This window comes from Dermacentor variabilis, chromosome 6 (genome assembly GCF_050947875.1).
Source record: "Dermacentor variabilis isolate Ectoservices chromosome 6, ASM5094787v1, whole genome shotgun sequence".
Lineage (NCBI taxonomy): Eukaryota > Metazoa > Arthropoda > Arachnida > Ixodida > Ixodidae > Dermacentor > Dermacentor variabilis.
In genome coordinates, this window is record NC_134573.1 from 26,923,888 (window position 1) to 27,068,066 (window position 144,179).

At 46.5% G+C, this 144,179-nt stretch overlaps 1 protein-coding gene and 1 pseudogene across 1 annotated transcript; both read left to right on the forward strand.

Annotated features, from left to right (window-relative positions):
- The first annotated feature begins 19,126 nt into the window (after positions 1–19,126).
- On the forward strand, positions 19,127–105,049 carry AGO1 (protein argonaute-1). The gene is made up of 12 exons (XM_075694897.1): positions 19,127–19,242; positions 29,355–29,727; positions 31,293–31,592; positions 36,567–36,926; positions 44,561–44,644; positions 60,945–61,080; positions 78,745–79,234; positions 86,074–86,324; positions 87,054–87,485; positions 91,395–91,594; positions 92,007–92,433; positions 103,321–105,049. The coding sequence occupies exons 1-11, from the start codon at positions 19,224–19,226 to the stop codon at positions 92,113–92,115; spliced, it is 2,754 nt and encodes a 917-aa protein (XP_075551012.1). The 5' UTR covers positions 19,127–19,223; the 3' UTR covers positions 92,116–92,433; positions 103,321–105,049.
- Positions 41,406–42,351, forward strand: LOC142584700 (uncharacterized; annotated as a pseudogene).
- Positions 105,050–144,179: the final 39,130 nt, after the last annotated feature.

Here is a 144,179-nt window from a genome sequence, read left to right on the forward strand (position 1 = left end):
GGCCACTTGGCGACGCAGGCCTGCTCGCGTAGACAGCGCTAACTTGCGACCGCAGTTATGGCCAACGTTACTAGACTAGGTTCAGTTGTCAAACTCTCCGTAGGGGCTACTAACTCTATATATATGGTAGGCGCCGTACATCGCGTGTGCCCCCTTGTCTTGGTTTGCTGCCAGATGCCGGGAGCACCGCAGGTAGCTCTACGCGGGCGCAGCTCTGCGTTGGTGAAGGCATACTTTCCTACAAAAATTTTTGTAGAAAACTCTATGGGCGAAGGGGCTTGAGTCCTCAGACTTCGCAACTTACGTACTCAGCAAAGGTCTATTCGATTCAGCCAAGTTTCTCTACACCTTCTGCACCTAGACCCTCGATTCCCCGAGGTGCAGCAGTGCACCCTGCACCCCCGTGCTCGATTGAACGGGGTGCAAGGCAAGGTGCCGCCGTGGTGCACTGCACCCTTGAACCTTGCAGCGAGTGGGTGCAGCCCGGCACCCCCTGCACTTTTTCGTTTGAGGTGCCGTGCACCTTTTTCTGAATCGAACAAACCTCAAGTGTTTTCACCGATGCGTCTTTAAATGTTTGTATAGTCTCGCGTTTAGGAGATTGATTAAAAAACTTTACGTAGCTGTGAGAATGCTGCTGCGCTGCCCCAGAGTGCGCTGTGGAGTCCTTAGTCCAGGGCCGCAGCAGCCCCGGCCGTCCACTGTGCTCTATATTAATCAGCTGTTGCTGATGAGTAGCTGTAAGTAGCTGATTAATAGTTGTAATCAGCTGTTGCTGCTTAGTACGAATTAATTATTAATGCGAACGCATGAGGCGATGTTAGCGCGACCACACGATGGTCCAAAAAAGTCACGGGAGCCCAAGCGAACCAATCGAGGCAGTTCAAGTCGCCAGTCAAGGCAGAGTGAATTAGACGAAGTTAATTAAGGCACAGTTAATTAAAGTAGAGTTAAGGTACTCGAACCCATGGTCGTTGGTGAGAGTTGAAGCCTCGACCTTTGGTGGTGGCAACGAATTACATAACTAGATGAACTAATTTATTAAAGAGTGAATTAAGAAGTACACTAACAATTATTGGATAATTATTAAATAATAATGAATTAACTACGCATCACCTAACTAGGCGGATTTATAATTATTTGAATATCTCAAAGCTACGGCAAACATTGCCTTGGTTGTGCCCAGCTACGCGGCATTCGCATATTTTAAAACTCTGGCTGAAGTTAGCTGGGACGTACGGTATATACACACTCTCAGCACTTCATTTCGGGGTAAAAAAATGAAGCTAGCACTATTTGTTTCATCAGAGCACCGCATTCACAAGTGCAATGTTGAAACCTACGTGAGCTTTGCTCCCTTGCGAGCAGACTTGCACATTCTAAGTAAGTTATCGCTGCAGGAACGGAGCATAAATATGCATTCGCGTCACCAAATAAAATTGGATGATACGGCCCGTAAACTCTTCAAAACGCGCACAGCATTTAAAACGCATAAGAGTGTCGCAAAAATGCACCGAGACTGCAGCAAAACACGTATGTATACAACGCGCCAAAACACATAAACAACGGACAGTGCTTCGTCGCCCTGTCCGCGCCGTGCTGACCGAGCAAAGCGCGACAGCAGCGCCACGAGATGCGAGGCTCGGTGGTTGGTCCACGCAGTCACGGAAATTTGAAAACTGAACTATAGACTGAACCTAGTCAAGCGCGTAACATTCCCATAAGGCCAATGGGGCCGATTTTCGCAGGCGACGCTAGCGCCGCCTGGATTCTAACGGTAGTTGCACTGATACCAGAAAAATGTTTACTTACTAATAATAGATAATATTTTGAATATTATTGGCGCTTATTAAAATTAAAATTTGGTAAAATTTGGCGCTTCCGTCGGGGGCGCGGGTAGGGTGGCTAGCGCGGAGGCGCCGTGAGCTTGTAAGTCTCGTAGGCCACGGTGCAGTGCAAAGTAACTCTCGTGGTCGGTATAGTGCAGCTGTATTTTTCTCGCGTTTCCTAAATTTCGATCGCTTCACAACACAGCGAATCTAAGTGGCACAGAATGGGATGACGTGAAGGTCAGAGTGCGTGAGTGTTTCAGGTCTTGGGGCAAGCTTCGAGCGCACGAGGAGCGTGGGGAGATTAAAATCGTCTCCGACGCGATCCTCCTGCTCTCGATGCCACTGTCCGGCGGGCCTGGTGTTGCTTCGGCTCTGGCCTCACTCCGAAAGAAACTTCGGATTCTCCTGCAGCGACGCTGGGACGGCTTGAGGGCCACAGCCTGAGCAGAGCTGTGGGAAATGGAAGCGTGGTGCAGCAGAAACGTCCTACGTAAGCATCTTTCAAGGAAGAACACAACTCTCTTTTCCCTAATAGATCCAAGTGATGGTAGCATAGTCGACTCACCAGATGGAGTTCTTGCACTGGCGAGGCAGTTTTACATGACCTTGTGTGCCTCTCCAGTTGCCTCTCCAGCTGTCTTTCCGTTTGCTTCACCAGCTGAGCCGCCACAAGCGTCACAAACAAGCTCACAAAGGTGCATGTCCAGTGGGAAAAGCAAAAAATGAAAGTACGATATGCAGTACACGCGTTGAGTGCTTCAGTTGCTGACGCCTTGGACTTCTGCGAACAAGTGCTCAAGCTGCCACAGTTCAAGGGTGCCACTGCAACAGCTAAGTTGATTAGGCTTTTTGATCGCTTGTTCGACATCATGAACTCTCGAAACCCACTTGCAAGGTCCTATAAGGCACCTCTTCGCAAGCAGAATGAAGCCCACTGGAAGCTATTCTTTTCCGAGGCCCGTGCCTACATACAAGGGCTAAGAGACCCTGCAGGGCGTCCAGTAATAGAAGGGCTGAAGAAAACTGGGTTCGTTGGATTTTTGGTGTGCATGACCAGCACAGAAAAATTGTTCGATGAGCTTGTTCGCAAGGATAAGCTGAAATACTTGCTGACGCACAAGCTTAGCCAAGATCACGCCGAAAACTTCTTCGGGTCCATTCGTGCACGAGGTGGTCATAACAACAACCCAACCGCTGCGCAGTTCATGGCTGCATACAAGCGTCTGTTGGTTCAGACAGAAGTGACTTCATCAAGCTCTGGAAACTGCTCCCAAGACATAGTCTCAATTCTAAATCCAACAACTACAGGAGCTTTGGTAGGTGGAAGCAGCATGCTTACTGATATGCGCAGGTCATCAATCCTGCAGGCCGACGACCACGATACCCATCGCATTGACTGCCCAGAAAGCCTGTCAGCTTTTGTTGGTGCTGTAGTGCCGTACATTGCAGGTTTCGTCGTTCGGAAAGTTCGTTCAACGGTAACATGTGAACTGTGCATCGCAGCCCTGCACTCGGATGAACTGGCACCTTTAATTAGGCAAAAGAGCCGAGGTGGACTCATTTCACCGTCACAAGACGTCGTTGGCCTGTGTGAAGCAGTTGAAAAGGGGCTGCGACGGCTACAGGCAGAATATGATACTATTAAAATGGTGACGGTAAGATCAAAACACCTCATCCTTGAAGTCCTGGGCACCTGCACAGAGAAAAACTGGTTCCAGAAACTGGAGGACCACATCCTTGATCTTGATCCACTTGATAACCATATTTATATTTTGTGCAAAAAAATCGCTGAAGAATATATAAAAGTGAGAATACACCACATGACGAAAGAACGAAACCGTGAACTGATCAAAAACAAAGTGAGACCACTTTTGTCGAGGGTGATTATTTTCAATCACCAGTAGGGTGTTTGTCATGGTGTTCTTGACTGTATGTGAGATTTTCTCCTTAATATCTGCTCATTTGAACTGCCTTCTGCATATCAGTTGGCTGTTGGTTGATGGTAAATAAACGACTACAACTAGAACCGCACATTTGCATTCCTTTCTAAATGGGAGCAGCTGCATCAGCAAAGCGAAAAAGCGCGAGCGCAGCTGCATTACGCTTTTATCCTTAATATTTGTACAGTTATACTGCCTTTTACATGCCAGTTTTCTGCTAGCTGATGGAAAATAAATGTATATAACTATAGAACCACTTGTTTTTGTTGCTCTGTAAATGCGAGCAACGTCATCCGCAGCGCGGAAAAGCACGAGCGCGGCAGTGCTAAGCTTTTCTGCTTAATATTTGAGCTGGCAAACTGCCTTGTACATGCCAGTTTCCCTCTGGTTGCCGAAAAATAGACGTTTAATACTAGAACCGCTCGTTAGCGTTGCTTTGCAAACGCGAAAAAGTGCGGCTGCGCTATGCTTTTCTCCTTAATATTTCCGCAGTTAAATAGCCTTCTTCACGCCAGTTGGCTGCTACAGTTGATGGGAGATAACCGTTCACAACCAGAAGCACTTGTTTTCATTGGTTTCTGAATGCGAGCGCCTTCATGAGCAGCGCGAAAAAGTAGAAGCGCGGACAGGCGCGGCTGCGCCGCTGCTTTTTGCCTCTGGTAAGATGGCCGCCGGCCGTTCGGCGCGGCTTCACCCTTGCCCATAGGCGCGTATAGGCGGCTTCCACTCCAGCAAGTTTTATATATCCTCCTTGGCCCCAACTCGCGCGGCCGCAGCCACCCATAGAGTTTCTCACTATAACACCTAGAGGGTAATCTGGCGCCACCGTCTATGGGAGTTTCTTAAGGGGGCACCGTGCCGTCATGGGAATGACGGTATATGTGTCTGCGAGGCTCGCGTTGGCTGGTGTTGTAAGAGGCTTTGTCTAAAACGTGGATATGGCTACGCAAATAACGCGTTCTCAAAGTAAAATCTTCATAAAATGTTTCCATTCACGCATATTACATCTTTACTCACCCACGATGCATGACCAAGAGAAGAAAAGCAAGAACAGACGACCAACTGTTTCAAAGCGAGCGCGAACCTTGTCGTCTGTCCTCCAACTTTAGCGGCCCGCTGATACTTTTTACGTAACATGTAGTCGTACACGCATGAACAAGTTCCCATAGTTAAACAAAACATGTTATCGCGTAATAATAAAGTTAAAAACAGCTTTTCACGTGCTGTTCTAGTAGAAAATGAATCATTATGACAGACGGAACGGTATTTGCCAAGCGAGTCTTCTAGGTGTCCTGTCTCTACGAGAACGATGCCAATCCGAATCCACAATATACCTGCATTCCCATGCATACCACAGCGCAGCAGCGCCAGATTTCCCTCTAGGTAATGTAGTGAGAAACTCTATGCAGCCACCACCTGACTCCCGCTCCTCCCGCTAGGGGCGCTGCGCCGGCGCGTGACGTCACGGAGGAAAACGGGGCCCCAACTGGCGCGGTCGCGCGCGGCCGCAGCCAGCACCTGACCGCGCAATATGCAACGCATTCTTGGCTTAACCAAGCTAAGCATGGCCATTTCTTCAGTGGTGGAGCTCGAGGCCAATACCCCCTCCGCGAGCTAGGAGAAAAGTGTGGAAGAAAGTGGGAAGAAATGACGTAGTAGGTTCTCCTCTTTTTTGCTGTTTTTTATTTCTTTGTTGTAGCGGCCACGCCTTTCGGGCCACAATGGCGGCTTTGTTATGGTTCTGTGCGCTCACACGTGTCGCTCCGTAGGTTTCGTACCGTGGAAAAGGTGCGGGCAGGTTTGCGCTGGTCTCCGTGTTTTGTTGCGCTGCATTATCTGGACCGTGCTCTACCGCATGTTGCTGTGGCCAGGTGGGACAGGAGGAACTAAAGTTCGTGAAATTAACGCGCATGCAACGCTGTACGCAATGTACCGCGCCATGGCAATGGCTACGGACGAAGGAATATCCGTGGGAAATGTTGCCCTCTTTCGCGGAATCATGCTAACGTGCTTACGATTGTTTAGTATTGCTGCGGAGCGCGCGGGTCCGAGCAGCACGGTTGCGCGTAGCGCGGTGTGGTTTCGCGAGAAATGTAAACAGCCGAGGAGAGCTGGCCCGATGGGCGGAGCAATGCCATGAGCAACGCCAACTTCCGGCTTCACTTTAGCTTCACAAAGAGTGACGTCAGGGCCTCTCCTTATAGCGTCCTCGATCACCCGCACCGGTGTGCACCGGGGAGCCTTGGTGCGCACTTTCATCCTCGAACAACCGCACCGGTGCGCACCGACCATCCTCGATCACCGGAAGCGCACCCTGTTGGAGCGGTTTTCCATTGCCCCGTCTCGCACCGAGAAAATCGGCGGTGCGCTGGGGTGCAATCCCAGCAAGCACTGCGGGACGCGCGCGCGCACTGCCGACTGCAGAACCGCGGATGCTCTGGCCCGATGTACAGCCCCTCCATACACGTTTCCGCTGACCAGAAAGCGGCGGTGGCGCGTAGATGCAGGGTTAGCCCGATGGAAACTCTATGCGAAGGACGTCAGACTCTGGAGTTTTGCAAGACACGTAGCGCCACCTGCCGTTGCGAAGGGGCAGTAATTGTATAGAGGCTAGAAGGTTATCCTAGTGTCATGAAGGCGCGTACCGACGTGAAATACTTTGCTATGCTCCGGCAGATGGCGCCAGCGCTCGCTGGCGGGTTGCTCTTGCGGGCTCCGGCGCGCTTTGCAGCGTGCGCTCGCAAGTGACCGGCGCTTTCCGCCGATTTGCAAGTTCAGAAAACAGGCACGCAATAATCTATGAGGGCTAGTCAACCTTACAATATTGGCCAGTACGCTTATCGTGACGAGCGGTGAAATAAAACTTCGTTTTGGGCTAGTTCGCCCATAGCTGGTTATGATGGCAGCGTAAGAGATGAAGACACACAGAAACTAGACGGTGCACTTGTCATGTGTTTCTATGTGCCTTGTCTTCGTCCCTGTTGTGCTGCCATTTTAACCAGAGTGACGGAAGCTACGCAAGCGGCCGTAATAAAATGGGGTTGGTATTTTTTTTTTTCTACGGGATAAGCGACACTAATCAGCCCACAAGCGTGGAGAGAAAATGGAATGCATTCCGTTTTTCTTGTGCATATAGTTTACTGCAGCATTACAAAATTGCACACTATGGTCCGCAAAAACGCTGTATGGGGAGCGCTTTCAAAACCTATGTTACAAGTTTTTTTTTTTTTTTATTGCACAACGAAGGTAGGTATGTACAAAAGCAGGGAGCATTTTCGCGACTGTCATTCTACTGGCATCGCCTCATTTTCAGGAGCTTCTGTTTTTCTCTTTGAGTGCTCCGTTCCATGTTCTTTGTTTTTGCAAAGAAGTGCAGCCTCGTCAGTGCATAGAACTTTATTATGTTTGTTGTCAAACACCGCCCATGCTCACTGCAACCCACTTCTTTAAGCTTCGCTCCCTGAAGGAAATGCAAAAAGCAGACCATGCTTTCAGCATGAAGCTGATTCCTGCTGAAATGCACAGTAAATGTGTCCTCAACTTTACAAACAAGCTCCTCAACAGCTTTGGAAGGGTAGATCAAGCCCCCTTATCAAACTGCCTGGTTAGTATAGAATTTACATCAGAATCTGCTTGTAGGGGCAAAATACAAATAATAATAATAATATTTGGGGTTTTACGTGCCAAAACCGCTTTCTGATTATGAGGCACGCCGTAGTGGAGGACTCCGGAAATTTTGACCACCTGGGGTTCTTTAACGTGCACCTAAATCTAAGCACACGGGTGTTTTCGCATTTCGCCCCCATCGAAATGCGGCCGCCGTGGCCGGGATTTGATGCAAAATACAAAGGCAAGAGGCACACTCTGGGCATGGAAATTTTTTTAAAGACTTTCTGACAACATAGCCGGCTATATAATATACTAATCTACTGTCACTGTGCTTTTCGACACAGTTGTCATGATCAAACTGCTTGCCTTGTGTTTTCAACACAGATTCTGCACACTCCAAATTGCCATCATCCAATAGCTCATCAATAATTTCTGTTAGGTGGTCAGCCTTTCGTTTTCCAACGTCTCTCTTGATGTTCCTTGCCCAGGCCTTCAAGCGAACAGGGTCGGATGGAGCGCGGAACAACGACACCTTTTCTATAGACTACTTGTAACCGCCCTTACAAAGGGGAACAAAACATGTCCTCTCTTTTTTTGAAGGCATTATCACAGAAGTTCAACGTCGCATCGCACCAAGCCGCGGCACTACGGTCTCAACGAAAATAAAGGCTGCAACAAAGTGAACTACGTCGTTACACGTGCTACCAAAAACTGACGACGACTTATGTCTGCATTCCTTCGGCTGGCGTCGGTAACCCGCCACTAAAACCCCTTGATAATCTGAAAGTAGCGACACTCTCCTCCTCACGGCGCTTTCCTCCTCGATTCTCCTCACGCGCCGGCTGCGCACGGCACGCTATTCCTCCTTGGCTCCCGCGGACGGGCCGCAGGATTCTATGGAGGCGTGTTCTTTTGGGCCAGTTGCGCGCCCCACTGGGGTTCAAAATTTTGAGAAATGCTAATAACAGCATCGATAATGCTGAAGGCAACGTTTATGAGGAGGTTGGTTTTTTTCTTAAAGCCGTATGAACGGGGTATACCGATGTAAAGGGAGCTTTGGGGCGAGTTCTATGCTCCAGACAATTTTTTCTGCCACATGATCAGATGCTTTACTTCATGCGTCTGATCTAGTATTGCTTGTGACACATCCCTTTGTACGTGGTTTATTAAGCGAAAGCCTTAGACCTCTGTTTCATGGTCCCGTTGTGACTACAGAGAATATCACGTGACCGAAGAAAGGCAGGAAGCGAACCAAAGCATGTGCAGCCGCGCATAGGAGATGATTAACGATTAGCAAAGTAATGATGATTAGTGATTGGATTAAGATGAATTCGGGTGTATTAAGGAGCGTTAAGGTGGATTAAAGTTGATGAAAGTGGATTAAGGTGCATAAAGGAGGACAAGGTTGGATTGAGGTCGATGAAGGTGGATTAGGGTGGATGAAGGTGCATTAAGGACCATTATAGTGGATTAGGGTGGATTAAAGTGCATGAAGGAGGATGAGGGTGAATAAGAAGGATTAAGGTGCATTAAGGATTAGGTGGGCTAAAGTGAATTAAAGTGAATGAAGGAGGTTAAGGGTGGATTAAGGGGGATTAGGGTGGACTAAGGTAAATGAATGTGGATTAAGGTGCATTAGGGACGATTATAGTAGATTAGGGTGGATTAAAGTGAATTAGGAAGCAGCAGGGTTGATTAAGGAGGATTAAAGTGCATTAAAGAGGGTTAGAGTAGATTAAGGTCGATGAAAGTGGATTAGGGTGCATTAAGGAGGACTCTCGTGGATTATGGTGGATTAAAGTGAATGAAGGCGGATTTAGGTCGATGAATGTGGATTCAGTGGATTAATGTGCATTAGGAGGATTGTGGTAGTCTAATCGGTCTTAATACTCAATGAACCCTATTTCACCTTAGTCCACCCTAATCCACCTTAATGCTCCTTCATCCACCTTAATCCAGCTTAGTACTCCCAATCCACCTTAATACAACCTAATCAACTTACATCGCCCCTAATGCACCTTAGCCTACCATATACAGTCTTAATTCTCTTTATCAATCCGCATCCATCATAACCCGCCTTAATCCTCCATCCACCTTAATCCTTATTTATGCACCTTAATCCAACGTTATCCTGCCTAATAGTCCCATTCTACCTTAATACACCCTAATCCACCTCTATCAAGCCTAATCCAGCTCCATGGTCCCTAATCCACCATAATCTACACTAATCCTACCTAATCGGTCTTAATCCCCCTTTATCAACCATATTCACCTTAATCCACATTAATGGACCTTAATCTTACTTTATCCACCTTAATCCTCCCTAATCCTAGTTCATGCACCCTATTCCACCCTAATCGGTCCTAATACCCTTTCATCAACCCTTCACCATAATCCGCCTTAATCCCCCTCCAACCACCTTAATCTTTATTCATGCATCTTAATCCTTCTTAACGCACTATAATCCACCTTAATCTTCTTTAATACACTCTAATCACATTATTCCTCCCTAATCTACCTTATGTCAATCACTAATGATTCATTATTTGGGTCATCATTCTCTTCTACAGGGGTGGACATGATTTGGGTCACCTCTGGCCTTCCTTGGGTCACGTGATACTTCCAGTTTACAACGCGACCTTGAAATATAGAGATCTAAAAGCTTTCGGCTTAAAACTAAAAAAAAACAACTCAACGTTGACTAGCTAACGCTTATCACCTGCAATATACGGGTATATTTGCCACTAATTCTTTCAGGGCGCAAAGCAGAATCTATAATGCTGCACTTCCGACTGAATAACAACAGTTAGCGACGTGCGAGGGGAATATTAAGCATACTGAGGACGACCGCAACAAAAGCGCTGGTGAGCAGGTAGGAAGAACGAAAAAAAAATGCAGCATTACGGGATGCTGTGCTACGAGGTCTAAGAAAGACGCCTCAGCTCGCAAACAACGCTGTTCTTTGTCGGAATAAAGTTCTTTCGGCCAATGTCACGCAGCCACTGCTTCCTGCGCAAGCGGTCACGCTTTCCTTGTGGTATCATACAAAGCGCATAGCCATCTTGAGGCTTCTTGCTGCAGTTATATGCGCAGCAGCCCGGCATAGCGCCAGCACAGAGAGCAGGAAACATGGCGTAGAACGTTCGCTACGCCGAGCTAAAGCGCCGAGCCAGCCGTGCTCAGGAGGAAAATGGCGCGAACGAAAAAGAAAAACACAAGCAAAACTTAAGATACGCGCGTTTCCAAGGGCAACGGCAGGGAGACCAATCGGCGTGCAGAAAAAACGGGGGCACAACTGGTTACCGCGGGGGGAACGCACTAGGGGCGAGGAGGAGGCGAGGAGGTCGCGCGGCGGCGGCAGAGTTCAAAGAGTGTCGTTACTTTCAAATTATCAAGGGATTTTACCCGCCACTAGTGTTCCTGTATATGCTCCCGCAGGGAGCAGAGTTGCGCATAGGTCCGCCGTCGTGATCCAGCTCTGCAGCGAAGCCACTCCTCGTGCGCGCAGGAGCCAAATGCCGCGCGGTGTTCCGCCTTTTTCTCTAGTGGTCGCGAGCTACAAGCGCCAATTGTTCGCAGGCGCTTAGCAAAGGGCACTTCTTAATACAGGCTACGCTCGAACGAGTCATTCGTGCAGTCGTAGGGGGTGGGCTTCCAACCAACCGAAACTTTATATGTACCTATGTAAACACGCATATACAAACACACACATGAACGTACAAATAGGGGGTAGGACCGCCTTCCATTCCCCAAAATAATATACTCCCGTGGCTCGAACAGCTCCAAAGTTCGCTCGCAAACGCGCAGTACGTTGCCACAAAACGCGGTGCAATGATTTTCAGCATGCATATGAAGTTGTCTTATCACTGTCAGAAAGCAAGAAATGTTTTAAAGAGTGTTTAAAATTTCACACACGTAAGGTGGACACTTAGCGCATTTTGGCTGCCGAAACCAGCCGATTAATGACCGTCGCCAAGAGAGCTATCGTGCCTGCAGTTATGTCAGTGACCGTTAACAGAGCGTCATTTATCACTAACCATCGTTCACAACAGCTGCACGTTTTCGATACATGCGGTGCAGACACAGGTTTAAGCGCATTTCAAATGTTCACATGCGCACATTTTAAGCAAAGCTTGCTTTTACGATTCATTCATACCGCAGACTAATCAGCTACATAGTAGCAGCAAATCTGCAAGTAGAAAAAGATTCAAGATGCAAGAGCTTCTAGATCAAATTTATTTCATACAAGGGAATGCATGAACGGCTGCTGGCAGCAGGCCAAGTGTGCTGGTTCTTAGAACCTTGGGGGCGGAATTCAAAGAAACTGGAAAGGCAACAAGCTATTAAGAGTAGGTTATTTTTATTGCACTAATCACATCAAGATGGCAAACTTGCAGAGTAATTATTCACACAGTGCAGACTGTAATCTGACAACACATTTTTCTTGATCTCTTACCACTCGGAAAAAAGCCAGTAGTTCAAGACACCGTATCAAATCAATGAAATCACTGAAGCAGCTTTTGGCCAAAAAGCCAGGTTGCAAAGCTTTGTGACCTATCGCATCAGAGGCAAGGAAATTTTACGTCATTGAACAGTGCATTCACTCCACTCCCGCCCACAGGAAACAGCATTCACCAAAGCACAACGTAGATTTCTAGCGTGTTTAAATGAACGACAAGTTTTTGTTCCACTGGCCGATACATGATGCTCACAAGCTAGCACACATACAGTTGCGGCTTAGCTTCTATGGCAGCAATCAGTTAACAAAATAAATAAGCCTGTGCACTTCAAGACAATAAATTGACTAGAATCAATTTTACTGTTCTCAAAACTTCACACGGAGAAGGAATATATTACAATTATCACAGCTCGAGAGCTAAATATGCATATGCCAACTTAGCACCCGTTTTATCCTTGTTCCCTTGTGTGCTTTCTGCAACGATGTCCTAGCTCTTCAGAAATTGCGGTTGACGAGAGAGGTACATATTATTCATTTCAATTTTAAACTCTGAAGGGTGCATTCAAACTCAAGAAGCCCAGACTTGTTAGCAACAACACTCTCACTATAGTATCAGTGTGTCTCCAGCTAGTTTGCTTGGCTGAAGCATTTACTCCTATGGCTGACTTCCGTGCGGTTTGTGCAGTGTGGTGCGCCGCACCCCGACATACTGGAATACAAGTGCCAGTACGATGTGTTTCGTATCACTTCACCAAGGTCCTTGACTTCACATCGTCGAATACCGTACCTGAAACCCGCAGCTGCTCCTCTCAACGCACGATCGACGGTCCGCTGATTGCAATGGCGATGGCACTGACGGAAACGACAAATTCGCATGAGTTGGCGATGCGCCCGTAAAGTTGGCTTCGCAGCGGCGCGGATCATTTGACGTCATTTTTCGCGCTCGGCCAATAGCGGTGCGAGCGGCGCCGGAAAAGGTATGCGCAACTCTGCTCCCTGCGGGAGCATATACAGGAACACTACCCGCCACTAGAGTTACTGTATGTGCTACCGCAGGTAGCAGAGTTGCGCGTCTGTTTTATCACGCCGCTACCGCCTCTATTGGCAGAACGTCATCACGTGGTAGCCAAGCAACCGTGCATTGCGGAGAAGCAGATGTTCGGGCCAATTTTTTGTATTTCCCGACGCCGCCGCTGCAGCGAACTGGATTGACGCAAGTTATCGCCAGTCAAATTCAAATCCAATCCGGCCGATCTTGCCGTTCGCTGTCCACGTGCGTGCTAGCTGCGTAGCAACAACGCAACGTGCGCAGCGCATCTCACGTTTGTTTCGTCGGCCTGCCTCGTGAAACCTTACTGCAGTAATTGTTTTTCTTCCTTTGTAAAACTAGTGAAGGGTGTTCAGGTAAAGACACCTGAACAAACAAATTTTCAGCCAACTGCCTATTGCGCCAAGTGTGTATGAGATGAAATTGCTTGACTAATAGCTACGTGCTTTTTGGGCTGCGCTAAAAAATTCACAGCTGGAATATTCTGCAAGTCTGGATTTCTTTAAAAATAATGGAAGCACGTAGAGCTATACAGGAGATTTAGCTGGAATTACCAGTTTTCTGCATGTGATGCACCACACTGCTTTCACAGAAGTGTCGTAAAAAATGCCAGCTCACATTTTCATGATTATGCACTGCTTGCATGGGTTGTTTCTGAATATGAAAGAGGTTACTACTAAGTAAATATATTGACACGTGTACTTATCTTTATCGGGCGACCACGTTTCGCCGCTTAACAAATGTAATCGCACAGCGAGGGACGCGCCTGCATGTATCCGACGTTTCTGGAAAGTTATCGATGCTTCTACCCGGCTGTCTGTTGTCGCCGAACCTTGTGTTATCTGATTTCATCGCTTGACGCGAATGGTGTAGAACTTTGTAGAAGGCATGCGGGTCCCAACGATTAGTCTGGAACATTCGATGACTGCTGCATAAAAGCCGACGCGCTTGACCCACTGATCAGATTTTCGACGATCGCCGAGCGTGTTCGCCGCTATCGTTGCGCTATAAGTGTAGCCTGTTTTGTGGGCACAGGTTCGCCCAATAAAAGTTAGTTTTCTTGTTCACAGTATTGCTACTGTGTTATTCAACGTCACCACCACGTGGCAATATTTAATCTGCTACAGCTTATGTGAAGCAGGATGCAAGAGGAATGAATGTCGTCAATTAACATACGGTAAGGGCCTAACTGTGTTTTGAATTATTCCCTATAATGTAGCTATGTCAATCCTGCGAGAAAAACTTTCGCTACACTCCCACAGAAGGCTACTTTTGGAATCCCTGCAGTGAAAAGGCACATAATGAAGTCACACTTCCCGGTGTAGCTGATATCCATTGCTTGCTGGTAGATGGATATGTTCCTACACAATATCTAATGGGGTACCAGAGTCGAAATATGAATGGTTGGTCACTGATTGACCAGTAATATTTTAGACTGGCTACATGTCGAGAGCTATGGCACATAAGCAAGTATGGGCCTCATTATATTTAGTACAGTTCCCTTTGTAAAAGAGCACCAATTGATAAAGGTCACTACATCAAAATATTTGCACGCACATACACTAGTGTTCTTGTTTTTTTCTCTGAAATTCGCGTTGTGATTTTATTGCCAAAAAAAGGGGCAGTTGCGGCTCGGTGCTTTTTGTTACTGTTTACATGCTAAAAGAGCACTGCACTGCTCTTAGTAGCGTATTTATCTCTGTTGAAACAAAACCTGAGTGCCAAGCAGTATTCAAGCGAATGAAAGTTATTAATGTATCTGATTGTTCACCTTAATTACTAACGTTTGTCCAGTTTTTAATACGCTGTTATTTCGAACCTTATACTACCTTCTGAAGTGGCTTTTTCGCACAAAACTTTTTGTAGGATTTCCGGCATCTATAAAATAACATCATCATATTCCCTAAGTTTATTCGGTGCGATCTAATCGTTACCGTCGCGGTTCACGAATGCTGCATCTGATCGGCGTATATAGAATACACAATCTATTCTAGATACGCGAGTGCCCATGCGTTATTAGGGCGGAGAAAGTGCACAGGTGAATGCAAGTCCAAAAAACAACTAATATACGCGCTGCATCTTACGCCGCGCGCTAAAAAAGGGCAGCGCCTTTTTCTTCACAATCTAATCCAGTCAGCTGTTTCGATGCGCTTTGTTTGCGATTAGGCGGAAAAGCGGTGCACAGCGATGCAAAAGCGCCCACGGTCGATCGTCAATACGCTAGGCATGTCGCCTGCAAAAACGGAGTGCGGCTTCGCCGCATAGACTTGGTTGCTTCTCAGGCAAGATGGCGGACCTACGCGCAACTCTGCTACCTACGGTAGCATATACAGTAACTCTACCCGCCACAGGAGCGCAGCGCCCTCTTCGAACTACCCCGCCAAGCATCCAAACTGGTTTCTCCGGCGCTTCGGGAAAGGGCGCCCGCTCCCGACACTAGGATAACCTTCTAGAATTGAGTAGCGCGAAGCCCGACTCCCTTGCTAAGTTGCCTATGCAGCTAGCGGCTGCGAAACAACGATTTAACTAGATTTTGATACATATTGCGAGTGTTTTGCGCATTTAACAACCAGACAGAGAGCTATGAATTTCAACGCTAGTCGGCTGCGCCGTTGAACTGCCATCAAGCGCTTGCTGGCTCACTCTTAAGACTGATGGCGGAAACGACGGCAACCGCGATAGCTCCGCGCGCTACAAAGAAACGCAGAATCGACGCTACTGTTGTGTTGTAAATTGCCATGAACGTGAAGGATGGAACAACAACGTTCATTTTAGCGATTTCCATCACGATCGTATGAAGGGAAAATGAGAGAGCGCTGGATACGGGCTGTTCAACCTGTTGGATAATCGGATTACTTGCATCCAGAACACAGGGGCTCGCATGAGAAAGTGCGACAATTTTGTTCTTCTGTAATTATGTTGCGTAGCCCTGACGGAGGACCGTGGTAACCAAGCGAAAACTCAGAATCTGCAGCCGCCACTTCGTTGTCAACAGAAAAAACAACGTTGCGAACCATCCTGCTTATGTGCCATCGAAATCTCCATCATTTAACAGACGTCCGCCTCCGCTTGACTCAACAAGTGAAACGGAGAGATTTGGCAGGTCAGCTTAACCAAACATTTTGGTTCGTTTATGAATTCAAAATCCTGTTCTAGAGCATCGTTGTATCGCGAGCTCATTTTTACTTTAGCTATATTGTATGTCCTGCGCCGATACAACAAGCACGCTTCGCGATGTGCTGAGCCTGCTCGACTGCGTTTTGTTGCTGTAGGAGCACTGGATGAGTGATTGCGAAGTAACGCACGTGTGGAAAGAAAAAAATGTCGCGTTTATTTACATTTATTTGTGCGCGCTTGTTGCTCAAAGCGTCTGCGAAAAGTTCAAATTAAGGTACTGAGCGATGCTGTAGCTTCTGCGAGAAAGAAAGATGCAGCGCGTAGGCACTGTAGGAAGCTTACTTTTGTTATGATCGCACGCTGTTGCTGCCTTGGAAAACGTTTTCTCTTTGCTGCCCTGGAAAAGGCTATGAAAGGATTTACTCTCTGTAAATAATTGCGAGATAAAACATTACAATAAAATACATAAAAATATAGGAGATATTTTAGTCTTCTGTTCAGGACATATTCAATATGAACCAATTCGAAATGCTTAGATTTTTATGCTGATATGCCTATAGACAAACCTGATGCTCTCTGTACTTGCGAGTTGCAGCACGCCAAAATAACACTTGAGACTTTATTTTATATTGTACACGTACTTCGTCCCGCTGAGCTTTCTTTCCGAAGCGTGGATGCGCGGAAGAAGCTTTCCAGGTCCTTGATATTTAGGAAACCGTACGTCAACACAAACGAAAGAGAAGGGTCGATTGTGGCCCATGCACCTTGGCTTGCGGACAGCTCTCCTTGCACTACTCAGTTAGCGCAAGGCTGCGATGGGGGCGCTGGTGACGGGTTTTTCCCCTGCGCCGCCTGGGCAGAGTCTGAGGCAGGGGTCTGAGGTCTATAGCTGCGGTTGCAACGGAGTTAGCAAGTGGAGATGTCGGCAATGAGAAAGGAAGCGCTGCTAATTGCCGCAATCGATGAGCTTTTTTCAAGTTCGTCTGACAGCGAAGACGGCATGCTGATCGACCTCGTCCAAAAACAATGTGGTGAAGAGCGGCCGAAAGTGGACAGCTTCCTTGAACGGGTTGTCAGGATTATTTATAATATCCATTGGTGTTTGCTTGCAACCAGGTATGTCGGCCGGAGCACGCAGTTTGACAAGGTTCGAGCGCTTGCCGCAGATGCTCAGCACCTGCAAACAATAAAATGAGCGCGCGCCTGTTCGCGCACGCCTTGCGCGCCAGGGGCAAAGTAGGGCTGCATGCAAGCACCCTGCACGGGGTGCAGTTTTGTCCTCGATGTTGACCCTCCGCAGTGCGCCACCACGGCGGTGCAAAGCGCACCATTCTGGTTTCGGGGCAACCCCGGGGCAAAGTGCTCGAGGACGCTACATCCTCCGTGTAGTCTCATAGAGTTTCTCACTATAACACCTAGAGGGTAATCTGGCGCCACCGTCTATGGGAGTTTCTTAAGGGGGCACCGTGCCGTCATGGGAATGACGGTATATGTGTTTGCGAGGCTCGTGTTGGCTGGTGTTGTAAGAGGCTTCGTCTAAAACGCAAATAACGCGTTCTCAAAGTAAAATCTTCATAAAATGCTTCCATTCATGCATATTACATCTTTACTCACCCACGATGCATGACCAAGCGAAGAAAAGCAAGAACAGACGACCAACTGTTTCAAAGCGAGCGCGAACCTTGTCATCTGTCCTCCAACTTTAGCGGCCCGCTGATACTTTTTACACTCTTAGGCAAAGTTGCACCCTTTCGCTTGCCCCTGCTGCCACACAACAATAATCGTCATCTGCCTTGATGCGTTTCCTTTCTTTAACGCTGCGAGCCCGGAACTTTCCAGTGACGAACGGCGCGCGCGTTATCAGAAGGGGCACTCCAAAGGGTGTAAACTGTTTTACGCTGATAACGCGCGTGCCGTTCGTTACTGGAAAGTACTGGGCTCGCAGCGTTAAAGAAAGGAAACGCATCAAGGCAGATAATGATTATCGTTGTGTGGGAGAAGGGGCAAGCCAAAGGGTGTAACTTTGCCTAAGAGTGTACGTAACATGTAGTCGCACACACAATAACAAGTTCTCATAGTTAAACAAAACATGTTTTCGCGTAATAATAAAGCTAAAACAGCTTTTCACGTGCTGTTATAGTAGAAAATGAATCATTGTGACAGACGGAACGGTACTTGCCAAGCGCGTCTTCAAGGTGTCCTGTCTCTACGAGAACGATGCCAATCCGAATCCACAATATACCGGCATTCCCATGCATACCACAGCGCAGCAGCGCCAGATTTCCCTCTAGGTAATGTAGTGAGAAACTCTATGTGTAGTCTAGTAACGTTGGTCATGGCGGCTTCCGCGGATGCCGCTAGCGCTCCTAGCGGATGACGTCATGTGCATAAAGGACGGATTTTTGAGTTGGCCTATCTCCGTCTATGTCTAAATTCAGTAAAGTAGAACGAAGCAGACTTTTTCCGCACATTTCATCTTAGCGGTACCTTTGCGGGAGGTATAAGAACAGAAAGAAACAAAGCACAGCCTTCGAGATCACGACGCGCAGTGACAGCAGAACCCTGAAATCTTGGGAGGCCATTTAAATTTATTTTACACGCCGAATTATCGCCCTCGCGATGTCGCGGACGTCATATAACGTATTTTTGAAACTTCATTGTGAAATAGCGTCGTCCGGTTAATGCAACTGCCACTTCTGCATCTATGTTCGCGTTGTCGCGAGCTTGGTTTGCGATTTCGTACTTCACGTAGGACAAAAGCATCGATACTTTGAATATTTAGAAAAACAAGTCCCATGAGGCCTTCTGTAACTAGGTGATTAGACTGGTGCAAGTCACTGGAATTCGTGACTTGAGTCACCGGTAAAGACCTACAATGACGCAGTTCTGACGTATGGACGTGCAAACGTGAACGGTTTTGTCCGTGCGCACGGAAAGCTTCGCAACTCGGCCAAACATTAGCTTCGCACTTGTGCGGGCTACGTTTGCATATTTGCAAAATGAGAAAAGGATGAGGGTACGGAGGTGACGGCGACTTAACGGCTTCAAAAAATGACGTCGCGGTTTTGCATCACGGCGGTGGCCGATGGAGGCGATGGCGCTTCAAGCAGAGTATCCGTGACGTCGTGCGAATGGATTGGCGTTTGCTTTTTCCTCCTCCCCCGATCCAGCCCGCGGTTTGAAACAGACAGCTTCGTGCAGACAGCACAGAAGCAAGGATGTACCCTGTTGGCCAGCGTAAGTACACCTTGTTCTTCCTAGCATGCTTTGACACCCGTTGTCACGTCATTGCGGCTAATGCGGACCGCCTAGAGGAGTACGGAGACCCGTGACGGCCACTCGAACGACGTTAGGCTTACGCACGGGACGACTCCGCGTAGGGAGATCAGGCCAAGGCTTACGTTCCCATCGGAAAGCCCCGTTCATCCTTACGCGGACGTAGCTTTAGCTAACTCTTGCTCCAAACACGAGGCCCTGCTGCATTGTCGATGCCCCAAATGCGTTCCCATTTGGGCGGACGGGCGGGCGAGGTTTGCGTACCGCTGAGATCGCGACGACTTGGGCAACCTCAACTGTGGGAGGTCTTGGCAGTCTCGTGGTGGAATGGAATGAAAACAAGGATGGAAGCCAACGCGTGTCCGCAGGAGTGTGCCATTCATTCGCGGTCGTGGAGGTAGGTGTTTTGCTCTGACGGTCGGCGCATCCTCTGTTCGTGGCGCTGAGCACTGGTCGTACTACAGGCAAATGGTTGGCTTGCGTGCGCGGCATTCCCTAGGCCGCACACGAATGCCCTCGCGCGCAGCTGGCTGTTGCGCGAACCCACGCTTATCTTACTATTGCTTTATTTGCCTTGCCACGTGCGAGTGCCGTGCGGCCGATCGCGCGGGCGGATGACGGTGCGATGAAGACGAGAACACGCTTGCCCCGTCAGTTGCCGCGATTTTGTAGGCGTTGTGCCGCTCACTACCACGCCGTGTTGTACGCGTCGTGGAATCTTTTTCTAGCAGTTCTGAAAAGCAGCTAGAGACCTGGAGACCTCGTGTAGCACTATAACGTGATTGTCGAACTCTGCCCTGACCGAACCCAGTGGCCTGCCTGCGCCCGATTTGCGGCTTCTTGCGTTGTTGCACTCGAATCGTGCATCGACGCCTTTTCACCAGCATCCTTTTGCTTGATCCCCAATTTGCAACTCGTTAGTTCATTCTCAATTAGGTGTAAGCCGCACTTGAGTACCGTAGAGCGCGCGAAGGAAGTCGCAATAACTAGCGTGACGATGTTGTGTTGAACTTGCTTCTGTGCACATTGCATCAAATAGAACACCTCGTTTTTGTATGGTCTAATTGTTTTTTTTTTTGTTCACACAAACGTTCACATTACGTTGGCACTGCATGCTGTAGTCTCAAAATCCTTTAGGGCATGTTGGGTCATTTGCTTGTGTGGCAAGCCATCTTCCACAATCTGCATAAATACAGCATGAGTGCAATATGGATTGTGCGGGTAGCACGTGAGAATGTCTTAATGTGATTAATGACCATAGGCAGGATTTGCAGGCACTACAAATGAGTATTTGGCATGAACAGGCACTTACAGCCTTATAATAGCATGATAGGGGCCAAAATAGACCTGTGAATTGATTGCAAATCGTGATATGCTTTGTGTATAGCCCATTTCCATGATAAGATGTGGCCAACACGTTTTATGTATTTGCTCTGACACAATGAGCAGGCAGTGTATATTTAATAGCCAAATGTCCTCGCTTACAATAGTTCGTCAAGTGGAACTCGCTGCTGATATTATTGGGGTCTGGGTCCTCTATGAGGAAGGAATTCCCAAAAGGGCAAGTGAAAAGCTGAAAAATTGTCTGTACTGGATTCCCTGACATCAGCGTTCAAAGGGGCTGTCACTATCGAGCCAAAGGAGGGGTTTTAATTTTTTGGCTAACATCTGGTGGACCTCCTAACGGCAGCCTCGAATTGTTTGCCATTTAGACTTAAATGACTAATTGTAATGTGCGCTAGCAAATGTTCACATTCCTTGAACAGCTGGCCCAGTCTGTAAGGTAAGTAACTTAATATAATGCTGCACATTATTCGGCCTTAAGAATACTGTTCTACAATCACAAAAATATGTGTATATGAGTCGCCTGTATATCAAACAGATAGAAACCTAAGCGTTCAGTGGCCAAAAACTTGTCTATATCAAAAAAGTCCTAGATTGCATTAAGTGACGACTTGAGCAGTAGCTCTAGCTGCTCATAAGGTGGCTTAAAGTGCTTCCAGGAGAGAGAGCCCCTCTCTCTCCTGGAAATGCTTTCTTTTTTGAGAGAGAGAAAGTTACTATAAGAGAAAAAGTTCATGGTCGGAGTTCCTAAAAAGGTGTGCAAATATGAGAGCCTGCCACGTTCAGTTGACAGAGGCTGAACTGCAGGATGCCAATTGTGGGAGGGAGCTTAACCCATGTGCATGTCTTCATCCCTTTGAACACTACAGTTGCTGCCAAGTTTAGGTGCTCAAAGCTGAATAATATAACTGGTTACATGTAATTGATTACTGAAAAAAGTAATTGTATTACAATGAGTGTTACCGAGTTATCAAAGTAATCGTTAAGTTAAAGAAATAAAAAATGAAACTGATCGCAAGTAATTGAGTACATGTAATCCATTACGTACAAGTCTGGTAACAATTTGTTCCATTAAACAAAGCGGTCTGACCTGAGGTCTTAGAATACAGCTTCTTCTGTCCACCAGTCTGCGACTGGACCATGAACCTGCCTAGACATCTTTTGCCACCTGGTGCTCAAGTTCTGATGCAAAGCGAAATTGTGCAGTTAATGTCAGTGATTTTCTTCGGGGAACGCAATGAAACTGAAAAAATCAGTCGTTTTACATGCAATTTTCGACAACAATGAAAAATACCTTGGATTGCTCGTATATATTCATTTATTCCTAAAACTACCAATGAATGGAATCATCTTCCGGCTTCAATTGTTAAAGGGCCCCTGAAACGGTTCGGAAAAATTTTGTAGACGCGTAGGGTACAGCTTAAGTAGGACATTCGCACCAGAATTTAAGTGAAGCGTTACGTATTAATGGAGCTACAAGCGATTAGAAGTTACCCTCCTCCCTAGCCATGCTTTTCCTCCTCAACTCGTTCGCCGAGCGAGCGGGACTAAGCTCCGCCTTCACTGGTTCGGCGTCACGACGCGACGTCACATCGTCCACTTCCGGTTGTTTTGGAGCCCGCCCCCGCCCGCGCGAGACCTCTCCGCTAGCCGCTTGGCCGTCGACCCCAAGCGGAGCTATCGAAGCAGCATGCGTTGCGAGCAATCTGTCGTAGCGCCGAACGTATCTGGTATTCCGGTAACCACAGGCAAGCTGATAATTTCGGCAAATGACTGGAGGCATAAACTCAAGCTCATGAAGGAACTTTAGCGTAGGCGTACGTGAGCGGCCTGATCGGTCTGCACGGTCCAGACACTTGTTGGCGCAGCGCCTAACCAGCCAAACAAAGCGCTAATATTGCTCTAACCAAGTGTAAAACATTTTAAACATTTATAAAAACAATGTGTTGATGATTACACTCCTGCAAAAAATACACACCAGCAGCAAAGAAGAATACACTTTGTTGCTGCTACTGTGTATGGTTGAGCTCTGTGCCACCAGGTGGCTGCACCATGCAGACCATTCACATTTGCCCCTCTGCTCATCTCATGGCTCATCCCTTTACGGCACAGTCAAGCGACCAGACCCTGTCCTCTTGCGCTTGCGTTTGCCCTAATATCGGACTCGCGAAATGCTATTGCGTTAGTAATCTTCCGGTGTAAAGTGACGGCCACAAACGCGCAAATCCTGGCGCCGATTGGATAGCGGCAGTCCGATGTGCAGCAGCCAGTTCGCTCGTACGCTGCCTTGCAGAGGGACACGATGTCACAGCTTGACATGTTGCCAGTCGCTACTTTTGCAGTCACAAGGCAACAAAGTCGAATAATAGTGCTCGCGAAAAGACTGAGACCGACTCTGACCGCGGAGCTCTCGTCAAAATGGGGTACGTTGTATACAAGCAGACGACCATTGCTGTTTGCCGGAAGTGCTTGGGTGTACTGAAAAATTGTTCTTCTGCATTCTCTTTATGTTACTTTCTTTTTATAAAACAAATTAACTAACATTCCAACTATTACGAAGATCATTTGTTTACCATAAAGTTGGAAAATTATCGATCACACGCCCTGATCAGCCAATCGGATAGCTCGCCCCGCTGACGTCATATGGGTGATTTCGGTCATATGGGTAGGGGCGGCTTAAAATTCCACCGAGCAGTGCGCTGCGATCGGCAGCGATGTGCATTTTTAAAACCTTATAATAAATTACACGCTTTACGCGGAGCACTTAGATGTGTCAATTAATGATCAGAAGGGACTACTCTAACGACTCAATACGTTTGTAGAAAATCGTCAAAAGCGTTTCAGGGTCCCTTTAACATAACCAATACATCTGCTTTTAGAACTACTATTGAAGAATACATTTGTTAATGCGCGCTTTTTAATTTTTCTTGTTATTATACCGTCATCTGTACATGCTCTGTATTTTGTTCCACTCCCTTCTGTAACGCCTTTGGGCCTTGAAGGTACAATCAATAAATAGATAAATAAATAAATGATATTGCAATAAAACGTGCCTAGTGTCTGAATGCATTGGCTTGCACGTGGGAAATTCCTAAAGGTGTTCTATTCTGCCTACTGAGGCACATACTCACGGCCTAGTGGTTAGAGCAATGAGCTGCTATGCTAGGAGGCCTCTGTTCGAATCCTGCCATTGGGCAATTTTATATGAGGTGCGCGTGCGCACACGCACACACACACACACACACGCTTAATATCAGGGTGTCTGCCAACCGGGAATTCTCAGGGATTTTGAGTAGTCTGGAAAAATCAGGGAAAACTCTGGGAATTTGGGCCTCTATCAGGGAAAATTAGTGCCAATTTTATTGAAAGGGTCGAAAGTCGAGGTAATGCTGGCTCGAGCAACAAACAGGAATCGTAATGAATCGTCTTTGACGCGCTGTCGTCAGCTGGAGGATTTGCCAGTGTGTAGTCAATGACCGACTTTCCGGATTCCCGATAATTCGGACGGCTTTGCGGCACCGCCATGAACCTATAGAGTCAACGTATCAGAACGTGTGAAATTTCGGACGCAAGAACTCTTCGCTGTCAGATTTTCCGGACGTTTTGCTGTGACCGCGCGTCCGAAACGGCAATAACCAAAGGTACCACTGCTGCCGTTTTGATTACTTTGCCACCTCGAACCGGCACTCTCGCACGTAGATCCGCTGGCAGCCGTTGCCACCACTGTGGCAACGCTAGGCCTAGCTGCTTGGACGCTCGCTATGAAGCTTCTTGCTGTTGGATGCCGAGTTTTTTATTGAAAAAATTAGCTGCTGTCAGCAATGGCACGGACTCCGAATTTGTGGTCCTCGTGATTGGCTTAGGAACTTGGAAAACACGGTGCGTTGCATAATGGCGGTACCCGAAAGTCAGCTTCGCCTCTGTACAGAAATGTTACATGGTGAAGCATACGCAGAAGTATTGCAGTGAAGCATAACAAGCGTGGGAAGGGGCTATTGGCATGGAACACAGTATGCATTCCTTAATTATACACGCGTGCACCCTGTATTTCCTGTCACAGTACAAGCGCCGATATGCCTAATATGTGCACCGACAGGCCTTCAGAGTGTTTTCGAACGTGCCTGTCGCGGTTGGAGCGCCTAAGGGCAGTAAATGACACGCATTTATTTTTTTCCAACTGGCCGATTTTTCAAACGTTGTCCCGACCCCTAGGGAGTTCTAAAAATCGGCCGTGAACTGTGCAACTGGCCAAGATGCTTCAAATGGTCCTTGGGGTGAACGAGTGGCAGAAGGAGGACAAGAACAGAAATGATGTATGCATTGAGGAATAAATGGGAAAGGAAGCTTGCTGCCGCCGTTTTGAAGAAGATTGAGCTCAAAAAACAAAATTTTGGCTGATGCCGAGATGCAGGTGTCCCTCATCCAAACCAAAATAAACTCTTTAAAGCAGTGAAACACAACACTCAGGCGTCGTGCGCAGGCTGAGAGTATGTCAGGACGGTTGAGGTTGACTTACGAGCGGTTGAGAGAGAATCTCAATTGTGACAGAGTTCGGGCCTCATACCACATGAGCTTGCTATCAGTTGATAGAAATAGCTCATATTGGAATATGTTTGCTTCTATGTGCATCTCCTTTTTATTCGTATTTGTGAATGTCAGACTTCATTTGCAATTTTTTCAGACACTTTATTTGCTGTTCATTTTACTAACCCCTGCCTTCTATTCTCTTTTTGAATAACATAAACACTACTCCTTAGTATTCAGATTGGATTAAGTCGCTTTTTTATTTTTTTCATGCGCTTACTAGAGTGAAATCATCAGGCGATATAGCCCGTCTTGACATAAAACATAGTTCTGCATCACTCAGGGAAGTGTGCAACGGCACTCAGGGAAAACCTGGAAAAATCGGGGAATTTGGAAATGTCAACTTGATAGATACCCTGAATATACTCGAAGCATTATATATATATATATATATCCTAAACTAGGCTTTTTACATGTTCCAAAATTTTGTTGCGGCCTTTTAATGTTTTGTTTGGACCGTGTGGCTTTTCTTTCCTATAGCCTCCATTATGCAAGAGACACTTTGCACATTAGAAGTAAAGAAACCTCTCGACCCCTTCACTGCAGTTTCGGTTTAGTCGTGCATATCCTCTAGGGCGTCGTTTCCCTTACCTGTCCTTGTTCTGCAATCTTTTTGCTCGACTTAAACGTGATGGTCGTGCAAATGTCTGTTGTACGTTTAAAGGGTAGAAGTGGCTTTATATTTCAATGTGTGCTCAGGGAAGGGCATTATATTAAAAATCAACAAAGCTAGCCTGGTAATTTTTATCCTGAATGCTGAATTCAAGATCCTTCAGTCAGATGATTTCTACATCTAGCACTAAAGTACAATGCTGAGGGGTGTAGGTGAAAAAGGCACAGAAGGCTTGACAGAGGCTACACCCTGTTAAAAACATAAGCAGCAGGATGCAGAAAGTGACACCATCCAGTTAGTCTACTTGTAGATGGAGTTTCTGTATAAAATACTTTGAGCACATATCTATAGTACGAGAACTAAGGGGGAGAAGGTTACTCAAAAAGATGAAAAGAAGAAAGCGCTGATAAAAAAAATGTTGAAACTAAACAACCACGTGGTGAAATTTTCTTCTCACAAATTACAAATTTTCTAGTGCCCCTGGTAACATGTTTTATCATTTGCTGACTGTAGGTGGATCATGAGGGAATTTTTCAGTTTGCTTTGGTGCATATAATATGTGTATTTGTTTGCGTAGTTAAAATTTTGCAAGCTGTGCGATAAACGGGTCATTATGTTGGGTCATTATGAATTGATACCCATAAAGTCAGCTCTTCGATATTTATTGACATACTTCAGCTAATACCAAGACCATATGGTGCATAGATGTACACCCTCTTAGGGAACACTGAATTTGTGTTCAAAGCCAGTAATTTTCCTTGTGTGTGCTTGCAATGAGGGAAAGTTCTGTGAGGTGGATTCTTCAACAGGATAACAACATAATAGCAGTGAGTGACATTATGACTTGCACATTTGCAGGCATTCTCATTCAAACCTGTACAGATGAGGTGTTCAGTTTCTTATTGGACGAGGGTGCACATTCTATGCTACACCAGAATGCCTTTCTGCTGTGGCGAGTCGCCTCTTGCCTGTGCTAAGAGCTCTGTCGTAGAGCTAAAGGACTGTTCCACCACTGATACAGTAATTGGCATTGCTTTTGCGCCGTAACTGTGTGTAAATAGTTGTCCATAATAATGAGCCCACTGAAAAATAATATGGAGCTTTGTAATCGGTGTTTCTGCTGCACATAACTTGCTAAAACCTCCGCAACTTGGACAGTGTTTGTCACTCATGAAAACTCTCAGATCTCATTTCACATGCACGGGTTGTGTCTAGTGCAACTTTTGGACTTGACTGTTGGGGGACTCGGAAGGCACTTTCTTTTTGTATGTGAGCTGCCCCAAGGAGTAATGTTTAGTACAGTGAAGCTGTATATAGCTACCCTGTGGCAGTGGTTGATATCCATCCGTCTACGCGTCGCATCGACACGACAAATTTTTGTCTCCAGTTTCTCGTGAAGGCTCTGTAACTCTGCATCTAATGTAGGTATCTTGAAAAAAAATCATACCGAAATTGGTCACTAAGACGACTCTATTTTTACGCCGAGTTTCATTTACTTGTAATAATTAGTTAGGTCATAGTGGAATTGTAAATGTTACAGAATTCCCATCTGCTGTCAATACATGGCTGTCTATGAAGGGAGTATGGTTACAGAAAATGGGCGTAACTATTGTTTTATCGAAACTATCTGGAAACAAATTATATGACAATTAGCTGCTAAGATGACTCCTACATTATTGCAAGTTTCATCTACTTTTCATAATTACGTAGTGCACAGTGAAGTTTTAAATATTGCAGAATTACGGTCTGGCGTCAATACATGGGCTTCTACAGGAGGGAAACCCTATGATAGGACAAGGATAGCCCTATGCTTGTCCGCTAGAACAAAACTATATTTCTTCCAAGTTTCATTCAGCTAATTAACTATGAAGTGTGCTCAATTGCAAATTACAAACATGCTTTGTTTTGTGCACTCCTCTGACTGCGTTGAACACATATTGTCGCTCGCGTCGAGGCTCATTTTAATGGCCACCTGCGTCCTCTACACACTATTACCACCAGTAGGCGGCGTGTGTGATGGTTACATCATAGTCACCTAGGCGAAGTAATAATAATAATAATAATAATAATAATAATAATAATACCTATATATACATATGTGTCTATTGAGGTAAAACACACCACAGCTTCGTTGCTCGTCCTCTATAGTGCAAGTGCTGATTGTTTCTTTTTTCTTTATTTATTGAATTCATTGCATACACACAATACACAATACTGTTTGGACCCATAGTCTTGGTGTCTAGTTTGGGGTCCAATACCAAAATAGACATAAGAAGAACAGCATACTTATTGTAAGATACAACTTAAATGCACGTTATTAAAGAATTTTTACAGGGAAAATATAGGATAAACAAAAGGCAATGTTATGACATCAGGGGATACAAATAGAAAGACCCTGTCAGCATTCATGAGAGAAGTTCTTTAAGCATTGTACAAAGTTCTGGCTAGTCTTTACACTGAGTCGGAGAGCGTTCCATATTATAGCACCGTCGAACTCCACGAGTCTCTGTCCATATACATTGTGACATGGTGGTAAGTTAATACAGTTGTTAGTAGCTGCCCTCATGTTTCATGCCGGAAAATTAAATATTGTGATGGGTAGTGGATTATTGAAACATATCGCACTAACTGCCTGAGCAACTTTTACTTTATACGCCTCAGTGAACGGCAGAACACGAAGCACTTGAAACATGTTTTCCCGACCTTTATGCCGTCTTTCAGTGGACTTCACTGCAGATTTACTCACTCAAGGCCAGGGTAACTGAGTCTTCATTTACCCCTAGGTGGATCCACCAGCTCACTGACAAAACATCTTCAGTTACTTCTGTGCTGTGCGCATGAATAGTCATTGTCTGTAAATTTTTAGGGTTCAAACAGTCTTCAAGGTATAACGGGTTTTCAAGGTGCCACTTCTTGAGTGAGGGCAAAAAAACAGAGCACAGACAAGGACAAGCGCTGACTTTTGACTGGAAATGTTTATTGCACACTAAACATACATATATGTTGTGGAGTGTAAACAAAGGAATAGGCAAGCAGAGCTGCACATGTTAAAATAACATTGCAAAATATGACTTGTGATTGCCTATGCTGTGTGCACCTGCACCTCTAAAAATGAATTGCAACAATGACAGTTTTACACATGGTGTGCCTTAATGCATGACCTGAGCCACTTCATTGATTCCGTGTGTGTGCTGGCCATGACATTTGTTGATGATATTGTTCATTTGTCCAAATAAGGGGGTGCAACCATAGGTTTGACACCAAGTGCCTAAAGATTAGTCTTTACCGTTTCACTAATTTTATTGTTCTTGCGCAGCCTGTTGTTTTAGCACCCATCTGTGGCAGCTGCCGCTGGTTTTTCGTCCTCGGTCAAGAAGTCTCACAGTTTTACTTTGAGCCTTGCATAACCAAGTAGTCCAATCTTGGCATTGGTAGTGAGTTACATTTGTTTTAACCCTTGTCTGACCTGTGAACAGTAGCGTGCTGCCCGATGAGTTGTCACAGCATGTTTGCCTCTTGTGTATATGTGCAGCCCCTGGGCCCCCTGGCGGTGGTGGCGGCGGAGGAGGAGGTGGTGGCCCGGGAGGGGCGCCGCGCGCCCCACCCCCCGTGACTCCCGTGGGCACGGTGACCCCCCTAGGGGGCGGCCCCGTCCCTCTGGGTCCCGCACCTCCAGCCACGACACCCGTGGCTGCTGTCACGGCGGGTGCCCTGGGTCCCACCGAGATGGCGGTTGCAGCGGCGGCACTGCCCCAATTCTCGTGTCCACGGCGACCCAACGTGGGCACCGAGGGGCGGCCGATCCTGCTGCGGGCCAACCACTTCCAGATATCCATGCCGCGTGGGTTCCTGCACCACTACGATGTCACCATCACGCCCGACAAGTGCCCGCGCAAAGTCAATCGGTGGGTGGCTCCTTTCTTCGAGTTGAGGAAAAATGGCTGTGGCCACGTTGCTGCCAGAATCAAAACTGCAGGATTGACAGGCATTTTGAATTGCTTTGTTGGCAGATGATGCTTGCATCTTGTTTTGCATGATGCAAGTGCAGTTGACTCCCATTAATTAAACTCTTGTGGGACCGTAGTGCTTGGTCGAATTATCCAAATGGTTGAATTTACAAGTAGCGGTAAAATGAGCTTTTCAGTAAAAAAAAAAAAAATTTCTAAAACAAATCTTTTTGTCTACCATCCCATATTTCCGCCTGGTCGATGGATCGGTCGGTTCCCAATTGGGTTTTCGTCGAGCGAATTTGCCGTGACTTTCTGGATTTGGGACCACATCCTTTAACAGGTGGCAAATCAGGCTGCATTTGACAGTGAACGCCTCCTCTTTGCTGTCGGCGCTCGCCACACGCGGAGTGATGATCGAGTCACGTGAGGCGTGGTCCTCTTGTCTGTCGTGCAGATTGGCTTTACGAAAACCAACAGCCACGAAGTTGGATTTTGTAAAAAAATGAAGAATAAGAACTGTTTATACAATAAAGAAAAGAAATGCTACAAAACACAGGTCCACTGTTATGAGAACCTCATTGGTATTAAATGTAACAGAATGCCACTAATCCATTAGTTACGGAAAAAAAGGAAAGCACTTGATTCTATTCAAGAAAAATTCTATTGATAAACAAAATAGTTTGCAAGCCTTCATATTCTAGAACTGAGCTGTAAGCAGTACTTTCATAATCATTTTGTGTTCCCTTTAATGAGGGTAGACTGTGCTGTCTTAATTCCGTACCTAAGTTACGATAGCTTGCTGCATTGTTTTTATGCAATGCCAGAAGGCTCCCGAGCATTTGTAGCACTGTATTTTCTCGCCCAAAATTTGTAAGCATTACATTTTGTGAAAAATTTTCCGGTGCTCAATTTGGTATTGGGCTTTTTTTTTTCTCTCAATTTGATATTATATTCAATTCAAAATCTACAATTCTATATTTGTACATCCTTAGTTTTCCAGCTTGTAGTAACCGCCACACGCCTGAGCGTGGAGCAGTGTGGGTCAGTGGGGATCGTACTAACGGAAGTGGCATGCTTTCAAGTTTGAACTAAAGGAGTTTTTCTTCCGTAGCAGTCTGTGATTTCTTGAGACCTCTTAGCGTAGTTGATTGAAGCAAAAAGTCTATTTAACCCCAGTCAAATTAACGGGGGTAGGGGGGGGGGGAGTTGTCTGTAACATTGCTAGATTAGCTAGCTGCCTGCGGGATTTGCGATGCGTGCTATCAGTAATACGGGATACAAAGCAGACAGACACCAGCGCTTGTGGTGCCTTTGTGTCCCGTCACCATTTTGTGCTCCGTACACAAATGGAGAATCCATTCGCAGGTTGTCTGCGGGGACCCTCTCGAAGTGCTGCAGGCTGCTGCAGCTTCATTTCATTTATCCGGTTCATTGTAGCGAGCGGTACCTTGAGAAAAATAGTTGCTCACCGCAAGGTGGAGTTTTGCTCCTGTTCACTAACAATTGTTTTCTTCCTGCAGGGAAATAATCGAGACGATGGTGCAGTCCTACTCGAAGATATTTGGCAGCCAGAAGCCTGTGTTTGACGGTCGCAAGAACATGTACACCCGGGACGACCTGCCCTTGGGCAAGGAGAAAGCTGAGCTGGAGGTGACCCTTCCCGGCGAGGGCAAGGACCGTGTGTTCCGGGTGGCCATCAAGTGGGTCGCCCAGGTCAGCCTGTATGCACTCGAGGAAGTGCTCGAGGGACGCTCCCGCCACATCCCCATGGACGCCGTCCAGGCACTCGACGTGGTCATGAGGCACCTGCCCTCCATGACGTGAGCCTTACGTGCATTTGGTCTGTGCTGGTGCTAGTGCGCCCGACTAACGTACTGGCACGTGCTAGGGTGACAAAAGTGCTTCGGGGAACGCATCTCTTAAAGCACGGCTTCATGTTGCCAAGGTTTGCAGTTAATATATATTAAGTGGAGGCAATACTGCAGGCACATTGCTATATTAAGGAAATGCAAGGTCTGCACTCGTTATGTGCTGGTTTTGATAGCACATGTCTCTTCATTGACTTTAAAGGGAACAGGCAGAAGTAAGAACCAAGAAGACTTGTTATCAAGTTCCATTAAATTCACGAGTGTCCACACAGCATAAATACAGTAAAACCTCGCTAATTGAACCTGTTTATGTGAAAATTTAGTTAGACTAGAATTTCTGCATTCCCGTAATTTGCAATTGGAATTGCACCAGATAATTTGAAAGCCAGCACGCATACATCTGGATAATTCGTAATTTCTGGTTGTCCCGTCGGAGAAAGGCATTGTTGGGACACTCTTCCAGATTCACATATCTTGGAGCCGGTGCTAGAAAATGTGCCCTGGTGTTAAGAGCACAAAACGTAGACTGGACACGAAGGCGATGCCACACGCGCTTCTCGTCTCGTGTCCCGTCTACATTTTGAGCCCAAGCTGCTATTCTAAAAAAATGTGGCAGCCACGATGTGTTTCCCGCTCTTGCAATTGCTTCTGACTAGTAACATTCCCTGCTCCTGGCGCTTGTAGTAAACGAATTCATGGCCTTTGAGACAAAACTCCGAGAGCTGTCTCTTGAGCTGCGATTCTGACCCCACAGATGGTGCCAGCGCTGTATTCAGTAACATGGGCACTAGTAATGTGGAGCGCTGATTATGTGTCAAGTGCCTACGTTTTGTTGCAGTGCACATAATTTTGTTTCTGCCTTTTGCAAAAAATACACAGCATACCAGAGCATCGTCCTTAGTGATGAGAGACGCTTGCTGATCAGTTGTAGGGTCCCGCAATGTCATGCCCTTAGCAAGTTTCTTATTCTTCGCTCGCTTTCGGCCGAACTGATTGACAGTGTGGAACTTCTCCACTCCTCCAGGCATGTTTGTCGTCGCACAGTCGCAACTAAAGACAAAATGGTGCCACAACCGGCCAGATTTTCAGATCGGGTGTTTGTCGCCTGCAATGTGCTGATCCAACAGCTTCGAGAGACAATGACCAAATGATGTGCAATTGTTCATTGTCAAGCATGCAACCTCGCAACAGCTAGTTCGTATAGTACAGTAGAACCCCGCTGTTACGTTCCTTACTGCTGCGTTTTCCCGGCTGCTACGTCGTTTTCATCCGGTCCCGGCATAGCTTCCATAGGATCCAATGTATAAGGAACCCCGCTGTTACGTAGTAGCTGTGAAAACGTTCCCGCATGATGCATCGTAACCCGAACCTGCCTGGGCTAAAGTAGGCAACGCGCTCCAACCGCCATTTTGTTTTTTGACGAGTTTTGACCGGGCTTGGCAGGGCTTGGCTATGGAAATGGCTGCAAGAAGCCGCATGCCAGTTCGAGAGGCCGCCAATAGATGGCCATACGTGAAAAATGCTCTCACTATCACTGTGATTACTGGTGATTACGGTCGCCGCATGGTTTGTTGGACGGGTCGACTCACGGAGGAAGGAAACTCGGGAGAGGTCCTGACGTCACTCTTTGTGAAGCGAAAGTGAAGCCGGAAGTTGGCGTTGCTCATGGCACTGCTCCGCCTATCGGGCCAGCTCTCCTCTCTTGTTTACATTTCTCGCGAAACCACGCCGCGCTGCGCGCAACCGGGCTGCTCGGGCGCGTGCGCTCCGCAGCAATACTAAACAATCGTTAGCACGTTAGCATGATTACGCCAAAGAGGGCAAAATTTCCCGCGGATATTCCTTCGTCCGTTGCCATTGCCGTGGCGCGGTGACGACGAGGAGCACGAGCCGCATGATGCCGGGGAGTTGCCAAATCTTAGCTTTGGAGAAGCCGTCGCGGCTCTGGACCTCCTCCGCTGGTACGTCGCACCTCATAGCGATGCTGACAGCAATGCGGCCTTCCAGGCTATTGAGAAACGTGTGGTGATTTCTAGCGAGCGAAAGAAACGGCAAGTAACCATTCTAGACTTTTTTAAGTTCTAAACGCACTCTGTGGAAATAAATTGTCTATAGTTGAAGCTGCACTTTTTTCATTCATTTTTGGAGCTTTCCTCACTGTTGCGTTTTCCCGGCTGTTACAATTTTTTTTCCTCGGTCCGGTGAAAAAAGAAAAAATTACCGACGATTACGTTACTTCCTAATGCGAAATTTGAACGCAGCAAATAAGCTGTTTCACCTTTTGGATAGATTGAGGCAAAGAAATCGAGCAACACATGTATGCGCTATCACAGAATTTTTTTTTTATTTTTCACACGTATTCCTTTAACAAAGACTCCACTAACAGTTCTTGACAGTCATGAAGGAAGCTTTGTGGTCGGAGAAATAGACTGATATATGTTCGACTTGGTACACCAATGCTTGATTCTCAAAGACGAGATCTATACAAGTGCCTCGCGAGGTTGTCACAGCCGTGGGGGAAGCAGAGGCTAAGCGCCGCCGCCGAGAAGACCCTGCCGTTCGCGCCGCCGAAGCGGAGGCTCATTGCCGCCGTCGAGAGCAACCAGCAGTAAGCGAGGCTGAAGCAGAAGCTCATCGCCGCCGCCGAGAAGACCCTGCAGTTCGCGCCGCCGAAGCGGAGGCTCATCGCCGCCGTCGAGAGCAACCAGCAGTAAGCGGAAGCGGAGGGGGGCGGCGTGTACACCCAGCGGCAAGCGATGGGGGCAGAAGCGCGCGCAGCAAGCGGACAACACGATAAAGGGAGGAGGGAAGAGATAGCAGCGACTGACTGATGCCTTTGACTGATACTCTTTCTGCATGGCGGCGACGGTGTTCTATGCAGTCACGTTATCTTGACTCTCTAGCGGCGTCAGCGGCATCCAGCGGTATCAGTCGGTCGCTGCTAGCGCTGGGGGGATGAAAGGGGGGCGGAGCTGGTTACGAGGCCGACGCCGACGACAACGCCGACGACGACGCGAAACCCAGGAACGGACGCCAAAGAGCTGCGCTCTAAAACGTATGAACGGGGTTCCACTGTAATTGGGGTTGTACACCGGAGCCATTTTCACGAAACTTTGTAGAAAATGAATAATTAGAGATGCCATAAAAATAAAATTATTGTGTGTATTTTATTTGTACGCGCACCATTTTCCTAAGCAATATGACCTAAAATGTTTCCTCAGAGCTCGGATGGTCCTCCATAGGAGCGCGTTGCATCGCCATCACCAATGTTTCCTGGCAGCTTTGTTTTGCTTACATTGTGTCATGGCCCTAGCAGCTCCAGTTTCTGTTTTCTTTTTATGCTACCAAGGTCGGCGGTTTGTCAAGGCATGAAAAACAGTTTTAGGGGTTTTGATCAGCTACAGTTTAAATAATTTTGCTCACGTCTGCTCCGTAAAAACTTTGTTGAAGTGAAAATGTGTCCGTGAAGTAGTTCGTTTTGGAGGGAATTTCGATGCATTATGTTCTATGGAACATTGATGGGGAATGAAAAATCTTTGTTGTGGCTAAAAATTTTGTCGAAGTGGACTTTGTTGTGCCGGGATTCTACTGTAATAGGCAGGAATACAGTTTTATTGGTATTAACAATCATCCCGCATTCTTTGTACACCAGGACAGAAAATTTCTTTGTACAAAATGCAGTCATCTGCAACTAGTCAAATTTGCACTCCAGGAGTTATTACATTTACAGTATCATTAATGTAAGCCAAGAAGAGCTGGGGACCCAGGACACTACCCTGTGGCACCCCCGGTGTGACTGGCAGACTGCCAGGAAGTCGTCCTCCAATGTCAGTGTGTTGCTTGCTGTTAGTCAGGTATGCAGGATTTCAGGAATGCCAAAGATTCTAGGCTTCAAAATTCTAATGATGCGGGACCTTGTCAAAGAGCTTTACTTAAAGCAAGAAATGTTACGTCTATTTGGCCGTTATAATAAAGTAATTTTCAAGTAATTAGAGAAAATTTCGTTTTGCTTTCTTGCCTGTAACGTGCATTGTCACATTTTTATCCACTGATAGTGTGCTGTGTGCGTACGGCATGCACACGAAGCTTTGCTACTTTTATATAGTGATTGTACAGGCAGCTTCCATGCTGGGGCTGAAACATCACTTGTGTTTTCTTTTAGCGTTCTAGCTTTCTTTCTCTTAGCATAATTATCACCTCTTAGCTTGATCTTAAAATTTAGGCTGAGCCACATTGAAGAGAAGCATTTGATATTGCTTAGTGGTGTGCGAACATGAAATTTTTCAAATATTTAGCCTGGAATACCAGACCGAATAATGTGCACATGCATTTATTAGCAAGCTTGCATATTTTAATGTATTGGAGCATCCCATTGCATTGTCAACAATAAGATAGACTAGTAAGCCGTTCTGCTAAAAGGTTGTGTATTTGACTCGTGTTCACTCAAGTATTTCCCCCTAGCTGTCTGTTCTCACCAGCCTGTGCCTAATTATATAGCATCGGGTGCCCATAAACTCGGAGATACGTGACCCTGTGTTAGTCGTCGCTCCTTGCGTTTGCTGTCGAGCAATAAGCTTAGGATGGGGGCCTCACTGCTCACGATCGGCCCATTAGAGCTGCGCTCTCAAAAAGGGCATCCTCAGTGCAGCTGGATCCGTTTTTGCAGGCGCCCGCCACATTGCTCGCTTGGTGGGAGATGGGTTCATATCTGGCATACAAGTATTACATTCCGTGTAATGTCATATTTTTGACATAAAAGTAATTCTTAGAGCTGATTACACAGCACGTCTTTTGTATATTATGCAGTGATCTTTAGTCGTGAATGTGAGAGAAGTCTCTAGCCTTTGAAGCATTGCTGTGGTTTATATCAAATGGTTCTTCTGTGGGGCCCAGTGATGCAGTGTTGCGAACCCATGGCATTTCCAGGTACACCCCCGTTGGCCGGTCGTTCTTCTCGTCGCCGGACGGCTACTTCCACCCGCTGGGTGGTGGCCGCGAGGTGTGGTTCGGCTTCCACCAGAGCGTGCGGCCGAGCCAGTGGAAGATGATGCTCAACATCGACGTGTCGGCGACGGCCTTCTATAAGGCGCAGCCTGTCATCGAGTTCATGTGCGAGGTGCTGGAGCTGCGTGACGTCAACGAGCAGCGCAAGCCTCTCACGGACTCCCAGCGCGTCAAGTTCACCAAGGAGATCAAGGGCCTCAAGATTGAGATCACCCATTGCGGCAGCATGCGCCGCAAGTACCGCGTCTGCAATGTCACCCGCAGGCCTGCCCAGCTCCAGTCGTGAGTGCACTTGGTGGGCGTTTCTTTTAGGCCGGCTCCATATTCTTTCTAGAGGTTGGTTTGGTTTTAGGCAAGGTTACTAAACCAAAGTAGCTCTGATATCAATAATAGAAACAATTAAAACTGCCATTGACACCGGTAATGTCGTCGGTGGCTTGCCATATTTTTGCACGTATAATCTGCGCCAAAAATTGGCTGAGGTTTAACTCTTGTAAACCTAGTTATCACGAGCGAAAAGTTTGTTTGACTTGGTTTTGCAAAGACTATGCACCCAGTGTTTGATTAAAGGTAGGCTGCCGTTTTTCATATACGTTACACACGCTGCCAAACAAGTCCGTGAAGTCGCTGGGAAACCTGGCCGTCGCAGTTGCGCTTGCCGCCAGCCGAAGGGTGTGGTTCATCAAACAATGGTTGTGGGTGCCGTTGCTTGTATCCGTGGCTTCGTCTCCTTCTCCCTGTTGTGCATGTTGCTGAACGACGGCGGCAGTTGCAATAGCTTCGATCCTGATACGCTACCGCGCTTGGTAAGCTTCTCTGTAGCATGCTCATCGTGCCTCCCTTTGCTCCGGTGTTTCGGCAGGCAACGTTGCCTTTGCTTGAGATATCGCAGCCTGCCGTCTAAGCTGTGTCTACTGGATGACTGACTCCTGCTTGCGCTAAAGCGCATTCACACACGGCCCAGCCGGCATACCCTCCATGGTGAGACTGAGCGACTAAGTGCCAGCAAAGCAGCCGTTAAACCCTTGCCTAGTCACGTGGTACAGTGCAGTCCACTTATAGCGTTAGCACATATAACAATATATCGGTTTTATAACTGATATAACCGATAAGCAGGCTTAACTGTGTACAGGGTTTTGTTACATGCAGTTTCACATGAGAACCGGGAAGTATCATGCAAAAACAATACCAAAATGAGACAGATTTCACTTCAGGTGAGCTGACCTGTCACATTTATTTAGGAAGAAAAAACTGCATGATTTTAGCTTGTTTCTTCTGCATGACTGATGACGTCAAGTGGTGCTCCAAAGAAGCTAAATCATGCAATGTGGCTTCTTCATCCTGCATGCCGACAGAATGTTGCAAGACGTCCAACGCATCCATCACCTCTCGCGGCAGACTTGGCAAACAGCGGAACTGCCTCTGATTCATCTTTCTCATCACCATGATCTTGCATGATTTGAACAAGTGCCGCATCTGACATTTATTCAGTATGTACAGCACAATTGTCAGCATACAAAAATCCCAGCGTACAAAAACCGACGTGTGGCACTGAGGAGATCAATAATTGTGCAATGCCAAGGTCCACTCTTGGCCGCCTTCTTGTGCAAAACTACCGTATTTACACGATTGTAAGTCGACTCGAATGTAAGTCGACCCCCCCATATCGCTTGACCGGAAAAAAAAAAAAAAAATCCCGAGGGCGCATTCAATAACGAAAATTTATTAGTAGCCGACATGGTCACTGGACTACTCGTCTTCACTAGTGCTGCCATCGTCATCGTTGCTGCGGTCCCACAGCGCGTCGTGGTCCAGTGAAATTTCAAATTTGGCAAACGACCGCACCAGGACATCTTGCAGAACAGCAGCCCACGCCAAATGCACCCAACCACACGCAGCCGTCAGGGAGGCTCTTTTGACAGGTCCGGTTGGCGTAATTTCGCAGTCTTCTGCCGCCAGCCACTCTTTGTACTCACGGCGGAGCAGAACCATAAAATTAAGGCGAAGGTCCGGGCTTGTTTCATGACCACGTCGCACTTCAATGGCAGGGACCGATCACGCATTTCAGCGACGTACGCCGCAAGCTTAGCCTACAGCTCCGGAAAGCGTCCAGATTTCGGCACGTGGGAAATTTCTCACTTGCCGCCACAGGGTGAAAATTTCGCTTCGCTGCAGTCGCCACTCTCGCACCACCCGTTTAGAAACATCGAAATTGCGGCTCCGCTGCGCAGTGATTTGTTTCTTCGGCGTAAAGGATGGCAGCTCTCTTGAACGCTGCTGTGAACGAGTGCCGAAAGATTAGTGGGCCTGCAGCACTCATGACGACTGGGGAAGCATAGAAGTAGCACGTAGCCGGCAGTCAAGTGGAGCGCGTCAAGAAGTTGGTCAAACCAATACCAATGCCAATGCCTTTAAACAGAGAAAGAGAAACCCGCGAGCGGTGTCTGCTCTTCCATGAACTACCGATACTCCCCGCAAGCGCCGCCGTTCTGAGGGTGCCGCCGCAAATGGGAACAGCGGCGCTTCATCAACTATCGACACCCCCCCATGAGTGTTGCATGCACTGTAAGACTTTCAAAAATGTCGAAAAACCCTTCCGAAAAGCGAACAAACACGCGGGATAGCGAAAAGATACGGGTAGGGCCATAGAGCAAACATAAAATTGTAACTACGTTGTAGCTTTCGTTGGTATCGCTTTTTTTTTGGCGGGCCATGTTTTGGTTTCGATTGTAAGTCGACCCCCCAACTTCAGACTTTCAAATTTTAAAAAAGGGGTCGACTTACAATCGTGTAAATACGGTACACTCTTTGCGCCGCCACCGTCAAGGGGTCCTGCTCAAAATGTGTTGACACGCTGCAGGTGAGAACTGCGACCTTGAGAATACACCGGATATCTTCAGATCTGAGCGCGGCAGTGACGAAACGGTTCGGAGTAGAAAATGAAACCTGCTGGCAGACACCTGTTAACACTCTGGGGCTATTTGATGCACTTTTGTAGTCCGTGCTGAAGTCCGATGAATAATCTTCCGAGTCTGTGCTGCTACCATCATTGAAAAACTCTGATGCAGACTCGCCGAATTCCTTCGAAATTTGCCGTTTCTGAAAGGCATCTGCGCGTGACATTGACGTCGTGTCGGAAGCTATGAGCGCTCGTCATGCCCAACTAAAAGGTGCTTTAAAGTACCCCCGCGGTGAAACGAAAGAAACTTGAAAGTGAAACTAGAAAATAGAAAAGGATGACGCTAGCTGTCTGAAAGCTAGCGTCCAAAAGTGTAGCAAAATTTGAAGTTGAAATCATCGGTGACAGGCTGGGTGTAGGCATTGACAGGAAAGTGTTAAGGGGAGACGCGGGTTGAAAATAGTGATTTTCATCAAAAAAGTCAGTTTTATGTTTTTGACTGTTTCAGCAAGATTGATCCCTCCTCATTCACATATAAAGAAATCAGAGCCGTAAGTGATTGGGAAATTATAAATAAATTTGGTGAAAGCACCCGAGGTGTGGCGGGAAAGGTGCAAATCTGGCCCATTTTCCAGCGCGTGATGCGTCAAATCGTGGTGTCTCAAGCTATTGAGCTTGTGCAGGCCTACGCTTGTTCTCTCCGAGGTCGCCTTTGCCGCGTCACAATCTCCCCGGGAAGTAATAATAAAAACATTTCACCGCCAAAACCGAGCGCTTTTGCTGGATTTCTAAATCACGTGGTGCGATTCCGGCCACGCTATTGGCTGCTAGTGCGCGCCGCGGCCACAGCTTGTCTGCTCTTCCTGCGACGCGCAGCTGTCTCGATGTGTTCCCAGGCTTTCAAGCATTTTTCTGCTCCTTGTTTCAATGGATCTCGTGAAGAAACGCGATTTTCGAGCTCGGAAGTGTCGTTCGAGGCACAAGTTCAAGGGAACTCGCCGCAAAGTCAAGCGGCATGCAGCGGAGACGTCCGTGGCAACTAAGCCTAACCTTGGTGACGGCGACGCTTTCGACGGTTCACAGCTGGCCGGCTGCTCAAGATTCGTAGACAGCGTAGACGAATTCGTCAGCGCATCAGAGAAAAAGTTGAGGATCTTCGAGAATCAAGGTGGGAGCGGCGAGGAGACGGCAAGCACCTTTATCTGCGAGATCGGCGTCGTGAACACATTGGTGAGCGCCGCGGCATGTCCGGCGTGCGGACGGCGCAACCTTTTTATCCGTGAGTCGGCCAAAAAAATGGAAAGGACTCGTGTCGTTTTTGGAGTTGTGTTGTAACAATGCAGCGTGTAGCACGTCCGTTATCTTGTCAACACATTCGTCGCGGCGTGCATCTCCGGCAGACGACGCTAACGTTGGAGCACGCCCTTCGGCCAGCCCAAGAGAGAGTTTCGCTGTGAATATCAAGGCAGTGGTTGCGGCGCGCGCAATTGGAGTTGGACGCAATCAACTCGTCCGTTTTTGCGCAATTCTTGGTTTGCCAAGACCGATGCACCATAAATCGTTCACCGCCATAACGAAGAAAGTGCACCTCGCTGCTACAAGAGCAGCGGCTGATCACTTGGAGTTGGCTCGGAATGCAACAGCACAGGAAGTGGGATCTGCCAAGCTAGCTGTTATGTTTGATGGTACTTGGCAGAAAAGAGGCCACAAGAGCCATAATGGTATAGGCATAGCCATTTCTGTGGAAACGGGACTTTGCCTAGACTTTGAAGTTCTTTCCAACTATTTCCAGAGTGGCAGTACACTCAAGCCATTTGAAAGCGAAGAGGAGGAAGAAATATGGCAAGCTTTTCATATGCCAGTGTGCGAAAAAAAGTGTAGATTGCTCAGCACATGCCATGGAGACTGATGCTGCTTTGAGGATATGGAAGAGGACTGAGTCCTACAGTACTCCACTGAGGTTTACAGCCTTCCTCAGCGATGGCGACAGCAAGGCTTATACAGCTGTGTCAGTGGCAAAAGTGTGTGGAAGTGTGCCCATCACAAAAGAAGACTGCACAAACCACGTGGCCAAGTGGCTTGGGACTGCCCTGCGAAAACTGAAAATGCCACGAGGGCAGAAGCTTACAGATGCAGTCATTCAAAAGCTACAGAGCTACTTCCAAGTAGCCATCACTGCCAACAGAGGAAGTGTGCGTGGAATGTATTGTGCAATCTGGGCACCATTCTTCCATTCGTGCTCAACGGATACCGCCAAGAGCCACAAGTTTTGTCCAGAAGGAGAAGACTCCTGGTGCAAATTCAAGCGGGCAGAAGCGTTGGGTCAGGCAGCCCCAGCGCACACCCCTATTCTCACGAAGAGCCAAGGTGAGACAATGCTGCCCGTATACAAAAAGCTGACAGAAGAACAGCTACTCACTCGCTGTGTCAAGGGAAAAACTCAGAATTGAGCCGAATCATTGAACAGCAAAATTTGGCTGTTGTGCCCCAAGACAAGGTTTGCCTCGCGCACAGTCGTGGAGATAGCAACAGCACTCGCTGTCTTGTGGTATAACCAAGGGCACAAAAGCTATGAACAAGTTCTGCAGGAACTACGAGTGCTTCCTTCCAGGGAACTAGTTGCACTGAGCAAAGATTGTGACAGAAGAAGGATCTCCAGAATGTCAATGAAGCTGACAGCATAGGCAAGGTCTCACCGTCGCCATCTGGCCAAAAAGGCTAGTCTTGAGCATGGTGCTTACAAGGACTCTGAGGGGACAACTTATGGCGCAGGTGAATTTTGAAGTTATGCACTGGATCGAGATACCCTGGCCTGCATTTTGTGCAATTTTTATATAGATTTAGTGCTACAACACAAATCAAGAACTTTTGTAACTTTCAATTGCGTTTTTCTCAGCTTCATATTTTTGGCCAAACATGGCTTTTGTGCATGACATTTGATGTACTTATTGTGGTCCAATCAAGACCAAATTTGGTGTGCATAATTTTAAGATGTGTAGAATGCACCTGTATAGGGTTTAATGCAATCAGTTTATTTTTAAGAATGGGAATGTTCAATACACTTGGGTACCAGCCATTGAAAATGAAGCACCAGATATGAAATTTTCTCAAAATGTTGCCTGTAAAGGAAATTGTTATCATGGTTACTACCGTATTTACACGATTGTAAGTCGACCCCCCCATATCGCATGACCGAAAAAAAAAAAAAACCGAGGGCGCATTGGATAACGAAAATTTACTAGTAGCTGACATGGTCACTGGACTCGTCTTCATTAGTGCTGCCATCGTCATCGTTGCTGCGGTCCCACAGCGCGTCGTGGTCCAGCGAAATTTCAAATTTGGCAAACGACCGCACCAGGACATCTTGCAGAACAGCAGCCCACGCCACATGCACCCAACCACACGCAGCCGTCAGGGAGGCTCTGTTGACAGGTCCGGTTGGCGTAATTTCGCAGTCTTCTGCCGCCAGCCACTCGTTGTACTCACGGCGGAGCAGAACCTTAAAATTAAGGCGAAGGTCCGGGCTTGTTTCATGACCACGTCGCACTTCAATGGCAGGGACCGATCACGCATTTCAGCGACGTACGCCGCAAGCTTAGCCTACAGCTCCGGAAAGCGTCCAGACTTCGGCACGTGGGAAATTTCTCACTTGCCGCCATAGGGTGAAAATTTCGCTTCGCTGCAGTCGCCACTCTCGCACCATCGCAGTGATTTGTTTCTTTGGCGTAAAGGATGGCAGCCCTCTTGAACGCTGCTGTGAACAAGTGCCGAAAGATTAGTGGGCCTGCAGCACTCAAGCACTCATGACGACTGGAGAAGCATAAAAGTAGCACGTAGCCGGCAGTCAAGTGGAGCACGTGAAAAAGTTGGTCAAACCAATACCAATGCACCCGCAAGCGGTGTCTGCTCTTCCATGAACTACCGATACTCCCCGCAAGCGCCGCTGTTCTGAGGGTGCTGCCTCAAATGGGAACAGCGGCGCTTCCATCAACTATCGACACCCCCCCATGAGTGTTGCATGCACTGTAAGACTCCAAAATGTCGAAATACCCTTCCAAAAAGCGAACAAACAGGCGGGATAGCGAAAAGATACGGGTAGGGCCATAGAGCAAACATAAAATCGTAACTACGTTGTAGCTCTCGTTGGTATCTCTTTTTTTTGGCGGGGCCATGTTTTGGTTTCGATTGTAAGTCGACCCCCCAACTTCAGACTTTCAAATTTTAAGAAAGGGGTGGACTTACAATCGTGTAAATACGGTAGCACTCGCTGGAGTGTTAGGGACAAGAAAAGCCATTTTGTACTGCTATATCATGCCAACTGTGAGGTCCAGTAGCTGCACAAACATGCACTGTTTTTCACTTATGCATGGCACTTAGGACATGAAAGCATCAAGCTATCTTAAAACTAAAAACAGACTTGGAATGAGGATATCAAGCTATATAAGTGGTACAATTTTTATTTCTCTAGCATTAATACTTAAAAAAGAAAAGTTTCTGAGGAGCGTCTCCCCTTAAGAAAGGACCCATCGTAATATTAAAAAGAATGTGTTCGTACTTGGTACACTCGTTATTACTTCCCATTATTCATGTTAACTGCTTTTCCATGTTTTATATTGTCATGTATGTTTATTTCCAACTTGCATCAACATTTTGCGTAATTTATTTTCTTGCATTTACCACTGTTCACCACATTATTACTCACCTATGTATGGTCTAACAGGAGATCTCTTTCCCAGTGTCGCAGCTTTGGGACTTCCTTTAGCATTTGCGTACTTTTATGCCATCTATCACATGTGTTCAGATGATAAATCTCTTTAAAAAAAAAATCTAAGAGTTGCGTTGAGTAGTCGTGCGCAGTCAATGAAAATGTGATGGTGTTGAACCAGCCACATGCATGTTTTCACTTTTGGCTTGCAGCTACTCGCACCAGCTAGAACTGCACATAAACTAGAGATCCCTTTAAATCCGGGCTATGCAGTACACTGTGAAGTTAAGCAAGCATTTCGTTTTGTTTCAGGTTTCCGTTGCAGTTGGAGAATGGCCAGACAGTCGAGTGTACAGTGGCCAAGTATTTCCTGGACAAGTACAAAATGAAACTCAGGCAAGCATGATGCTCATTGTTGCGCGTTGGAAGTCTGGCTGGTTGAAAAGTTGCATCATGGCTATGGCATTCGGTTGTTGCGGGGTCATTCCGAGAAATGCTGAATATTGGATCCAGTGAATAGTATCAAGGATGGCTTAGTGGGGTCCACAGGTGGCAATACAGAGCTGTCTGAGGGTGACAATGATGGGCCCTGATAATTTTCCCTTCTCTGATGGTCAGTACTGCAGGTGTCATCTTCTTCTGTTGTGAGAACTGATGTCTACTTGTTATAAAATTGGAGGCGATTTAAGGGGGGATGAGGGTCTTGAAAACTTTTTTTTTATTTCTTAACATATCTTTCTGAAAATCGGCATGCAGATATACCTTTGAATGCTGATCCCAAATATATATTCAGATTTCATATATCTCATCTAGAAATGAAGATATTGCAAAATAATTTATCCCACATAGGTCTTTTCTTACGGGCCATTATGATAATTTCTTAATTAAAAAAACTAGTTTTAAAGAATAGCTGTCATTTTCAAGGGCCCACTGCACATCCTAAAGCTAAAGAAATTTTTAAAAAGTCGTCATATAGGTCATGAATGAATAACAAAGTAGGAAGAAAAAAACAATGTGGGAGTAATTAGCTTACATCTGACTTAATTGCTAGTCTATTGGGTTTAATGAAAAATGGAAAGCTTTAGCATGTAGCTGAGGTCTTACTGAAAAAAATGATACCTAATTCAATAAAATCAGTTGATGCAAACATTATGAAAAGTTCTGTAAGGCAAAGGCATTTGATCGAAAAAGCAAAGCTGAGAAAATTGCATTCAAAGTTTTGCTTACTCTACCACTTTTGTTTACCTATCACATGGAAAATTTTAACGCTTTAGCATGCAGCCCAGTCATTACTGAACACAATAACACCAAACTCACAGAAATCTGTTCATGTAAAGATTGTGAAAACTTCTGTATTGCATTGGCACTTGACAAAAAAAAAAGCTCAGAAAGTCACTTGCTATTTTCTTTGAATCTGCCACACATTCACAAAAGTCCTGGGCAGTAGTGCTGGGTTCTGTCAGGCTTGTGCTTCTTGGCCATCCTCTTCTTCATCTTTTCAGCAGTGGTGTGACTTTTATCAGACCTGCAGAGCCTCTGTTTATCTTTTTCAAGGCTCCTACGAATGAGGTAGCTCCCAGGACTGTAACCAAGCTGTGCTGCAACAGCTCTGCTGGTTCTCTCACTGCTCTCTCTCACTGCACTTTGCGAGTTGGAGAGTGGCCATCCCACACTTGCTGCAGCTTGAGGACGCAAACAGCTTCTTTAGCACAGAGAGATCAACGATGATGTACTCTGTGCCGCGATCGTCGTCTTCACTTCCTGTGCCGACGTTCATTAGCTCGAACTTGCGGAAAGTCGCGGAATTCTTTGCCAATGAAGTTTTAATGTTGTCTGCGTATTTTTTCGCGCCCCGCGCACTCCGCCTCCGTGAAAAACACCATGTCGAAGCGTTGAGCACGCGAGCTCGGTTCAGCCGCGTCCGTCGGCACCGAAGCGGCGTGCGGAAACGCCGAAGTCGACGTTAGGCTTCGGTCAGCCGGCTCGGCCGCTTCTGACGACACGGAATCCGAAGCGACTTGCAGCGTCTCAAAAGTTGGTATTTTCGACGGGCTTAGTCCAGGCGCATCCACCGGCACTGCAGAGACTTGTGGTAACACCGAAGTTGACACCGATCGGCACTGTCCAGCCGCGTCCACCGGCGAAGCTAGCGTCGATGGGGTTTGTTCAGCCGCGTCCTCCGGCGAAGCTGTTGTTGGCGAGCTCAGTCCGGCCGCATCCACCAAGGGCACAGCAGCTTGCGGCATCACCGAAGCTGTAGTTGTCGACAATGTAGCGCTCATCTTATTGCATGCGCGTGTCTTTTTGTTGACTGCTTTTCGCGTGCTTGCTTTCAAGCGCGCGTCTCGCGCCATCATGACACGCGGAACAAAGACACCAGGCACGCAAAAGCAAGAAATTTGTGGTTAAAAGAAGCGACTCAATAGCCAAAATATCTACAAGAACGATAAAGAGAAAGGCAGAACGAAAAATACTAGGAAAGAAAGAGGAGCGCGAAAAATGACGTGCGTGCAGGCAAAAGCAGACGACGCGAAGGAGTCGAACAACGCGGCCGCGGGGCCGCGGCAGGCGAAGCATGCGTCACGGCCAATCAGAGGGCTGCCCTCGAGGAGGCGCCCATCTCACCCAATCAGCGGCTGTCTCGCGACAATTTCCCGCTTGAGAACGGGTGCCGATCGCTCCGCTGCACGAGAGTCTACAGCGTGCCGAGGGGCGCCGGAATGGAGAGCGGGAAACCAGCTTTCAAACGAGACCAAGATGGCGCCGATCGGTTCGCGTCGCGCGGAGCTAGGGTGGCTAGAAGGGGAGGTGTGAATACCGGCGGCGCAAACGTGACCCCACAGCGCACCGATGCCGCGGGGCGGCGCTGTTGACCAAGGCGGGGTAAGCACGCAGCCGAAATGAGCGCCTCGCCAGCCTCGCGTCGGCTGCATCTCTACCACCGAAGGGAAAGTGAGCCCGTTTCGGGTATCGCGCGCTTTCTGTGAGCGTCAAAGAATTAATCTTTATCATGACAACAATGTTATGTCAGCCCACATCGTTACACCTGCGAAATTTTACGGGCCCAGTTCGCACTGTATCGAGATTCAAACGCGTTTCGTCTGTGCGCAGTTCGTGAGCTGGCTTTGGGTGTTAGGGGCTAGTGGGGGCTTCGAAATAATTTCGACATCATACGGGCCACGGCGGCCGCATTTCGATGGGGGCGAAATGCGAAAACACCCGTGTACTTAGATTTAGGTGCACGTTAAAGAACCCCAGGTGGTCCAAATTTCCGGAGTCCCCCACTACGGCGTGCCTCTCATAATCAGAAATTTAAGTGGTTTTGGCACGTAAAACCCCATAATTTTTTTTTGACATCATACGGCGCACAGGCGCCTTGCTTATCGCCTCCCTGAAAATGCGACCGTCGTCCTCGAGATTAGCAGTCAATCACCCTATGCGTGCCGTAAGACCTGTAAACTGCAGACATTACCTGATAACGTCTGGACGTGTTTACAAACCACTTTTTGTCTGCGCTTGCAGACCTGTAGCATGTCATTTTGACGCTCATATAAGCAATTTACTATGATTGCAGACGGTGAAGCAACAGATCTGGTCATGAAATCGTTTATTTACAAGTGAGGAAAAAAATTTACAACACACAAGGTTTCAGTGTTTTCCGTTTCTTCTCACGGCTCTGCTGATTGACACCTTTAAGCAAAAAGTGAATCTCTGTGAGGCAATAGAAACGTATAACTGAGGCTGTCAGGGTAGCAGAATGGTCTAGGCAACCAATCTTTGATGTTTAACCAATTGACTGCAAAATCTCGGCCACAGCTTTGGCATGCCAGCGTGTTACACTGAATTAAAAATTATGGGGTTCTACGTGCCAAAACCATTTTCTGATTATGAGGCACGCCGTAGTGGAGGGCTCCGGAAATTTTGACCACCTGGAATTCTTTAACGTGCACCTAGATCTAAGGACACGGGTGTTTTCGCATTTCGCCCCCATCAAAATGCGGCCGCCGTGGCCGGGATGCGATCCCATGACCTCGTGCTCAGCAGCCCAACACCATAGCCACTGAGCAACCACGGCGGGTGTTATACTGAATAAACGAGTGAGTTTGTTTTCAAGGGCATTGTCCAGCTTATAGAACGATTCTGAGGGATATAAAAGGCCCTCAAGGTGCCACTCTTTGGGTGCCTCTGATGGAAGTTCTCTGGGGATATTGCCTTTATCACTAAGACATGCTGCTTTGCAGTCTTCACAATGTGTGGGCAAAACACGCCTTCTCGCCCCATAACCTGCAATGTAATGAACTTTAAGCCGCTTTTCGCTGCGGTGCTCTACATAACTTTGGTGGTCCACAGCCACTTGCACGGCATCTGTTGGCACAGCCTTCACGCTGTCTTCACTGTGGCTTTCTTGTTCAGCCAGCACCTCTCCAACAGATAACAACTCCAGGACATCCGAAGACACATTGCCGTCCTTGGGGCTCCTTGTGAGGTTCTAGAAACTAAGACACCTGGATGTGCGCAAGCAACATTTGTTACTTAAGCATGCTGAACTTCGGTACTATTTACCAACTTGCACGTATACACACCTTATGACTAGAATGAATTGAGGTGGGGTAGGATGATTGTTTGCCCCACTCGCTTGTCTCACAACGCCAAAACATTGCTCTAGGCGGTCTTGGCTCAGTTTCGAAGTCATCATGTACATGATGTCAGCATTGTCGGTAAGGTACTTTAGAAGGTGTTTTGTTGAATGGATGGTCATCGTCAGCCCCTCAGAAGTACTGTTACTAAGAAAGCAGAGCCCATTGGAATGAGCCTCCCATTCATCAAGAAACGGAAGAGTTTCATCAAGGGTGGCCTCTTTCTTGCTGCCCCATCTGAAATACCAAAGAGAACAATCATGCACCATTTTGAGAGAAAAACTATGTTAAAATAACCTCATGACATCTGCAGGGAACCTCGACGTCATAGCTTCAATGGTCCCAATGGTCAGGCCAGGCTCATTAATGAGCCTGGCCTGACCATTGGGACCACTCGATCCCGTTTGGCAAATGCTTGTTTGCAGGCAGGGGCACGGAAGAGATACCTTTTCTGAGGTTTTCTTGCACCCAGTATCACAACCGGGCACAAAGCTCCGTCTTCTTTTTCGCTGCCGACTGCATCTCGCCCTCGAATTACGGATTGTCGCGAGGAACACTCCAAAAGGGGCGCCGAGACCAACTGACAGCGGAGGCGCAGGCCAGCACGGCTACGAGTCCCCCGCCGCGAGCGGCAGCGCCACATTCCCCCTGGTGGCATCGGTGCGCAAGGGGGTCACGCGCGCCCGAAGGAGAGCGCCACCGGTATTCACACCTCCCCTTCTAGCCACCCTAGCGGAGCTACGGCAGCTTGAAAATGAGGCAAACATTCGCGCTTGGCGTTCAATTTCGGCTCACCGACGTTTCTAAATTGCCGTTTTTTTTATACTTCGAGTAGGAATTGAGCCATAATATTTTGTAGAGACATAGTTGAGACATTAAAGACTTCAAAAACGCAATTTTTGAAAATTGCCATTTTTGACCATTTTTCGAGATTTCAAGACCCGCGTCCCCCCTTAAAATTGGCAAGTATGGTAATTGCAAAGGCCCAGTGTTCCAATTTATCGAGTGCTGAACACCAAATGGTCTAAACCAGACATGTGGCATCCGACTAGCAAAGGTCCTGAAATGTTTGTTGTGGTTCTCAAAAAGATTTTGAAATCAAAATGGGAATTTTTGGGACTTTAAGGGGGGACGTGGCAATGAAAAATTTTTATTTATGGGAATAAATTGACGAAACTTGGCATGCAGGTGCTCTTTGTTATGCTGACATCATAACTGAAATCAGTTTTCGGCTATCGATTATAGTTCTTGAGTTAGAACACTTGACATTCTCTAATGGTCATCCCCAAAATTAATAATTACACATAAGTTCGCCAAGATTTTTCACATCTGCATGTTCACAAGGCTCAGTCTGTGCAATAAAGCTATTGGTTTATTTATTAAATGCCAAAATGAGCATAAAAATATTTTTTCAGCTTTCCTATGCATATTGCTTACTAAAAACTTTTGCAAAAAATCCATTATAAATTTTTTTATGAGACAGTTACAGATGGACAGCTTTATTGCACTTATCAATGTTTTAAGATCTAAGTGCAAAAGACAATGATATTGTCTTCATTCGTTCTAAAATGGCACTGGGATGAGTGAAAGCAACTGCCAGAAAAATGAAAGCTGAGAAAACAGAGCTCCAAGTTTCATTTGTCGTAAACACTTAAATCTTTACTTTGAGCACCTAAAACCCACCGGGGACGTAGTCCTTTGCCTGTGGGGACACATTTGCTTCACATTTTGTAGTTTTTTGCATTCTTGCAGCAGTTTCGTGCACCTTAGTTGCCTTTTTGGTCATCGTGCATCCATCCGTCGTGCAGAGGCAGGTGACAGCGCACTCAAAATGTCCGCTCATGTCTCGTTGCGCAACCTCTTTATTAGAGTTGGAGCTGAAATACGGAGTTTTGACGCGAAAACTTCTGCTCCGCCGATGTCGCGTTGCTGTCACAACCACATGCGGCGTCGCGGTCGCTCCTTCATCGTCGCTCGCCGTCGCGTAGATGTTCTATAGTCGCATCATCAGCAGCATGCGCTGCTGTGCTTTCCCAATCACCGACGTGCGCCGGTCGTGTCTCGTCAACAAGCTCGGCAGCATCCGCTTCTGCGAGTGGTTTTCTCCCTCGTTTCTACGCCTTTCGTGGTCTTCCGTACACGTGGGCCGTTTGGAACTTCGCTCCTTTGGGGCTCATCGCAGAAAATGTGCTTAAGCTGCCACGATCGTCAATCACATTGATAGGAACGCACAGCTCGCCACTGCGCAGATGCGCACGACAGAGGTTTGTCAGCAATTCAAACCTACAACAGCCAATAGGAGCTCGCCATGTGCCTCATGTGACTGCTACACCCAGTCGCACTGCCACATTTGCCTTTTTTTCGCTTGCGTTTGCTGGTTTATTTTTCGGTGGAGAAATGTGTCGCTACGGCTATGTTTAGCTTCGATCTCCTCTTTATGATGATACCAAGATGGCAGTGCTGTGGCAATGGATAGCCGGGCGATCCATGGTACGATGGGCCTTCTGAAGCCAGATTTTTTCTAAATTTTTTATGACAGCACTCTAGGAAAGTGCTGCTTTCTCAATATCTACTGCATATTTCGTTATATGTCACCACAAGGTAAATAAAGGTCCGTGAATTGAGAAAAATAAATAAATTGGAAAATAGAAAATTTTGAGAATTTGACTACTTGAATTGGTCGTGTCCGCCTGAAGGGGGTACACAACTTTCGCATCGAAAAAAATTGCCAAGGTATCGATTTTTTGAAAATCGCATTTTCAGTTTCTATAACCCTTTTTCTATCTGATACCCAAATATCTTCACTGTAAACCACATAGAAGTGCTCTAAAAAATTAGTTTTATCAGCCAAGGTGGCGAAAAATCTTGCGGAAATCAAGAAAAAACAGTGTTTTTCAAGCCACAATATCGGGAACGGCGCGACCGAGCGCCGCCATCTTGGTCTCGTTGGAAAGCGAATTTCTCAGTCTTCAAATTTGCCGCTTCAGCTATCTCGTCTACCCCGAAAGTGTGCTTGATGCGAAGGTAACATAAAATATGGCACTCCAAAAAATTTGTGTTGCTAAAAAAAAAAAAAGAAAATTCAAGAATGTCGCTACCTTCAGCACGCATTTAGCTATGCAGTCAATACTTAACAAGCCTTCTATCACGTTTGTTAAGTTCCCCAGGCTCTCCAGAAAGTTAAGAGGGAGAAAAATTCTGCTCAATAAAACTGATTAAAATGGTCTCAAGATATCAGTCTTAAACTTTTATGGAAACATCAGGGAGACATTCTAAACATTTGTACCAATTCTCATCAAAATCCATGAAGAAATAAGGAAGTTGATTTTCAAAGCCACATCCCCTCTTAGGGGGGACATGGGTTGTGGAGATTATTTCCTGCACCTTATGGCCAAATCTGATGAAAATAAACAAGTATACTTAGTTTTTTGTGCTGATTTCAAATATGCAATAATTTTTCTTGTAGGTCCATTAGTTCAGGAGATTGACAGTGCTGCCACTCTATTGTTTTCGCAGACAATGGGGAAAAAAAAAAACTGCTCAGCAGAAAGTTAATATTATTGCATAGCTAGATACTATAATGTGCAATAACTGCAATGCTGCAAAAAGTTTTCAAATGAGATTCTAATTAGCCATACTGCAGGTGATCAAAATTCTTTCCTTGACCTAAGGCTACCACACCAAAAGAAAATTAATAAAATGGAAATATACATGTGCACAAATTTGAAATTCTGCTCTCAGCACTTTGTAATATGCAGATTGGGCTTTCTGCTAAAGAAAGAATTAGTGCTCTAGCTGTTCTAGATCATGAGATATCGCTCCGACAGTTGTGGGGTCTCTCACACCCGTGCTCTTGGGACAAAGGAACGACAACACAGTAGTGTAAACAATCACAAGGGCATTTATTGCACCTTTCATAGATCAGTGCCTGCTAGCCGAGTTGCTATCCACAAAACATGCCGATGGGCGCGCGACAAATCTAGAAGTCCGACTCACCGCGACCGCATAGCGAGCGAATATGTTCGCCCCATGCTGGATCCCAACGCCTGGTCGTTCGCGCGTCCTGTCACGCGAACGGCGGCGCATTCCAAGGCGGCCACGCGAGACTGTCTCGCAGAAGCATGGGTCGGCGCACGCGCGGCAAGGCACGTCCGTCCCGCTTGCTGTCCCGTCCCAAAGAGCAAGCGCCTTGACCCTCGGCGCCCGAGTAACCCCGCCTGTCGGCGGCGTTAGTAGCGCAACACTCGCGCCATTTCTCGCGCTGCGCTTCAACCACATCGACCGCCGCGGGCGTCACGCAGGCCACGCGGCGAAGCGGGATTGCAGGAGATGGGGGAAAACAAGATATCTGGGGACGCGTGAGAGTCGCGCATCACCACACAGTCTAGTGAAGTGACCCAAAAACATGTTTTGAGAAAAGTGAGACAACGTGCAAAACCCTATTTTATTTACAAATTTACAGCTGGAACAGCTCAGTAGGCACCAGGCATGTAGTCCTGCTGACTCCCAGCCCCTGTGTGCCGCTTTTTGAGGGACTGGCGCAAATCTTCTGATGCCTTGCGCTTCTTGGCTGATGCTGCCATTCAACGCCTATCTTTCTCGGCCATGTGGGTGCGACTTTGCTCGCTTGGATTTAGACATAGTTCTTTCATTATGTCCTTTGAGGCCCTTGCGTTGCCTGCATTGAACTTTAATACTGCCTCTGCCACAGCAGCCTCCACTATGAATAAAGAAGCGTGCCTGTCTTTTGGCGCCAGTGCCCAGATCATCAAATGCAGGCTTTCATTGTTATTTTGCGTTTTACCACGCTGGCAATGTTGCAGCAGTTTCTTGTCTGAAAGACGTTCATATATGGGACGTAAAGCCTGACAAACATGAGAAAGCTTTCGAGGATGTTTTGTAACTGGCTCACCCTTGGCTGCTGCAGCATTTTGCTTGCACCAGGAGTTTGGGCCTGATGGACAAAGAGTGTGATTAGCCACATCATCGTTTGATGTGATGTGATATGTGGCCATCACTGCATTTTGAGTGGCATCTAAGTCTTCTTTGTGGGTCTTCAAAGCCCATCCATAGTATGAGGTTAACTTGGAGATCAAGTCTGCTGTCAAGTGGCCCTTTCCACCAAGACTCTCATGTCCAGGGCCTCTGTGTTTTTCCATCAAGTTGCGCAAAGCCGTCCCCATGTGATTTTTGCACATGGTTCATGCAGTCGTCTTTTTCAGTTGGGATATACCCATACACTTCATCATCTTGTAAAGCGAGATAACTGCGGCTGTCCCCGTCACAAAGCACCGTTGTATACCGCAGATTGTGCCGCTCCAGTGATCGCCTGAAAAGGATGAGGGCAGCTTCCACCTCCATCTCCCCAGCTTTCTTATTAGTTTTCTTCTGACACTTGTGGCCATTCTTCCAGGCTCCATAGGAAGGGTCACTCTCCTTAGGCCCCGACTCGCACCCAGCACAGAAATTGCTGAATACCACAAAGTCGAGCACAAGTCCGCTGAACAACTCGATCACAGTGCCGATGGCGATATGGGACATATGACCGCGGGTCATCCATGACCCATCGTACGACACCGCGATGTTCCCAGTATGACCTACGTTCAGTTCGGCGTAAAGTTCGCGAACCGACCGCGCGCAGTTGCTCGTCAGATTATGCGCCGTGCGATCGGCTGCTGGCGTCAACTTCGTCTTCACATAGCTCTGCCACGTTTTCGTGTGAAGCGCCGGACGGCTGATGCCTATCAACGAGAAAATGTCATTGAACGTAGTCTGTCAGTTCCCCGTTGCCTGCATGGCACGCGTAGCCAAAACGTTCACAGCAAAGGGTTTCATTCGTTCAGCACTGTGAACGCGCGGCGAGCTCCACACCGACGCAATCTCTCCAGTTCGCGCACATAAAACGCAGCTTCACAGCGCGTTCGTATTCCTGCTCGTCTCGGGCGATTTCTAAAGCATCATTGCAGATGTTGCAGTTTGCAAACGTTAAGTGTTCACGGCACTCAAATCCACAATTGTAAACGTAGTCCCACCAGGCAAGCGAAGTGCATCGTCGGTACTGTCACCTACGAACTCGCATTTCCTCCCCTTCGCTGGAGCGGAAGACAATTCCGATAGCTTTGACTTTCGCTTCCTCCCTCCAGCTCGGAGGGTTGCCGGTAGATCGTATCTTGCTGTTCGCGAGCGCTGGTCGAAGGGTCCACGGCAGATGGACTTGTCACAGTATCCGCAGCAGCAGATGCGGTCGTTAGGCCTGTCATTGCTGCATCGGACGGTTTTGGCATCGGACGTTGAGGTTGTGGCGTCCTGGGCGTTTTGCAGTGTTGAGCAGCGTTTTTTGAAGTTTTTGATGAGTGTCCGTCGCACTTTTTTCGCACCAAACTTGTGCCGCATTCGAAATTTGCGCTCAGTTTCAGACATCGCGTTGACAATGGGGCAAGATGGCGCCCCTCAATGCGCGGCTCCAAGCGCGGAGCAGACGATGGCCATGCAGTTCCGCCAATCGGGAGGCAAGCTCAAGTCACGTGCACCGAGTGACGAATAGGAGGCCGTTCGAGTACCTTTCTTTGCCGCGCATTTTCCGAGTGGCCAATGGCCGAATGGGGCCCGTTCTGGCGGGAATTTGAAGGGAAAAGCCGCCTCTTTCAGATGAGACCAAGATGTCCGCGCTAGCACACATGGAAGAGCAAGCGCGTGTTTTGGAAAATGTGCTGTTTCAGCGCAAGTCCCACCTGAAATTCAGCTAGTACATGTCGTATAAGGCGTCACTGTGGCTAAAATACTGATGTTATCAGTATGAAATTAACAATGTAGATGCAATAATAGCTGTACACTCCAAAAATGCGATAAAAATATCGAGTTTTTTCGCAATTTTTGGTCGCCACAACCAGTGTCCCCCCTTAACCCTGAGACGGTTCGGTCGAATTTTGTAGATGCGTAGGGCACAGCTAAAGTTAATCATTCGCACCATAATTTGTGTAAAGTGTCTCATATTAAGAGTTACGGACGATTACAAGTGACCCTCCTCCATAGCCATGCATTTTCTCCTCAACTCGTGCGCCGAGTGATTGGGGCTAAGCTCAGACTTCACTGGCTCTGCATCATGATGGCACGTCGTGTCGTCTGCTTCCAGGGGTGCTATTCTCGACATGCATGGCGGCTGCACGGCCGCCATTATCCGCCATGTTTACACTCTGATTGGCTGTGGAGAGCTCATGTGCCTTGAAATTTGTGCCGGGAAACGGAAGTTTTGCAAAATCTCATTTTGCGTTTTCATCAAGATGACGAAACCTGACGTGGAGCTGCAAATTTTATGGAGTAATACATTTTTTTGGTCCTTGGCAGATATATTGTGATGTTAGCGCTTCAAAAAGAATGTGAGCGGTAGCGTGCAGAAGCCAGTGCAATGCATCTGCAATTGTGCGAATATGTAGTGGTGATCCAAGATATGTGCAATTGCCAGCTTGCTGATTGGCTGAAGGAATTTCTCATGAGGAGCGTCACAGGAAGGGCTGTTTCGTAAACGTCATTTTGACGATGCGCGACGTTGCGCTGGGCCGCCATTGCTGAGATTTTCCGCCATAATTTTTGCTGCAACGAGCCGCGCGAATTATGCTAATCAGCAGCCATATGCAATGGCAGCCGAGAGGAATGCGTGTCGCCACATTTTCCCCGTCGTTTGGCGCCACAAAAATCTTTTTTCATAACGCGTGCTCATAGTATTTGCATCGCTATCGGGTGGTGTTGGCATTTGTATTTGGGGCCATCATTTTTTAAAAGAATGCGTTTATACGAAATAATATTGGTTGAACATAGCAAACTTTCGGCAATGTTGTCCACTTTTCACTGCTGCATTTGTATTGTTATCAAGATTAATGCCTTTTCGCACAGCTAAAACTTATGACAACGGCCCCTTTCTAATCTATAAAAAGAAATGTACGCAAGGCTTCCTTAAGGTTTCCTCCTGTGGTGCAAGAACCAGCGAAATGAACAAGAGATGGCAGCGCCGGCGCTTGCGTCGCGCTAGTGGATATCTCTGGCGCGCGCAACGCTATCTGTGATATTCGGCCGTTTCTCAGCTAGCCAAGTCGGGCTGAGTAACTTGCGTTTCACAAGATAGCATTAACGTGGCCAAGAATGTGCGCGCATCACCACTGGTAGGTCGCGTATGTTGTCTCAAGCAAGAAAACAAGTGCTTTGGCGCCAACCTGCGATGACTCATTCCATTTTCCGCGGACACGCATCCTAGCTATTGAAGCAGACGACGGCTTGTACGCAGCAGACGACAGAAGCGGGAAGCGTTTTCGACGCTATAATCATATGCTTTGAGATAGCTGCTTTATTTTTACTGCGGAAGAAAACTGTTTTGCTTTACCGATAATGCTACATTCAGTGCCTTCATTTCACTTTCTTAGGCGAAACGTCAAGTTGGTGTCACGTTACGTAAGCAAAACGGGGCCACCAGTGCCATTTTGTTTGCGTCACGCCTATGTCACGCATTGAGGAAAATGGCGGAATGTCCAGAATAGTGCCCCAGTTCTCTAGGAGCGAGCGCACAAAGCCTCTCCAACCTCTGCCTGCTGCTTGGCAGTCGACACCAAGCGAGATCTATCAAAGCTGCGTGTGTTGCGAACATTCTGTTCGCAATACCAAACATGTCTGGTATTCTGGTAACTACAAGTGAGCTGGGCATTTGGACGGAACGGTGGAGGTTCCGGGTCCCTTTCAGGGTCCCTTTAAGGGAGGACGAGACTCTTGAAAACCGAAAATTGCGAAAGAAAATGGATTTTTCGGAACTACTTGTTTCGGCATCTGTAATGCCTAATCTACACCTTTTCAAAGCGATTTGCCTCAAAATGCATATTATGTGTCGCCCCCCCCCCCCCCCCAAAATAAAAACATTTTGTCAGCATGGACGGCGAGAAACGACCCCAAAATCATGCAGAAACACCGGAGTTCAGGGAGCTATTTCTTGTTTTTTCTGCCACTGAGCGCTGCCATCTCGGTATCGTTTGAAAGCTCAAAGTTCCGCCTTTCAGTTCCCCGCATCCTCGCCGACGATGGCCGCATAGAAAAAAGCACCAACTTAAACTAATCAGGGTCGGTCTGTCGAAGTTCGCGATGAACGCGGCCCTCCTTGTGGCTCAGCGCGACAGTGCGCTGAGAGCGACTTTTGATTGGGTGGTGCTATGGCAACTAGGCCTAGCAGACGAGCTCGTCTGCTAGGCCTGGCAGTGGGTTGCTTCGGCTGCCGCTTATACACCGTTTCTTTGTTCATTGTATTGCAAACGTAAGCGGCAAATCGACCCTCTTGAAAAAAAAAAACAAAGTTTGAAACCGAACACGCATTCATGAAAGCTGTCTCTACTTCCTACGGGTATTCCCTACGGCTGCGGTTATTGCAAGGCGCAGACGAGCCGACAAGATTGCGCCGGAGATAAGTCACTGTCGTGCAATCTCATTCCTCATCGGTAATAACGCAGCAGTGAAGCTAGCCCTTCCTTGTATCCCCGTGTTTAGGTTTACTTTGGAGACCGCAGACTATGTGCCAGTGCAGATTCCTGGGCCTCTCACTCGTACGCGGGTTCCGGTTGGCACAGTCTAGATTCTGTTATGAGCCTATACGTGTGCCTAATGTCTACATCAGCAGAAGAATTTTGCATTTGTAATTATATTTTAATTATTTCCCAGTTTTGAAGCTTGAAAATTATATTTTCCCAGTTTTCTCTAGTTTTTTTTTTTCTTGTGTGGCTTTTTTAAAGTCTCAAATTTTGGGATCAGCACTGTGTTCCTTCTACTCATTAAATTCTCGTCATTCTTTTTTTCCCTGAATGCAGGCGAGTCAGAGATTGCATAAAAACTGTGGCATAGTGCCTTAGGACACTTACATGTTTTGAAATCCTGTAGTCACCTACAAGAATTCACATTCTTTAAGCTACAACTTTAAAATTCCATAGCTTTAACTAAAGTACAGATACAAACATCCAAGTGCTAACTCACAGTATTTGAACATCCAGGAACATACCTGCTTCATTTTAGCTATGTTGTTGCAGTACTTTTTTGCAAATCGCACCCCATATATTTAACACAAGGATTGTAGCAACATTTTTTTTCATTGACCTCCAGAAGAAGTCTTAGTTGCATATTTATGAGCAGCACACAAGATTGGATGTGTCCTAAAAGTTTCAAGTGTCTAGAGCGAGTATCAAAAATGGCTGTTGGTTAAAAGGTAAACAAAAACCCGGGGCACTTCGCCGACCAAATGAAGATTTAAAAGAAAAGAAGACTTTTCGGCACCCACACGAGAGCTTTGTTCACAGGTAAATTTCTGTGAACAAGGCTCCTGTGTGGGCGCCGAAATGTCTTTTTTTCTTTTAAATCTTCATTTGGTCGGCGAAGTGCCCCGAGTTTTATTTTACCTTTTAACCATGTTTCATCCCGACCAGACGGGCTTCCGTCAAACACTGAACTTCAAAAATGGTTGTTCTGGATGCCATGTCCCCTCAAGTTAATGGTGTTTTTTTTTTTTGTACTTTTCTCAAAACACAAATTTTGGGCTGCATGTAATATTCAGGCCTCGATACCTCAACACCAAGAACAGATAAATCTAATTTTTTTTTGCAAAATGCAGCCTAATGTATTATAGCAAGCAAAATTTTTTTTAACTTTGGAAATTATTTTGCAAGAATTTCTGCCACATGGTTGCCATATTTTGTCGGCTTGTATTCACTGGGCTGTAAAATATCTATTAAGGGCCAAATAAAAAGTGTGTTCTCTATCTTTCATTCCTTAGCCTTTATGCTATCTAGACATGCCTTACAAATAATGTTTTATTGTGCCATTTATTTTCCATTGTGGCCTTAAACAATGGAAGGGAAATGTTAATTATCATAGGAACTAATTGACGTACAACAATAATTACATATTTGAAATAAGCACAAATCTTAAGACTGATAAGTTTCATTAATATTGTGAGAAAGAGGATGAACATCAAAATCTTAAGACTGATAAGTTTCATTAATATTGATGAAAAAGAGGATGAACATCATTCGAATAGCAGTGTCCCCCCTTAAGAAAAAAGAAAGCAAATTTATTGGACAGCATATACCATGCAGGACAGTTATGCATTGTGGGCAACAAAATTCTCTAGTACTGTAATTCTTTTGCTTGGCAGTGTCATAACTGCAGTTACTTGATGCGACCATGAAAAAAAAAAAAAGGATAGCTGGTCTACACGTCTGCTGCGACACCCCTCTGCATGGCACAATTCCTCCGGCCATCGAAAAGAGCCGCTCGCTGGATGCGCCAGTGTCTCGTGGCAGCGGGAACCTCTTTGCCAGCCCAAGCCAGCAGCGGGCGCCATGCTTACGGCACCACTCGCACGGATCGTCTTTATGGGCCAAAATTTTATAATGCACATACCTTTCAGCTGGTGCTTGTGGCAGTGGGAATTGCTGCTGGTTCATGAGCTTATCGAAGCCTTGCCGCAGTGCTGACGTGGAAGTAGCCTTTTCAGAAGCTTTCATTGTTGAGGGCATGTCTCGGTCCCTCGGTGATGCCTGCCTCCTCTAAAGCCAGATTTTTAATCCAATTTGCCATTGAAGCATCCCGGTGGTACTCAACTACGCTAGAAGGAGTGTCTAAAAACATTGCCAAGCTTGCTACCAGATCGGATTTGTTGTTTGGAAGCGATACTTTTAGGCTATTGGGCGCTGCATAACGCGGTAATATCGCGGCAAAGCTGGCCTAAAGAAATGACTGCCGCAAATTATGGGGGCTTGAATATTTCTAATAGTACAAGTGTCTCTCGAGTTGAGTCGCGATACCAACATATTCAAATCGAAGTTTCAAATATTTACACACCACTGGGAAAACGCACCCTCAGTGTGTTCTCAGCTAGGCTACCCCTTGCACAAGGAGGTCACTGTGGCCAAGTGTCAAGACTGCCAGTGGATATTCGTAGCTTGAGATTGTGTCTGTGTATGGGCTCTTCAGCATGTTGGTTCATAGTCGGGCCTGTGCTTTGCCTAGGGTGACGGTGCGCGTGCGTGCGTGTGCAGGTACCCACACCTTCCCTGCCTCCAGGTGGGCCAGGAGCACAAGCACACCTACCTCCCCCTCGAGGTCTGCAACATAGTGGCTGGCCAGAGGTGCATCAAGAAGCTCACCGACATGCAGACATCCACCATGATCAAGGTTAGTGTAAGCGTACCGCATTGTAACCATTGTGCCAGATTGGGAATTCTCAGGGGTGTGTGGGTAGCGACTTTTGAGGCAGTATGCAATATCGAATACTTTACAAATAGTTTCCAAATAATGCATAGCTGTTTCACAATTAATATGACACGATTTTTTATGTAACCCGACTATAACAAATCATTACAGTGTTGTTATAAACGGGCTGCATTAATAAAAATCGTAATAGGGGCATGGTGGAGCTGTTGCGAGAAAAGTAATACAGTCGAACCCGACTATATCGAACCCGTTTACATCGAATTATTCTATATATCGAACAATTTCTGGACACGATATAGTTACAATGAGTATATATCGCAAAAATTACGTTTACATCGAACAAAAATAGCAGCGACACCCGATATATCGAACGTCAAGCGGCGGAAAGTGCCCCCGGAAGTTGGCTTTTCCTCGCGGTGGCGGAGAAAGCCCGGCTGCGCGGCTCCATCCAACCGCTCTCCCTACCGTGATCGCGCCCGACCGCGCTGCCTCGGACGAGCCGTCGGCACCCCCCTTGCAAAAAATGATCCTGGCCCGCCCACAGCGCTTGCTCAGACAGCCAATCAGATGCTCTTGTGCCCTCGTCATGCAAGATGGCGAAAGTGCGACTTGTCTCGCTGTTTCTGTGTGCGCCTTGTAGGCCTTCTCCCGCAGTGTTGCCATGATGAAGCGGAAGAATTTGCCTTTCATCGTGAAGCTCGTAATCATAAATCGTGTCGAACGCGGTGAGAAGTCGGATGTCCCCGCAGAGCACAAGATTCCGAGGAGCACTCTCGGCACGATCTTAAAGAATAAGGGGGAGATTAGGGCTAAAGCGTCCAAACTCTCGACCCGGTGCCCGTGGCGCCCGACTCGTACGCAGGGCCGTGTACGAGTGGTTAATCTGAAATTGCTTCAGCCGTGCCGACTTTCACGTGCTCGGTGATGACTAAATCCTGATGAATGCGAAGAAGCCGTTGCTGATGTTTCCGAAGTTCGGAGCGAGCTCTCAGAATTTCAGGAAGCTGTTGACGAATCAACGGTGGACGAGTTTGTGAGCGCAAATGATGGTGTCGCGACTACGGGAGAGCCCGAAAACGAAGACTACATTGCCAACATCGTACCGAGCACAAGTGAAAGTGGGCACAATGAGGAAAGCAAAGACGGTCCTTGGCCCACATCCTCCGAAGTGACTGGTGCGCTCGCACTAGTCCGGTGCTTCTGCGCGAATGCGGGAAGTTGCGGCCTCAGCTGCTCCGACTCCTTAATGTGGAAAAGTGCGTGCATCGCAGGCAGCGAAATTGCCTAAGCAGAAGAAAATGCAGGACTATTTCGTGCGAAACTAAGCTAGTTTAATCAATAAAATGATTTTATAAATTGTATGTGCTTTTATGACATCCAATTATTTAGCAGGCTTATATCGAATTATGCTCTATATCGAACTGATAGGCGTTTTTTTGCGAGTTCGATATAGCCGGGTTCGACTGTATTGCAGGGAGGCCAGTGCCCCTCCCCGCTGCTTTCCTCCACCTCGCTGCTGATTGTGTTGACTCTTTTAAAGCGAGCAAAGAGGAGCATGTTCGTGCGACGGAGTGGACTGTTTGAGAAGATGCACCGATGCAGAAGATCTTGTTGCCAATGACTGCCTCGTTGCTACGGTCACTTTTCACAGCTTTGCGATGATGTGCCTGCAGCGGGGGAGGGAGTGCCTGCCCACTGCATACCTGCCAGCTCTCCTGATTTGCCCGAGAGACTCCTGCACGGCTCTAAGTCTCCCGATAAAATGCCCCAACCCCCATCTTTGAAAGAGAAAGTTATCACAGTTACATTGTGATTGCCATCATGAGCTAGGTAGCTAGCCGAAGTCGGATTGGAATCCGAGAGTGCAAGGAGTGTACAAGTGCAACTAGGCATAAATCAGTTCACCTGTTATTGGAACAATGCGTTGAGGAGTGCGTGTGAAAACGTCTTGCTTTTCACAGCCCTCTTGACATCATGGTGTCGTTGAAGCGTAAGAAAAATTATTCACAGTGTTTCTTGAAGTCTTATACTTCAGAATTCCAGTGCTTCGTGCCTTCCAGGAAAGGCGACCAGTTCGCATTTTGCACGACTTGCGCATGCGACGTGAGCGTGGCCCGCGGCACTAAAGGAGGCATAAAGCTGCATTTGGCGACTTCTGAACACCACAGCTTCCCTTGTGCTGCTGAGAAGCAGAGGGCCGTGAGCAACTTGTTTGGCAACAACAATGAAGACAGTGTTGTGTGTGCGCGGGGAGTGCCTTTTCACTGGATTTCTCATTAAGCACAACTTGCCTCCGAGCGTGAATGATCACGTTGGGCCGCTTCTGCACAAGATGTTCCCGAAGTGTGAAGATGCAAAGCACTACGGATGCAACAGAACGAAGACAACTGCCATCATCGATGGAATGGCTGCGGAGGCGCAAGGTGCAATGGGGGAAAGCCTGAAGCACTGTATTTTCTCTCTTGCAGTTGACGGCAGCAACAACGCCTCGTCGCACCTTTACCTGTCGGGGCAACCTACTACATAGAGAAATGCGGGCGGTTTGAAAGAAAACCCATGCAAGCACTTCAAGGAGAGGTTACTGCCGACAAAATTGGCAGCCTCGTGCACCACGCATTTCGTTCACTTGATATACCTGCGTCGAATTGCATTGCATTTGGCGCTGGTAATTCAAAGTAATTCTAGGAAAGAAAAATGGCGTAGCTGCTGTTTTAAAGGAAGCGCAAGAAAATTTCATTGTAGTTGGCTGCCCGTGCCACCTGATCAATCTCGCAGCTGAAAAAGCAGCTGCCTGCCTACCTGTCAAGTTTGATGAACTCCTCGTGGACATTTTTATCTTGAGAAAAGTGCTAAGCGTAAGGACGGACTGGGCAAATTTCAAGAAATTCAGTGTTGAGACATGCAAAATTTTGAAACATGCCCCAACACGGTGGTTATTGCTAGGCAAGTGCCTGAACAGGATGCTGGAGCAGTGGCAGCCACTGGTTAGCTTCTTCTTAACTGACACTAAAAACAATAACAAGTGGGGGCCAACTTTCCTCGAACTGTATCTGCTCCCCCGGATGCTTGCAGCTTCGGTAGATGAGGTTAGGGAGTCCAGTGAAAATTGCACCAAGCGAGGAATGCGAAGGTTCAGCCTGAAAGCACTTGGCACGCTGACCCAACTCACTAGGAAATATTGTTTTCTTCTTCACGTCTGATATCAATTTAGCATATGGTTTATTTTTGAAAACTTCGATCCCTATTTTTGAAAAAGCACATTGTATGCTTCAGTCACAAGTGTCTCAGGTTCATCTCCTGAACTCTATTTTGTTGCAGCTGCTCAAAGAGCTTTTAACTAGATTTGTTCGGCCTAATGTCATAGCCTGCTGCTTCACCACTGGAAGTTCTTTATCAGGATATCAAGAGCCAGAAGTGTGACAGTGACCTCATATTTGGGAGCCAAACGTGATTTGTGGTAGAGAAACTGAGTATGCCTGAGAAACAAGTTATTTTTTTTCCAGTCCACGATTGCTTTTGTGCAGCCTACAACTGCATTAGGCACAAATTTCCACTTGAACATGCAACTTACACAAATGCAGCAGTAGTCAGGCAGGACTCTATCCATTGCATCCTTTCCAAGTCTCGGTTTCTTTGTTGAGAAGTTTCCGCATCTGCTGCCCCAAGATGCAGATGAAACGAGGGAGCACGCTACAGGTGCACTGGAAGTTCAGTTTGCTGAAGTACAAGCGGACAGTTTTCCAAAGGGCAATTTAAAGAAAGAAAGGTGCAATGCACAGTGGTGCTCAGCAGCTGGAGAAGTGAACGCAGATGGAAAGCTCGCATTTGGCCAACTGGCAAAGCTGATGCTTGATTTGCTGGTTGTACCGCATAGCAACACACAATGTGAGAGCATTTTCAGCTCGGTAAAGGCTCGGACTGAGTTCAGGACTTCAGTGTGCAATACAGTCAACGACTGAATTTTCGGACGCCCAAATTTTCGGACATGCGTGATATTTCGGACGTCTTCGCGGCACCGCCACGAGCCCCATAGAATGAATGTATAAGAACATCTGAAGTTTCGGACGCTCGAACCCCCCCGCTGTCCCATTTTCCGGACTTTTTGACGCGACGGAAGGTCCTTTGGCTCCTTGCGCAGTGCCCTTGCGAGGGAAGTCGACTTGCAGCCGAAGCATATCACCGCTTTGAACCACAACTAGCTGAATCTAGCCGTCACACACCGATTTGGTCTGGCCACGCTGGCTATGTTCGTCACCGCAAATGGCCGCACTTCCGCCTCCGGCGGAGTTTCCGGAGCGGCGCTATTTCGTTTGTTTGCGCAGGCCACGTTTTGGCTAGCGTGGTGTGTGGTTTTGCTGTTGTGTATGCTTGTGCGTTGGCTTGTGTCATGTGTGCTCTGCGACGCTAGGCCTAGGTGCTTCTACGCTCGTCAGCGAACTCCACTGTTCGCAACTTAGAGGATTTCACTTGCCTTCGATGGCCCCCACTCTGTCTTCGTCGTCTGCGCTGATGGCATCGAAGCGCGGAAAGCAGTACCGTACCCACGGAAATAACTTTTGAACAGTTTTTTGACGTTGACAACGAGCTCAACTTCTGCACAGAACTGACTGACGAGGGAATAGTCCGTCAGGTTGTGGGGGATTCAGAAGACTCCGATGTTGAAAATGAGGAGCCAATGCCTGCGCCGCCTACAAGCGCCGAGTTGACGCGAGCACTGTTGACTCTTTCATCGGTGTACAGTGCTGACATGACCCTTGCTCAGGTCGAGGCGAATATGATCGCATGCAACCGGAACGCCGTCCAAACAACAATGAACAAGTTCTTCAAGCCACTGCAGCAATAACACTGCCTGCCCGACGATGCACATGTACATAATAAACCGGCAGTCAGCTGCATACAGAGTTTTTGAACGCCCCTTTTTATAGCACCTTCATTGATGCTTTGGAAGGGTTTCGGAAGCCTGGTACTTAGCCCTTTACCTCTAGCTCCGAGAAAAAAAAAGAAAAAAAAAGGTGCGTTTTTTTTTGCGTGCATTCATTTTTTCGGACTGCCTGAATTTTCATACGTTTTTACGTTCCCTCCGAAATCGTCCGAAAAATCGGTCGTTGACTGTACAGCTCTGCTGAACGTGCAGCTGGTGAAGGACGATCAGTCCGGGCCTTGCTACGAGAAAATGTGCTCAGCTACGTCGTTGGAAGAAATCGAAGTCTGCCACCGTCAAGTCACTGCAATATCATCATCATCATCGGTCTGCTTTATGTCCACTGCAGGACAAAGGCCTCTCCCTGCTATCTCCAATTACCCGTGTCCTGCGCCAACCGATTCCAACTAGCGCCCGTGAATTTCCTCATTTCATCGCTCCACCTAGTCTTTTGTTGTCCTCGATTGTGTTTTCTTTCTCTTGGTACCCATTCTGTAACCCTAATGGTCCAACGGTTACCTAACCGGCACATTACATGAGCTGCCCAGCTCCATTTTTTTCTCTTGATGTCAATTAGAATATCGTTTATACCCTTTGCTCTCTGATCCAGACCACTCTCTTTCTGTCTCTTAACGTTATGCCTAACAATCTTCGTTCCATCGCTCTTTGCGCAGTCCTTTACTTGTTCTCAAGCTTCTTTGTCACTCTCCAAGTCTCCAAAATGCACTGATAGTACACCTTCTTTTTCAATGATAATGGTAAGCTTCCAGTCAGGAGATGACAATGTCTGCCGTATGCAATCCAACCCATTTTTATTCTTCTATGAATTTCCTTTTTATGATCAGGCTTCCCTGTGATTCACCTAGGTGAACATACTCCTTCACAAACTCTAGAGGCTGACTGGCGATCTTGAACTCTTGTTCCCTTGCCCAGCTATTCATCATTATCTTTGTCTTCTGCATATTAATCTGCAATCCCACTCTTACACTCTTTCTGTTGAAGGGGCCCTGAACCACTTTTTATCGAAGTGGAGAAAGACATTTGAAGTGAAGATAGGGTATTTCAGAACCACTTTGCTGCAAAAAGTACTTCAGTGCGTTCAGCAGAAGCATAGTTATCGGCAATCAAACACGGCCTCAGCTGTGCTCCCCTTCCTCCTCCAATGCCCTGCACTGCGAAGGCTACAGCAGAGACGTCACCGTGGCACGCAGTTCAAATTTCCGATTTGGTGCCTATGCCGCTCGAAACGTAAGCCAAATGCAGCTGTCCTCAGGGAGCTGCAGTGCGCTTAGCCACTGGACTTGTGGTGGCACCTCGTGGCAGCCACGGTGTAGCCGAGCGCAGCGACTGATAGCAGCTGCGTATTGGAGTGGGCTTTATGACAAAATAAAGCACACAGAAAAGAGCGAGGATTATGGGGCTTTTGAAACGAGAGTGTTCGAGAAAAACGTGATTTCGCGCTCCGCTTGTGAGCTCCACGGACTGCGTGCGACAGCAGAACTTGGCTGAGATGTTCACAACAGCGCATGCTACCTGCGGACGATGTTATTTCACCAAGCCCGAAGGGTGACTCAGGGCCCCTTTAAAGTCCTCGATCATTTGTTGTAACTCGTCTGCATTGTTGCTGAAATGTCATCAGCAAACTGAAGGTCGCTGAAATATTTGCTGTCGATCCTTACTCCTAAGCCTTCCCAGTTTAATAGCTTCAATGCTTCTTCCAAGCACGCAGTGAATAGTATTGGAGTGATTGTGTCTCCCTGTCTGACCCCTTTCTTTATGACCTTCCTGCTTTTCTTATGCAGAAGTAAGGTAGCTGTAGAACTGTTGAAGCTCGCAATAACGAAGTCAGCGGGGAACGCAAAAAAATTTGCTTTCGCGAGAATTTTGTTGTTGCGAAAAGTGGCAGTACAGGTAGGTAATGCATCGCAGAACAAAACTTTACTGTCGAAGTTCCGTTAGCCTACTTTGGCAAGCTTTGCTCGAGGATATAGAACCGTATTACCGACAGTACAAAGTGCACCGCGTGTGTCGACCAGCAGTGGCAGTACTGCCGTATCGCAGTATTCTCGGTCAATTGCTTTCAGAAATGCGATCACTTTTGCGAGATATTGTGTGACTCGGCACCGGACGCAGAGCAACAGTGCATGCAGCAGCATTTCTCCAGCGCACGCTGTTGCCTGTAGGGGCCGACGCGTCCGGTGCCGATCGCAAAAGTGATTGTATGTCGTGTACCTGAAGCCAAACTATAGAGATGACGGCCCTTTCGCGCAAATCTACGTCCAGCGTCGAATCCGCACGCGATGCCTGCCGTGTGTGGCACCAAAGCTTGCATTCTTGAAGCAAGGGATGCATACTCCCGAACGATCACTCAATCATGGCCCTATGTATGACACTCCACATGCTGCGACCGCCATCTCAACCGCCACAAACAATTCCATGTCGGTGGGATGTGGATTTCCTTGTTTTTGCTGCATTTTTCTCAAAGAGGCGCACATTACGCAGTGCACTGCTGCAATCGGCAATTGTTCAAAACGCGCGTCCAGTTTCGCCTCACGCGCTTGGCCTAGGCCTCGCTGAGTCGTCACCCGCGGAGAAGCCAAACTGAATGCGCGTTTCAAACAACGATCTACGACCTCACCTAGTAGGCATGCAAAAACCGTCCTCACATGTCGGTAGAAACATGTGTGCCGCTTCAAACGGGCGATGAACAAACAAGATGGCGGTTATTACGTGTTTCCAGCACACTGATCGCTTCCGGTCTAAAGTCTACTTTCGGCTCTTGGTTGTTCTTGTGAACAAAATGGCGGTGCCCACACAAGTGTAATGTGGTGGTATTTTATGCAATTTTAGTGCAAAACAATTGCATTTGAGCACATTTTGGGGCCTGCTAGCCTTGCGTGAGTAGGTAATATGCGGAGTTGCATTCTGGCAAATTTTGTGGATGTGGGATTGCAGTACAGTGACATTTCGTTGCCGAGCGGTACGAAATGCACGGCGGGTATACGAAAATGTTTCGTTATCACGAGAATTTCGTTGTTGCAAGATTTCGTTATCGCGGGTTTTGACTGTATTCATGTAAGCATTCTGTACTCCTTGATTACGTAATGCCTCTATGACTGCTGGTATCTCTATTGAATCAAATGCCTTTTCGTAATCTACGAAAGCCATGTAGAGAGGTTTATTGTACTCCACGAATTTCTCGATGACCTGGTTAATGACTTCGATGTGATCCATTGTAGAGTATCCCTTCCTGAAGCCAGCCTGTTCCCTTGGTTGACTGAAGTCCAGTGTTGCCCTTATTCTATTGGAGATTATTTTGGTAAATATATTATATAATACTGGGAGTAAGCTAATGGGCCTATAATTTTTCAATTCTTTACAGTCTCCCTTTTTGTAGATTAATATTATGTTTGTATTCTTCCAGTTTTCTGGGATCCTTGCAGTCGATAGACACTTTGTATAAAGAGCTGCCAGATTTTTAAGCATTATGTCTCCTCTATCTTTGATTAAATTGACTGTTACTCCATCTTCTCCTGCCGCTCTTCCTCGTTTCATGTCTGGCAAGGTGCTTCTGACCTAATCTCTAGTTATAGGAGGAGTTTCTGTATCCTGTTCATTGTTTCGAATAGAGTACTCCCGAGTCCTCTGAGTACTGTACAGGTCAGTATAAATTCTTCCGCTGCTGTTATTACCTTCGAGATTGCTGATGATATTACCCGCTTATCTTTCAGTGCATACATCTTGGTTTGTCCTATGCCAAGTTTCCATCTCACTGATTTCAGGCTGCACCCATTTTTTACGGCTTATTCAGTCTTTCTCACGTTATAATTTGTAATATAGCTTCTTTTTGCTTTGTTGATCAGTTTTGACAGTTCCACGAATTCTGTCTTATCTCTTGAGTTGGACACTATCATTCTTTGTCGTTCCTTTATTTGGTCATTTGTTACTTGGGAGAGCTTGCCTACTGGTTGCCTTAGTTCCTTGCCTCCCACTTCAATTGCTGCCTCTGAAGCCAGCCTCGTTACGGTTTCATTCATTACCTCTATGTCATCATTATCATCGCTCTGTTATAAGGCTGCATATTTGCAAGTACCAGCCTAAATTTGTTTGCTTTTACCCTTACTGCTTCTAAGTTGACCTTTTTTTTTTCTTTACCAATTTTACTCTTTCTCTGTCCAAATTGAGGTAAATACTAGCCCTCACTAACCTATGATCACTGCACTTTACCCTACCTATCACTTATACATCCTGCACTATGCTGGGATCGGCAGAAAGTATGAAATCAATTTAATTTCTTGTTTCACCATTAGGGCTTTTCGAGGTCCATTTTTTGTTGCTATGTTTCTTGAAAAATGTGTTCACTATTCTCAGCTTATTCCTTTCTGCGAATTCTACCAGCATCTCTCCTCTAGTGTTTCTAGAATCGACACCGTAGTGGCCGATTACCTGTTCACCCGCCTGCTTTTACCCCACTTTTGCATTGAAGTTGTCCATTGCTACAGTATACTGAGTTTGCACTTTTCTCATTGCTAATTCAACATTTTCATAAAACTGATCTACCGTATTTACACGATTGTAAGTCGACTCGAATGTAAGTCGACCCCCCCATATCGCTTGACCGAAAAAGAAAAAAAAACCCGAGGGCGCATTCGATAACGAAAATTTATTAGTAGCTGACATGGTCATTGGACTACTCGTCTTCACTAGTGCTGCCATCGTCATCGTTGCTGCGGTCCCACAGCGCATCGTGGTCCAGCGAAATTTCAAATTTGGCAAACGACTGCACCAGGACATCTTGCAGAACAGCAGCCCATGCCAAATGCACCCAACCACACGCAACCGTCAGGGAGGCTCTTTTGACAGGTCCGGTTGGTGTAATTTCGCAGTCTTCTGCCGCCAGCCACTCGTTGTACTCACGGCGGAGCAGAACCTTAAAATTAAGGCGGAGGTCCGGGCTTATTTCATGACCACGTCGCACTTCACTGGCAGGGACCGATCATGCATTTCAGCGACGTACGCCGCAAGCTTAGCCTACAGCTCCGGAAAGCGTCCATACTTCAGCACGTGGGAAATTTCTCACTTGTCGTCGCACGGGTGAAAATTTCGCTTCGCTGCAGTCGCCACTCTCGCACCACCCGTTTAGAAACATCGAAATTGCGGCCCGCTGCGCAGTGATTTGTTTCTTCGGCGTAAAGGATGGCAGCCCTCTTGAACACTGCCGTGAACGAGTGCCGAAAGATTAGTGGGCCTGCAGCACTCATGACGACTGGGGAAGCGTAGAAGTAGCACGTAGCCGAAGTGGAGCGCGTCAAGAAGTTAGTCAGACCAATACCAATGCCTTTAAACACAGAAAGAGAAACCCGCGAGCGGTGTCTGCTCTTCCATGAACTACCGATACTCCCCGCAAGCGCCGCCCTTCTGAGGGTGCCGCCGCAAATGGGAACAGCGGCGCTTTTATCAACTATCGACACCCCCCCCCATGAGTGTTGCATGCACTGTAAGACTCAGAAATGTTGAAAAACCCTCCCGAAAAGCGAACAAACACGCGGGATAGCGAAAAGATACGGGTAGGGCCATTGAGCAAACATAAAATTGTAACTACGTTGTAGCTCTCGTTGGTATTGCTTTTTTTTGGCGGGGCCATGTTTTGGTTTCGATTGTAAGTCGACCCCCCAACTTCAGACTTTCAAATTTTAAAAAAGAGGTCGACTTACAATCGTGTAAATACGGTACTTCCTCATTGTGACTGAATGTTAGAGCGTAGGCTTGTACTACCTTTAATTTATACCTCTTATTAAGTTTGAGTATGGCTACAGCTACCCTCTTATTAATGCTGTAGAATTTGTCTATGTTGCCCGCTATGTCCTTATGGATTAGGAATCCTATTGAATCCTATTCCGTATTGCTTCTTATCTGGCAGACCTCTACAGCAGAGGACATAGCCGTTATTCAGCAATGTATAAGCCTCACCAGTTCTTCTAATCTCAATAAGGCCAATGATATCCCAAACACTGGCTGATAGTTCCTCAGAGTCCTGCTAAGCTAGTCTCACTCGACAGGGTTCGGTAAGTAAATGTTGGCAGGGTCAATTTCCATTGACAGCCTGTCCAGACCCACAGGTTCTTAGCACTCTCGGCTGCCTTACTGTAACACTGCAAAATAAGTAGGTGAAATTGTTGGACATTAGCTGTTGCAACCCTCCTCCTCCCACTTGCAAATAAATCCCTTTTGTGAAAAAATTTTATTTGTCCAATGTGCATGGCATCAATGGGGCTATGAGGTGTAGACGAAGACATAAGATGAATCTCGTAGACTAGCCAGATCACATGCTCTCCGTGTGTGTAAAAAAGAAAAGAAAAAAAAAAAGCCTCTCTCATGGTGAGTCTCCCAATTTTTGGAGACCCCAGGTTGGCAGGGACGCCACTGATCAGACGCCTATAATCTTCAACATGCCAATGAGCAGGACAGTCGAGCTAAGAGGTGCTCATAGCGTGCTTGTCAAAACGGGTGCCAAAAAAGCAGCACTCCAATGTCGTGCTTGCAGTAACAGTGAACACCCAGAAGCGGCAGCAAAGATTGATGTGGATGAAGTGGCCAGCAGTCTGGATGATGGGTCTGGCGATTTGGTCGCCAACTTAAGTGCAATAAATAAGGCTGTCATGGTTTACAATACTGCTGAACCAACTTATTGCGATTTTAACAATGTACAAGGTGTCTACCAACCAGGAAAGCCGGGAATTCTCGGGGATGTTGAGTAGTGCGGAAACGCTCGGGGAACTTGTGCATCTATCAGGGAAAGTTAGCTGCAATTTTATTGAAAGGGAACGAAAGTCGTGCTATTGCTGGCTCAAGTAACGGAGAGGAATCGTATGAAGTGTCTTTGATGCCGTGTACAATCAACAACTGATTTTCCGGACGACCGATTTTTGGGACATGCCCGATAATTCGGGTGGCTTCGCGACGCCACCACGGACCCATAGTTTCAGTGTATAAGAATGTATGAAATTTTGGGTGCAAGAACGTTTCAGCAGTCCGATTTTCTGGACTTTTTGCCATGACCGCAAGTCCGAAATGGCATTAGTGAAAGCCACCACCGTCGCCATTTTTATTAGCTTGCCGCCTCAAACCTGTACACTCAACGCAGATCTGCTGGCAGCCGTAGCCACCACTGCAGCAACGCTAGGCCTAGCTGCTTCAACATTTGCTATTAAGCTTCTTGCCATTCTGTACCATGTTTTTCATTGGAAGAATTCGCCACTGTCAGCAATGGCACAGGCTCCGCCTTTGTGGTCCTCGCGATTGGCTTCGAAGCTCGGAAAGCATAACAAGCATGGTGGGAAGGGGCAATTGTCACGGTACAGATTATGTATTCCTTAAATATACACGCGTGCACCTGCCACCTCCTGTCACAGTACGAGCACCGATATGCCTAATAAGTGTGCTGGCAGCCCTTCAGAGCTTTTTCGGATGTGCCTGTGGCGATTTTAGCCCTTAAGGGCAGTAGAAGCATTCATTTTTTCGAACTACCCTATTTTCGGACGTTCTTGCTGCCCCTGGGGAGTTCGAAAAATTGCACATTGAGTGTAAAACTGACCAAGAGGATGCTTCAGATGGTTCATGCGATGAACCTGCAGCAGAGGGAGGGCGAGAACAGAAAGGACCTACATATTGGAGGAATGAACGAGAAATAAAGCGTGCCACTGCATCTTTGAAGGAGCTTGAGCTCAAAAACCTAAGTGTTGGCTGACGCCAATATACATTTGTGAGAAAGTTCGGGCCTCATATATATGAGCTTGCTCTCGGTTGATAGAAATAGCTCATATTAAAAAATATTTGCTTCTGTATGCATCTCCTTTTTATTCGTATTTGAAAATGTACGACTTGGTTTCCAGTTGCTTTTACATTTTTTTTATAGGTATTCGCTGTGCATTTTGCTACCCCCTTGCTTCTGTTTTCTTTTTGATTAAAATACACACTACTCCTTACTAATCAAACTGGATTATATAGTTTATTTTTTAACATGCTTACTAGAGAGCGACAGCATCGGGCGACCACGTGTTTTGAGAAAAGTGCGAAATACAAATAACATAAATACATGGCCTGCAGAAAACGTCTTTGTTAGTCTCTCTAGGCTTATAAACCTTTCGGGGCACATCCAGTCTTGTGTGCTGATTACAAATGTGCAATTTTCTTTTTTCAAAATTAATAAAAAGAGAAGTTACAATTCTTTGTGTTAGAACTTGTGGGGTCTCACACATGCTCTTGGAACAGAGGAACGACAGCACAGTAGTGCAAACAATCATAAAAGTATTTATTGCACTTGTCATACACTAATGCCTGCTAGCCGAACATGGGTGCGCGACAAGTCGAAGAAGTCGAACTTACCCCAACTGGATAGCGAGCGAATATGTCCGCCCCTGTACTTGACACCAACGTCTAATCGTTTGCGCGTACGGTTACGGGAATGGTGGCACGTTTGAGGGATCGTTTTCATCCATCCCAGTGCCTTGTCCCCCGTGCCTTTCCCGGAGCTTCCGCGTCGCTCGCCCAGTCAAAGGGGAAGAGCCCCGGTTGTGCCAGAGTAACCCCGCCGTTGGGTAGCGTTAGCAGCACCACGCTTGCGCACTCTGCAACCACACCGACAACTGCCGGCGCAAGGCCATGCAGCAAAGCTGGATTACAGGAGACACGAGCCACCTAGGGTAAACCACAAGATGTACTGCATCAGGAGAGCTAAAAAAGGAGAGCATGTATGTTCGTGGAGGTTCACAGAGTGCAAGTTAGCACTTCTATGTTCGTATCTGTACTTTAGCTGAAGTTATGAAATTCCAGTGTTGCAGCTTTACAAATGCGAATCCTTGGTTATTTCTACAAGATTTCAAAATATTGCAGTTTCCTAAGACACTATATCAGTTTATGTGCACTTTGACTTGGCTACATTCGGGCAAAAAAGAATAGAGAGAATGAAGTGAATTGATTGAGCAGAAGGGATGCAATGCTAATTCCAAAATTTGATACTTCAGATAAGTGTGTTTGAGCAAAACACAAACTAGATAAAGAACTGTCAAATTTACCCGTCAAGCTTCAATACCGGAAAATAATAGTTGCACACAATAAAACCACACAAAAATCCCTCCGCTGATGTCGACATAGGTGCAAGTATAGGCTTGTAACAGGATCTGCAAGGCACCAGCATGAACCTGCGTGAGTGCGTGAAGCACGTGAATGGGCATCGGCACATTGTGTGCAGTGTCTGAAGTAAAACTACACACGAGGACAAAAGGTAATGGTTTGCTTCACTGTTGTTATCGTCGATGTGGCACAAGATTGCACGACGCAGTGACTTGTCTCCGGGGCAATCTTCGGCTCATCCGAACCTTGCTAAATCTGACTTCTCTCGCCATAGGAAGCAGGGATGGCTTGCTCTTCGTTTTCCTTAGGTAGGTGTCCAGCTTCAAACTTTTCTTTAGAGAGAGTCAATTTGCCGCTTACGTTCGCAGTATGATCTGCAAAGAAACACCAGATAACAGTTTTCGAAGCAGGCCCATTGGCAGGCCTAGCAGACATGCGCTGAGCTGGCAGCGTGAGGGCACTAGTTGTCCTAGGAACAGCCAATCGGAGGGCGCATGCACGGCATGTACCACGTGCTTCATCAGATTGGCCCTGATTGTGTTACGTTTGGACTTTTCCTATGCAGTCACCGTAGCTAGGATGCGGGGAACTGAAAAGTGGAACTTTTAGCTTTCAAGTGATACCAAGATGGCAGCACTTAGAGGCAGGAAAAACTAGAGATAGCTCCATGAACTCCAGTGTTTCTGTGCGGTTCTGTGCTCCTTTCTCACCATCCGCACTGACAAAATAATTCTTTTCGGGCACTTAGGGTGCGTTTTTGGACAAATCGCTTTGATATGGTGTAGATTAGTCATTATACAGCCAAATCTCGACATAACGTATTACGCGGGACCGCTGAAAATCGTTCGGTATTTTGAAATATTGTTGTAATGAAAAACTTGCAATTATAAGCCAGTGGACAAACCTAGGAAGGAAAATAACGTACCTTGACAGTAGACACGTGTGGAGACAAGCATACACTCAAATAAAGATGTTTCACTCACTCCAAAGCTGCTTTATTTGAAGAAATCAGTGATTTTCTTCTGGCGCATGCAGAACACACGACAGATTAGGAATGCGTCTACATCTTCCGCTTTGTGCAATACCTCTTCGGGTACGCCATTTCACCGAGTGATGAAAGTGTGCACTTTGTTCATGTGCACTAAAACATCAATGTTCGACACAATCTCATCTGTGTTCGGTGACCCACAGTCGTCTTCCTTCGGGTCGTCATTGTCACTGGAGACGTCGCAAACGCAGTTAAGTCTCTTCGGTTGTCAGGTCCGCCACTGTTAGTGCTAGGCTGTCGCACTGCATGTAGTCATCGAAGGAAGATACGGCAGGCAAAAGTTCTGCAACCTCGGTCCACAGGTCTCTTGGGTTGTTTTCAGTCACCTCCAGGTCATCTTCAAGCTCTGTAGGCGCTTTGACAAGCCCTGCTTTTCGCCAGCAGTTGCTAATGGTGGACGCCTTCAAGTTTCATCAAATTCCTGTGAGCATTTCCGCTGCCTGACGAATAGGTGAAGGTTGATAATCAACTGCTGCACAAGGCGCTTACAAAGTTCTGCTTTCACACTCCTTATAATGCCCTGGTCTAGTCTGGTTGCAGCAAGGAGGAGGAGGAGGAAGTAAACTTTATTGCTCTAGAAGGAGTAATTCAAGCAAGGACATGTTGTTTGGTGGCAGAAGCTCTAAGCGAACGTGCGTCCAGCAAACATTCACAGTGTGAGCAGATCAGTTGTTGACAACCAGTAGAATTCTTCTGTCATCCGTCCTCATTTGGTCGTTGAATTTGATGAGCCACTCAGAAAAGAGATCTCTGGTCATCCAGGCTTGTTTGTTGGCGCAGTAGTCGTACGGTAACGATGAGACTTTTTTCATGTAGCGAGGCTTCGCGTGCTTGCCGATGACGATTGGTTTAATTTTCTTCGTGCCTGTTGCATTGCAGCAGAGTAGGTCTGTCATGCGAAGATGAGACTTCTTCCCTCCTTTGCACTGCTATCCTTTAAGTGCATTGTCCGTTCTGGCAGGAGCTGGTAAAAACATGCAGCCTCATTCGTGTTGAAAATATCGTCTTCAGAGTATGGTTCAGCCACCTCTAGAGAACTACATTGCACCACGAATCCACGCCTTCTCCGTCAGCAGCCATTTCCTCGCCGAAGACTACCTGCCAAGTTATTCTGTTCCTTTGGCGGAAACGAAAAAGCCAACCCGCACTGGCGTCTCAGTTATTTCAAGCGCATTGGTGAATTCGCAGGCTTTTTCTTGGAGCATTGGGCCAGACACGGGAACGTTTTGTAGTCTGGCATCTTCGAACCACGCGAGAACAGCTTGGTTCACATTTTGAAAGTTTCCCAGTCGCAGCCGTTTCCTCGTAAGAGCGAGTTGCGATTCTCGGTGAAGTTAGACAATCTTGTCTCTGTCTTTCAAAATGGTTGCGATGGGCGATGGGGCAATGCCATGCTGTCTGCATAAGTCGATTTGCTTTTTTCCTGCATCAATTTCCTGCAATACGTCCAATTTGTCCTGCAGCGAAAACTGCTTTCGCTTCTTCTTGGCGCCGTTGCTAGCTGCATTCATCATTGGGTCTCACGCAAGCATCGCCAAATCTTTGTCGTGAACTTCTTGGTGAAGTTTGTGGTTAAGTTGTTGGCACTCGACATGGTGATGGTGATAGCTACTGCACTCTCGGTTTCTGTTTCACGCAAGAGTTGCCGCGCTGTTACTTTTAGCCGAATTCGTAATACGGATGTTCCTCGGTTATAAAAGGGAAAATAAACTATCTGGGTTATTTTGAAATATGCGCTTTATTGAAATTCGTAGTTAGAAATATTTTTACATTGAAGATATGGGCAATCTGGTGGGGATTTTTAAAACATTCATAAATTTGAGAAATTCATTAATGTTGGGTTCATAGTAACGAGATTTGACTGTAGATGCATAGACAAATAGGTCACCCCAATGTTTTTTTTTTTTTCACGATTTTTGGTTCCTGTGTTCCCACTTAAAGTCCTTGGAGGGGATGTTGTGTTATCTTGGCGTGGGTTGTGCATGCGTCTAAAGTATTTCGTGCAAAATTTGATTATCTTTTGCAAACGGCACTCTTGGAAGGCAGTTGGAGTTCCCCGATGCCAGAACCCCTGCCTTAGGTCATTGGTTGATCATTGTGCTTGGTTCCACTCTACGGCTTGGAATAAAACAAATTCAAATATAAGCAAATGCAAAGCAAAGGAACTGGCAGCATGTTTTCCGATGACTGCTTTACTGCTGCAGAGATGTCTCTCAGCCAAAATCAATAGATAGGCAAATGTGGGCTTTCGACAAGATAGAGGTGGCATGGATACTGCTGTTAGCACTGTTGATTTGACCATTATTTAGGCTGCTGGTCCCTTGCATGCAGAGAGGAGGAAGGAGCGTCTGTTTTAATAAATTGTACTCTTTGGGAAAAGAAAGAAGTGAGCCTAATGGGCCTGTCCTCCACTTTGTGCATGACTTGCTCCAGTTATGCACAACTCCTTGGTGATGTCGTGTGGGCAGGTGTGATCTTCAAATCGGGAGGCGTGGCTGATCTGTATGCATTCTTGTCTTTGCAGGCAACTGCGCGGTCTGCCCCGGACCGGGAGCGCGAGATCAACAATCTGGTGCGCAAGGCGGACTTCAACACGGACCCGTATGTGCAGGAGTTTGGTCTGTCCATCAGCAACACTATGATGGAGGTCAGGGGCCGCATCCTGCCTCCGCCAAAGCTGCAGTATGGCGGCCGGACCAAGCAACAGGCGATCCCCAACCAGGGGGTGTGGGACATGCGGGGCAAGCAGTTCCACACGGGCGTTGAGATCCGCATCTGGGCCATCGCCTGCTTTGCGCCACAGCGCACCTGCCGCGAGGACGCCCTGCGCAACTTCACCCAGCAGCTGCAGAAAATCAGCAACGACGCAGGCATGCCCATCATCGGGCAGCCCTGCTTCTGCAAGTATGCCACGGGCCCCGACCAGGTCGAGCCCATGTTCCGATACCTCAAGTCCACCTTCCAGGGGCTCCAGCTTGTCGTCGTCGTGTTGCCGGGCAAGACCCCGGTCTACGGTGAGCGGATTGAGTTAGCACAGCTGAAGCTTGCCATTTCACTTAGCTTGGAATGCAGTTAAACTTGGATGTAACGAACCTCTATGTAACGAATTCCTGGATTGGAATTTTTCTCATTCCCCGACGCCATCCCTGACGCCCATGTATTTGTGACCCATGTAACGAAGGCGTTGCAGTGATCGACCTTGATGTAACGTATTTGCGACATTGCTCATTTTTTATCTTGAGCTATAACTCCACTGAAAATTTGTATGCGCAACACATACGTTTTGTAATAAAAAAAAATAAAATATAAGATAATGGGCAGGCTGCAAGAGGAACACGATGATAATGGGCTGGCTGCGACTGCGATGCGATGGTAATACGAGAGCTGCTAGGACACCTAGCACCGCTTCGGGGCAAGCGGAGCAACCTTCTCACATGCCCTTCGAGATTGACAGCCGGCGTGGCGTTTCCATCGTACAGCAGGGCCAGCAGACCACCTCAAAGGCCATGCTTTGCAGGTTTTGCTTGTGTAATTGTGACATCAGGTGGCACTACTATGCCTGCTTGGTTTGGCTAGTTTGGTGCTTGTCTGTGTTAGGCTTGCTCCTGTCTTGGCATGACAATGAGAGACTCCTCTCTCTCATTGTTGGCTGTGTCGGTTAGCTGTAAATATGAGTTTGCGATCGGGAAGCTAAAAGCTTTGTGGATTGGAGACAACCTTGCAATTGTGGATGTGGTTTCCGCTGGCGAGAAGGATGTCACTGCTGTTTTCAACATTGCAGCCAACATCCCAGTTCCCTATCGACAATTTTTAGTTCAAGACAAAGTATCTGCAACGCAGTGGATTCGGACACAAGTAGCCAGAAAAAAAAGGCTAAAGACGTCCACGTACGCTGATGTGCTCAAGGCTGTTCTTATGTGGTTTCTGGATGCACGGGTACGAAACGGGACAATAGGTGGCGTGATCGTGCAGCAGAAAGCTAAGGATTTTGCATTCATTCTTGGCCAACACGACTTCAATGCAAGTAATGTGTGGTTACAAGGTTTCAAGAGCCGGAACGGTGTCTTCGGTAGTTATTAGCGGTGAGTCCACTGGCAGCGATGCCTCTGCTTCGTGGTTAGCCGAGAAGCTGCCCGGCATTATCGGCTGCTATGAGGTGGCAGACTTGTACAACGCCAATGTTATGTCAGATGTTGCCATATTGCACAGTGGCGCAAAGGAGATTGCCACTGCAGAAAACAAAGCAAACTCCACGTGATGGTTTTGCTTTGCGCCAACATTGACTGTATGGATAAGAGAATATTGCCACATAGTAGTGATGGTAAAGAACACAGTAGCAATACTGTGAATGAAGAAACTAACTTTTATTGGGCTAACTTGTGCCCACACAAACAGGCTACACTTAAGGGGGGACGCGGCTTTCGCATTGCAAGAAATGGCCAAAAAATAGACTTTTTGAATATCACATTTTCAATTTCTATTACTCTTTTTCAATCTGATACCGAAATATTATCACTGTAAACCATGTAGAAGTGCTCTAAAAAATTTGTTTTATCAGCCAAGGTGGCGAAGAATTTTACAGAAATAAAGAAAAATCTGCATTTTCCAAGCCACAATATCTCCGGAACGGTGCAACCGAGTGCCGCCATCTTGGTCTTGTTGGAAAGCGCATTTCTCAGTCTTCAAAGTTGCAGATTCAGCTATCTCCTCCATACAGAAACATGCATACAAGAAGCAAATGATTAAAGGTCGTGCCAGAGTCTGCGTTTGGCCGCGCCGGCCACGTGACTCCAACGTGGTTCGCCATTGGTCCGGCACTCGCATCTGCTCAGCTCTTTGCAGCTCGCGAGTCTCTGTCCACTCGCCGTACTCTCGACGTGTTGAAACGGGCACTACGCGGACATGGCAGTAGCGTGGCTGATCCCTATGTTTGTGGACGTCTCAGACCCGCGGCTAAGCATGCCGAGCATCGGCGGGGCGGACATCACGACCAAGATTCGCGCGCGGAATCCGGACACACGGCTAAGCCTTTCAGCACTTGGTATTTCGGAATTCGTGACCAAGCACATCGCGCACGCAATCCTCGGACCCGCCGCTAAGCATTTCATGCATAGGAGTCGCCAACTCGGCGACCAAGCACATTGTGTGCGGACATCTCAGACCCTCGCCTAAGCATCTTGTGCATCGGCGCCTCCGACTGTGCGACTACGTACATCGAGCATTGACTCCTCAAGTCCGCATCTAGGCATTTTGCACGTCCGTACCTCGAACTGCGTGACTAAGCACATCAATGTCGACTCCTCGAGTCCGTGACTAGATATTTCACGCATTGGCACCTCGGACTGCGCGGCTAGGTACTTCGCACGTCAGCACCTTGAACTGTGCGAATCAAAGGGCAGAGACCCAAAAGGTCGCCTGTAAGCAAAGACAGCAAAAACTACAATTCTGGTGCATCTTGTGAGATGTCAACTGCTCCAAGAACTTTCAGAGACGTTTTCTCAAAAGTGTGTTTTGGGCATTCTGTGTTGTCTGTGGAAAGGGTAGCATTGGAATGCCTGGAGCAGTTTTGGTCCTGTTTGTTTTTATGTATTCCCTGAAGTGTGCTTGAGGGTATGACAGTCTTCAATATCTGGCTGAGGGCTTAGTTTCTTTCTGCATGCTTATTTGTAAATGACGAAGTTCTGGTACAGTTAGTGAAAGTGAACATGATGTTCTGTGCAAAAAAAAAAAAAAAAATAAAGCAATTAAAATTTTTGGAACTGCTGTACCCTGTAGTGCTCTTTTGGGCAAAGATTAAAACTACAGGCATGTTTCGTTACAGTGCCAGGTTTTCCATAAGTGGAGCACATGTAACATTTGGTAACTAGAAAACTAGTTAACGTATCGTAATGAAACTGCATATTTCTTTATTTCAGACTCTTTTGAGTGTGGCTGCCAAATTTCATTACTCTAGGTCAAATAACAAAAAAGTTAGTTCTGATCTCCACCTCCCTGCTTAAAGCATGACGATAGTGGCGGACACAGTTAGCGATCGCCGAAATCTGATCTGCCGGTCAAGCGGATCGGCTTTTATGTATGAGCCATCTAAGGTTCCAGAGTAATTGCTGATGCCCGCGCGTCTTCCAGAAAGTTCTACACAATTTGCGTTGCACATGCAATCAGATTACACAAGCTTCGGTGACTGTTACAGACAGCAGCAAGAACTGACGATAACATTAGAAAAGCTTCCGATAAATGCGGGTGCATCCTGCCCCGAGCGATAACATTTTTTAGATGGTGAAAAGCGGTCACCCGAAAAAGGTACACAAGTGCACGTGTCAATATCATTTGTTATTGGGAAAAATGCCTGGCCAAGATGTTTCAAAGGAACCAAGCGAATGCCAGTGAAATGTGTGGCCAATTCGAAAGCCTGGATGACACGGGAAATTTGCAACTGGTTGAAGCACTTCAGCGAAAACGTGAAGCAATGAGGGTGCCAAATCTGCCTGCTGCTTGACAATTGCTCCAGGCACCACATTGAAGGCCTTCAACTCTCCAACATCGAACTGCAGTATTTTCGTGCAAATTGCGAACTGCTGCTGTCGCCATCGCTTGATAGACAATATTCTTCTGGATGTCCGTTTTGAACGCCAGGTGAAGATCGACATCTGTCAAGCAATCGAGATGCTTGCTGAGTCCTGGTAGGAAGTTAAAGCAGACAGTCACTAACTGCTTTGTGAAGGGCCAGGTATCTACCGTAATAACCGGAATATAGCTCAAACTTTCTTCAAAAAATGATTGCGAAAAGTCAACCCTCGTCTTATAGACCGGACATTGGCAGAAAAACTATGGAAGTCTTGCAACAATGGGTGGATGAAGTAGACAGCCAGCAGCAGCGCGGCGTGGCGTCATTACCGGCATTTTGCGTTTCCGTTGTGACAAAGTTAAGCCTGGGATACACGGAGCGAAAAACTGCCGTCCAGGCTTGCAGAAAATGCTTGCAGCTAAATTAAATGTGTAGAAATTGTTCGTAAGTGCCTCTATGAAACTTTTTTCGAAGTTGTTTAACCAGTAACAATAAATAATACAATAAAGATCCTGCTTATTCTTTTTTTGTTATCCAGAAACACATTCGTAAAGTCTGGCAACAGCGAGAAATGGGCGCGCGGCAGTGTCCGCCCGTTTCTCGCTGCATGTAAGCGAAGCCAGCGAACCATCGGCATCGTCCTGCCGCATCTATTTCTGCCGCGCAGTGTTCGTCGTTAAAGAACGCTCCATGTATCCCGGGCTTTACATTGGCTAAAGGTTGCTTTCTCACATTTTGGTTCAAAATGAGCGGAAGCCAACGGCAATTCACCGTCGCCTTCAAGAAAAAGGCGATTGAGTGCACGGAAGCCCACAGCAACCTCGTGGCACAGCGTGTATTTGGAGTATCCGAAAAGAGCATTCGGTAGGGGTGGAGGCAGAAGCAACGTATTACAACTTGCAGCAAAAGAAAACGTCATTTCGTGGGCGGACTGCAGAACTGGAAGACAAGGTTGCGGAGTTCGTCCGGGAGCTGCGTGTAAGATCGCTGCCTGTGACTGCCGAATGCATCCGTTTGAAAGCGGTAGAGATCGCGCGCGCCTATGGACTGGGCAGCGAGAAGCACTCGTCATGCGACTCTAGTTCGGACCACTCTGATCAAAGGCGTTGCTCTGATTCGGAGTAGTGCTTGTGTACTTCGCGCCCTTCGGCGTACTGCACACCCAGCCAATTTTTAACAGGATCACGCGACCATGGACCCGCATGTTTGTCAGCACCTTATCATCATGGCACGGAGCAGCGAAATAGCGAAAGCAAGCGCATGTGTACACATGCACGTATCTCATTTGTTTCGCCGCTCAGCGCCGTTAATAAGGTGCTGACAAGCATGCTGGTCGATGGTCGCGCAATACTGTTAAAAACTTGGTCAGGTGCACATGCGAGCAGCGTTTAAATAAATACAGTCACTGTTGTGCATGAGTCGCATTTGTTTCAAGGTAAGGGTGTCTTTCGGTACTTTTGCCATTGAAAAAGATTTTCTTCATTTTTAGAATTAGTTAGTTGGGGGATCGACCTATATTCCGGTCCGACCTATAGTCCGGTTTTTACAGTAAGGTCACCCAAGCTGGAGTCTAAAGACTAAAAGGTACCTTCAAACCCACCTGATCTGCCTGAAACGTGGGTGGCACTACGTGCGAATGGGAGAGTTCCCAGCAACATGGGACTTGGTGAATTCTTGTATGCAGATAATGGTGCTGTATCTATGGAAGAGATTTCAGATGCAGCACTTGTGGAAATATTCAAGATCGTGGTGACACTGACGATGTGTCAGAGACAGCTGCACTGTTTACGTTGCCTACCTTGAGGGAGGTTACGGACACATTGGACGTTTTTGCACTGTCACTTCGGCTCACAGGTCGATGAGGCAGCCTTGGATAATATAGTTTCGTTGGGGTGCCGCCTAACATCATCCCTTGGGCAGAAACGGCAAGCGAAAATCGTGCAGTATTTTTCTGTTAAATAAACGTTTCCGAGGTGGGTTAACCAGGATTGGCATCGATTGAATTAGTTTTTGTTTTTGCATGATCTATGCTAGTCTTTATATGAAAACTGCATGTAACGAGAACCTGGATATAATGAAAGATTGTTGACTTTTTTTTTATTTCGTTACATCCATGTTTAACTAAATGTTCTTTTAAGGACTGATTGCAAATTGCCTGAGGTGGAGAACACACAAGGAGTATGATGGGAAGGAAGTTCGAAGTGTTGTGGTCGAACTTTCGTTGTGTTTCTATTTGTGTGTTGGTCTGTTTGCGCAATTAGCAGACAGTCCTTAGAAACAAACCAACTAGCCTCTCAAGATGTTCTGCTCAACACACTAGCGGTCTGCTCCTTGTAAAGTGTAAGTATCAGTAGAACCACGGTGATACAATCCCCTTACGTACCGTATTTACATGATTGTAAGTCGACTCGAATGCAAGTCGACCCCCGCTCCCCATATCGCGTGACAGGAAAAAAATAAAGCATACCTGAGGGTGCATTCGATAACGCAAATTTATTAGTAGCTGACATGGTCACTGGACTATTCGTCTTAACTAGGGCTGCCATCGTCAGCGCTGCTACGGTCCCACAGCACGTCGTCCAGCGAAATTCCACATTTGGCAAACTTGTGGAACAGCAGCCCACGCCAAATGCACCCAACCACATGCAGCCATCAGGGAGGCTATTTTGACTGGTCCGGTTGGCGTAAGTTCGCGGTCTTCTGCTGCCAGCCACTCATTGTACTCATGGCAGAGCAGGGCCTTAAAAGGTGAAGATCCGGGCTTGTTTCATGACCATGTCGCACTTCACTGGCAGGGACTGATCACGCATTTCAGCGATGTACGCTGCGTCATCACTGGCGTCAGGCAGGGAGATACGATCTCTCCAATGCTATTCACAGCGTGTTTACAATCAGAGGCCTGGATTGGGAAGAATTGGGGATAAAAGTTAATGGAGTTAATAGCTGCTAAGTTAAAAGTTAATGCCTTAGTAACTTGCGATTCGCTGATGATATTTCCTTGCTTAGTAATTCAGGGGACCAGTTGCTGGGATAAGGCCGCAGTCCAGGCCTGTTTATGCAATTTTATCATGCCAATTTTTTTTTTTTTTTGATCCGGTGGAAAATTGCGCGGCACCGGGATTCGAACCACGGTCCTCTTGCACGCAAGGCGGATGTTCTACCTCTATGCCACCGCTGCGAGTGCGATATAACACTTCGTTATATCGAGGTTCAGTTGCATTCAATGCGATTGAAGTGGCGATACTGTGAGTGGTAACTCTCCCTACTCTTTGCTGTTCCTGGTTGCAGCCGAGGTGAAGCGAGTTGGGGACACGGTGCTGGGCATGGCCACGCAATGCGTGCAGGCCAAGAACGTCAACAAGACGTCCCCACAGACTCTGTCCAACCTGTGCCTGAAGATCAACGTCAAGCTGGGTGGCATCAATTCCATCCTGGTGCCCAGCATTCGGCCTAAGGTGTTCAACGAGCCAGTCATCTTCCTTGGTGCCGACGTCACTCATCCTCCGGCTGGTGACAACAAGAAGCCCTCCATTGCTGCGGTCAGTAGTGACCTTGCCTTCCAGTCTGTCGCACTTGTAGTAAAATCTGTGCGTCATAGCCAAGTGGACCTCGCTGGTAGCGCCATGAAATGTAATTTCTTGTATCGTGGAAGTGCGAGTACAGTAAAGTCTTAAAAGAAGACGGTAAGATCAGCACTTTATTTCATTACATCAAAATTTCATTACATTGAAATTTGGCCTTTAATGCAAATAAGTAGTCTCCATTGGATTTTTCTTGCACTAAAGGGGCCGTCAAATTTGAGTGTGCGCGATCAAAGATAAAGTATTGTTGTGTGTCGTTGATATCTTCACGCCAGTGGTATGAAGCGAAGCCTATAAATCCTTCGTGTCTGCTTCGTTGCCGCAGCTGACAGGGCAGCCCACAGTAGGATGATGCTATCAGCGGACCATTCGCCACACACTCCAAGAAGTGCAGCACTGAAAGCCTTCAGGTTGTCCGTGCTGCACTTCATGCAGCACATAGACACATGCTATATAAGTGCACTGGCAGGCCTTCGGGGCTATTTCGGATATGGCTGTGGTGATTTGAGCCCTCGAGGGCAGTGAAACGTGTGCGTTCAGTTTTTTGGATGTTTTCGGATCCCTTAGGGAGCCTGAGAAGTGAGACATTGAGTGTATTTCTGGCCCAACTCGCCTGGGAGCTTTTTCATTCGGCCGTGCCTGGTCGGGCAGCGCAGAGAGGAACCCCCGTGTTTGTGTTGGTTGCAGGTGGTGGGCAGCATGGATGCGCACCCCAGCCGGTATGCGGCCACGGTGCGGGTGCAGCAGCACCGCCAGGAGATAATCCAGGACCTGGCATCCATGGTGCGTGAGCTGCTGATCCAGTTCTACAAGTCAACGCGGTTCAAGCCAACACGCATCATCTTCTACCGAGACGGCGTCTCCGAGGGCCAGTTTGCCCAGGTGCTGCACCACGAGCTGCTGGCGGTGCGCGAGGCGTGCCTCAAGCTCGAGCCGGACTATAAGCCGGGCATCACGTTCGTCGTCGTCCAAAAGCGGCACCACACGCGCCTCTTCTGCTCCGACAAGAAGGAGCAGATTGGCAAGAGTGGCAACATCCCCGCGGGTACCACGGTCGACCTGGGCATCACGCACCCCACCGAGTTCGACTTCTACCTCTGCTCGCATGCAGGCATCCAGGTGCGGGGACACGGTTGTGGCACTGCACCCTTGACTGATGTGGCCGATTCTCTCTTCGTTATTGGCACATAGAGAGGCGTGCAAATCTGTAGTTGCCACTTTACGCAACTACAGTTTTGTGTGTAGTTCCCAGCAGGCAGTTAGGTTGTTCGGCTTTGTATGCACCAGTAAGGTTTCCATGTGTGCATTTACGTTGGCCATGTTTAATAGCATGTCCACGTTACATTGCATAGCCTTCTGTGAATTGCACAAACCGGTGAAGTTATGCTGGTAAGGCTCTGAGCAAACCTCTGTATTGCAGCGAGACAGATATTCCACTAATGCTGGGGTGACATTTGCAAATTCTTAGAGTGTCAGTAATTTTGGTGCATCCCTGGTGCCACTGTCATGACCATATGCAACACCTTAAGGGACGTCGCATTTCAAATAGTCAGTTTGGTCGAAAGTTTTTATTCTTTATTTATTCATTTTCGCAATCGTCGGACCTTCTTCCACCTATTTTGTAATGTAACAATCTACGCGCTAGAAATCCAGAACACTGCAGTATCCTAGTGTGCTGTAAAAACTGTGAAAAAAATCTGGTTTCGGGGAGAGCCGTCGGAGCGGAGTGCTGCTGTCCGGGTATCACCCTGAACAGGGAGAGGCTTCAGATGGCAGCAGCACTGTTTTATGGGCGCGCGAAAAAGCGATGCGAGAGGGGGAAATCTAGCATGGCCATTCATTACTGCAGTCACATGGCGCACACAGAACACTCCTATTGGCTGACGCAGATTTTAATCACTGGCACGGTTGTTTCACGTGCATTTGGGCAGCAGCAAGCTGCGCATTTCGAGTTTCCAAGACTGACAGTTCAAGATCAGCCTGGGTATCTCGCTTTTCTTTGGTTGCACGATCAGGATCGGGACATGATTTGCGCAAGATAAGATCTGTTTACATTTTTTTTGCAGTGGCCAAGCTATTTCACATGGTTGTGATCTGATGCCTGCAGAAAGTATTTTGTCAAGGGTCACAGTAGATAAGGAGAGCAGAGATAGAATGCAGAGATAAGGGTATCCATGGTAGTGAACACCGCCAGTATCCCGAACAAAGGACCAGCGATTCTGTTGGGCCTGTTGATCCTGTCATTGCTGATTCCTGATAAGATTGCAAGGCATTTAAAGATGGCCTAGAGTCTGCATGATACTGCTAAAAAATGCCAAGGATTGCATTGCAGTGTAAGGAAAACGTGACTTCGCTGGTGAAGGACTGCTGTCCAGGAAGGCTTTTTTGCAACAAATCTGACAAAAAAAAAAAAAGAAAGCTGTGTGCAATGCTTTCTCATCTTTCAATTTTCAGGCACTTGCTGTCACTGATCCCTTCACCATTTTGCAAATAGTGAAGAGAGAATTTTTCATCTTTTTTTTTTTATATAAGTAAGTCCTGAAGCATAGTAGAGTGCTACACTGTCCATTTTTGTCCACATACTCTAATATTTCTATGATTCACGATTTGCAAAAGTAATCTGTAAGACAATATGCATAACAAAGCATAATTTTTTTCTCTTCTGCTTACTGTGCAGTAATAAATAAACCAATAGCTTTATATCACGAAGTAGTGCTTTGTAAACATTATGGCACTAAAATCGAGAGCAATTTGAATGAATTAGTTGTGGGATGTCAATTAGAGGATGCCAATTGCTATAAAACAAAGCTATAGCAGATAGCTCCAAACTGATTTCATATCTGATGTCAGCATAATATACCGTATTTACTTGCATAATGATCGCACTCGCGTAATGATCGTACCCCTGAATTTTGTCGTCAAAATTCTATTTTTCTTTTGCGTGTAATGATCGCACCCCGAACTTGTCGCAGTGATAGGTCGTGTGCCAAGTCTAGCTAATGATGATCGCGCTTACCATCTGTCAAATGCTACGCGAACGGCTCTTGAAGACATACCAAACGGTCTGCACACACACCCGACATACTTGAGCAGATGCCCCATTTCATTCCTTTCATCACTTTCCGCACTTCCATGAAAAAAAAAAAAAAAAAAGCTACAACCAAACTTGCCTCAGCTTTATTTGTAGGCTTCATAATGGTTTTGGTCAACAACAACAACAACATAAAGAGGGTGCCTTTTGATTCTTGTCTGCACTCGTGGGCACGCAACAAATCGCGAGCGGCGACGATAGTGGCCACGTTTACACCGATAAGTTAGAAGTGTACCCTATTTATACACCGATGCTTGTAATGCAGCTAAGATATTCGCCCACCCTTAGTGGAAACGTGCCGTATTAGGATAGCAGTGAAGACAAATGCCGCAGTTTCCGCAGCCTGCCCGCCATGTGTTTTTTTGTCACTGGCAGTGGAGCGCGCCCATCTCTGTTTCTATCCCCTCAAAGTGGACATGGCTACATTATTGTCGCAAACTTGCCGATATTAACGATATTATTCATTACTGATACGGAAGAAACTGTTTCAATGCACGTAATGTACACATGAGAAGAAAAAATCTCGTTCACCTTGCTCTGCCGGCTGCCATTTTTGTTTTCGTGTCCCGCACTGACAGTGGCAGCCGCCGCCTGCTTGTTGACCCCATGTCATCCCGCAGTAAATGTGGGATGAAAAAAGAAAATCTTTCTTTTCATGGGATATTTAACTCGCGTAATGACCTCACCCCTCAATTTGCATCAATTCTATTGACAAAAAAGTGCGATCATTATGCGAGTAAATACGGTAAATTACATTCGCATACCAAGTTTCATCAGGTTAGTTAGGACTTCAAGGACATATTATAGGGCGTTGGTTGTCGACATTAATTTATGTAGGAATGCTGTAAGCCCTGCACAGGGCTTTTACAGAAGTTGATAACAATACATATACAGTAAAACCTACTTAATTAAAACCTCGTGAAATTGGATCAAGTGGACTCGAACTGCAGTCTCTGCAAACACGTGCATTATTTCATTGCATCAAACTCTCGTTAATTCGGACGACCTTTGTGTCATGTAGAGCTCTTCAAATATGCGACGCAAACGAGTGATAGCGTACAATCGAAATGACACACTGGAATCTGCATCACCATAGTCATGAGCGGGAACCATATGGGAACTTCTGAAGTGCTCGTGCATGAATTTTTTAATATTGCGTTTACCAGCACGCATGACTTGCGTTAGCAGTGTGCTTTCAGAAGTGCGTGGTTACCATCCGTAAATGCGTTGATTGGGACAGCGGGTTCATATGCAGCAGTTGTGGCAAGCAGTAGTTTCATTTGAACTCTGTGCAAGGCATGCGTGATGTCGCAAGTAAGATGGGAGCCATCAAGGATGAAGCAAGAAGCGCGGCCCGCTCGCCAGTGTTAGACCTGCTGGCTGTGCTGCAGTGGGGGGACGATCGGCTGTCGGCGAGCTTGCTGGCGGAAAACTGGAATGTGCGTGTTAGTGAAAAGCACGTTCACTCGGATAAAGACACGGGTCTCTTGCTGCGGTGGCACTAGGAAGGAAGTTAGGAGGCCCTTGCCGCTGCGAGCTCTAACCGGTAATGAGATAACCACAGCTTCTGCATTGACTTAGTGTGAAATAGAAGCGGGAGTTTCACATCTGTTTAGTAAATAAAGGTGAGTCGATGTAGTAAGCATTTGTTTATTGGTTTCTTGCTGCATTGAATAATTCGACATTCGGTTAATCTGGAAATTTTTTTTCCGGTCCAATGACATCCAAGTTAATTAATGAGGTTTTGCTGTATACAGTACTACAAGCCAGGTTAGGTATTGAAGGGCACGTTTGGAACCATAATCACAGGCAATTTACTTTAGTGTGGTACGGTCGGAAAAGTATCGGCCCAATTCATCTGCGGCTTTGTTGTGACAAGGTAGACGTGTATTGCTGCTTGCGTATGGTTAGAGCCTTGGTCGCACTGCGCTTCCCAGGGGACGAGCCGCCCGTCGCACTACCACGTGCTCTGGGACGACAACCAGTTCTCAGCGGATGAGCTGCAGTGCTTGACCTACCAGCTGTGCCACACGTATGTGCGCTGCACCCGCTCCGTCTCCATCCCCGCTCCGGCCTACTATGCACACCTGGTGGCCTTCCGCGCCCGATACCACCTCGTCGAGAAAGAGCACGACAGGTATGTCGGGGCCGCTTTGCACCAGAAGAAGCGTTGGACCCAATTTACACCACGTTGTTGCAACAGTGTTTCCAACTAGTTTCACCGCATTCAAACTGCCTTTTACTGTTGACAACTCTTTCTAAATGACCTACCTGATATTGCGTGCGACATGTCTTAACGAATCACTGCTCTAGCTGTTAAAATATACTGAAGCTTCGTGGAACCAGTTTGAGGGTTACTGGATGCTGTTGGCGGTATGAAAGGTCGCATTTTTGGTCACATACTGAGTTGCTTTTTCTAGGAATACCAAGCCAAGCTGTACTAGTAAATAGTGTTCCTGCAATGGCAAAATAGGCACGCTTTGTGTGGGAGCGGTTGGATCCTTGCGATTGTCCTTTCACTGCAAGTGTGTGTCTGTCGTGTCTTGCAGTGGTGAAGGCAGCCACCAGTCGAGCAATGGGGACGACAGGACGGTTGTGGCACTTGCCCGTGCAGTCACCATCCACCCAGAGACCCTCAAGGTCATGTACTTCGCCTGAGGTGGCCCCGCCTCCTTCCTTGCGGGCGGCTGACTTGCCCCGGCCGCCCAGGGCACTGTGCCGGCGCGACTCCCACTGCGTCCCGGCTGGGGAAGACGGGGCACCACCAGCGCTACATCGCGAAGGTTGCGGGAGGGCCCGGCATTGCTTGTCGAGCAGCTGCGGCTCCAGTCTCGGCGCTCCTCGGCGCGGGAATGCCGTCCACTGCCAGGCTGAATTAAAGATGCTGCGCAACATGTTAATCGGCGACCCGACAGGTCGTCATCGGCGACCCAACAGGTCTTCATCGGCAACCCGAAAGGTCTGATGGCGCAACAGGTGTGGGCCTCTTTGCTACTGCAGGTGGACAAGAGCTGTTAACCAGAATTTTCAGCGCAACCTCTCCCTGCATTACCTGCAGTGATTATGACCGTGTTGCAGAAAGAGGCCTAGAAAGTCTTAGCTTTTTCTTTTAATGTCGAGGATGTAGTTGAGTAGCTGCAAGTATTTTCCAAGCCTGTGGGGGAACACAGACTGGATGCCTCTCAATGTATGTTGAAACGATTCGAAGACAGGCTTTTCCTCCCAGCTTGTCAGAGGCATTCCACGCCAGCTCTATCGTTACCGCTGCTGACAGCGATGCCGTGAAGCTTCCAGTCTGCCCCCGGGTATGCTGCTCATGCGAATACCACGCGAGGAGTCTCCTCCGGGGCCCTTTCATATTCAATCTCTTATTGACCTATGGCATAGTTCATGCATATTGCGATCATTCCATTCTTTCCTGCTATCTGCATGGATGGTGGGGAGGTTGTTTCTTCTGCACATTTTTCAAGGGGCTGACTGACAGGGCTTAACTTATTAGCCTCGCTCATTTCATTTGCACCACTCGACATCCACAGGAGCCCGCCCCCCTCGGTTCCCGTTTTTAATCTGTCAGTCTGCATTTGTTCTGCCAATGCATCATCACCATGACAACGTTGGTGGAGCTCTCTCCCAACCGAGCGAAGCCTCTGCTGGGAATCCAGGGCGCACGACTCAGTCGCTTTGTCGTGGCGAAATCTTCATAACTTATGTGGTGCCCGAAAATACCAAATAGTTGACTATGGTAGCTCGTATTGTTCTAGACTTGCTCCCTGCCTGCCATTTTCTTTGTTGGTGGTGTTTTGTTTTCCCCCATGTATACAACCTTTGTTCTTTATGGTGACCGGGGCAAGTCTGGAGGTGGTGCGCGATGGTCACACAATCCACCCAAAATGTGTTCCAAGCGGCGTGGGGGATGGGGGGTACATTAACATTGCAAGACTCCTTTGGTGCAGCAGACTTCAGATTATGGGCACTGTTCCTCAAATTGCCTAGGCATGCTAACCAGCTTAGCGCAGCCTCCATTGCGGTATATTGGATGGTCACCCACTTGAAAGTGGGTGGGACTTAAAGATCCTGTAATTATACACATGGTTACCATATCTGATGTGGTAACTGTGTTCAGACTTTTAAAAGAGGGTAACACCCGTAAGCTGCAAGAGAGGTTCATTCAATGACGGTTAGTGTGACACTTGCAACTGGCTTTAGTGTCTGCTAACTTTAGCAGCCAGGCATTGAAGTGGCGATAGTGCTTTGGCCCAGCAGATGCCTGGCACAGACTTGCTGCTAAGGACAATGCCAGTCGCCAGGGGGCATGAGCTGCACTGAGGCCCTCTCTTCCTCCTCCTCCCCGCCTTTCCTTCCCCAACCAGCCTGCGTTCCTGACTTGGAGCTGCTTGCCACTGTGGGTGTTTTGCACAGAGTGTGTGGCGCGTCAGAACAATTGTGTAGTCGAGGGAAAACGTGGAATTTAAGTAGCGTATCATCCGAATGTAGTGTGAATGCTCACAAAATGAGGAAATTACATAAGCTAACAGTTCATTGGGGAGCCTCTGGTCTATTAGCAAGCCAATGGCAAATGTGGATAGTTGACAGCTGGTAAAATTAGAATAAGCTATTTTAAAGTTTTTTTTTTTATCTTGCAAGAGCAGCTAATTCGCATGAATGTTCTATGTGATTGCAGAACGTGTTCACTATCCAAATAAGTATACCAGCATCAAGTCCATAGGGGAAAAGAAGGGGGCAAGAGAAAAAAAACTTCTGGAAAAAAGAAAAAAAAAAACCCGTAGTAGGAACAGCGTTCTCAGTGGGTCGTGAAACCCCTAAAGTAATCTGCAAGCAACGATTTTAAAATGCGATACTACAACTAATTTGCTTTGCTCTGCGTTCTTTGTTCATATGCTTGATTTTATCTGCACTTCTGCAGATATCAGTGTTTTATGGTTTTTATCTCTAATCAGTTTCCATTTTCAAAAAGTGCACCTGGGGCCTTTTTCACAAATAAGCCTATAGTTCGTGGATGCCACCACATGGTGGGGATTTGAAGAAGCCAAACAAAAATATGAGCGATCGTTACAGCGATATTGTTCACTCCCAGCTGCATGGAGGTGAGCAATATTTCATTCAAGCATTCTTGATAGGCTTGCTTTGCATCTGTACTTGAGTTATCAGGCTTAGAAGCATTGTGGTGCCCCTATGTTTAACACACAGAAAGAAAAGAAAGAAAAAGCTGGCCAGCAGCTATCTCGCGATGACTGTCGACGTTAATGCAATTAGCATCCAAGCAATGTGGAGGGAACACCAGCCGTCTTGCCACTGCCGAAGTGCGTCGTGCACGAGCCGCGTGCTGCAGCCGGGCTCCTCACTCGTGCTTCCTTCTGGAAATATTGCCCCGTCTGGTGGACCAACCCGCAGAGTCCTTATGCTGGCCTGCGCTGCTGGTTTGTCAGCGCGTGCTAATGCTCGAAATTTATTTTGCTGCCTACGAGCATTCGTGGCGCAGTGCTAAAGTGCGACACAGGTTCGAATGCTGACAAACTTTAAGGGATATTTTCTTCAGTTCAAGATGTGCGTAAGGAGGATAGTAGGTAGATAGATGGATTGCCACAGAGTGGCTGAAGTAGACTAAGAATGCCAATTGCATTAAAGTTAAGACAGCCATAGAAATCTGATAGTGCACTTCATATCGTGCCAATTTTTTTCTGTGAGGTACAAAGAAATTGGAGGGTACCTACCGTCAGTCGGTGATGATCTTCGATTTAAGCAACGAGTCTCGGCCGATTGTTTGGACCAAGTGCCTGCTTCGAAACGGGCAGCGCCAGTACTGAACCAAAGGCAAAATTTCAATGTAGGTACTGCCGCCTGCCCGCTCAGCAAGCACACACCCGAGGTCTGTGGGCACCACCAGGGTGGCCAGGGCTGGACGAGTGGCTCACCTTTCTTTGGAAGCACAGTGTAGTGGCACATTGCACAGCATGGAATGGCATTGATCATTGTCTACTTCCGGCATTTAAAAAGAGGCATGCAGTATAACCTTTCCGAACCGATAGTACGTTTGGCTGGTCAGCACTGCTGTCTGGCTCAGATTGCCACAGCGTGGAGCCCGCTCTTGATTTGAGCTCGAGAAAGTGTGGCTAGGCCCAGTGTGCAGCCAGAGCTATAGGAAGGCTGGAAGAGGAGATGCGTGTCTTCTGTTCTCAACAGTCAAGGTGGGCATGTGCCAAGGCACCGTCGTGGCTGACGCTTCGTTGCACTGCCATGTCGAAGGCGAGCACTCGGAGTCGGGGTGCAGTGCTCCAAAAGTACCAGCCGAACGTTATGAAGTAGCGTGCCCCACCAGAGTGCTTTGGAGAGCTCAAAAATGACCAGCTGAATGTACCATAAGTTAATCGAAGGGAAGCCGCATTAGCACAAAATTCGTTGTATAACCATTGCCCACCCTCACGGCCAACATTAGACGCCAGAGTGCAGTTTCTACTGAGCAGCCCCCAGAAACAGTGTTTTGAGTGCATGAGTTGCTACAGGAATTTTAAGGGGAATAGTGATTCCTTCTTAAAATTCTTATGATCTGTTTCCCTAGGAGGTTTCACTATATATAGCATGTGACAGCTAAAGGCAGCAAGCAAACTTTTATATGCTGCAGAAATCTATGTGTATGACAAATAAGAACTAGAGGAAACTGTTAGGCACACATATCATCAAAGGAAACTGCACTGATGGCAGCAAAACAAGCTAAGCAATTAGAGGATGGTTGCTAGAGAGACATTAAGGGTTGTGCCAAATGACTTGGAAGAAATAGAAGGCCCGACTGCCTGAATTTCACACTTAAATCGTGGCATAGATGACGAGTCTGATGTTGCAGGTTTCGTGGCGTACCTGGGTCCTGGTAATAGTTTACGCAAGTTGTTACATTTACCTTTTCTTTTCATATGCAATTTTATCTTTTGTTGGCAGCAGCTACATTAAAGTAGATGCTGCTCGAAATGTATGAGATTGGGGCTCTTCAGTAATTGCTCACCTTTATGTCTTTCCAGTGCTTTGCTCATGGTAAGACTGACTTGGTGCAATCAATCCTCATTTTAGTGAATTTAGTCTGACACAAAAACAATCAAAGGAAATTTTATTACAATGTTAGGAAAAGTTCATACTTTCTTCATAAGCAAATATACGTTGAACACTTATACTGGAGGTAAACATTCAAAATTTACATTGTTATATCTAAAGGTTCACTATATCAGTGCTCATTACATCGAAGTTACACTGTATTCTAGAAGTTCGATCTGTAGGTTAGACTAGTGTTTACCTCTTGGAGAAATTGCAGGCACACTGCAGCACACCTCTGCAGTGAGGCCCGCTTGGCAAGCAGCATGTCGGGCGCAGATGGTTTGGGGCGGGCACTAGTCACTTGGGCCGCTGATGCACCTCCTTCTCCCTCTTCTGCAAACCCTGACATCAATTTACCCCAGGAGGCATTTCTGTTTGCCAAAGGCACTCCTCCTGTTCACTGTGGGTAGTACTTCCTTGCTTGCTTCCGCTGTGTTTTGTGTGTGTGTTAGCAAAACTTTGTCCCGAAAATACAGATTGTGTTGGCCCCATGCATTTGGGTCCCACTCTGTGTTGACAAATCTGTTGTTTGGATCACACTGCCACCTCTGACGTGGCATTCGCCTGTTGCGGCCGCGTGTTTAGCTTTGTTCGGACAAGGGAATGGTGTGTTGTGTTGGGCAGGTGCTGCTTCAGTTGTGGGCTGCAAGAGTGCTCGTGAAGTGAAAGGCTGCAGTGTGCCCCCGTCAAGCGGGCAGGTTAGGTGCACCCATGAAGAGTGCACTCAGTTTTAAGTGCCCTTTCCCAAATCTAAACATTGCAAGCGGGGTGTACTCGCAGAAACGTGCACTCGGTCGGCACAGAACACACTTTGCTGGTCGAGTGTGTAGCCTCGCCGCCAGCGGTTTCAACAGTACAAAAGGTAATGCATAGAAAAAGGACACAGAAGTTCATTTTAGCTGTTTGATAGCTTTTAACAAAATAATCTGACCAGAACTCGCTGATATTGTGTTCTGGCAGGATCAAATGCCGCCTCGTCACACGCCACCATCTTGTTCTGGATTGGCTAGTCATTCTCTTGGCCGGCCTTGACTTGTAACACTCTTGTGATAGCAATATTTTAGTTTTTTTTGTCGAGTAAATATAGATTAAGATTGTTTTTTATTTATAATACAACTAAAGCAATCGCTTTTTAGAAGGTTTCTTTATTTTAATCCATCTTCAAAAAACGTGATTTTAGTCTATCGAAATTTTTTTAGTGCAAGTGCACTTTGTTTTCCCGCTTAGCACTGCGTAGCCTAAAGTGTCACTCAAGGTCCCGAAGTGCACTCCTCATAAGTGCATTAGCTTGCCCGCTTGACAGGCGTATAAGGCTCGATTCGCACAGCTGTGATCCCTCCTGTCATCCTCGTGGCACCAGTTTTCCTTGGGGGAGAACCTGTCTTCGCCGGTTTCTCCCGAATGCCAGTGACCTTGTGAGCATTGGCTGTTGCAGGCATCCCTTAAAACCACCCGCCGTGGTTGCTCAGTGGCTGTGGTGTTGGGCTGCTGAGCACGAAGTCGCGGTATCGAATCCCGGCCACGGCGGCCACATTTCGATGGTGGCGAAATGTGAAAACACCCATGTACTTAGATTTAGGTGCACATTAAAGAACCCCAGGTGGTAGAATTTTCCGGAGTCCTCCACTGCGGCGTGCCTCATAATCAGAAAGTGGTTTTGGCATGTAAAACCCCATAATTTAATGAATCCCTTGAAACCGGTGAGGAAACACTTACCCCTGAAGTAAACTGGTGCTATGTCGCGGCTAGTGATGTTCGTGTGAATTGCGAGCCTTAGTGAGACACTGCCTCATTTGGTGCTGGGATTTATTTGCACGTGTGGAGCCACTTCACTAAGCCAGTGTTGTGCAGAGCCTCTCAGTGGTTGGTCACATGCAGTATGTCAATTGCAGCATGCGTTGCACACGGCAGTTGGCAGCCACTGCGACGGTGGCGTGCTGCTCTGGGCGGTCGATGGTAGCACTCGTTGCAACTTCTCCTAAAGATGCTTGTGGGAAGATTTGAGTCTGTCTTCTGTGTTTATTGGCACTGACAGTGATGCCCTTCAGGGGTGTTGCTTCTGGTCAAGTGACTTAACTGCAGTATGTCAAGGTGTACCTGCCTGTGAACTGCAGACTTCTTTTTTTTTTTTTTTGCATACACGAAGGACTAACATACAAAAGGGGGCAAGTAGTCTGCATTCCAGACCCATCAAATGTTCTTGCATTGAAATGAAAGTGCTATCATGTCACACTTTCTCAAACATGTCAGCTACTTGGCACACTCCAGCAAGTCGTGTTTAGGCTGTCTCCTCAGCAGTAATCATCTTGATATTGATTACCTGCCCCGTTTTATGTTAGCCACACCCTGTGCTGCAAGGAGGGCATGTAGGCTGGTGCAGTCATCAGTCCTTGCGTCTTGTGGAGCTGAATGCTGCGCTGTTTTCTTGTTGGTGTTGGGAAGGATCAGACGGGGGCCAGTTCTGCATGCATTTTTATTTTTTTGCTGGTCAAAGCAGTTTGTCGCTGCTTCTCTTTTCAAGAAGGGCCCTACGTGTGGCTGTTTTCGGGAAAGCCTTAGCCCAAGTTTGCCTGTGTTTAGGGGCAGTATTCTAGAGTGATAACTGTCGGAGATGCTGTCCCTTTTGCGAGATTTTGTGCGACTCGGCACCGGATGCATTAGCATGTACGGCTGACCGCGTTCATAGCGCTGTGCCAAGCTTCTCGTCTTTGCACACTGCCATCAACTGTATACTTCAATCGTCCTGGGCCAAATCAAGCTCAGTCGTGCGAAAGGTGTAGCATCTGCGAAAGTGATCGCAGTTTATCAAGGTGTTACGAGACTGCTCATTCCAGTAGAGCATTGTTTGTTTTTGGCTGTTGTTTAGGGCTCCTCTGCTCTTGCAGTTTTGGGTTGCAGACTTCACATTCAGTTCATCACTTGTGATGAAGTGATGTTTCGCTTTTATGATGCACTGTTTCATGGTCAAGGCTTGTGACTGGCCAAGTTTACCTGACACACCATCTTAGCTCCACTGTACGGAGGGAGTTACTGAATGCTTGAAGTTGAGGGACATAGCATGTTGGAATGGGGCAGTTTAATTGAATAGGTAAGTCTGCAGTGCTGGTTGGTTGGACTCGCTGTTGTTTATTGAATCCTGAAAAAGAAAATGAAATTGGTTATTGTGGGCTGTGCACTTCAGTGACAACGTGAATGGGTTGCAACGTTTTGCCAACTTCTACAAAATTAGCATTTTATCCCAGTCATTTGCAGATGTAAATGAGTAAGGACAGCACCTGGAGTTCAGTATGAAGGTATTGGTCAGGTACAATGCTCAGTGACTTGTTTTAGGTCTGCAGTTTAATGTACATGCAGTCAAAGCTGTATGTTACAAGAGCTGCTGTGTTTGCTGTCATTTTTTTTAGATGGTAAAGCTAGCACATTTGCAAGAGCTGGTTGTTTCATGGTCCGAGCTCCCGAAAAAAACAAAAATGTGGCTAGGGTATAGGTGAATAATTTCTATCATACCTGGGAATTTTATGTGACCTGTCTTCTGCATCCTGGTTATCAAAATGGCAAACTGAGTTGGTGCGCATTCATTGTTAGAAAAAATGCGAAGAGATGAAGGCTACAAAAGAACATCAATGCATGCATTTGCCAAGATAAGAGTGCAACCCTAAATTATCTGCCACTGCGTAGAGAACGCCTCGGGAAATCCATCTCACAATGGTACAAGGTCATAGCAGTGTGGCCCACTCATTGCTGAGATTGCAGGGCTGTCAAGGTTGGATGAAACTTCTTTAATGAAGCAAGGTAGAAAACTGGGCAAGTTGGTGGGGGTTCATTATCAGAAGTGCAAGAAGGGCACATTCAAAAGGGATTCTCTTTGAACACATGGATCAGCTATCGCACGAAATTGTAGAGATATTTTTGTTGGTGACACTAAAACCTGTGTGCCATGCCTGCTCTGTGCAGTGGCCGATAATTTGGGTTTGCAATCTTTAGTGAAACCTTTCGGTTGATAAAGCGCTTCTGTATTCTTCTTCTGCATCTTCGTCCCTTCTTCGCGATTTTTCCCACAATGAATCCTATTGAGTGTGCCAAAGGAGATATTGGGCTGCTTCTCTCCACGGCGAACACATTTCCCAGAAAATTGTGCCAGTTCCTCTTGCTGGGAGCACCTGTCTTAAGATTCTTAACGTTAGGGTAAAAAATGCCATAGATCCTTTAAAGAATCTGAGAGGCTTGATCTGATGTGTGATTTGGCGCAAAGCCTTTTTATTATTGACAATTTACGAAATAGCATGCCATGAAGGGTCATGATTTTGAAGGTGGCAGTTGTGTTGTTTTATCCTGTATGGTGGCTTTTTTTTTTAACCTTCTTGTTTTGTGTGCTTCATGATAGCAATATCTGTTGTGAAATTGCTTGTGTCTAAGGGGTCGTGCTTCTTGGGGACTTCCCTTGCTGGACTCTTGACACAGATAGCCGACTACACAATATTTGCTGCTTATTTACATGCCCTTGCTAGTGAAATGTGAAAGTAAGTCTTATTATATACATTATATATATATCTATACGGTAATGAAATTGTCATGTGTCTGGGAGCTTGACATTAGTCATATCAGTGAGTCTTTTAAGCAAATTGTTTTATTCATTCCGTGGAAGCTTCTGTATTAGCCGAGAGAGCAATTTTTGATGATGTTGGATATTGAAGCCCTTCGGAACAATGAAATGTGAGAGCTACTAGTGGCGCGAGTCCTTGATTTTAGTGTGGTCATTTATTTTAAATGTTCTTGAAATGGGCTGCAGAGGGGATTTTTGGTTTCTGTTCTGATTTTACTGCAGCATGAAATGCCACCTTGCTGCGCATCGGAAGTGTTTGTCCCGTATGTGTTGTTGGCGCGAGGATGCTTTTGTTGAATCAACTTTTGTCTGGGCATGTGTTGTTGTAATTTGTGGGGCGAGCGCCAGTGGGCAGTTCACGTTTACCATATTTACTCGGAAATAGGTCGAACACAAATGTGGGCCGATTCTTACACATTGCGCTCGCCAAGAAATGTAAAATTGTAATTCGGTCAACACTATATATATTTAACTCGCTGAGAAATATGAAATTATAATTTGGAAATAGGTTGAGCCATATCTCTTTATAAAAACGAACTTTGAACGTGTATGGACCATTATTTACTGAAAGTTCAGCCACCAAATCTGGTAGTCGATGCCACAAGCTGCATGCACATTGATGCTGCCAGAAAAGTCATCCCTGCTTGACAGGCATCCTCAGTGCCATCGAGTGTTCAATGTGCAACATTTCTTGAAGCCCGGCTGGGTAATTTCTATTATTGGTTTTGCGGTGGGTGCAACTTCGTCAGCTTAGTACCTTGCTAGCTTTGTTCACGATTGTAGGTCGTGATCATGGATATAAGTCGATGGCTCATTTTGGGTAACATTTAGGAAAGAAAGTGATGGACCTATGTTTGAATAAATATGGTACTTTGGCTGCAGATGGACTACTGGTGCTTGTGCATGCTTTTTGTGAAGGACGGTTCGGCCAGGTCAGGGATAATTTAGGCCAGCGGCTGAGTGGTCCCATCTTCCCCATTCGTTGTGCTGACCCCAAGGTTAATTACACATCAGTGAACCAGCTAGCCCGTTTCAGTATCAGCTGATATCAATGCAACGTTTGTTGGTATTGCATATGTCCCATTTGCTTCTGCTTGGCCAGTCGTCTACCCTGTTTGCCATGTTGAACACAAACCAAAAAGGATGAATTTGAGATCCTGATTATATTGCGCTTAGTGTTACACTGACGATTTTAAGTGAAGGACATGACGTGGACGTACGCAGCGCAATTCATGTACGTTCATGAATGTGAATCATAAACATTCACCATAGCCTTCTTCATTGCTTTACTAAATGAATTTGAGGACACCTCAACGATTGGCGTGAGGGGGAGTTTTTGCCTAACCGTGCTCAGTGAAGGTTGTCAATTTCCAATTGATGCGACTCGTGATGTGCGGTTTTCAATCGGTGGTAGTTTAGTGCACACGTGCTGAAACCTATCATGGGAGCCTCTTTGTTTGCCATTGATTATGCCACCTTCATGGGCCTTTAATTCAGGTTCTATTTTCATTGCCATTTTGCACGAGCACCTCCGGTTCTATCTGCAGCCTAACTTTCAGCCAGCCGAAATCGCAGCTGCTTGGCTTCCCCACGTGGTCAAGAGATTGGTGGAGGACTGTTGTCTTGACCTCTTGCGACATGTGCCATATGCCCAGTGTAATTACCTGCATATACATTACTCATGTACGTGAGTGCCCATGAATTAACCTCAGCCAAAGGAGCAGTTGAAAAATTGAATGTTACTGCTTTGAGCAACTAATTTTTTTTTTCCTTTCGTCTTAAATATTATACATATGTATATTTCGATGGCATGCGGGCCTAATGCAGCTATCAGTGTTGACTGGTCTGTGGTGTGTGTTCTAACCCATGGTGTGTGCTTAGCAACTTGGAGCACCCTGTATCGAATTGCTTGTGCACCATCCGAGTCACCGGGTGACCTTGGCTGCTGAGGTTGGGCGAGCCCCTTTATATCGTTAGTGTAACACTCCCCACTCTTGGCAGCCACCGTCTGTAATCGTTGCTCCCTTTTGTCCGCCTCGAAAAGCAGAGAGTTGTTTTAGCTCGGAGTTCTTAATATATTCTACGCTGAATGCATTGTTTTTCTCCTTCCACTTTAGTCCCTTGCAGTCAATCGTCTGTTTCACCTTTTCCTTGCACAGCATTCCCTGAATCGTGTGTCGTGTCTGTGTGGTGGGAGCCGCAGGCGACGCCCAGTCCCATAAGAGCCGTGCTCGTGTGCCGTCTGTTATCTGCAAAACAAAAAAAATTGTGTTCCTCTCGCTAGCACTGCAGACACGGCAGTAAAGATTTCTTCGAACTACGGAGCTAACACCTTCCTACACTTGACATGCACGTGTTCCAGCTTTTGGATCCACAAGAAGAGCTCTGTGTTGTTGGCTAAACCTGTCTCGCAGTGGCAAATGCACTTGTGGTTCCGGTACACATTTCTGAAGCTGTTTTGTGCGCCTCACTTCGATCCAAGGTAACGTTACTGTGGTGGTATGTGGAACTGTGTTTATTGAGGCTGCCAGCAGCTCTAGTTACTGCTTATGTGCACGGTAAAAAACCTCTGGTGGTCTGTGCTAACCTGGAGACCCTCATTAAGGAGTGCCTCATAGTCAAACCTTGTTATAAATACGTCGTATTTGGCACAAAAATAGCATCGTTATATCCAATATTCGGTATAAGCTTAATTTGTTGCACGCTTACATCAGTGACAGTTTTAGATTTACTTCTGTATATTTGAAAATTCATTGTATCCGTGCGCGTTATACTGGGTTTGACTTTCGTCATATTGCAGTTGTAGCACGTGGCAGCCCAGAATGTAATTTTAATTTTTTGAACAAATTCGGGTTTAAGAGGAAGCTTTAGCTCGGGCCCAACTCCGACGCGGCCTATTCAAATACATGTAAAACGAAAAAACGTTTTTATGAGATAACCCCTGGACCGATTTTGATGAAATTCGTTGCATTTGAAAGAAAAAGTTAAATTCTAGTGACTGTTGGAAGCGGAATTTCGATTTAGGGCTTAAATTTTCTCAACACGATTTTCAAATATTTGACTGTTTGAAAAAAGTAGAAGCACGAAGTTTACAAATTCATAGCTCTGCATCAAGAACTGATATCGCGGTTCTGTAAACGGCATCCATTAGTTAATTCAAAGCGGACAAATTCAATATGTCATCTTACATCTTACGTGAATTTGTTACGTTGGTTACAACGGTTTTGCAAAAGTTGTATTTCCCTATGATTAAATTTTTTAATATTCATGTGTAACATACCAATTTTGTCCGCTTTAGATGTACTATTAGATGCAATTCACAGAATTGTGATATCATCTTTCATTGCTGAGTTACAGAGTTGTAAACTTGATAGTTTCGTTTTTTGAAATTTTTTTATTTTTGCCAATTTTTAATAAGAAATTGACGACCTAACTCAAAAATTCGAAACCAACAGTCACTTGATTTTAAGTTTGTCTTTTAAATGCAACAAACCTCGTCAAATTTGGTGCAGTGGTTGCCGAGAAAAACGAATTCTCCTTTTACATGTATTTAGATAGGACCACCCGAGCTAAAGCTTCCTCTTAATACAGCTGCAGAAGAGGTTGCCTCAAGCGCTTCTGCTCTCGGCTACATACAATTAAGCAAGAAATCAGCGATCTAGTGGCAATGCCAAACAGCCCAGCGAGCACGATTCCTCTGGGCGCGGGACTGTGCGTCCCTTCTGCCTCGCTGTGCCACACATTGTAGTCATCCCTCGGGCGCGGCCGGCATCCGCTCTGAGCGCACAAAAGCGAACATCTTTCAGGCCCTGTACGCGTTTATTTATTGCATACCGAATATGATTGTGCCTGTTATATTGCGCGTTGTGTATAAAGAGATATCCTGAGTTTGGTGTGTACGAGTCTTTCCTGCCGGACCCTGATCTAGTCGCAGCCATGACTGAGCGTGCGGCATCATGGTGCAGTGCTGTGAAGAGGAGCCCGTGTGTCGGAAGTGGCCCGAGTGGCAGGCGCAGAGTGTGTAGAGGCGGTCTGCTTCCCAGTTCCCCTGTGAGCACCAGCTACTTGCTTGGTGTGAAAGAAAAAAGAGTCAGATCTATGACTTCATATTTTTTTAATTCTTAGAATTCAGTAGCCAGATTATTGATCTTCATGTCTCTAATGTCGGTCGGAGGGGGTCGCTCGCCAAAACAGTATGTAACAAAAACATGTTATAGCATTTTTGCATATACGCAACCATACTACCCACGCACCTCACCTTGGTGTAGAGAAAAGAAGCCACTACTCGATCATGCGTGCATGCTTCGCGTCTCTTCCCGTCGCCAGTCACAATGCAGCCGACCTCGTTCACCGAATGCACGCTTGAGAGCAGTGCGATACGCGATACAACCTCGCAAGCGATGTGCCACGTGTTTTTTCTTTTTTCAGATTTTGTGGGATTTTTTTACAACCAGAAAAAAAGTACTATGTGAGACTTATCGTGCAGGAAAGAACTCAATCGGTAGTTTCTGAAGGTGCTCTACAAACCTGCGTATTATACTTGGGGTCCTCGGGCAATAATTAAAAAGTTGGGTAATTAAACTTAATGAGTGAGTTATGGGGAAAACAAAATAACCGCCCGAGTTACTGTAGGCCAGTGCGAATAGCACGCGTTCAGTTCAATTTGCTTCTGATGCGCCTTTCATTTCTAAATTCTTGGCTCAAGTCACGTGGCACACCCTGTATTGTTCTCACTACAACGTCTTTTGAAAAGATAACCAATGTGATACAATGGCACTTTGTGCTGAATTAAATAAAATACATTGCACTTGTGAATCTCTGTACTGTACTGTTAATCAAGAAATAAGTAAAATGGCAAAAGTGAAAGGTGAAGTCAAACTAAGATATGATGGAAATCGTATGTCCAGTGGAAAAGAAAATTGGTGGTTCAGAATTTTAAACCACATGTCGTTCTCTACTGAACACAAGAATGTCAATTGGCTCGGATGTTTGGGTGAAGCCGAGACCTTCTCTGAATGGCCACACATAAACGGCATGCGAGAATAGCCGTTCGGATGCTACACTATTGCTGGAATCGACACAAACGCCATTGCAGTGTCAAATACATGCGCCAAGCCGGCACGCATGCTGTGCCATGTCTCTAGTGGACTGGTAATGTCGTAACAATGAAAGACTGGGTTGCTGTGGTGTGCCGTGAATTGTCGGGGCATTTCAAGTCTCGTGCAGCAAGAGTGGGGAACGCTCGGCTCAACACTGCTTGGGACTCGGGGAAAAATGGTCACTTTATCACAGCCACTGTTCGTGCACCACCATGCCTGTGCGATTTCAAAAATGTTTGCGCCATTCCTGTCAAGCTCTTGAAAATGATTAATCGAACAGGTCTATTCGATTAAGTCAATTAAACAAAAGGTAGATATCAATGAAGATTAAATGCTTTGCGGGATACATTTATTAAAATAATTGATTACCATCCATCGATATTGCCGACCATAAACGTGTGCACACAATGTATCTGCCCTTGATCTGTGGGCGCCCTGCCCGTTGCATCTGTAGCACAGTGTGTGCTGCAACTACTATACATTGTTTCACAAGGTGTTTGCAGCACTGTGGAAGGTAGGGGCCTCTTAGCCAATCAGGGCTGCAGGAGAACAGCAAATAGTCCGTCAAATATTTGAGCTGTTTAGGACTAGATTTAAAAGAAACGCAAAAGTTTAAAAAATTGGAGCACACTTAAGCTTCGCCTTCAAGAGTGGAACGCGACAGCGTTCCCGTCGGCCCGCCAAGGGGTGTAAGACAATGGGCTACGGCGCAGCGACTACGCGCCCCGCATCGGACGCGGTGAGCGTCGAGCAACGCAGCGTTCGGTGCGACAACGAAATGTGCGCCTGAGCAAGCGACGCACACGTGAGCCTTAGAAACAGCTTGTTTCTAAGGCAACACTGCGTTCACTAGAGGCGCTTTTGTACCGCTTTGAAGCATCGAACTCGTGGCTCAGTGGTAACGTCTCCGTCTCACACTCCGGAGACCCTGGTTCGATTCCCACCCAGCCCATCTTGCAAGTTGTTTTTTATTCATGAAGTGCCTGCTGGGATTTATTGCTCACGGCCAATGACACCGACGCTGACGACACCGGCTTTTCTGCGACACGAGCTCCTTAACGCTGTCGTGTTAAAACAGTTTGGAGTGACAATGTTAAAGTATAGAGAGCACTTTCAATCAGTTGTGAAACTGATAGCAATGACTTGCATAAACACAGGTCCTCGGAGGCCTGTTACAAGGTGGTGGTGCTAGAGTGTACTAGAATGGAGAAGTCGGTCCAACGGAGGTCACAGCAAGTGGCGAGAGTAGCAAGAAACTTTGAAATTTGCGGCGGCGCTGCAGTCGCCTTAAAGCTCCTCCCGCCCAATCCGGTGCCTCGGCGGCCCGGCCGCCGCCACAAGCACATAATTGGATTTCTCCGCTCTTTCTGCGCATGCGCGAGGACGGCGTTCGTACGCCTAACGACAGTGGTTACGACGGCGCCGAGCTGTCGTCTACTTGACGCGGCGGCGTCTACTGAATGCACCGTCGTGCTTGTGTTTGTTTCGTCAATTTTTGTTCCTAGTATGTGCGAAAAAAATATACAATAAAATTACTGCTTTGCCATGAATTGAGGTTCCTCGCTTCTGTCAAACGAAGCCGTCTGCACGATGTTTATGCGCGCAGACGGCCCTCGCAACTCGGCAACTTGGCAGGGGGTCCGAAGAATGAGAGGATGAACACACCTCGGCGAAAGAACTACTGTTCTGTAGTGGGTTGCATAACCGTGTACATTACATTGAAAGGCCAGGCACAGCTCTCGCTCTTCGGAGTCCCTAAAGATGAAGTGAGGCGATGCGCGTGCGGGAGCTCAATATTCACCGCACCGATTAGCCATTTGTGCACTTTGATGCAAAGTGCATGCTGAGGCATTATGTGCATATCGTGCATCGAAGGCCAGGAAGTATCTACACAGTGTGGGAAGCCTGCGCTTCGGGCTGATGCGGTACCCACGATATTTTGGCGTATTTTCCGGAGTATCTCTACCACGAGCCCACACGCGAGCAGCCCATGCACAAGAGAACGGTGTCATATGGAACAGATGAAGGTCGGTCATCAATGAGAAAGCTCCCGCTCTCAGTTGAACCGTCATTTAGATTGGAGGCATGTGACAACGGAAACCTGTGCGAGCTCGAAGGCAGACAACCGATAACATGCTTCCTAATCCAAACAAATATAAACAATGTGTTTTGCTTTACTCACCCAGGGGATCTGGTAAACCAACTACATCTCAGGTGTATGATGCATAAAAATAGGGAAGAAAATGGCTATTCCGTAAATATTCTCAAAACACAACCTACAAAAAAAATCTGCTGCACGTAACGAATAATGTGACCCACATGTCAAATTGCTGCCGTTATTAGGGAATCGGGGAAATTTTGTCGAAAGGAAGTCGAAAGCTTCTATGAAGACGTGGAATCGGTGATGGGTAGAGTGAAAACAAAATACACTATACTGATGGGCGACTTCAATGCCAAGGTAGGCAAGAAGCAGGCTGGAGACAAGGCAGTGGGGTAATATGGCATAGGCTCTAGGAATAGCAGGGAAGAGTTATTAGTAGAGTTTCCAGAAGAGAATAATATGCGGATAATGAATACCTTCCTCCGCAAGCGGGATAGCCGAAAGTGGACATGGAGGAGCCCAAATGGAGAGACTAGAAGTAGACTTTACACTCTGCGCTAACCCTGGCATCATACAAGACGTAGACGTGATCGGCAAGGTGCGCTGCAGTGACCATAGGATGGTAAGTACTCGAATTACCGTAGACTTGAGGAGGGAACGGAAGAAACTGGTACATAAGCCGATCAATGAGTTAGCGGTAAGAGGGCAAATAGAGAAATTCCGGATCAAGCTACAGATTCGACTTTAACTCAAGAAGAGGTCCTTAGTGTTGAAGATATGAACGACAATTTTATGGGCATCATTAAGGAATGTGCATTAGAAGTCAGTGGTAACTCCGTTAGACAAGATGCCAGTAAGCTATCGCAGGCGACGAAAGATCTGACCAAGAAACGCCAATATACAAAAGCCTCTGACCCTTCAGCTAGAATAGAACTGGCAGAACTTTCCAAGTTAATCAACAAGCGTAAGACAGCTGACATAAGGAAGTACAATATGGATAAAATTGAACATTCTCTCAAGAACGGAGGAACCCTAAAAGCAGTGAAGAAACTAGGAATAGGAAAGAATCAGATGTATGCGTTAAGAGACAAAGCCGGCAATATCATGACTAATATGGATGAGATCGTTCAAGTGGCCGAGGAGTTCTATAGAGATTTATACAGTACCGGTGGCACCCACGACGATAATGGAAGAGAGAATAGTGAAGAGGAATTGGAAATCCCACAAGTAACGCCGGAAGAAATAAAGAAAGCCTTGGGAGCTATGCAAAGGGTGAAGGCAGCTGGGGAGGATCAGATAACAGCAGATTTGTTGAAGGAAGGTGGGCAGATGGTTCTAGAAAAACTGGCCACCCTGTATACGCAATGCCTCATGACCTCGAGCGTACCGGAATCTTGGAAGAACGCTAACATAATCCTAATCCATAAGAAAGGGGACGCCAAAGACTTGAAAAATTGTAGACCGATCAGTTTACTGTCCGTTGCCTACAAAGTATTTACTAAGGTAATGGAAAATAGAATCGGGAACACCTTAGACTTCCGTCAACTAAAGGACCAGGCAGGATTCCGTAAAGGCTACTCAACAATAGACCGTATTCACACTATCAATCGGGTGATAGAGAAATGAGCGGAATATAACCAACCCTTATATACAGCTTTAATTGATTACGAGAAAGCGTTTGATTCAGTTGAAACCTCAGCAGTCATGGAGGCATTACGGAATCTGAGTGTAGAAGAGCCGTATGTGAAAATAGTGAGATATATCTATAGCAGCTTCACAGCCACCGTAGTCCTCCACAAAGAAAGCAACAAAATCCCAATAAAGAAAGGTGTCAGGCACGGAGATACGATCTCTCCAATGCTATTCACAGCGTGTTTACAGGAGGTATTCAGAGACCTCGATTAGGAAGAATTGGGTACAAGAGTTAATGGAGAATACCTTAGTAACTTGCGATTCGCTGATATTTCCTTGCTTAGTAACTCGGGGGACCAAGTGCAATGCATGCTCACTGACCTGGAGAGGCAAAGCGGAAGGTTGGTTTACAAATTAATCTGCAGAAAACTAAAGCAATCTTTAACAGTCCTGGAAGATAACAGCAGTTTATGATAAGTAGCGAGGCACTGGAAGTGGTAAGGGAATACATCTACTTAGGACAGGTAGTGACTGCGGATCCGGATCATGAGACTGAAATAATCGGAATAAGGATGGTCTGGGGTGCGTTTGGCAGTCTTCTCAGATCATGAAAGCAGGTTGCGATTATCCCTCAACAGAAGAGTGTATAACAACTCATCATCATCATGAGACTGAAATAATCGGAATAAGGATGGTCTGGGGTGCGTTTGGCAGTCATTCTCAGATCATGAAAGCAGGTTGCGATTATCCCTCAACAGAAGAGTGTATAACAACTCATCATCATCATTTATTGACCCTTAAAGACCCCTGTTGGGGTATTGCATAAGGGGGGAGCATACATAAGAAAAAGAAAGGTACAAACAGTCATGACTGAAGTAAGAAACAATAACATTCATAAGGGGTAAAGAAGGTGTAATCAAATGAATGTCAAACACAAAATGTAGTAACCAATGCACTAAAAATGTGTGATGTAAAAATAAGTCAAATCTATTAAGCATCAATACTCGGAAAGCTCGTTAGTATGTTTCGAAACTTGGTAGGGTTACTTTCGATTACTACGCGGTCCGGTAAACTATTCTGCAATAGCTACCGGCAAGAAAGAGCTGTTGAAGGATTTAGTAGAGCCGTGAAGACGTTGAATACTGAGGTTGTTTGAGAGACGGCGTGAAGTACGGTTGGGTGGCAAAAGAAGTGTGTCGCGTAAATGCGGGAAATTGTAATAGAGCTTTTGAAAGAGGCATAAGCGTGAGATTTTTCGACGATGTGCTAATGATTGGATGTGGAGGGATGATTTGATGTTTCTAACACTTAGCCGATAGCCGTACTGGGATGTAATAAACCGGGCTGCGCGATTTTGGACAGCTTCCAGTAGCTCAACAACGTACGCTTGATGGGGATTCCATATTGACGACGCGAATTCCAGTTTAGTACGGATAAATGTTTCATATGCTAGTTGACGGATCACAGGGGGTGATGATGATAGTGACCGTCTTATGAATCCCAGGGATCGATTAGTGGCAGTAACCAGATTTTGGATATGTTCTGATCATGTAAGCTTGCTAGTGAAGGTGATACCAAGGTACCTGTATGATTCATCATCATCATCATCATCCTGGTTACGCCCACTGCAGGGCAAAGGCCTCTCCCATACTTCTCCAACAACGCCGGTCATGTACTAATTGTGGCCATGCCATGCCTGCAAACTTCTTAATCTCATCCGCCCACCTAACTTTCTGCCGCCCCCTGCTACGCTTCCCTTCCCTTGGGATCCAGTCCGTAACCCTTAATGACCATCGGTTATCTTCCCTCCTCATTACATGTCCTGCCCATGCCCATTTCTTTTTCTTGATTTCAACTAAGATGTCATTAACTCGCGTTTGTTCCCTCACCCAATCTGCTCTTTTCTTATCCCTCAACGATACACCTATCATTCTTCTTTCCATAGCTCATTGCGTCGTCCTCAATTTGAGTAGAACCCTTTTCGTAAGCCTCCAGGTTTCTGCCCCGTAGGTGAGTACTAGTAAGACACAGCTATTATATACTTTTCTCTTGAGGGATAATGGCAACCTGCTGTTCATGATCTGAGAATGCCTGCCAAATGCACCCCAGCCCATTCTTATTCTTCTGATTATTTCCGTCTCATGATCCGGATCTGCCGTCACTACCTGCCCTAAGTAGATGTATTCCCTTACGATTGAACCAGCTCAATAGGGAGGGAATGCAAAGAGTAAGAGTGTTTCCGCGATATGCGCATGAAAGAGTGTTTCCACGATATGCGCATGAACTTACATTTTTTGACGTTTAGCTGCATGAGCTACTCCGTGCACCATTTTTCAATTGTAGTGAGGTCACGCTGTAAAAGCAACTGATCATTGTATGAGTTTATACGGCGGTACAGCACGCAGTCATCGGCAAAGAGCCGTATGGATGATGAAATACCAGAGTGAAGATCATTAATGAAAATTAAAAACAAAAGGGGTCCAAGGACTGAACCTTGCGGTACTCCAGATAATACTTCGGTGACTGTAGAGGGACGGTGTCCAATCACTGTAAACTGTGATCGGCCAATTAGGAAGCACCGGATCCAGGACGTGATTAAAGGATGGAGACACAAGCTGTTCACTTTGATCATTAGTCGTTCGTGAGGTACACGGTCAAAGGCTTTCAAAAACTCTAGATAAATTACGTCTGTTTGGAAGAGAGAATTAAGGTTTAAATGAAGGTCAGTAGTGAATTCAAAGAGTTGAGTTTCACATGAGTGACCTGGTCGGAAGCGATGCTGGTTACAGAAAAGGAAAGAGTTAGCTTCAAGATGAGAGGCAACATGAGAATAGATTATGTGTTCAAGAAGTTTACAGGCAATACAGGTGAGTGATATCGGGCGATAATTCGATGGATCAGTTCTGTCGCCACTTTTGAAAACCGGGACAACCTTGCTTAACTTCCAGTCGTTACGAATGGTACTGGTAGTTATGGACTGCGTAAAGATGATTTGTAGAATTTTACTAGTAAGCACCTTAGTGCTTTTGATAACTTTAGCGGGAATGTTATCCAGGCCGGGAGCACTGGAGACATTGATATTATCTATCAGGGCCAAAATGCCCTCTGATTTGACGTCAATTGAAGGCATGCAGGAAAAGTTGCAGTCAGGAAGGGTACTGTTACCTAAGGCGGGTTCTTGAGTGAAAACGGAAGAGAAATAAGAATTCATGACATCGGATCGATGATAAGTAGAGACAGGTGATCCATCAGGATATGACAGTTATATTGTGAGAAGCACTGCGGTTTGTGGGTAGTTTCCAAAATTTCTGTGGGTTTTCACGAAGGATACTAAGAAGGTCGATATGAAAAAAAATTCTTTTTTGATTGCCTTAACAAATTATTGTATTGACGGAGGCATGCGAAATACTTTTCCCATTTGGAATTGCAGTCCGTGTGTTTAGCTGCCCGAAAAAGGCGCTTCTTTTTGTTTGCGAGCTTGCTAAGGGAGTTGGTGAACCATGGTTTATCGACATCGCCCCGAATGCGGACAAGTGGCACATATTTCTCGACAAGAGACAATATCTTCTGTTTATAAAGTAGCCAATTGCTCTCTACATTTCGCAAGAAAGCGGACGGCTCAAAAGACACAAAGAAAGCATCTAATTCCTGATTTATTTTTGAGAAGTCTGCTTTGTTGTAATCGCGGATATATTTTGTAGAAGGTTGACTGGTTGGTACCTGAAAGGTCAGGTCAAGTAACACCATCTTGTGATCACTTAGGCCATCAATACACGTTCATGATTGAACAGCATCGGGGTTGGAAACCAAAACTAAATCAAGAATATTGGCACCGTGAGTCGGCGTAGACACCATTTGTGTGAAGTTAAATGTTAGAACAAGATCAAGAAATTCTTTAGATAGCTGAGAAGGTACTGTCATTTTATCCCAGTTAGTGTCAGGAAGGTTAAAGTCACCGCAGAGGATGAAGTTACTTTTGGGAAATGTAGCAAATAAATGCAAAAGCAAGTTGTGTAAGTCTTTCGTAAAAGATTTGTCGCAGTCGGGCGCACGGTAGCACGCGATAATATTTGTGAAAAAACGAAAAGACACTTTAAAGGGGTGGAGACATCAAAATTTTCGTTCATGCGTTTGTTGATTCAAACGTTGCGTCATGCTTCAGGGAGCACGATACACACAGCGGGATTCATATATATCCGATAAATAATTTAATAATAGCATTATTATACGAGCGATTTCGGTTTCTGGGCTCCGGGGGATGCTATGACGTCACAGAGGAGGAAACGCAACATGGCTTGGTCACGTGGCCCACAAAAAATAGTGACGTAAAACTATGCTGCGTCGTCTGCTCGCGTATACGCGTGCTCTGCCAGCAGGGGTCAACCACTGGCGATTCGAAGTGCATGTCGTGATTATTATAATTATTGCGAAGAGCGACAACAACGGTAAGAAAATATTGCGGCTTGTGAGAGTCGGTGATTCATTCCGAAGCGCCGTAAGCTTTAGCTTTGAAGTGAACCGGAAAAGGCCTAGCGACGATATCGGCGGCGCCGAACGATCAGAGGCGGTGAAGCTGCCGTCGATGCCAGAGCGACCACTCCTCGGTCGCTGATTGGCCGCTTCGCCTTACGGCTGCCGCACAAATGGGTCCCGGGCCCGTCCTCTCTACGGCAAGGAAATCTCGCCGTTCGCGAGCAATACCGCCGGCACACGGGAGCCCGCGAACTGCAAACGGCGTGCGGCGAGTTTCCGTGCCGGTAACGTGGACGGGCCGGTAACGTGGAAAGGCCAAGCGAAGGAGAGTCCGCTCCGAGCTGCCGAACTACGCGACTATGCGAGGAGAGAAGCAGACAACACGAACGCCGCATATCCTGGTCCCTTTCGGAGTCGGCCGGCTAGTGTTACACTCAAACGTGTAAAGGCCCGTCCGCAGGGCAACTCGCCGCACGCAGCTTGCCGTTCGCGGGCCGGCGTGCGGCGTTCGTGTTGTCCACTTCTCTCCTCTTGTGTCCGTTTCTGCACGCCTTACCCCTTCTTTGCATTAAGAAAGGATTTCTATATGCCTGTAGCTCGGTCGTAGTGGAGGCTATGCTCGGTTGCTCTGCTCAGCAGGCTCCGTAATCGGCATTTCATCGCTACTCATCATACGTCACGTTTTTGTGCTGGTGTGCTATGACGTCAATATTTTCGTTCCTCCTCTGTGACGTAGTAACTACCGCGCTAGCGATGGGTCTCGACTACGAGAAGGAGTTTTTAATTACTCTTTGGAGCTCGATTAAAATTATTTTGAAATGTTTACAGCGTCCAATACCTCGTTCTGGGTGTCCTTGCATACGGAAGCAGCCTACAACATGCTTTTTATAGCCTCAAAATTTGGTGTCTCAACCCCTTTAACGCAAAGAATTTCTTGTTCGTTGTTGATTGGTATTGCTATAGTGAACTAGAAGGGGGTAGTGGGGTCAGGGAGAGCCCGCGGGTGTGGCATCTCACGTCGACGCCTCCAGATGGCGCCACTAGAGCATGGGCGGTACGGAACGCGAAACTGAGCATTTTCAACGTATAGAAAGCCGTGTGCGCTTCGTGTCACGCCGAAAAAAGAAAGCGCGCAGCTCCGTAGCATGTTTTCTGAAAACTTCATCTGAAATTAAGACAAGGCACAGAGAAAGGTGGAAAGACGGACGTTCTTCAAGCTTGCGTGAAAATAAAGCCGACCCAACGAGTGCACACTAACGGCCGCACAACGATGCGACTGATTTCTAAACTAAAAGCTCGCGAACACCGCAGAAGAGGTAAATATGTGAATGGGTAAATTGCTTAATTCATTTGCCATTAACACTTTTTATACAGGTCAGGACCCAATTGTATTCACAAGTTCAAGTGAGCCAAACAATTGCGGCGCGTGTACTAACACATTCGGAACAGAGGCCAGATATGATGAGGTTTTATTCCTTTAACTGCGATTTTGTTTACGAAAGCATATATCCACTGAAAGCCAGGGAGTTAATCCTATGGTGATGCCACTATTATGCGATCGTAGTGGTTACCAGGGATAGCGAAATTTCGTAACACAGCAAAATAAAGGGAACTCGTGGTAGCCACAAACAACTCTTTATTGGTACAAAAGATGGGCAGCTACTCCTTTCTCAAAGTGCATGGCTGCTACGAGAGAGGTACTATGAGGAACGGCTTATCTTCGCGTGCAATTTCTTTTTACGCCGTTCCTGATCGCGATTGGTTGATCCGTTTTACATAGAAGTGCAGCCTGGTCAGCACATAGAACTTCGTCAACTCTGTTGTGAGCGCATCTTAGTCCTGGCTGCAGCCTAAGGCACAGCCGAAGTTCTACTTCATTAGCAACATTACATCCACTATGCTGTCACTGCAGAGTTTCTCTCGGCTGAAGAACACAGTGAAGATGTCCTCCAACTTCTTCACTGCCCTGAAAAGCTCCAGCGAAGGATATAACGTACAACCCTCCCTTGTCGCATGTCACAGTGAACTCAGAGTTTCTGCTTTCCGTATTGGGGGTTTCCATAAGAAAGGCCTTGCAAGACATGCAGTCATAACACTTCAGAAACTTTCGAGCAACATATCCTGCCATGTAATGCATTAGACGGTCGTCGCTGTTCTGCTCCACCAACTCTCTGTGCTCAGCAGGAATACTACGAACCATGCGCTCGGCTGAAGCTAGGTTTCCTTCCTCAATGAGATGGTCGATTGCAGCAGCCCTGGCTTATTGAGCTGGACCATCTTGCGCACTCAGGAGAGAACTCATTTCTCCACTAGCTCCATTAAGGTCAGCATTGCCTGAGCGTACTATTTTCGCAAGGTTATAAAAGGATAGGCAACTAACGACAATTAGAAACTGCGTTGGTGTTGGGTGGACATTAGACCCACATGATTGCCTGACTATACCGAAAAAGTTTTCCAGCGAATCCTGGCTTAACCTGTATGTCATAACATACCTAAATCCCTGGCTGACAAGATAACCCAGCAGTGATAATGTGCTAGATATCGTCACCCTTAGGCCATCTGCACTTGAATCGCTTAAAAATCCACCTACTCTTTTAGCGTGTTTCGCACACAAACCGCACACGTTTCGTTGAGTTTTTGTCTTGGCGATGCAAGTTGCGTTCCCAAATTCGCTGTGTTTATTCATCTTTCGGCGCGGTGAACGACGGCTGGTTTCCTTTTTTCCACTTATATCCTGTTTCACAGCCGGGAGCGAAGCAGGGTCGCTGCCGTTGACGTTTCGACCTTCCTACTGCTCACGTGTTCGGCCGACTGCGCGCGAAACAGACTCGAACGGTAGGTTAAAACACCAAAAAACAGTCAACGTCGCGAATCAAGCCCGCATGAACAAGCGCGCGAAGCACTTTATTCTATGGCGAAGCAGCGGAGGGAGCCAGCCCACGCGACTACAGCGCCGCCACCGAAATCCGCGTCCCGTCCACACTCGCCGCCTCGCTGCAATGCATAGGGCGCTCCGGCTCCTGAGCCCACTACCCCCTTATAGAACACCATAGTATTGCGGAGGAAGACAGATCAGATTTAATCAGGAAGAGAACACCCCCCCCCCCCCCCCCCTGCTACCAACCCTGTCAATTCTGAAGGCGTTGAACACGTCATTGGACAAAAGTTCTTGCGTGTCTATATCAGTAGTAAGCCATGACTGTAAATATTGCAATGTCGGCAGAACTGTCATCAATAACGGCTTCTATTAGGTCTTTTTTAGGAAGATAGCTTCGTACGTTTCACAGAAGGAATGAAATACTGTCGTATACTGGGACTTTGGGCTGGTGTGAATGTGGCCAAGTAGTGTGGCAGGATAACAGCGAGCGAGTTTGCAGTGAACGCTACGACTTTAGTTCTCTAACGGTATCAGTCAGATAGTCGTAAATGAATAATTTGTTGTTCATTGCTAGCTTGTCAAAACGAATTTTAAAGGAAGTGAACCGAGCCTCTTGCTCATGTGCAAAAAGTTTTTGGCGGGCTATTCTGACACGTGCCGAGTAATCTTCGCGAACTGTAAAGGGTGTATCCTTCAGCTTTGATGTTTCAGAAAGAATCGAAATTTTATCCTTAAATCTTGCAAACTTTGCAATTATCGGACGGTTCTTTCCAACCTGGTAACGTCCTAGTCTATGTGCCCTTTCAATATCACTGCTGTTAATCGTAATGGCTAGCTTATCAGCACGAAGTGAGACAACATGCGACTCAGGTCGCGTCCAGCTCTCCCCCCATTCTCATCCGGAATTCCAAAAAATAGCATATTTGACCGGCGCTGACGGTTTTCTGAGTCGTCGCAATTTCCGGCTAAGGCATGTACTTCAGCAGTAAGTTTGGCAATTTCAGCATTAGGGGAGGAGACTGACTCAGAAATGGTGTAGCGGTTATTTTCAGCAAGTTTTTCTAAGGCATCAACAAGACTTGAAAGACTGTTGACGAGGTGCTCAATATTGCTTTGGGCAACCCGGATCATTGTTACCTCCGATAACAAGGTGGTTTGCGATGCTTCAAGTCGCGACAAGGTATTAGAAGTGTATTCAAGGGACGGTGCAGTGTTGTGATCAGGACCGGGATAAAGTTCGTCGTCCATAGACAAAATGAGTGTAAAAGCCACGACAACAGCACTTGCATACAACTAAACCAGTTTCAGCAAACGTAGACAAAAGTCACGCATTCCAGGGGGGCACGACACCGCAAGCAAGAATGGGTTGCTGCTGCGAAATGAAGCAGCATAAGGTAACTAACCTGCGTCAAGAAAGGGACAGTCATGACAGGTGCCTGCGCGGTAGCGTGCCCCGACTGGCAGCGGAACGGAGGCGGGTTTAATAGACCAGCGGCGTTGACCGCGCATTGCCAGATGAGAGCATCAGTAATGGCGGGAATCAGCGGCCACGTAGCAGCCTCTGTCCTTGTTCCGTTGAAAAATTGGCCGGAAACTGTGAAGCGGCGATATGCTGTGCCCTCGATGCTTGCAAGGTAGGCGGGAAGGCTTCGAAATACCAACACGAGGTAGGCCTGCGTCTAGAAAGGGACAGTCATGACAGGTGCCTGCGCGGTAGCGTGCCCCCGAGTACTGGTGTCTTACCAGTACTCGTGTACGGGGCAGAAACCTGGAGGCTTACGAAAAGGGTTCTACTTAAATTGAGGACGACGCAATATGAGCTATGGAAAGAATGATAGGTGTAACGTTAAGGGATAAGAAAAGAGAAGATTGGGTGAGGGAACACGAATTAATGACATCTTAGTTGAAATCAAGAAAAAGAAGTGGGCATGGGCAGGACATCTAATGAGGCGGGAAGATAACCGATGGTCATTAAAGGGCCCCTGAAACGGTTCGGACAAATTTTGTAGACGCGTAGGGTACAGTTTAAGTAGAACATTCGCATCACCAGTTAAGTGAAGCGTTACGTATTAATGGAGCTACAAGCGATTACAAGTTACCCTCCTCCCTAGCCGTGCTTTTCCTACAACTCGTTCGCCAAGCGATCGGGGCTAAGCTCCGCCTTCACTGGTTCTGCGTCACGATGCGACGTCACATCGCCCACTTCCGGTTGTTTTGGAGCGCGCCCCGCCCGCGAGAAACCTCTCCGCTAGCCGCTTGGCTAGGGTGGCTTGAGTTCTTAGGGTGGATTCTAGCCACCCCAGCTTGGCCGACGACACTTGCGTGCCGGAAGTGCTTAAGTGTTCTGAAAAATTGTTCTTGTGCATTCTCTTTATGTTACTTTCTTTTTATAAAAACAAATTAACTAACACTCTAACTATTACGAACGTGATTTGTTTACCATAAAGTTGGAAAAATTATTGATCGCGTGCTCTGGTCAGCCAATCGGATAGCTCGCCCCACTGACGTTATATGGGTGATTTCGATCATATGGGTAGGGTCGGCTTAAAATTCCGCCGAGCAGTGTGTTGCGATCGGCAGCGATGTGTATTTTTAAAACCTTATAATAAATTACACGCTTTACGCGGAGCACTTAGATGTGTCAATGATCAGAAGGACCCACTCTAACGACTCAGTACGTTTGTAGAAAATCGTCAAAATCGTTTCAGGGTCCCTTTAAGGGTTATGGACTGGATTCCGGGAAGGGAAGCGTAGCAGGGGGCGGCAGAAAGTTAGGTGGGCGGATGAGATTAAGAAGTTTGCAGGGACAACATGGCCACAATTAGTACATGACCGGGGTAGCTGGAGAAGTATGGGAGAGGCCTTCGCCCTGCAGTGGGCGTAACCAGGCTGATGATGCCACAGTTCATTTATTCCTGTATCTCATTCCATTACTGCACATGATCCCCATTTCTTCGCAATATGAGCTCTGCATTTCGTTATCTCATGACAATGAAACACGAATATAAGGTTTACAAAGGAAAGACAAGCTGCAAACGCGGTCCATCTGACTGCGTGGCTCCAGCTAATCCAGGCACGGTCATCCTCGAACGCAACTGCAACGCTGCGCTCGACCTCTTGGAGTCGTCGGACGATCTCGCCGCTGCCACCATTTGAAGGAGTTGAAGGTCGTAGAGAGGAACTCGGTGAACAGGATTTATTTACATTATTTACATCTCAGGCAAGACATACATCGACAGTCTAGCGTGACTCCCATATGGAGCCCGCAAGACTAACATACAGCAAACAGCTTACGAACACACAGCTCACTAGTATATCTCGAGCATGACAACGAGCACTCAGCTCCCGACGACGAGCACGACACCGAGCACCCGGCAAACGCTGCTTATATGCACTTGCCCCCCCCCCCCCCTTGATTCCAAGCGAACGGAAACGTTCGTCCAGTCATCGTTCGACATCACCGAAGATGACCCGCCCTTTTGGAGGAGGCGTGCTCACACACTCGTGTTGCACGCGCACACAGGTGTAAAGGTCCGGAGCCGACGTCACAGGGGCTTCATAGAACTCTGCTCCGTTCAGGGTGGCGCGGCCGGGTACCACATTCCTGAGCTGACCCCGCGCCACGTGGCTGCCGGTCATCCGCAGTTCTCTGAAGTGCGCCCCGTCTGGTTGGATTGGAACACGTGCAGCGGGCTGAGATAGCTGGCACGTTGCCACCCCGTACGGCCATTCCTAACAGCTCCTCCATGGCCCGGAAAATCTCGCCTGGCCAGTGCTGGCAACCGCTGGGCAGGAAGAGAATGGCTGGCGAGCAAGACGATGGCTTTGCTCTCTGCAACCCCTGCGTACTTGGAATGCCTTCACCCATCTCACAACTGGCACAGAAGAGTCGATCCCGGCAACACACTACCGCTCAGCGTTCAAACGCCTGGAATTAGCTGTTAACCTACCAGGCTTCCTATCAAAATTTCAATGCAAGTCACTCAACTGGGAAACCCCAAATTTTGCCCCAAAATTTCGTGCCGCCAAAGCGAGCGTTCACGTTCCTCTTGAGTTCGACCAAAACCGAGCATCGCGCTGCACAAGAGTGAAGGTTTACGAAGAATTAAACCGAAGGCTCTCAAACACCAATACCCAAACATAACTTAAGCAGCCTATCTTCGCGAACAGCCTGTTCTTATCCTATCACAGTGGGGTACTTATCTCATGTACTGTTGCCACCGAACCGTCTTGCCAACTCTACAGGTACGTCATCACAAACGCGCTAACTTTGTGGTCTCTATTCAAAACGCGTACTTGCGACGCTTACTCACATTTCTTCCTTTAATCCACACAGGACACGTTCCTTAAACAAACAACCAAACTTGCGTAACTTACGCAACACAGAGTAACCTTTGAACAAATGTCTTTTACTAACTAGCTCTACGCACGCGTACTAGAGAAGTCAGAGTACGGCCGCCCTCGATACACACGAGCAACCCAGTCATAAACCTTCTGCTTCCTTCCGTTCGCACAGGACACGCGCTAAAGGAACTAATAGCTCTTCTCAGTGCAAATCAAGCACTTACTGAAAATCCACGCGCTTAACCTTTGAAAATAAAAAAAACACGAAAAAGAAGGTTAACTAGAACACACGCGCGTTACGATAGGCTTCTCCCCGATAACCTTGACACTCAGGTTACTCTCTCTCTATCTCTCTCTCTATTTCTCTCTCTCTCTCTCTCTCTCTCTCTCTCTCTCTCTCTCACACGCACACCCGCACACACGCACACGCACACAGACACACACACAAGCCTATCTACTTATTAATGAACAATTCCCGATACTACGTGTTTACAAAAAAACGCGTCTTTCAAATCTCGAGCTTCTCAAACAAAACATAAACAGAACTCATACCTTACATATTGAAAGAAATTAGTCTCAATTCGTGAAAATCTTCAGATGTTCAAAAATAAAACAAAACAACACGTTTTCCTTCTACGGAAGCTCTCTTGTCCTTTCTTTTTCAAACGTTTACAACTGACTGATACTATTTGAGCCGTACTCGAGGTGGTCGCGGTTTGAAAGCTATTCTGGCTACCCAGGAACAACAAAATGGCTGACTCACTATCAGCTCCCCCAAGACGTTACAGTCTCCTGCCAATTTGCGTCCTGGCGCCCCTCTTTCCTCACAAACTCGAGTGACCGCGTCGCGATTCCCCACCTGGTCTCGTCTTGCCACCTCGCGCTTCTTTGTACTACACGCTGAGCTTCGAAAAGAACGACCGAACGACGAGGAATTTAACTGCCCCGTGCCCTTTGTCCGCGTCCGCGCCGAACATGCTTCTCGGTCCCCATTTGACCGGTGGCTCGAACGTGTTTGATGCGTCAACAGCGTCCGTGACGACCACACCTTTCTTTTCGCTGCGCCCTGCCTTTTCGCGCCTGTTGCCGTCTTTGGCTTCGCTACTTTAGCCATCGCATTCCGATCCTTACGGCGCTTCTTTCTGCGGCGCTTTCTCCTCGAACTCTTTCATGCCGTCATCTCGCGCCTCGTGCTGGCCGTTACACATCTCGTCGGCCCGGATCGGTCTCTTACCCGCACAGTCTGAATGATCCTTAACTAAATCATTCCTCTCTTGGCCACCTAGACTGACGGAGAGCCGCACCGATCCCTGAACAATGCAGTCGTTCTCTCGTGAGCTACGGAGCTCGCCTTCCCGAGAACTACTCTCAACTGCATCGTCCAGCTGGCACTTCTCTTCGGCACGGAGATCTGACTAGACATGGGTGCTCGCATCTGTCAAGTCCGTAGTATTCTGTACCTCGCTAACGACCTTGCTACCATGAGATGCGATGCACACGCGCGGTAACTGTGCCAATTTGTTTGCAGCTGGCCTAGCTGTCTCTACAGTCCTCTGTTGGCACAGCACCTCGTCGCTCTCACTCTGGCCTTTAACGGCCTCTGTTGCCACTAAGGCATCGTTAGCTGCTAGCACTTCGAGTTCACCTGTGAACGTGCTGCTACTCTCACAGGTACTACTACTTCTGTCGGCTTTCGACTGAAATCTGCTGTCTACTTCCTCCCACTTTCGCTGCGTCCAGCCTACAGATTTCTCCAGCCACTGTTCACTTAGTTCGATTGCCTGCTCTAAACCTTGAATCTCTCCGTTCAATGCATCAATGTACTGCCTCGTTACTTCTGTTAGGCCTTCTTCCAGAGAAATTATTTTCAGTTCCTGCCTAGCTTTTTCCTGTTCTTGCTTAAATTCTTCCTGCTCTTGCCTAATTGCTTCCTGTTCCCGTTTTTTGTTTAGGATTCGTTTACTCATTTGTTCTATGAATTTCGAATCATCGTTACTTTCGAGAATTGTCTTACGAATTTCTGTTTCCGCCAAGTCCTCCTCTACGTCTACCTCGATCTCTTCATACAACCACAACAGGTCAGCTCTTGTCAAACACATTAGGACCATGGTCGCTACTTTAAGCTTTGGCTCTGCTGTCACACAATACTTGTTGCGATACCCACGCAAATCAAAATACAAGTAAAAGATCCCCAGCGAATCAATTAAGAAACACAGAGAAATTGAAGCCTAGTAAATCTTACAGCCAAAACCAAACGCTTACCTACTGAAGCAGCACCATATCACCAGTCCTTCCCCGCCGTACCCAGTCAGTTGCAAGAGGTGGTCAATCCCAGGTCGCCTCCAACTTGATCGGGATACCGGTCGGTCACCATGTGCCAACGTTCGGCAGCTGCCGTTGCTGTCTCCGAGTCGTAGGCCGATTTAGAAGACGTAGGCCGATCTCACCGTTGCCAACCAGATATTGGAGTCGTCGGACGATCTCGCCGCTGCCACCATTTGAAGGAGTTGAAGGTCGTAGAGAGGAGCTCGGTGAACAGGATTTATTTACATTATTTACATCTCAGACAAGACATACATCGACAGTCTAGCGTGACTCCCATATGGAGCCCGCAAAACTAACATACAGCAAACAGCTTACGAGCACACAGCTCACTAGTATATCTCGAGCATGACAACGAGCAATCAGCTCCCGACGACAAGCACGACACCGAGCACCCAACAAACGCTGCTTATAAGCACTTGGCCCCCCTTGATTCCAAGCGAACGGAAACGTTCGTCCAGTCATCGTTCGACGTCACCGAAGATGACCCGCCCTTTTGGAGGAGGCGGGCTCACATACTCGTGTTGCACACACACAGAGGTGTAAAGGTCCGGAGCCGACGTCAGAGGGGCTTCGTAGAACTCTGCTCCGTCCCGGGTGGCGCGGCCGAGTACCACATTCCTGAGTTGACCCCGCGCCACGCGGCTGCCGGTCATCCGCAGTTCTCTGAAGTGCGCCCCGTCTGGTTGGATTGGAACACGTGCAGCGGGCTGAAATAGCTGGCACGTTGCCACCCCCTACGGCCATTCCTAACAGACCACGGCCGTGCGTCTGTTCGGCACGCTCTGACGCTGCCGACCGGCGCCTCCGCCGCACGCGGGGGCGTGGCGTCCAGAAGAAGGCGACGGTGGCGCCATCTGGATTTTCAATAAAAATGCCTAAGCGCATATAGTAAACTATACTCTAGTGATGCGCTGTCTTTCGGCAATATGGCGTCGCCCAATTCGGTTGTGTCCCCTGTGTGCCGTCCGTCGAATGTGCGCTGTTTTCACAAGCTGGCGAAGCAGATAGCTTTAAACGTTCTTGAAGGGCTTCGCGTCGAGTAGAGAGGCAGTTCCAGCTTTTATCCAAAAAAAGGTCAAGAAGACACCAGCGCCACCTGCTGCAAAATTAAATACGCTAAATATTAGTACACTTCTTTAACCTAGGTGGGGCCATATTAATATGGTGAGAAACTCTATGGGTGGGGCCACCTGTCATTATCGCGGGGCGACAGGCGAGTAAGAACACAATTTTCTGATGCGCTCCACCCTGATTGGCTAAGCGGCCTCTACCTTCCAAAGCGCTCCAAACACCTTGTGAAACGAATGGTTGAGTGGGACGAGCTGCTGGGGCCACCGTTTCCTTTTCAGTTCCGCATCTCCTCGGCGCTCCCGCAGCGAGCATGCGGCCCGCCTCTGTACCCGCTGCTGTCGAAGTTTGCGCCAAAGAAGCGCGTCATCTGCTACAGGTGCGTATCGTTCCGTAGTGCTTTCGCACGGCGCTGAATTTCACGCTTCACGGCATCATTATCTGCGTTGTATAAGTTTTAGGAGTGAGCCCACGTATGCGTACAAACGATCAGTGATATAGAAAAAGGTGGGAATTGGCGATTACATTTCGTTTTCGGCAGAAAAGTCGCTTTTGTGCGTCTGCATTTCGTGCTTTCGGTTTTTAATGCGTTTAAACGCTTTAAACCTGCTATAGAAAACTACGCTGTCGCATATATGGCGTGTGAATCAACGTTTATTGATCAAAACATCTATAAGCAATGGTATAAATCGTGTGAATCTCATTCATCATCTGTGCATCTAAGGGCTGGCGTTTCGTACCTTCGGCATCTGTATGGCGAAATGAGTTTACTTCGCACTTGCGCTTGAAAGGTGACGTTACCTCTCCGTATCACACTGGTCGCGAGTAATTTTTATTCCTGTTTTCTGAACGCGAAATCGTGCAAGTCAGAATTTGCAAAAATTGAAACAACAAAGCTTGAACATTTCACCCGATATTATTAAGGACGAGATACACCCGCCATGGTCACCTATAGAGATGTTCCATATAAGACTCCTTAGTTTTTAAGGCACATATAGAGGGCTACCTGACAAATGGATATCATGTTGACATTACTCTGCTACCTCTGGTAAATAGTTATAAAATAAAAACATTACAGAGACGTTTTTAGTGGACTTGTATTAGCATAGTATAGTTTATTAAAACTTTTCACACACTTACACCTTCCTTTTCACTTCATTTACCATTCACACGAGCTTTGCTTTTTTACGTTCCCTCCGAGCTCGATTGGCACTGTCGCTCTCCTCGCTCTTCTTACGGAAAAAAAAAACTGCATTCGTGTGACCAATTGCAAATAGAAGTGTACAATCTGTGCTGTAAAATCACAGCTATGCTCTGGGCAACCGATACAGTTTGTCCCTATTTTCGCAAGGGCATCTAAAACCCTCCAGAAAAGGTCCCCAAAGGCTTCTTTTTTTATGCTTGCACAATGGTCTTTGCTATGCTTTTCACGCAGCTAAGCAGTTTCCTTGAAGGACAAACAAGGCTGCCAGTCACAAACTCGCGTTCAATCACAATCATTGCTTCAGGAGGTAGTCTTGTGAAGCCATTGTATCCCTTTTGCACTTCATGCAGGAGGCCATTTTCATCATTTTATGTGATCTTAAGTGATTGCCATATCCATGGGCAACGTCGGCACCAGTTTTCCGCGGACAGATACTACGTATATAGCTCATGTCTTTACGAACTACGACTCTTCAATATTGTGTATGCCTCTCCCTCCATTCCTGCCTCGTAAAAAATAATCTGTGATCGCTGTACATTTTTGTCTTCAAGAGCTGCGATCTCCACTGTCAAGGCAGCGGCAAATACGCACTCTTCTCCACCAACTCATTAACATTCAAACAGATGATCTGCATGGGCTACGGTGGCTCTTGTACGGTGTCCTCTGCAGCGTCGCTCTGAGTTGCCGCTGAGTTTGTTGCGACACTTGCTCTTTTTTTCGGAGATTTTCTCCGTTTACGAAAGGAGAATTAAGTACTGCAGGAGGTTGGGAAATATGCTAGGACCTGCATCACTCCTGAGAGACCATACTCCGCGCTCGATTTCAATCACTTTTCCGTTTATTATATGTTTATACGACTTCATAATGTCCCCTTTTTGGTAGTGGGTGCCGCACACTTTGCATGTTTTCGCCAACGCTCTGTCGGCGCGGTGTATTGCTCTCTCCCATTTTGCAAGGAGAAGCGGATCATTCGGCGGAGAGAAGTGCCTCTTCTCTGTGTTGCGCCGGTACCCGCAGGTACATCCCAGCACGAAACATGTTGGCATTTGGCAGCCCAGTCCTAACACATTTTAACAAAGATAAATCACACGCACCACCTACCTTCTGACAGCGAAAAATAAAAAAAATCTCGCGTTTAAGAGTAGCAGCCCCCGCTACTTGCAGGTCCCAAGGGCACCACGAGCGCTCACACCGACCACACCATACCATACACCGAAAGCTGCTGAAGCGCAACTTACGCACTCACTACTCACGATAATGCACACACACTTACAGGGGAAAAATCAGGACCACCCGACAAGAAAACGCGATGCAAATGCTCACGGCTACTGCAACGTCGGCAGCGCTGCTGCACGGCAGCACGGCTAGTGTAGCGCAAACGTCGACCGCAGCGCCATCTCAGTCATCATCATCATCATCAGCCTGGTTACGCCCACTGCAGGGCAAAGGCCTCTCCCATACTTCTCCAACTACCCCGGTCATGTACTAATTGTGGACATGTTGTCCCTGCAAACTTCTTAATCTCATCCGTCCACCTAACTTTCTGCCGCCCCCTGCTACGCTTCCCTTCCCTTGGAATCCAGTACGTAACCCTTAATGACCATCGGTTATCTTCCCTCCTCATTACGTGTCCTGCCCATGCCCATTTCTTTTTCTTGATTTCAACTAAGATATCATTAACTCGCGTTTGTTCCCTAACCCAATCTGCTCTTTTCTTATCGCTTAACGTTACACCTATCATTCTTCTTTCCATAGCTCGTTGCGTCGTCCTCAATTTAAGTAGAACCATTTCGTAAGCCTCCATGTTTCTGCCCCGTACGTGAGTAACAGCTCACGTACGTGAGTACGTGAGCTGTTATAAACTTTTCTCTTGAGGGATAATGGCAAACCGCAGTTCATGATCTGAGAATGCCTGCCAAACGCACTCCAGCCCATTCTTATTCTTCTGATTATTTCAGTCTCATGATCCGGATCCGCAGTCACTACCTGTACTAAGTAGATGTATTCCCTTACCCCTTCCAGTGCCTCACTACCTATCGTAAACTGATGTTCTTTTCCGAGACTGTTAAACATTACTTTAGTTTTTTGCAGATTAATTTTTAGACCCACCCTCCGGCTCTGCCTCTCCAGGTCAGTGAGCATGCGTTGCAGTTGGTCCCCTGAGTTACTAAGCAAGGCAATATCATCAGCGAATCGCAAGTTACTAAAATATTCTCCATTAACTCTTATCCCCAATTCTACCCAATCCAGGTCTTTGAATACCTCCTGTAAACAAGCTGTGAATAACATTGGAGAGGTCGTATCTCCCTGCCTGACGCCATCTCAGTGCCTAGGCGCAAAACGCGCCCGCTTTGGGAGGAGCAGTTTCGTACCTAAGAAAAAGCTTTATAAACGGTGGCTGGGCCGGCGCATGCTTTGCGGCGAGGCGCGCGACGACGAAAAATACTGTGGCGGCACTGCGATCAAACTGGATAGGCGTGGACGATTCGAGGCAGGAGCTACAAACAAGCAAGTGTCGGTACTGTAGGAGAGGCAACAGAAGTAAGTACCAGAGCCAAATTAAGTCAGACATAGGGTTCATTAACATGCAAGGTGGCAGAAATAGGCTAAAATGAGAGGAAATGGAAGAGCAACTAAGACAGGAGAACTTAATGGTTTATGGGTTTGTCGAGACACATCTTAGGGACATGGAGCAACCGCCCTGTAACCCTGATTATGCATGGGAATACTGCAACAGGGTGCAGGGTAGCAGAAAGGGCGGGGGAATTTGAGCACTCATTCATAAAAATACAAATTGGCAAAGGGTCAAACAGGAATGTAAGGAGCATTTATGGCTGAAAGGAAAAGTAGCAGGGGCGAAAACATTTCTAGGCTTTGTATACCTTTGGACAGGATTAAATGCTAAAGAGGAAAAAAAATGTTAGACTGTATATATAGCAGCGGACATCAATGAGGTAGGAAAAGGATGTGAGATAATTGTAACAGGAGACATGAATGCGCATGTTGAAGATATGGATGGGGTACACAGACTCCACAGGTAACATGCTGCCGGATATGTGTGAGAGGCATAACTTAGTTGTCTGTAACTCTACCGAGAAGTGTGACGGGATCATAACATGGGAGGTAGGGGGTCGACACTCGACAATAGATTATGCGTTAATGTCACATAGGATGTACGATATATTAGGAGCCATGATTATAGATGAACAGGGCTCCAGAAGTATAGGTAGCGACCACAAGCGTATCAAGTTGAGTTTTAAGAGGGAAACGAGCACGAACGACGCGTGAGGAAACGCCAGATGGGATTTTTTACTCAGAAGAGCAAGTGGAAATAGCGGCCATATAAATTGAAGAGGAAATATCGGAGGGTACTGAAACTGATTAGACTTACCCAAAGTTAATGAGACTATTTGAGCGTGAGCTAGATTAGGTGCGAGTCAGGAAAACAAGGCAATGGATACGAAAACTCAAGAGCTGGTGGGATGAAGAGGTTAGGAAGGCCATAAAGAAACGTCAGGAAGCCTCCAGGGAACACAGGTATTCCAAAAGTAAAGGAGAACCTGAAGCAGAAGTAGAGAGGAAATGGGTAAACTACATAAAATGCAGAAGGGAAGCTTCCTATTTGATCAACGAGAAAGTGAAGACAAAAGGGTCCCGATGGCTGTCGGAAGTAAGCAATAAAAAAGATAAACAGGCAGCTAGGAAATTCTGGCAACATTTGAACTCCTTGGGTAATAGGACAAGCCTAAAGCAGAGGTATATAGTAACAGCTCAAGGTACTCGGTTAGAAGGAGAGGAGGCAATGGAGCCTATAGGAACTATGATGAGGGAAACATTTACAGAACAGAGGAATGGTACATGCTGTATGTCGGAGAGGGATAGCCCGGTCAATCCATTGCTTTCGCTTGGACAAAGAGAGTGGGAAAGGGCTGAGAAGAGGGTACCAAGTAGCACATCGGCAGGCCCAGATTGTATTCCAATTATGTTAATAAAGTTATGCAGATTATAAAGGACAGACTGCAGCCATGGGTAAAGAACGAGGGGGTACTTGGAGAGCTACAAAATGGGTTCCGGAAGCATAGGAGGCTAGAAGACAATCTGTTCTCACTAACACAGTGCATTGAAATAGCTGAATAAGAACACAGACCCCTATGACTGGCTTTTTTGGATATCAAGGGAACCTATGACAGTGTGCTTCAAGAGGGCTTATGGGGCATTCTGGAATCTTTAGGGGTGCAAGATGGAGTAACCAATTTCTTAAAAGATATCTATAAATGTAACCGGATGATTATACAATGGGAAAAACAGGTTTCGGAGCCTGTAATGATTCGGCGGGGGCTTAGGCAGGGGTGTCCATTGTCACCTCTGATGTTTATGCTGTACTTACAAGGTTTAGATGCCAAAATACAGCAAAGCGGACTTGGCTTCAACCTATCATTTTTCAAACAAGGAAAATAATTGAACAGTCATTACCAGGACTGATGTATGCGGATGATATTGTGTTAATGGCTGACAATACAGAAGATCTGCAGGGATTGATGGACATATGTGGTACAGAAGGAGACAGATCAGGCTTGAAGTTTAGCAAAGAAAAATCAGCATTCATGATTTTTAATGATAACATTTTCGGCGAGCATAAGATACAGGATCGAGGCCACGCTGGAGATAGTCGATACGTACAAGTATCTTGGGGTGTGGATAAATAATGGCGTTGAGTATCTGACAGAGTACGAAAAATATGTAACGACTAAAGGAAACAGAAGTGCAGCGATTATGAAGAGTAGGGCACTGTGGAACTACAATAGGTACGAGGTTGTACGAGGGATATGGAAGAGGGTAATGGTTCCGGGCCTGACTTTTGCCAATGCAGTTCTATGTATGAGAGCAGAGACCCGGGCACAGTTGGAAACTAGGCAACGTGGTGTGGGTAGGCTCGCTCTGGGAGCACATGGCAAGACGCGAAATCTTGGGGTGCAGGGGGATCTGGGATGATCTTCTTTCGAGGGTAGAGAGGCTAGTAGCAAGATAGCATTTGAGGAGCTATTGAGAAAAATGGGGGAAATGTGGTAGGCTAGGAAGGTTTTCAGTTACTTATACACGAGGAATAATGACACAAGGTGGATGAAGCGAACTAGAAAGTTGTCAAGCAAATGCTTGGGCAGCAGTGGGGGGACAGGCAAAGAATCATCCATCAAGAAAGAAGTGAAAAAGACAGGAAGGGGTATGTAGAAAACAGAGATGCAAACGAAATCAGCATTAGAGACATATAGGACGTTTAAGCAAGAAAAAGCCAAAGAAAATATTTACGATTACTCTAAGGGAAGCTCATTGTTGTTTGAGGCCAGGGCAGGTGTACTGCGGACTAAAACGTACCGAGGCAGATACCAGGAGATAGATTTGTTGTGCGGGGTTGTGGAGAGGAGGCAGAAACGGCTGAACACCTGATGCTTGTAAACAACTTCACCCTGCAGTTGAAGGTAACGGAGAACTATTCAAAGCTTTGGGTTTTAAAGACAGTGAAAGTAAAATAGACTTTGAACAGGTAGAAATAACTAAACGGAGGCTATCTGATTGGTGGATAATATCAACGCAAAAGTAAAGGAGTAAATACATGGGTACTCATGCATATAGTACCATTCAAGGCTAGGTGGCGCGCCGCCGACGCCGCCCGATTCAAAGGGTCGTGCCTCATTCATTCATCCATCCATCCATCCATCCATTGGGCCGCATCAAGGTCGCGCCGTTGGAAACTGCTGGCGATTCTGCTCAGCGGGGTCGTTTGTATTGCTTCGCGCGCCGCTGTTTATGATCAGACTGCCCAAATGGTGTTTATGATTCGAAATGAGATGGTATTTGTGCCTTAGGAATGGATGCCTTTCTTTTATTGCGAAAGCAATACTGCTCGAGGTTTCCGCTCTTGGCCGTCGTCCCGGAGAATCCACCATTGACCTTTAGCGTGACCTATGTGTGACGTCATACCAGCTGTGGAAAAACGGGGCCCCAACTCGGCTGGTCGCGACCGTCCCAGCGAATCCTCCATGCTGCAGCTGCGCGCCGCTGCCGCGAGGGGCGCTCGCTGTACGTGACGTCCCAGCGAATCCTCCACGGTATGTCGAATGATGTGTATAAGGTGAAGCTGCAACGATGTGCTGCAGCTAAGAAGCGGCGGCGTGCGGGGGAAACGGATGAAGAGCGGGAACAACGTTTAGCTAAACGACGTGCATATTATGCAGCCAGGCGAATGCGTTCAACATCTTTTGATCTGGGTGCATCTACAAGTATCATGCATGCTCTCAATGCTGACGCGACTTTGGCGACACTTGATCGTTCGACAGCAAGCCTTACGGATGCTTTAAATGGCGACGAGACTGCATCTACACGTTCGATGAGCAGTATGGAACTCTACAACCTGAACAGAAGATTGCTTTCGCAATCCACTAGGCTTAGCCAAGCTAAGCCTCTGCCAATTTTTTCTTCTTTATTTCATTTTATTAATTTTTGATGCCGCTCAGTGACTGCGCGTGCATTGCGGCCGCAGTGTCATTCTATTATACGGTTCCCTTTGCAGGAAAAATATTTTTCTTGTTCTTCGAGCAGTCGATCTCTGGTATGCATTTTCGCGCATATAGTTTTTCATCGATAGGTTTTGCGTAACGCAGACGGAAAAACAAGCAAGCTTCCTGCTTGTCGCCTCAAACAAATAAAACATATCGGTCACATCCGGCGCCCTATACTCACACTTACGGGAAGTTTTCTTATGAAAAAAAAAAAAACGGCAGTGCAACATTCAATTCGTGTTTGTCTTCCTCGCGTTACAGAACGCGGAGTAATTGGCACGGGTTCTTTTATTGCGGCCAGCATTCCGGCGCCGAAAAGAGTTTTATGTAGTATTTGGCCCGTAAGCCGTGTGAAATTGTTGGTCCAGTCCATGCATAACAACAACAAAACTCGGTGGATGACCAGCTGTGTTGTGTATAAATGGCGAACTGCAGCTCCGCCGCAGGTCGGCCCGGCATTGCACTGTCTTCGGGATTTTTTTTTATAAATGCGGACACGATAGTGGAGAAAGTAGCCCTTAAATGCTCTGTAAAAAAGAGAGAGAAAGAGCGGCGCGGTAGCGTAATTAGTGACTGCATGGTGGATATGGCGTTGCGCTGCTAAACTCGAGCTCACGGGTTCAAACCAGGTCGCGGTATTCGATGGGAACGAAATGAAAAACGCTCGCGTATTTCTGTTTACGTCCACGTTAAAGAACCCTAGGTGGTGGGAACTGAACAGGGTGCCTCAAGCATTTCGTCAGACGTAAAACGCTAGAATGTGTTTAATTAAAGAAAAGAAGGTAGCTCCGTCCTCTGGCTTTTTTCTAGGGGTGTAAGCGAAATAAGTTATTCTTGAGTCTGATTTCCCAGCAAAAAAAAAAAAAAAAAAAAATGTTGCACTTATCTCAATTTTTAACATATAACTCCCGATTGTACGTCCGCTCAACTAAGCAGCTTCTGTGTTGTAAAGAGCTGCTTTCAGTTGTCCGGCGCACTATCGTAAGGACAATAACGAAGCATTTAAAGGAACGGCATGCCTCACATACACGTAAGCATATTTGTAGATCTTCTGGGTTTGTTGAAGATAAGTGTGGTATAAAGTAAGTGTGGTTTTAATGGGTTGCAGTCTTGCAGACATGGTGATTCTGTCAAAAAATGTTTTCCTTGCCTGAATCAAGTTTGCAAATTTACAGGGTGCCCCGAAGTGGGGCGTTTATATTGAATGACAGCTGGGAACTTGTTCGGCAGAACCGATTGGCAGCCGTGCGTTAATTCTCTCAGGGACTGGTGCGCCTCTGCGCAACAGCCGCGATTCTCCAGCAGCACAATCATTCGGAATAAGAGTCTTCCCTTGCATCGGCCCCTCGCCTTCGAGATTTCAAAAGTGCTGTTATTCGTTACATTGGAACGCAAACGGCTATTCTATAATTTTTAGTAGTGAATTCCGAAGTCGAAGACAATCTGAATGACAAATACCATTCGACTAGACTATATGTTTCTACTTCATTTCGTCTGCTGGCACGTTGAAGGAGGACGCAAGACAAGTCATGGAGATTACTTTGGCAAAGACTTGCCGGTCTCCCCGATTCAGTCTGAGTACATAGGCAATATCTTGTCCCTAACACTGTTCATATCAACGTCCAATAATAGCCTTGATTCGTTTTTTCGGAAAGTATATTGGTCCACATAGGGATGGTGCAGTTTTAAAAGAAAGACGCTTTTTCCGGTCACAAGTTCTCACTTGTTCAACCAGTGCAGTTAGAATCTTTGATAATTGTTCTCTTATATACTTGTCGTGGATATATATGTCTATGTATCCTTAGATTTACCTAGAATGCATGAAATGCATTGGTCATCTGCATCTCTTCGCGCCACGGAAATAATAAACCTGGTTTATTTCGCTATAATGTTGTTTTCCTTGAGTCCCTGCTCAATATTCCACCAAGAAGCGCGTGTAAAATGACACGATATCAAAATATTCTTACATTCCTTCATAGAGAGTTTTAGAATAGGGGCCCCAAAGAAACAGCGTCGAAGCCACTGCGCGTGCGTGAGACGCAAGCTGCGTTTGGGTTTTGCGTTGGGAGCGCTAGTTCACCGATTTAGCGGGAGCCCAAATAGCGGCCCCAAAAGCTTTGCGTCAGCAAACATGGCGGCCCCCATCGAAGCGACGGCTCTAACCTAGCATCAAACTGGGTTCGATTCCTGGTAATGCGTGAAGTTCGCAAGCTAGGAGAAGTGACTGCGGTTATCGCTTTCGCTCAACTAGTGTGTGTTATGACGATTGATTCATTAGACGCCGCTGATTCCGAATTCAATTGTGGATTTTATGGTTCGTAAGCATAACGCGGCTAAGCTTGGCTGGTGAAGGCACGTGAAGTTGGTTTGCTCAAAACTAAGCGCAACTAATTCTTTGCTGCTTACAGAATAACCTCTAAATTGTAATTAAACGCGAATACACGCAAGTCAAAATTACTATTCCTATCATAAAATGGTATATTTTAATTAATTATTTCTAATAGCTTTTCCTTGATGCCGTGGTGGCGCTGTCAGGGCAATACGCTATCCGTAAACGCAAAGCCCTATACTAAAACTCTTCACTCCGGCGTGCCCCAACGGTAAAGCTCTTTGGGGCCCCAAACTATTGGGGCCCCTATTCTAAAACTCTCATGTGGCGGATAAGCGGCTTCTGTGGCAAAAATAACGTGTTACTTTTAGAAAACAATGTTAAAAATAACAGTTTACCTGGCTAAAACTACAAATGATACCGGCCGACAAGAGTCGCGATCGCACCAAAACAAGTATAACCATAAAAACTTTTACTGCACAGACTTGTTGCGAGAAAAATAGCGTCCGCGCAACGAATGCGCGCTCGCTAGCAGACGATGCACTCGACAAGGACAGCAAAATTGAAGGCGGTATGTTGTATAACCCATGCCTGAAATATGTGTACGTAGGAAAAATGTGTCAATATAAATTTGCAGTGGAAATAAAACACTGTTATAAGAACGTACGCGCACAATCGCTCTCGGGGCCCGCAACGAAATAACCTTGAATATGCCGCGAAGCGAATCTCCGCCCCAATCCATTTCGCTCGCAGCGCCCTCGCAAAAATTTTCCACACGCGGTGCCTCACCTAGAGAGCGCTGTTCGGCCCACTCGACCATAGTCGTGTCCAGTGTTTAGTACACTCTAGCTGCAACCGTAATCGACATTATGGCAAATACTCAGCTGTATAGATGGAACGGTGTGGTGGGTGCGCCACCAAGCTATTGTTACTATATTGCCCAATCTCCTACCCATTTAAAAAAAACATGAATTCCCATAACCAAACTTTCTGAACCTCTACAGTGGACTTTGTTTTTGTATGTCTCCGTTGTTTGTCGTTTTCCTACTGCCGCCAATCTTCCAATCGCCGCTCACTAATCTCTACTGCGGGCATGTTTACTTAGCCCTGCTCTCGCTGAACCCAAGGGTTTCAAGGAGGCCACATATACATAAATTGACCGCTGGGCAATATCTTCACATTCTAATAAAAAATGCTCCTTCGTATCCCTAGCTTCACCGCAGCAAGAACATGCTTCTTCTTCCTTTTACGTCGCTTTACAAGTGCGTGTTCTAAGGCATCCTGATCTCGCTTCGAAAAGTATTGAGCTTCCCTTTGAGTTATCATAAATTGTTTCTTTCCTGATTTAGTTTTTTCCTCTTAAAGGGACACTAAAGATTACTATTAAGTCAACCTGGACTGTTGAAATACCATCTCAGAAACCTCGAAACGCTTGTTTCAAGCGAAGAAGAGACTTATTTGAAGAGAAAATGCGTTCTAATGCGTCCGCGTACCTCTAGCGCAGTTCAAATCGACCGCCCTCCTATCGCGGAGTGGTGACGTCATGGTCCCATAGTGGCGTTGCGCCATCGGTGAGTAAAACGGCTCCCGCAGACGGCGCTACGGCTTTGCTGCGCCATAGATTTAGTATAACCAACTCTAGAAGAAAAGCTGGCCCGAAAAAGTGGGCACCGCTAGGGCGCCGCCTTGTTGCTACTGGTCAATGTGGCCAGCGCAGTTACTATTGAAATAGCTGAAAAGAAGTACAGGTCCCCTTATGCTTTGTCATTTAAAAACGCATACCTGATGGATTTATGAAGATAAGTTAATATTACGTTTGCGGAAACCGCTAGCTAAGTGCGTGACTTGTGTAAATCACGATGTACACATTCATGCAATAAAGGATTATACGAATTTCGGTTTCGAATCTCTGTTTTTTGGATGCGTAGTAGTTTCGCACAGTTTAAGTTTGACATGCGATCGCAGGTCAACATAGGATGCTATGGCACATTCGTGCCTTTTGTGCCACCGAAGCCCCGAAGTGTTCTGGCATATACCTTCACATCTAAGTAAACGAATGTATATTCTTGTTCAGAACATCACGCGAGTAGACAGCTTCTGTCATGCATCACAACCGTTTGAGAAGCGTCACAATAGAGGATTTTTTTACATGCGGAGTGGTGTTTTTATTTGCAGGTTTCCCTTCAGTAGGAAATTGCTGGACAGGCGGACCAGTGTACCGAAATCGTACTGGCGAATTCACATGTAAGTCATAGAATCAGTTTTATTGTTGCACTTTGAACAATCATGCTTCTACAAAGGCCAACAGCCGAAAAACAGCCTGATGCCGAGTATTCCTGTGCGACGAAGCAATCAAGAGGCGAGTGCCCAATACGAAAGAAATCGAGTGCATGAACCCACATATTAATAGCGTAGGCGTTTTATTAACTGTGCAATATTTTCAACACTTCCTTGCATGCAATTTCATGTGGCATATTTATTCTGGTCACAAATGTGTGCTGCGAATATATTTGCATGATCGACTCCGGGCTTGTGGGACCGTTCACTTGCACTTGATGCTGAGTCTCTTACGTGTATCCATAAACTGCAGATATGCATATCAGATCCCTACGAGAATTTTCAAAATTCAATTATTGTGGACACCAGATATATATATATATATATAGATGATTTTCTTTACCAAGAGAACGTTCGTGTTCTTTTCATTCATCATTCGCACTTGTCAAACCACTGCAATCTATGCCACTGTGATCCGGTATTTTTTAACACTGACATTTTGTTTTCAGATAAACATAAACTAACACGTCAAATTGCAGAAGCATTTCATATAAAACAGTGCGCTGAAAGATGCATAAGCCAACCATCGGTTGCAATCACTGAAAATGAATTCGCTTTTTTAAATACTGGTTGAACCATCTTAATCTGTTTTTTAATCTGTTTCTATTTTACTGACATGCTCAGCACATGCTCAGCGCTGATAGCTGGGGTATATATGTTCTATATCTTTCCGAAAATAAAATAGTTGTGAGTAAGCGCTCGTGTGTCCTTCCTTCACTGTGTCCTTGTCAATTGTGCGCGCAAAATATTCTACTATGAATTCGTACCAACTCGCCCAACTATCAGTTCTGCTGCAGTTTGCACCTTTAGTTAAGTATGCGTTGTGTGGCTTTCAATGTAGTTCATGTTGTAGCAGCTGCTTTGTCTGTGCATTGCACATTGAATTAGGCTTTTGATATCCACATGTGCAAAAGGCCTATACTTCTCTCACATATAAAAAATAAGCTTCTATGTAGTTCTCAGTGTTACAATAAAAATAACAGTAAATAATCCCATCGTGGAATTGTGTTTATTACAGTCATTCCTATGACAGTTATTGACAAGTTGACAACTTGAACTGGTCAATCCGTCATGGGAAGGAATTGTATGTATACATATAGAAAAAAAAGGCAGCATATGTGTGTGTTCGTAGGGGGGTTATATGATTAGGGCTGTACGAAAAAACGTACCAACACCGTCCTCTAGACCCATTCCTTTAAGGTACCATAACAAAGCGTATTATGCATAAAGTTCATACAACTAGCTCTGATATTACTACACACGCCAGGCGACGCGAGCTACATTTGCCACGACTCGCATTCGCGACTGCACCGGGTGCCCTCCATATTATTCTGGTCAATCGTGCTCACTGCACCGAGGCAAAAGAAGATCATGGCGCAGTTGCCTCTAAAGTATCTCGACCTCGCGAGGCGCGGCTGCGCGTGCCAGGGGAGCTGTCCGTGCGAACACTCCGTGGCACAAACCTGCCTCGGCGGTCCCAACCTACGTACCGTTCTGCTTCGAGCTTTGATCCCCCCACTGTCCCTTGGTTGCTCTGGTTTTCCTGCGCCGCCTCTTTTATTATAATCTCAAGTGCTCTCCTGAGACTTCCGTTTGTCGGTTACGTGTGCCCTACAGCTGGATCAGTACTTGCAATAATAAAAACAGCCCCGATCTATCGTCGCGACGACAGATCGCGACAGTGGCTTCTGCAACAAACCGCGCCCGTGCGAAGAGAATTACGGAACGCCAACGAGGAATCTGACCACAGCTTCGAGCTGCAAACTCGTAACCTCGTCGAGTGACACTCCTGCAACAGGCGTGATCGCTGAAAGCCGCATATTGCCGGGAACTTCAACTGGATCATCCTTCGGTTGCATAACTGCCACCTGCACGGCCAACATTGACCACACCCACACAATCCAGCAACATAGAATAAAGAACCAACTTATAAAGCCCAAACACACGGCTGCACAAACCGCACAACAAGCGAGACGCCATGCTGCTACGCTGCTTTTGTTGCCAGATTTTTTTGCCAGATTTTGTTGCCAGATTTTTTGGCAGCAGCGGCAGCGGAATACAGACGGCAATCTAACGTGGCTCCGCAACCTTTTACAGATTTTTCTCTGCTGCGCGCCTACCGTCTTGGGGCCATCTTTTTGATCCGAAGACAGGATTGCCGGACCACGTGGATGGAAAGAGCATGCGCAGGATAATCTGCTACTCCTCGTGCCTAAAGACTAGTTCATCTACCTGGCGCCTGGCTTATCCTTCACCGTGAATCACGTGCATCCTGCGCATAGGTCACAAGGGTCCCCTTCTGCTGCTACTTATATGGGTTGCGCTGTGTTCTCCCGGTCATTTGGCAGCAGCGGCAGCGGAATACAGACGGCAATCTAACGTGGCTCCGCAACCTTTTACAGGTTTGTGCTTCTTACACATGGTCTTTTTCTGTTAATTGTGTACACGTTCGGTCGTACTTTTTCTTGTTGATGCTGCTGCTGCTGCCATTGAACAATCTCTGTGATTGAAACTTGTGCCTTATTTTCCTGCATCTATATAATCACTGATTGCTATTTGTCGTCATGGGTCCTTCAAATGAATCGGAGTGTGGCAAGTGTCGCAGTGCCTTTAAGGACGATGACCAATTTATGGAATGCTCGGAGTGTTCAGCCTATTATCATATCGGAACTGCATGCTCCGGAGTTTCTGAGAGTACGTACCGGTGTAAAGGGGAAGACTATAGGAAATCTTGGCGTTGCCCGTCATGTCTTAAGGGCAAAGTAGGACAGAGCTCGTCTGTGCCAAAGGAAACTGATGGGAAAATAGCCACGATGCTGGTCGAGATAAGCAGGAAACTTGATGAATTACTGCCCCTCAAGCAAACGGTAAACGATATTGAGGAATCGGTGAGTCTATTATCAACCAAGTATGACAAAATTCTTGAGGCCGTTGCGAAGCATGACAATGACCTAAAGGCGCTCAAGAACAAAGTTTGCAAACTAGAGGAGCAAAACATGAGCGCAGAATTGCTTTCAGTGCGCTCCTCGATAAATGAACTTGAGTACCACAGCAGGAAACTATAAATATTGAGGTTCACGGTGTTAATCAAGACAACAACGAGTGTCTTATAGATAAAATGAATGTCATTGCCTCAAAACTGCAACTTGCCCCCTTTGACTGAACAAACTGTTACCTCGATTCACCGGCTTCAGACCAGAGGCGACAGGCCTCCCGGCATTATCGTACGCTTTTCCAACCAGTCAACAAGGGAGCAATGGCTGAACAAAAGTTTTGTCAGGTGCTCAGCATGGAATGTTTATCACAGAAAACCTGACTGCGCAGAATCGAATGCTCCTAAGAGCTGCGAAAGAATGGGCGCGTGTAAATAATTTCCGCTTTGCATGGCACCGCGCTGGAAAAGTGTTCCTAAGAAAGAGTGAGGGCGATCGCGCACACTTGATAAAGTCGCCTGCTGATCTGGATAAGATCGTTTTTTGAGCATAGGAGTGAAAGTAAGTTGCAGTTAAAATGATGTTGGGGACACTCGAATAAAATGCGTTCGTCGGATCTTCATGATAATACAAGCTCGCAGAATGGTGGATTGATTAGATGCATACATATTAACTGCCAGTCAGTGAAAAATAAAAAGGATGAACTTGACATTTTTTTCAGCAGCCTAAACTTACGTTTTCATTTCATAATGCTTTCTGAAACGTGGTACAGTGATTGTACGGTCCCCTGGTGTCCGCCAAAGTACGAGTGCTTTGCAAGATCAAGAATGAACTCACGCGGTGGCGGGGTTAGCCTAATCGTGTGCGATTCATTTAATGTAAACTGTGTTCAAGAGTTTTCTTGTGTTAACGATGACTACGAGGTATTGTCTGTGTTACATGCGCGCACTGTTTATTCTGTTATCTACAGACCACCGCGAGGTAATCTCCAAGGCTTTTTTCTCTTTTTTGAGAAATTATTAAAATACATTGTTGAATTACAGTATAAATTGATTTGTGGTGGCGATTTCAATATAAACATGATGGTTGACTGCAATATCACACGTGATTTTGAATTGCTTTTAAAAACGTATGGGTGTTCCAATGTTATCAATACTCCTACCAGAATTACCTGTGATACCTCCACGTGCCTTGACTTGTTCATTACTAACTACGGATCAGTGTTCAATGTGGCACTATTTCATACAGCTTGAGTGATCACATGCCTGTATTCCTCACTGTCAAACGGAAAGATAAAAGATCACCAGAACGAGTTTGCTTTTCGCAAATTATAACTGAAGAACGGCTAGAGTGTTTTCGCGATGACTTAAGTCACGTAGTGTGGGACAGTGTTGTTGCTGCTACAAGTGCTGATCGTGCTTACGGGGCTTTTCTGGAAACGTTCATTTCTTATTATGTTAAGCATTTTCCTTCCGTTCCTAAAGTGTCCGCTCCATCAAGGATACGTAAACCCTGGGTTACTGTTCAATTATTTAAAAAGATAAAAGAAAAGGCTAGGTTATTCAATAAATTCATCATATCTCGGGATCCTGATGATTTAAGAGTGTTTAAATCATTTCGAAATGGCTTAACTAAGGAATTACGTGCTGCGAAAACTGCATTTTATAAGCAATCCTTCGCATCTTGCAGCCATGACAGCAATAAGATATGGCATTGGCTTAATTCTTTGCTGAATAGAGTGCCCAATTCAGCGGCAGGACTGCGAATAATTTCTGACGGAGCGGACATACCTGACGAGAAGTTGGCCGACTGTTTTAATAATTATTTCACTAATCTACCTAAACGCAATGTGAATGAAAACGCCTGCCGTTTCATTACAACGAACTGTGTGCATTCAATTCTTTTGCGTCCCACAAACACTTCAGAAGTAATTTTACTGTTCTCCGCACTAAACAATAGCAATTCCTGCGGTGCTGATAACATTAAAATCAAGCCTGTGAAATTTGTAATAGATATTATCGCTCCAGTACTAGCCCATATTTATAATATATGCCTTTCTACCGGTGTGTTCCCGTATAAAATGCAGATGGCAAAAGTAGTTGCATTGTTCAAGAAAGGTGACAAAACTGCCCTACCTAATTATAGACCTGTGTCTATTCTCCCTATATTTTCGAAGTGCTTGGAAAAAATAATTTTTTGCAGAATATCAGACTTTCTGGACAAGCACAACTTGATATCTAAGCATCAGTACGCTTTCCAGAAAAATATGTCAACACAGCTAGCTTTGCTTGAACAGAAAGAACTAATTCTAAATAATTTTGAGAAACGTTTGCTAACATTGGGAGTATTTGTCGATTTTTCAAAAGCCTTCGATTCTATAAATCATGATCTCTTGCTTAGTAAGTTAAACCACTACGGTATACGCGGCAATGCACTTGACTTGATTCGGTCGTATCTTGGTCATAGAAAGCAGTTTGTACAAGTAAATAGCTTTAAATCTGAATTTCGATCGGTCAATGTAGGTGTACCCCAGGGCAGTATTTTAGGGCCCCTCCTCTTTAATATCTTTATTAATGATTTAGTAAACATTGATGTTGATACGCGTTACGTAATCTATGCTGATGACACTACGTTATTCTTTTCATCTAACCGCGCTGTCGAATTGATTATAAGAGCTAATGCAGTTTTGAATAAACTATACACATGGTCATCTGACAACGGTTTGACTATCAATTCACAAAAAACTAAGGCGGTGTTATTTCGCGCTAAGAACACGCAAATTACTCTAGAGGAAGATTTGCTAATGAACAATTCTAAAATTGAACTTGTACACTCGGTAAAATCGCTAGGTGTGTTTTTTGATCATACTATGACGTGGCAGAGCCATATAGATTTTCTTGCTAGTAAGCTTTCACAAATCACTGGAATATTTTATTCCTTGAACTATCTTCCTCGCTTTATTAAGGGCTTGTTATATAATTCACTTTTTCTCAGCCATTTAAATTATTGTTGTTCGGTCTGGGCTACCACTTCTGACACAAATATCAACAGGCTGTACATACTGCAAAAGAAGGCTCTTCGCGCTATTTGCAATAAACCATACGATTTCCCTTCAGCTTATTTATTTCATAAACTTAACACACCGAAAGTACAGGCCCTTTTAAAGTATCGTTTAGTGCTTGCGTATAAAAATGAACAGAAAAAGAACATCAACTACATTACTTCTATGGCTAACTTAAAACTACACGAAACTCCATACAGCACAAGAAAGCCAGAGTACTGGCACGTACCAAAATCGCGCACAAACTATGGATCACAAATGCTGTGCTCCAGACTACCTCTGTTATTAAACGATCTCATTGTTAATAAAATTGATATTGCAACTTGTTCTCCACCTGATACTCTTGATTTTTTCTCTCATATGTGAGTTGTACAATGCCTGTGTGCTTTTGAAGTGCAGTGAGATTTCGTGTTTTTGCTCACATCTTGCTTTTGTTGTATTTTTTTTCCTCGCCTGATTTGCGATGCGTGTGCATGATATGTTGTAATGCTTGAATATGTGTGTACTTGGGAAAACTGTATTTCTGCGCTGCTGCTCCCTTATTTTCTTTTTGTATTTTTAAGGGTATTTGGGGCTAGTCAAGCTGCTACGAGCAGCTTTTTTCCCCACTTTACCCCCGCAAAGCTGTATTTAGTTTTTGTGGAAATAAAGCATACATACATACATAGATTAAAACT

Coding starts and splice junctions, on each gene's coding strand:
- AGO1 (XM_075694897.1), top strand. Junction 29,728..31,292: donor TGCCCGCGCAAAGTCAATCG/GTGGGTGGCTCC, acceptor TTCTTCCTGCAG/GGAAATAATCGAGACGATGG. Junction 36,927..44,560: donor AGGCCTGCCCAGCTCCAGTC/GTGAGTGCACTT, acceptor GTTTTGTTTCAG/GTTTCCGTTGCAGTTGGAGA.